General features: G+C 43.1%; 3 protein-coding genes across 8 annotated transcripts in view; 2 read left to right on the plus strand and 1 right to left on the minus strand.

Moving 5' to 3' along the window:
* Positions 1–16,852: 16,852 nt before the first annotated feature.
* FGD4 (FYVE, RhoGEF and PH domain containing 4) lies at positions 16,853–85,349 on the plus strand. Of its 2 annotated transcripts, XM_066633230.1 has the most exons (17): positions 16,853–17,001; positions 30,226–30,399; positions 38,110–38,290; positions 42,539–43,019; positions 47,392–47,481; positions 49,734–49,879; positions 55,079–55,235; positions 57,969–58,107; positions 59,004–59,062; positions 63,515–63,661; positions 66,948–67,120; positions 69,433–69,463; positions 70,109–70,204; positions 77,828–77,953; positions 80,984–81,124; positions 83,307–83,447; positions 84,509–85,349. In XM_066633230.1, exons 1-17 carry the CDS (start codon positions 16,905–16,907, stop codon positions 84,770–84,772), a joined length of 2,643 nt encoding a protein of 880 aa, XP_066489327.1. In that variant the 5' UTR covers positions 16,853–16,904; the 3' UTR covers positions 84,773–85,349. The 2 variants fall into 2 exon arrangements, with proteins under 2 accessions (XP_066489327.1, XP_066489326.1); XM_066633229.1 differs by lacking the exons at positions 16,853–17,001; positions 30,226–30,399 and adding an exon at positions 39,303–39,314 and having other exon boundaries at positions 38,202–38,290; positions 42,548–43,019.
* A 9,189-nt stretch (positions 85,350–94,538) lies between these two features.
* On the minus strand, positions 94,539–113,196 carry DHX58 (DExH-box helicase 58). Of its 2 annotated transcripts, XM_066633786.1 has the most exons (13): positions 113,044–113,196; positions 111,065–111,273; positions 110,418–110,619; positions 109,541–109,731; positions 108,995–109,111; positions 108,756–108,882; positions 106,273–106,464; positions 105,536–105,792; positions 104,632–104,781; positions 104,208–104,369; positions 102,781–102,971; positions 99,640–99,736; positions 94,539–98,266 (listed from the first exon to the last, which is right to left on the minus strand). In XM_066633786.1, the coding sequence occupies exons 2-13, from the start codon at positions 111,230–111,232 to the stop codon at positions 98,084–98,086; spliced, it is 2,037 nt and encodes a 678-aa protein (XP_066489883.1). In that variant the 5' UTR covers positions 111,233–111,273; positions 113,044–113,196; the 3' UTR covers positions 94,539–98,083. The 2 variants fall into 2 exon arrangements, with proteins under 2 accessions (XP_066489883.1, XP_066489884.1); XM_066633787.1 differs by lacking the exons at positions 94,539–98,266; positions 99,640–99,736 and adding an exon at positions 99,833–100,043.
* A 7,484-nt stretch (positions 113,197–120,680) lies between these two features.
* DNM1L (dynamin 1 like) overlaps positions 120,681–144,179 on the plus strand; it is a 50,268-nt gene continuing 26,769 nt past the window's right edge. For all 4 annotated transcript variants that reach the window (XM_066633327.1, XM_066633329.1, XM_066633328.1 and 1 more), the window contains exons 1-2: positions 120,681–120,899; positions 139,103–139,250. In XM_066633327.1, coding sequence (XP_066489424.1) covers positions 120,798–120,899; positions 139,103–139,250 — 250 coding nt within the window. In that variant the 5' untranslated portion in view covers positions 120,681–120,797. The remainder of the gene's footprint in view (positions 120,900–139,102; positions 139,251–144,179) is intronic.

A 144,179-nucleotide genomic window follows, 5' to 3' on the forward strand; every position in this document is an offset into this window, starting at 1 on the left:
GCTCACCGAAGGTGCTAGTTAAGTGCACCATGACAGTGATAAAAACTAATTTAAAACCATAAATTTTTGGGAAAAGGCTTGGAAGGAAAATAGCAACTATTCTAATGCCGCTCTACAACTGATTGGGCCAGATATACAAGGCTACCATTAGTATGGTGAAAACATGTTTTCCCCTTTTGCATAGAAAATGCAGGTGAGTGGAATCCACATTATACAAAGCGGCATGCGAAGGTGGGGAGCTAAACTCTCTCATCTCCTCTGTCTCACCTTGTCAAGCTTTGTAAATTTTTGGGCAATGTTCTCTCTGCCTGGTCCACTTCTTGTATTTGAACTGGAGGGGAGGGGGAGGAGAAACTGTTTGAAAGCAGTAAAAGAGCACAACATGGCACAACTGCTTGTGTGAAGCAAGAAATGTGTTTGGCAAGAGAAGGGGAAGTGTTTGCTGTTCTCCACATGCATCTTTTTGTATAAAGAGCAGGCTCCAATCATTCTTGCTTTATATGTGAATTGGGCAAGGATGTGCTTAGCATACTACATACAGTTGCCCTGCACACCTATTTTGGCCTGACATGGCTGCACTTAGAATACTGCATATGATTCTCATCACCCCATCTGAAAAGGATGTCCCAGCGCTTGAGATACATGATGATTGGGAATAACGAAGTTGTTTTAGGATTGTAACTCCAAACTGATCATGATTTTGTCTGGAATGACAGAGCTCCTGTATGCATGATATTTGATCAGCCTTGAGTTGACATATTATTGAATTCATTCCTCTTTAATCTTGAGAAGCAAAGGCAAGATCCTCTGATTTAATCCTAGGTATCTCACGTTGTCTTAGTCAAAAGTATAACCTTCAATCATACACTGTGCTGGGTTCTGAGATTGTGCATTCACTGATTTCAAGACGGCTCCTTATTCATTTAGCCAAACCATCTTTTATCATGAAGGGTACTTGCACACAGTACAGAGACTTTTCTTGGCAAACTGCTGCAATTTTGTAAAATGTACAGGGATGCGAGACTGATTTGCCTCTTAAAAGGCATTGTGGTGGGAAGTTGGGAGTTAGTTTGGACAGAGGCTTCTTTATCTTGGAAGTCACTACAGTACATAAATCCAGAAATTTGAAAATTGCGGTCAGTGGAAGCTTTCCCTATCCGTAGCAAAGACCAGAATCTTTATCCAGGCTTCCTGATAATAGAAGCTTGTATTTCTGCTTGGCCCTGAAGGGCAGTCCTTTGCTGCTGCTTACTAAATGCCCTTTTGTTTTGGTCCGGAATACAGTTGCTGCATGTCTTGCAAGCCTGTTTCCTCTTTCGACTGACTGCTTGCGTGAAGCAAGCAATACGTTCTGCCCTCATTTGGTCTGAGAAGGCTGGAGATTTGCCACGATACCTAATTTATCTGCCTTATATGCTGATGTTCACACAAACTAGACATACCTTGTGTTGCAACTACTTATCAGTTCAGTTCTTGGTTTTCCTTGACTGCCCTGGTCTTCTGGGTGAGCATTTTTTTGTGGTTTGCTTAGAGAGGCTATTCTTGAAAAAGCAGATAACCGCACAATGGATGATGTAAAAAGGACCCAGAGGGGACTGTTGTGGATGTACCCAGAAAAATGCTACCATGCAAAATGTGGCTAGAGGTCAGGGTCAGTACAAGAACCCCCTCTGTCCAGAAAGCTAGTCAAGAAACAGGAGAGTCCTCCTTTGTGCCACCATTACGGGGGGGGGGGGGGAGGTAGATCTGGAAATTTCACTGCTGCTGTTTCCCTCCCTATTGTCATAAAGTGTCCCCATGTCATAGCAGGAGATGGGAGGGCACGACTAGCTGCTGACTGTCCTCCTGAACAACATTCTTGGATGCTCTGGTCCCTATAGTGGGGATGGGACAGCCAGGCATTTCAAAATGGCACAGGAGAAAAGGAATGACCATGTGCTGGTATTCCATCCACTTTTGCCTGGTAAGTGATAAGGATGCTTATGGAACAAAGGAAAGGAGCAGCAGTGAACCCAATGCTTGGAACAAGTGGTGTAGCCAGGCACATCTGTCGTCTCTTTAGGGATGCTGGCCCTCAGCACATGACTGACCAGGCTCCATCTATGACACCATCTCTGCTCGCAGTAGAAGTGATCACCACTACCACATATAAACATGAAGCCATCCTAAAATGTGAGTGCTTCCATGAAATGAAATGCACAGCATGACACCAAAATACAAAAAGACACTCTGCTTAGCAGGTTCTCAGAAATTTGTCACAGCAGCCTCCATAGACTTAATTAAGCTGATGCATGGACTCTTGTTCCAAAGAAATATTAATGGAAAAGGAAAGACATTTGGGTAACTTCAACCTACTGAGTGCTTATTTTGCCAAGGGGGCACAATAACTACCAAAAAGTAATTGCCCCACTTGCTACCAGTCCTCTCAGTTAAAAAAAAGTGGCACACTGTCTAGTTGTTGGGGAGAGACTGGATGGGGAGGAGAATTGCAACCAAGTCCTAACAATAGGAGACTTTCTTCTTTCCTTTCCAGTATCCCAGATGGTGGCAGGCATTGGCAGGAAATAAGTACAGGTGTCCGCCTGTTTCTTCAGGGGTTCCATTCCAGCCCCCTCCCATGGACATGGGGAAAGCCTATATAAAGTAAAATACTCTGTGCACGGCCGCCCTCGGGCACCCCATTACCTTCATTTTTCTTTATTAACTAGCTGTGAAAGGACGCATTTTCTTGCTTAACTGAGAAACATGACATAAAGGCAGAGAGCCAGCATGCTAGAGGGAGGAGACTAACCAAACATTAACAGGAAGAAGGATAGTTTCTGCTTCCTATTAACATTCTGGCTGTGTCCCTCTGCTGCAGCGATTTTCAAACTTTTGCATCTCATGGCACACTGAAAAACCAGTAAAATTGTCAGGACACACCATCAGTTTTTGGAAAATTGACACCATATTGCTGGTGGTGGGCTCACATCCCCTAATTGCCCTATTAGTAAATGCCCCCCCCCCACTCCTGTGGCACACTTGCAGACCATTTGCGGCACAACACTGGTTGAAAACTTCTCTAATGTTGCTTACGTGTTGCCTGCTAATATATCGCATTTCTCAGTTAAGCAAGAAAATACATGCTCTCACAGCTAAGAAAGAAAAAGGAAGGTAATGGGTGGGAGGCACAGCCCCCCCCCCCCACGGAGAAGTGTGGATAAGTGAAAACGGGGTGCCAGATCCACAGGTACAGGAGGGTGCCTCTATAAGCAATTGATCTGGTTTTTACCGTATTTTTATTAATCTGTTCTGTTTCTAGCTCACTGTTCTTTCATCATAAATCTCAAGGAGCCATGCTTTGGGTTTCCAAGAGGTTCACCTATCCAGGCTTGAACCAAATCTAGTCCTGCTTATAGTCTGTAAGGTGGCTGTAGACATGCTGTCATACCCAGCCCTGGATCTTTCTGTCATCTACTGTGTGGCTGTTTTCTCAAGAAACCACAAGAAAAAAAGCTTGTTCTGAAGAAAAGGGCAGTCAAGGAAGAAAGAGAATCAAACTGTCTTCGGGGAGAAAGGTGGGATAGAAAATCAATCACTCAATAGTGGTACAGTGTTGTGGAGTTTGGTTTCTTTGAAAACTGTTTCATTTACCATATAAAACTCTAAGCAGAATGAGTCCAGGGTATTTGGGGGACAACTTTTTTCTATATCAACTTGTCTGTTACCTCTGATTTTCCATAGAAATTTTTCTCTGGGCGCTCTCTGCCTTCTGAAATAATGCAGCTGGCAGTGGCAAAAGGGCCTTTGCTGTGATTGCTGCAAACCTTTGGAATACATTGCGCAGGAAAGTCTTCCTAGAGCTGATATTATCATCCTTCAGGTCAAGATGACTCTTTTCTCAAGCCTTTTGAGCCCACTGTGATAGGATTGTATCTTTCAGCTGTGGATGTTTGCTGATTCTTACTCCTGCTGTTTCAACTTATGGTGTCTGTTATTTGAATTAACAGTTGTACTTTATTGATTTTAAATATCCTAAACTGGTTTAAATGGTATTGCAGAAAGGTGGGGTAAAAATCTTTCATGAGGATTAATATTTCAGCTGGTTTCTGGTTAGAATTGCTAATTTTTGAGATGACAATGATTTTTCGGACGCATCAACACTAAGAGCAAGTGGTGTATAATGACAACCTGAAGTGCACAGTGTGAATTGTTACTTTACAATGAAACTGAAGTCTCTAGAACCACTCAGTCTTTAATCACTGGTGAAATGGAGTGCAATTAATGTGATAGTCTCCTTAATTGGAGAGCCATAAAGCTCAGGTGAAGAAGAACACAGGAGTGTAGTATTGTGTTCCTGTATAAAGCAAAATTATTGCTATTACAGCCCAATCCTATGCAGGGCTGGTGCAGAAACAAGTAGCCTTGTGTAGAGTTTTCAGGCTGGGGATTGGGGTTAGGATGTACCACAGGCCTCTGCTATCCCCAGCCCCCTCCAGGACCTGAACTGCTCCCCTTCCTGCTCTCCCTGACTCCATTCCACCCTCCTCTACCTTCCTGCTGCCTGGCATAGCACTTACCTGCCCCAGTGGCCATTGTGCAGGATTCGGTGCCTGTGGGATAGTGCAGGCCTTCCTGCCTGTGCTGCTTATTCTCAGGTGCCAAAAAGTGCTTTACAGTGCTGTTATGGCACCCAGTGCCAGCACTGTGACTGCCATATAATTGGGCTGCCTGATTTGCTGTTAACTGCCATTTTTTAAACAATTTTCTCAGCATTTACAAAAAAAGAGGAAAAACTAAAGGCTTGAGCCATTGTCTCCAATACATGCAACTCACTCCACATGCACAGGAAAGATCACCATAGTATATAACAAAGACTTTTCTTCCATCCTCCTTCCTGATCCTTAGCCAATTGTGAGTTTTGCTGAACACAATGCAATATATTGGACAGTTGCTTCTAATGGGGTGGCTATCTGCAAGTCCCATACGTAGAGCCTCTGATTTGCTGCTACAAGCTCTATAAAATGAGGCCACAGGGGACCAAAGTGTGGAATACCAGTTTAGCTCATTGAACCTCAAAGTCACTGCTACCCTCAGTTTCTGTTCTTTGAAGATGGGTCTCAAAACTGGTTCCCTTCTATTACCTTGGTTCCCACTATCATTATCCTCCTCTATTCAAGTGAAAGAACATACTTAATAGGATTTTTTAGATTTTTATTTCTGAAGGTTCTTTATCTGGAAGGTAACTCATTCATTCATTCATTCATTCATTCACCTTTATTGTTGTTGGCATCCTTCAGTCTCGGAAGACTATGGTGTCACGCTCTGAATGGTGGTTCTGGAACAGAGTGTCCTCTCCAGTGCGCAAAGCCTGGGTAAAGTAGGTATGGAGGATAGGCTGTTACCCATGCAGCAAATCCCCCCTCTCCATGTCGCTGAAATGGTCCAATGGAAAGGCAAAGGCCAATACGGTTGGTTCCAGCAGCGTTGCAGGAGTTGCCAGAATGTGACTGTGTTCAGCCATGAACTGCCTCAGGGACTCCGGCTCCGGATTTTGCCTCGAGGTTGACTCCTGAAGCCTTTTCCATAACTGGATGTAGCCACAAGGCAGTGGAGGTTTGGGATCAGAGTTTTCCTTCTCTCAGATGAGCTGCCTTCCCAGGCTGACGAGTCCCCTGGGGGCTGGGGATAAGAATAGGCCCTCAGTTTGGCTGTACTTGTCGTAAGAGGCGACTAAACAGCCGCCGGGTTGATGGGACTCGTCAGCCTGGGAAGGCAGCTCACCTTTATTGGCATAAGAGACATACAAACAAACAAAAATGTATTAATAAATAGTACAAGATGGTTACATAAGCATTACGCCCATTTTAACATTGATTGGAGGTCAAAAAGTAAAAAACAATAGAATTCTGGAAGGTAACTATCGCATCATTAGTTTTGAGCACATCATCAGCCAACAGCAGCAGCCTGGTTCTCTTGTGCTTGAGTCATGTGGTACTGTATTTCTGACTTTTAAACAAAATGAGAGCATCGTGCACACTTAGTTCTTCTCTCCAGTTTCTTGAAGCATGAGTATTTTCTGGAATTTTCAGTTTTTTGTTTGGCCACTCCATGCAAAATAGTAGTTTTTAGAATTTCTAAACTCACACTTGCAGTAGCTGTTTTGAAATTCCTTGAGTTTCAGTTCTGAGATGAGAAAGGAGACTTCATGACGTGTATAGCAACCTCAGCTTCCTTCGTATTTCTTCCTGTTTCATATATCCCTTGGTTAGAGCCACTGTTTTTCCATAGATGAGTTGGTCGAATCTTGAGCAACCAAAAACTCTATTGGTGACATTTCTCCCCCCCCCCCCATTGATGCATGTCCTTTAAGGTAATTGCCAGTCTGCAACAGACAGGGTATTCTACAATAATTCAGCGTCTTATACCGTACTGACATCTGCTAACACAATTAGTGGGTCCTGCACATTGGAATACTATACTGTGGCACAGATCCTTTTATTAGAAACTCCATAGAACTGCTTGAATTCAGTTTCATGAATTGATATCCAGTAAGATTCAACAGCTTAGGCCAAGATAGGTCTTTGTTGCCATGTTTGAAATAAACTTGGCTGAGTATGTGATGATTCCTATTAAAATTCTTTTTCAATCATCCTTCTTCTGACCTTTGGTTGCCTTTGGTATTTCCACATAGTACTATCTCTTTTTGAACCTTATGGCTTCATGCTACTAAAATCTTCCAGGGGCATGCATTACAGATAACTATGGATTGATTTGCTCTGGGAAGCAACCAGGGACTTGAATACATCTTTGTGATCTGTATCGAACTTCCATTGATCTTCTGGGTCTCCTGTTAATTTAACACTTCATATCAAATGAGGCATGGGCTTTCAATCCAGTACAGTATATGCATCAAAATACTCCTTGAAATTGTGAATCACTTGGAATTCCAGCTACTTGGACTAACTCTTGTCTCTGCAAGATTCCGCAAACATCCTCTTGGCTTACCAGCAGTCTCCCAAACCACCTCCCAGACACCCACACACGCACTTTCTTCAAACATCAATGTCCCTGGAGACTGTATCAAATCCATGTTTTGCTTCATTGTTTGTTTGTCTATCAACACCATGTAACACTTCTGGCTGCCAACTTTATAAAAGGACCAGTTCAGAGAATATTTTCCTCATAAACCAGCCCCTTGTGAGTAAGGAAATGTGTGCGTTTTCCTTGGACCTTCTCCTTGATTCTGACTGAATTTTTGCAATTGTATAGATCAGATTTTGTGGGTAAAGAATTGTCTGAGCTGGCCTGGTATGATGTGAAAGGAGACTGAGTTGTGGAACGCTACGCAACCATAACTAAAGATGGTCTCAAAATGTCTGCTTTCATAGGTTTCTGTTGGTGTTCCCCAGAATTGACTCCCTCCATGAAGTTGTCCTGGAGAACATTTTGGTTCCTAATGTCCTCATAATCCTGCTTCTCCCCAGAACTCTGACATCCTTGAGCACACAAAGGGCTTTAGGAGAAGCAGAGCCAATTGATCTCCACAGGGCCAACCATGAGTCCGGTTGAACTCATCCACCTCAGATGACAAGCTGACAGGGGGTGCCCCATACCCTGCACCTTCTTGTCTCCTCTCTGGCCTGCCACATGTCTGGTGACCCCCATCTTCTCTTCATATGCTCCTTGAGTGTGCAAGAGGACAGGAACCCACCTCCCCCCTGCTCCTCCACCACTTCTTGTAAAATGACCAGAGCAGAGTGTGCTGGAAGCAGAGAAGTTCTGTTCCCATCATTCTCTAGCCCACAGGTGGTCCATGAGACCCTGAGCAGTGGTCTATGAGGTCTCAGGGAGATCACCTTCAGTCACTTCCAGCACCTCATCAAGCGAGTGTTCCTTCCCATGGACTGTCAGAGAGGGCAGAGATCGAACCAACCGCAGCCGGCAACAAAAGCAGTAACTGACAAATCTTCTCTATAAATAATACATCTAATAAATCTTGAATATACCCTCTCTAATTATTACAAATTTAACTGTATTTTTTGTGCACTGGAGGGGTGTGGGTTTCATGTGGTTCACAACAATTCCAGTTTTTGGCTCAGTGATCTGTAGGCCTCTAAACGTTGGGAACCACTGCTCTAGCCTGAGTCTCTTAAAAAAAATTTTTTTAAGGTGACAGCAGAGCTGTGGGAGGAAGAGGTGAGTGAAGATGGGAGGGAGAACTCACCTCTCCTCTTGCAGCTCGCCTGGTGTTCCTTATAAAGTGGCCAGTGGAGGATGTTGTGAGTGGGCAGGTTCTACTCGTGAGATTCTCCTCACCAAGCAACTTTGCAAAAAACAATCGTAGAGCAGCAGCAGTGCTGTGGGTGGGGGGGGGGAAGCATACTATGGCTGTGTGTGTGTTCTTTTGCTTGTATTTGCTGGCAGAGGAATTTTTGGGTGGGGCAGCAGAATTTGGGGAATTGGTTGAGGCAGCAGCTGGCCTTGGGCTGTTCTTGGGTGTTTGCAGACTGCCCTCCCATTGGAAGCAATAGTCAGGCAATAGTTACTCCTGCCTGAATGAGGGTCAGTGTGGAAAGGTGGAAAGAGGATTCCAGCTTGCTCTAAGGGCGTTTCCCTTCCTCATTCACAGTAAAAAGGGATGGATCAGGACCTCAGTTGTAAGCTTCTAGAACAGCTTGAATTTTAAAAACAGTTTTAGAGCTCAGTCCTAAGCGTGGAAGCCTCAGGAGGGATGCATTTTGGGGCGGGTGGGTGGGGAACAGGATGTGGGGCCAGGATCCGGCAGTTATGCCAGATCCTAGCCCCCATTCCTGGGCAGTGTGAAGCAGCTTCTGACTGCTCTCTGTTCTGCTTGGGTCTGCGCCACCTCGTCAGGTGGCACAGATCCGAGTAGACTCATTGGGGCCGCTGCAGCTCTCCCCGGGGTAAGGGGAAAAGTTTCCCCTTGCCCTGGCTGAGCCACAGTCAGCACCAAACTTGCGCTGGACACAGCACAGGCTCGCTGGCCTGCCTGTTCCAGTGCAAGTTAGGATTGTGCTAGATATGGCCTAAGCCAGCGATTCTCAAGCTGTAGGTCCCAGGCCCACCAGTGGGTCATGACTCAATTTTTAGTAGTTTGCAAAATTGACTGGGTAGATTAGGCTATGTGCATCAAGGGTTAAACAAGCTACCACTTGGCAGGGAATGCTGCTACCCAATCAGCGTTATAGTCTTGGAATTTATAAATCAGGCAGCAGCCAGTACGGGTCTCTGAAAAATTTGAGAATCACTGGTCTAAGTATTTTAAAAGTACTATACAGTAGTAATACATTCTCTGCCTAAACCTGTGTGTTGGTGGTATTTGGCTTCCTCAAACAAAAATGACATGTTAGTGTATTGAATTACTGAATGTTCCTTGCAGTGCTATTTATGGAAAGATAAAGGGGGGGGGGAATAAGTTCTAGTTTCTGTTTGAGCCAAACAATCTCACTTCCGTATCTGGAATGCAATGCGTGGGTCTGGCTGATTGGAGTACTGCAGCAAAATTCTATAGATCAGTGTTTTTCAAAGTGTGGGTCGCAAGCCAATTTCAGGTGGGTCACCATTCATTTCAATATTTTATTTTTAATGTATTTGACTTGATGCTACCATAGTATGTGACTGCATTTGGGGAAATGTGACAGACCTGTACTTTTAACAAGCTATTTTGTATGCTCTTTTAATAATGATAGTAAATGGGACTTACTCCTGGGTAAGTGTGGATAGGATTGCAACCTAGGATTGTTAAAAAAAATTTCCTGCTTGACGATGTCACTTCTGGTCATGACATCACTTCTGGTGAGTCCTGACAGATTCTCCTTCTAAAAAGTGGGTCCCAGAGCTAAATGTGTGAGAACCACTGCTCTAGATGAAGAGAGTTTTATTTTCACTATGATCAAATGCAGATGAGTCAATTTCATGGGTGCATGCTTGGAGAACGAATGTGAAGAGACTGTGCTTGCAAAATTTGCATTTAAATAAAGAGGAAAGGAAGTCTGTAGGAGGAAACATTTTGCAAACAGCTGTGGAGACAGTAGAAACCCAGAACCTTATCACTTCTTTTAAGGGTATTCAAATATTGACAGTGACCATACAAGTTATACTGAACCGCTTTGTGAACTTTTTGTTGAAAAGCAGTATATAAATACTGTTGTTAATAACAACAACAACAATAATAATATAATAGCCAAATGATAGGTTACATTTATTATTATTAACAGTACTTATTGTTGTTGTTGTTGTTATTGTTATTATTAATAATAATTTATGCATTTGTCATCAGGTGTATTATTTTAAATATGTTAATAACTCTTTGGGGGGGGGAACCCAAACCAAACATTAGTGCAGATATCAGTACTGGATATGTAAAAACAGCAGCATGCACCAGAACAGCTAATAACTTGACCAGGGCTTGCTGTAGATTTGAGGGGGCCCTCAGAATAATGCCTGCTTATTCTGACACAATAATAATGCCAACCTGTTCCATGTATGTAGCCTTCCCCTGGTTTGTGGGGAGTGGCAGTGAATGTCTTCTGGCTTTTAAAAAAGCATGTTTAAAGCTTTTGACTGTGACCTATAGAGGCATCATAGAAAGAGGAAGTATTTGTGCTGCATGGAAGGGGGCATTGTGGGAAAACCAAGATTGTGCCTGGAAGCTGCTGAGAACTTGGCTCACTAACCTATGGTCGTGGAAAGATTTTAAAATGTTATCTCTCTTTTTGATGATGTTTTTAAAATTGCATGGTGCCATCTGGAGTGCTGGGAAAGAGAGGGAAGGGACAGCATGTCAGGCCTCTGCAGTGGAAGCAGAAGTCAGTGGTGTCAGCATGATTGATTTTTTCAATAAAAGATCTCACTGTAGATGGTGCAGACTTTGCTCCACTGACTGCCTGTTGAGTCAGTTGACTGGTTTCTGTAATAAAACCAAAAATTACAAAAGATTTCTGAAAAAAAAGTTGCTGTGTAGTGTCCAAGAGTTCTAAAAATAATTTTTTAACTTAAAGGGACAGCAAAGAAGCAGTTTTCATTTGTGGTCCAAACTAGAGGTCAGCTTAAAGGAAGCCTAACGCAAGTTGAATTCTTAATAAATATCAAAAAAAGAAAAACGCCTGAACTTGGAGCTTGTTGATTTTTGATGAATGTTTTAAGACCAACTTGCTAAAAGTCAGCGGTTTCTGAAGCAGTTCTTGTTTGAAAAGAATATACAGTGTATCGGCTGCCCTTACTGCACGCACCTTTATATACTTGTTTTTATATAAAAGGCCCTTGCCTATATAAAAGGCAAGAATGTGAAAATGTCAATGGCAAGTGCAATATTTGGACTATACTGGTTGATTTTTGACGTGGAGCAATAATCTCTGTATAGTTTAACAGATCTAATCTCTGTATAGTTTAACAGTAGAGTAGCTTCCTCTTAAATACTGTATAAACATTAGGACTGTCAACTGATTAGGTAACATGCATATTGCCAAACCTTTTTGAGACAGTTAGAGAAGTTGGATTACTTATTTCTTTTTTGTTCCATGTTACAGTAACATTCCATCAACAAAATAGCTTCAATAAAACAAGTAAACTGATTAAACTTTGTTATCGTGTTTAATAATTGTGGTGATTCAACGGACCAGATCAGACGGGAAGCTCTTCAACCTCTCCAGATTGAATGCAAAGTCCAAAGTCCAGCTGAAATGTCTGTGTGACTTCCTCTTTGCCGACGATGCAGCTGTCACTGCCCACTCTGCCAAAGATCTCCAGCAGTTCATTCAGGATGGTTCAGGATGTGGACTCACCTCCCTGCATTACAATCTCTGCGCATGAACTGGAGGTTGTCCATGACTTTGTGTACCTTGGCCAACGATCTCCAACAGACTATCACTTGATACCGAGCTAAACAAACGCATCGGTAAAGCAGCTACCACGTTTTCCAGACTCACAAAGAGAGTCTGGTCCAACAAGAAGCTGACGGAACATACCAAGATCCAGGTCTACAGAGCTTGCGTCTTGAGTACACTTCTGTACTGTAGCAAGTCACGAACTCTTCGCTCACAACAGGAGAGGAAACTGAACGCTTTCCACATGCGCTGCCTCCGATGCATCCTCGGCATCATCTGGCAGGACAAAGTTCCAAACAACACAGTCCTGTAACAAGCTGGAATCCCCAGCATGTATGCACTGCTGAAACAGAGATGCCTACGTTGGCTTCATCATGTCGTGAGAATGGATGATGGCCGGATCCCAAAGGTTCTCCTCTATGGAGAACTTGTGCAGGGAAAGCGCCCTACAGGTAGACCACAGCTGCGATACAAGGACATCTGCAAGAGGGATCTGAAGGCCTTAGGAAAGGACCTCAACAGATGGGAAAACTTGGCCTCTGAGTGTCCCGCTTGGAGGCAGGCTGTGCAGCATGGCCTCTCCCAGTTTGAAGAGACACTTGGCCAACAGACTGAGGCAAAGAAGGAAGGCCCATAGCCAGGGAGACAGACCAGGGACACACTATACTTGCTCCCAGTGTGGAGGGGATTGTCACTCCCGAATTGGCCTTTTCAGCCACACTAGACGCTGTTCCAGAACCACCATTCAGAGCACAATACCATAGTCTTTCGAGACTGAAGTTGCCAACTAACTGATTCAACGTTTTAGCCTGACAAAAGTCACCTATCACCTTTTCCTCTCGGAAGAGCAAAGTATGCTGCGTATGATCTTTAAAAAGATTTTAGAAGGGAATGCAGGAGGCGTGATTACTGGGGTCTTTTTAATATGTGATCCCATTATGCAAAGTAAGGATAACTTCATAGTTTAATAATTACTGCTGTGTCTGTTGGTTCATCCATGCTATAGCATTGACAATCCCAAATCACTCATGGATATATTTATAAAAGGAGGCTGCTAATTTACTACTATACTGTGGGATCATCAGGATCTGTTGCTTAGTTTTTGTGTTTGAAGCTTGATCAGCTACGGTATAGTTAGGACTGTCCTTTCTTAGAATAAGCACTGCTGAGTACAAAATCCCTTGTAGACCTTTTGATTAATGAGATGGTCAGCACTGTATCTCTCTTAATCTCGCTCATATCCTTTTATCTTTTTAATTAACTACGGATAAAGCTGATTATCTGTTACTTCCTTTTCAGAAAGCCCAGTTTTTCAGGAATGGTAGACAGACTCTTAATTGAAAGTGAAATTATTTTCCCATTATCCTATACTATCATTTGGTGAATTACTTTAACTCTCCTGGACTATTCCATAGTTCTGTAAAGACTTTAAATGCATGTCTGATATGGCTATACTTCTGGTTTCATGTGTTGCATCTTTCTAGAAAATATGTGGGTTTTTTTGTTTGTTTGGAAGGGTGTTGCCCAATAATTTCAAGCTTATTCCTTCTAATTTATGAACATGAACTTTCCTTCTACTTGCGAGACTTGCCTGCCAATGCTTAAAGAGAGATGTATGTGCATTCCTCTTGAGCATAATAGAAAAAGTAGTAACTTAAAAGATGTGATAGTTGCAATTTAAATTATTTTTTTAAAAACCATTATGCAAAAGAAATGTTATTGATGTGCCTTTTTTCTTGGCAAAATTCTACTGTCTCCTGACATGACTCAACAGCTGTATTGGAAGAAAATAACATCCTCATACCAGAGTTTCTGGCTTGCCACTTTAGAAATTGTTGACAAAGGTCTGGGTTTTGTTGCATATGTTCATCAGTAAGAATGATGCAGTATTGCAAGAGTACTGATCTATTTCAAATGGAAGTAAACCTAGTTCTTCAGGGAGGTGGTTTAGATATTGAGCTTTGTCTGTACTGCTGCCCTCCCATATGTTGATCTCAAGTTTAGGGGAAACTTAACCGTACTTGCACAGGGCTGACAAAATTGCTTTGCTGGGGTGACTGATGACGGTCCAGTCATGTGAGCTGGTGTGCTGGCTAAGCAGTACTTTGACAGAACTGTAACCTCGTGTTGTAAACTGGATAGAGGAAAATGCTGCAGTGAAGTCATACAGGCTGACATCACTTCTGCTGAAAAGTATCACCGGCAGGGGTGGTGTAGTGACTTAGAGGGTGAGCTGTGAGATTAGCCACAGTTCCCACCTCTCATTTTAGCCACAGACTCGCTTGGTGGCTTTAGATAAGCCTCTCTGGCTCACCCTTAGCCCTCTTCCCCACTTGTAATGTAGTGATAATATGGGGAGTGTTGGAATACCTGGAAAACCAGAGCGGCTGTGTGTGTGTCTGTGTATTTGGTTGTTGTTGTTTTTTTAATTTCCGAATGATATGTTTTTATTCTACTTTGCCTTGTGCAGTTTTTAACTGGAAAGGCGGAGTAGAAATTCATAAAATAAATGGCCAGCCTCAAACCTGGCCATTTGTGATCTATAGATCACTATAGGTAGAGTTTCCCCTACCTCCTCCCTTGAGTCCTGAATAGTGCTATAGGGTTACTGTGCAGGCTGGCTGGAGTCCTGAACCTGTGTGTCTTGTCCCTACATTGTGTAAAAACTGCATTTAGGTAGGTAGTGTAGCATGAAGAGCAGGCAGTCTTGGAGAGTCCTGTAGAGACAGTTGACTTCTAATTTGTCTGCTCTGTTCAGGCACCTGTGCACAATGCAGAATCTAGCCAAATGTTGCAATGCTGGACTTTGACAGTGTTGATAATCTTAGTCAGCACTGCATGTGCACCACCTCCATGTGACTCATCTGTATGAAGAAGACTCTCTTCAATGTCCAAGAAGTGCTGTCTGTGGAAGAATTGGGTCATGATGGGGAGCACCCTTAGAGATGCTACATGCCCTTGATGTGGTGGGTCTAAATACTGGCTATTAGTTGAGGTTTTATAAGGCTGGGATTCAGATGAGGCAAGTTGGAGTGTAGCAATTTGGAGCCCACCCAAATCCCTGCCCCCTTATCTCAAAGAGGGCTGCGCAGAGGAAGGAAGCACCACCAAAGCCAAAGGTAGGGGAGGCCAGGAAGAGTGGACAGTGGGTAATTGTGCTCCACCTTGTCTTGCCCACCCAGCAGCTTTTCTAAGCAGCCAGGTGGGTGATGAGGCCAGGTTGGCTTTTTCCTTCATCCTCTGGTGGCCCTGGAAGAAGAGGTGGGCCTCCAGTGCCCAATTCCCCCCCCCCTCATTCTCAGTAAGCAGAAAGAGGAGCTGATTGAAGTGACTTGGTGAGCTGTAGTGGACAGATGACAGATTAAACATCCTTTTTAGTTTGTTACTTTCCCCCAGCTTGCTGCTCGAAGCAAGAACTTCCGTCAGCCTCATAGCTAGGTTGGCCTTGAGAGAGCTTCCCTAAAAGGTTGAATCCTTTTAGGAGAATCCTTATTGGTTGCCTTAGGACTTGTGGCAGCCTAGGCATCCATTTAAAAAATCTGGGTTCATGGCACTAGATTTCCTTAATGCTGTGTGCCAGTCCTATGGCAGCCATAGGGTGGATCAGCAGGACCACCACTCCCCACGTGTCTTCTGGCTTTTTCGCCTCCAGTTGCCTGCAGGTGCCCTCCTTCACTCTGATTTTCTGCTATCCGTTCAAAAGGAAGAAGGGACAGGAAAAGGGGGGAGGAAGTTGATACAGAAACATGCAGCCCAAGGCAGCACCTCTTCTCTATTTCATTTTCTTCCACAAGGAGGTTGGCAGGGCTTCTGTGATGGCCATGGGCCCACAGTGACCCATTTGGGGGAGTAGTTTAAGCACTCTCTGCAATGGACCAACCTGAACCTCTGGTGCCACTGGGTTCCATTATAGGGCTGCACCTGATCCATCTGTTGAAGAGTTTTTGGAGAACTTGAAAGGTTGCTTGAGGCTTTGTGAGTGTGTAGTTAGTTATTGCTTGGTTGTGCCTTCCAGGAAGTAAATTCCTGGTTCATATGAGGTCTGAGAAGTTAATCTGCACCATGCAACTTAATATATTTGGGCAGTGTAAGTTACACAGTTTGTTTTTAAATTGACTATCAAAACTATGAGATGCTTGTTTAAAAGTGTGGAATTAAAAACAAAAAGCAAAACCCATATGTTTGAATAGGGAGAGAATGTTGTTTTTCTTTTCTGAACATTTGGGTCAAGCAGCATCATATTTTCTCCAAAACCACAGTGTCAAAACTTTGCTTACATTTGGGAAAAAAATCAAACCTGTAATAGAAGGTCCTGTTCATGAGTGAGTGCAAAAAGTGGTCCATGTCAACAAGTAGTTGTGAGACTCTGGTGGTTTGGCTAATGCTGTTCTAATGAAATATTTTTAATGTGCATCTGAGTAGTCTTTAAATGCAATTTCCAAGGAGATTTTCTTTCCGGCCTGCACCATAATTCTGCTACACGGGTGTGTGTGTGTGTGTGTAATTAATATATTGCCACCTTGTTAGTGCTATTTTGCTTTGTAATTCTTACCTTCCCTTAAAATAATTTCTTGAGACAAGATCTGTGTGTTCTGTAATGTTGATGGAGGCAAAATAGATTCCGAGACTATAATGAGAATTTGGAGGGGAAAGGGAAGTATTGTAACCAGTGAGTAATTTGCTATTATTTATACTGTATCAGCTAACCTTGGAGCAGCTTTTCTTCTCTGCTGATATGGAGTTCAAAGTTTTTAAACAGACGAGCTGCTAGATGGAAGCAACTTGCTGCTTTTCTCAGTACATTTCCCCAGCAGTTCTGAAAGTTACATAAGCTAATTTTCCCTGTTAGCCTTTTAACCAGGAGGCAGTCCTGTATTGTCTCTTTTTTTTCTTTGCTCATTTGCATGCTTGCTGGTGTGCACTTTGCAGCACAGAAACAGGCATGTCCTCGAGGAGGCTGGGCTGCCTGCTTACAATGCTTTTGAACTTGTATACTTGGAGTGTATACTGGTGAGAGAAACCTCCTCCTAGGTTTGGTCAGCAGAACTAGCCCTGAGGAACGTTTGAGCGTGTCATATGATCCTTGCTGTTGCAAAACGGATCTCTTGTAAACAGAACTGCACTAGATTGACTTGTGTATCTAAATATTTGGCTGCCATGTCATCTGATCCAGGTAGGTCTAGGGTTTAATTCTACTGATGGTGATTGACTTTTCCCCCCTTTATTTATGAAAGTACTGTGTAGTACTTCTAATCTGAATTCTTACTGTTCTGTGTGGGTGTGTGCATGCTTTTCATAATTTTGAGCAACCTAGAATAAACGGAGACCACAGTTTTGTGATCCACATTTATAAATGTTACCAGTTCTGTTCGTGTGCTACTTGGAAATGCTGCATCTTTTCTTTTCTCACTCTTTGTTTTCTACTGGCAGTGTTAGCTTGGAAAGCACAAAATCTTATAACAGCGTGCAAAAATACTGCCTGTTAATCTTGGCTCTATTTCTTTCAAGTGCTTGGAAGTTTTCTTGAGCAACTGAACTGGTTGTTACATTAAGTGATTTCTGTTTCCGGTTTACTCCTTGAGTTGACAGCTTGGGAATACTCTGTTTACAATAGAATCATTCCAAGTTCCTGTTGGTATAAATAATTAGGGATGGAGAGGTCAGTTTTCCCTCTATTAATGGCTGTTTCACCAACAAGCAGCACTTTCTAAAAACAAGTGTTAGAAAAGAGTGGATTTTTTTTTTGGAGAACTTTAGTATGTATTAAAGCAACAAGGCCTTTTACTTGTGTGGTATGTCTTTAAATATATTTAACAGTCCTCTGTAAATTAAAAAGTATGTTTGTTTTAGGAATACAACAACAGTATTTATATACCGCTTTTCAACAAAGTTCACAAAGCGGTTTACAGAGAAAATCAAATATCTAATGGCTCAAAATAGTTTGTTTTTGCTCGCATTAGTTAGGTTTCTTCAAAAAATATTACCCCTAAGAGTTTTATCTGGGTTCTTATGTTCCACACTCTATAGGATGAATATTTTAACTCTGTTTATCTTTATATCTGGCTAAACATAGTTACATTTAATTCTAAATAAAAGTATATAATAAAGAGGTTTATGTACAACCTCTTTATTGTACATAAATATTCAGTAACTTTATAAAAAAGAGGATCTCATTTCTTCTGTCCCCCATCCATATGTATATATTATGCATGAATGGTGTGTAGTGAATTGAACAGTGCAGGAATGAGACCCTTGGTATAAAATAATTCATCCTGAAATCATTAATAAGTTATTAGCCTCCTTTCAGAAACCTCACAACTTTCTAAAATATGCTCAGCAATTCCTGGACATTTTTTACATGCGGCTTTTTAGTGGCAGGATCCTGCTCTCTTGTTGATGGCCTCTCTCTATCTCTCTCTCCCCCCCCCCCCCATTCATTTGCCAATTCTTGATGTACCAATCTTATTTAGATAGGAATTTCATCCTGGGCAAGGTCCCTGCTAACTGGGCAAAGATGAAGAGATATGATGGTGGACTTGCTTGCCCACAGTGGAGGTCAATTCAAAAGAGCCAAGAGTAGTAAATTGTCCAGAGATGCAAGAGCTAGCCTTTTCTTCTGTGAAGTAGGCAGATGGGATGGCAGGATGGTGGAGAGGAAGGCAAAAAAATAGAAGGCAAACAGGGAGCTGTAGGCCTCAGGGAGGCAGAGGAGGACAAGACAAGGAGGAGTGAGATGGAAGGAGCAGGGCCTAAACTCGGAAGGAGAAGGGAGGCCAAGGGCCAGGTCAAGAAGCTAGGAAAAAAGCAGGGCTGAAAGGGACTATATAAGGAAGGAGATAAACAAAGAGAAAGAGGGCTAACCACCACAAGGGGCATGCCTCCCTCCTATGAGGATGGCATGGATTTGCAGGAAGCAAGTCCAATCCTCTGCCTTGTTAAGATGGACCCCTGTGAGGATTGGTAGACCTGGAGACTGGGAAAGAGACTGTGATGAGACTAGGGTTGGAGCTGTACAAGAACAAGATGTGGACTGCACTTAGAATACAGATGATGGGCATGTACAACTCCTTGTAAACAAATCCTCCTTTGAAAAGCAAGCTTTGGGTCCCTTGCCTGTTTTCACAAAAGGAGAGCACCAAAAGCTTGAAGATATGTCCCACATATCCCCTTTGACGCTATGCTAATGCCCTGGGAGGAAACTTTGGCCCCTGCTGAAGACACACCTAGCCAGGAGCCTTTAATTTATTTCTCACTACAGCCTACAGTTCACACACTCTCTGCTGTGCCAGACTGTTTGGGAATTATTGGTTTAAGAAGAAAAGAATTCGTTTAGATTGGTTTCAAAATCTGTTTTGCGAAACAACAGTCCTGGAACGTGCTGGAATCCCTAGCATGTACGAACTACTGAAACAGAGACGCCTGCGTTGGCTCGGTCATGTCGTGAGAATGGATGATGGCCGGATCCCAAATGATCTCCTCTATGGAGAACTCGTGCAAGGAAAGCGCCCTACAGGTAGACCACAGCTGCGATACAAGGACATCTGCAAGAGGGATCTGAAGGCCTTAGGAGTGGACCTCAACAAGTGGGAAACCCTGGCCTCTGAGCGGCCCGCTTGGAGGCAGGCTGTGCAGCATGGCCTTTCCCAGTTTGAAGAGACACTTGGCCAACAGTCTGAGGCTAAGAGGCAAAGAAGGAAGGCCCATAGCCAGGGAGACAGACCAGGGACAGACTGCACTTGCTCCCGGTGTGGAAGGGATTGTCACTCCCGAATCGGCCTTTTCAGCCACACTAGACGCTGTTCCAGAACCACCTTTCAGAGCGCGATACCATAGTCTTTCGAGACTGAAGGTTGCCAACTACAACTACTATGTTCTAGGCATGGTGCAGAGCATGGGCAGGAAGCGTGGATCTTGCATGGGATGAAATTCCCATCTAACTAAGATTGGCACATCAAGAATTGGCAATTGAATAGGAGAGAGAGAGAGAGAGAGAAGCAAGGTGCAAGAAGGGCAGAACCCTGCCATTAAAAAGCAACAGGAAAAAAGTTCAGGTATCGCTGAGTTATAGGACCTAAGGAAGATACCACTTAAAATGCAATGTCCAATTCTCTCTCTCTCTAAAAAAAGTACATTTTGAGGGGGGAGACCACAATGTTGTATTTATAGCATTTTCTAAAATAAAGATGTGAAGGCAGAAAACTTAAAAACCAGAAGCTGCAGTGGAAAGGTTCCTGAAGCAAGCGAACCTCTCACTCTCCTCTATGACTTGTCCTCTTTGACAGGTATCCCATTTTACACAGACAGATATTTGCTTCTGATTGGACCACAAGAGCATCCAAGATCATACCACTATAGCTATGAAGAACGGAGCAGCAAAACCCATCCTTCGATGGGTGCAGTAACAAAACAGTGCCACCAAAACGCATTCCAGCATTTTAGGATGAGAGTGGTTATGTACTGCTCAGGTTATTAACTGCTGTGCATGGTAGGGAAAAAAATTAGAGGGAACACTGCTTGGCAGAAGTAGTGCTGCTGAAAGGGTGGTCCATGTGATAATTGGGTTTTCCCATATCTTGGAAATATGATCAAGATTTGCATATTTTCTCTTCTGTCATTTGCAGCTAATGAGTTTTTAGGTGAGAGCAAAGTTCTTATTTCTGGTCATCACCTGCTTCATGATGCCACTTCTTGCTTAATGACATTGCTTCCAGCCCTCAGCAGGTGTCATAGGTGCTAACTTTGGCCCTCTGGATGAAAAGAGTTTCAACACCCCTGTTGTAGGATGTCTTTTTGTGTTTGAGGGATGCTTTATTTGAAGGATGTCCTGCCTCAGAGAAGGCAATTATAAAAACTAGATCCTTTCTAACTCCAAGGGAAAACGCACTCTGAAGTAGTGCTCAGACAATTTGAGGGAGCCCCTCATTATGTTCAAAAATAGATGCCCAACGTTCTTAGTGCCTATGGTTAGGGAACCTTATGTTTGGCACCCAGGGCTTACTTATTTCTTCACAGCTCAGATAGATTTTATTTTCTTAGTAAACCCATTAAAGTCAGCTGAGCTTGAATGAAATGCTAGGCTTATGATACACATTCAGTTCAAGCATGGAGTTGTTGTGACACATTTTTTTGAGTTGCATAGTACCTCACATAGTGAATTCTTGCTATTTGTAGTCCAAAGCCCCAAACTTACAAAGTTCTTGAGCTTTCATGTATTTAATTTATACAAATGTCAGTTTTTTAAAAAAAATAAATCTCATTATAGAGAGTATTTTTTTTTCAAGTTGCTGTAATTCCAGGGTTTGCCCTGGTGGGTTTAGCAGGGATGATGAAGAATGTTGCAAATGAATGATTTCACAGAGCAGTACTCTATCCTGGCTTGAACTAGACCCATGATTCTGTTCCTAAAGAATTTCCAGTCTAGTCAGAAGCGGGAAGTGCTGGAATACTTAGGCAGCTCCCCCCCCCCTCTCTGTGGTGTGTGTGTGTAGGCGGGCCTGGCCATTTTGTGGTGTGGTATGCAGTTTTTTCTTGTCCTTTGTAAACTGATGCCTGTTAAGCAGGGCAAGTGTGCTGTCACAGAAGTAGAGATAAGCACTTGCTCTAGTTGAGCATATCCAAACCTCACTTTAATCTGAAAGAGGTTTAGCTATTCTGCTTTAATGTTAAATTCCAAGTTTAAAATCAGTCTCTTGGGGGGAAAAAAACCAGAAAACCACCAATCAAAAGTAATTCTGAGAGGAAGATGAGGTTCTGGCATTCATTCTTCCTAGCTTAAAGTTAGCTCTTTTACAGTATCTCTAGATGGAGGTGTAATAATCTTGCATATTTATGCTGCTTTAGAAGTCAGAAGTCTGCTTCCACAGCATTAAGCACATCGGACCAGAAAGACAGAATGAAATTCTGTGTTGCATGGAGCTCAGCAAGACACAGGAAATCATTAGGTCTACAGGTTCGCCTCTGCTCCAGTTCCTTTCTTATTTGTCAAGGGACACTGGCTGGGGAGCGGAGAGACCCTCCTCCAGGTGCAGTAGGGCCAGGCAGATTCATGACACACAGACAGATAAAGGAATTTCAACTCAATAACTGTTCCTAGGCAAGTACTGTAGGTTAAAGAGCCACGGTTCTCCCATTAGTGGTTTCTCAGGGAAGGGTGAGTGTGTCATGTAATCTGGCCAAGGAGAAGGAAATGATACATCCTTTGTCTCCAAGACTCTGATTAAGAAAAGAAAAAAAAAAAGTTCAAAGGCAGGGTTTGCTTTTGGGCTGTTACAATGTAGCTTGCTGTGTAATAGAGAGAAGGAAGAAAGAGCTTTGAATACTTGATTGCTCTGCAATTAAGAATACAAGCTCAAAATTGGAATATCCTAATTTTAATGCCATATAAGTTTTTTGTTTTTTTTAATGTAAAGGAGCTTTGTTTGTGCCAAGATTTTTCTCTTCCCCCACCCATGGCATCAATGTTCTGAAACAAATTAAAACATGTTTCCTTTGACAGAGGTATCTCCAACTTTTCAGTAGATGGACTTGGTGATGCCATATTGGTCTTATTGATTATTTGGGGAGGGGGAAATGGGAGGAAAGTAGGGAGAAAGTAAATGGGTGAGGAAACACATATAAACTTGGTCAGATTTTAGGTGCTGTTTAACACAGGAAAAGCTTTATGGGTTCTAAACTAATGATTTGTCAGGAAGGTGATTGTCTTCACTGACCATGATGATTGCCTAATATCTGTAGGAAGGATTAATATAAATTTGATTTAATATAATTTAAATGCAGCTGCTGTTTTTAGGAAAGAACAAAATGCTGTATGGAACCCTCATAATGTGATTTGCTCTTAATAGATTTCATGGTGATCCTTTAAAGACTGTGGTGCATTCAGGAAAGCATTATTGGCTGCTCTGTTTTTAAATTTTTAGTGGGGCTGTGTGTGTGTGTGTGTGTGTGTGTGTGGGCTGAAGCATCTTTTTATAACTTCCTGTATCTAAAAATATTGACTTAGTAGATCCACAGAATTTCCTTACTGTAAAGAGCATTTGCTTTGATCATTCTTGAAATCTATTTTAAAAACAGAAAAGCGTCACTTTTATAAATCATTTGACTATATGAATGATCTGGGCAGGATGGTTGAGCATGATGCACCGGAATGTTATCTGATGATTTAAAGGAACCCTGATAGTAGAATTGCTACTTCTTCCTGAAAGGTGAAAATCTCATACGACCTAGGTCGTGCCTCATTATCCACTGGATATTTGATTTTCTCTGTAAACCGCTTTGTGAACTTTTCGTTGAAAAGCGGTATATAAATACTGTTGTTGTTGTTGTTGTTGTTGTTGGGGTTCTGTTCTGGAACCCCAAGTGGATAAAAAAAATTAGTGGAAAAATAGCTTTAAAGATCCACTTTCAGGTTTATTGCTCTTCTATTGTTGCCCCAGAATGCACTGGTATAGACCAACGGTTTTCAACTGCTGTGTGCCGTGAGGCTGCCTCAGGTGTGCAGTGGGACCAGAGCAGACAGGCAGCAGCTGCGCATGCCGGGGAAGCGGCTGCTTTGAGCCTCACACTGCAGTAGACGAAAAAGGAGCAGGCAGCCAGCTAAGGGGCTGGTCGCCGTTGCTTTGCACCTCCTGCTGTCGCTTGCTCCTGAGCAAGACAAAGGCTGCAACCCTATCCTCATTTACCTGGGAGTAAGCCCCTTTGACTATTTTAGGTCAATACTTACTTCTGAGTAGTCATACCTAGGCTTGGGCATTGAGGTGGTTGATGCCTGCCCCGTGTGCTGATTGGGCAGCCAGAAAAGCCTGGAGGAGGTCAAGGCGGAGTGAGTGAGAAGAGGGAGCCAGGAGCAGGCAAGGGGGTAGGAAGCAAGCGACTCTGCTGAGGCCACCAACCTAAGAATTGGCTGGCTGAAAGGGTTCTTTTAAGTCCCTTTTCCTTGCCACAGTTCGCCCTCAACTCCCCAAAGTGACCCTCCCTGCCTTGCCTTTGCCTTTTAGAGGAAGGGCGTTGGGTCACAGTCCTATCCACACTTACCTGGGAGTAAGCCCCATTGACTATAATGGGGCTTACTTCTGAGTAGACATGCCTAGGATTGGACTTTTGTTCTCACTCTTTTTTCTTAAATTCTGGAGCAGGCAACTGGCACTTCTCTTCTCCCGACTCCACTCCCTCCCACAGGCACATTCCCCCCAAATCTTATAACTGGAGTGTAACATCCATGGCAGGAGGAGGCCCCTTCCCTGGGGTTGTTACCGAGCACGAGGGGCTTACCCGGTCAATGAACAGTGGTCAGCGGTGAATTAAAGGATGGGAAGCAGGTATGGTAGCTCTACACAGGTGGTTTAATTGCGTCAACCGTTTTACATTCATGTGGACTGTTACTGCACGGCCCACCGCACTCTATCTGACTTGTGCCGTCGTTATCTGATCGGCTCAGGACCCGGCCCTTCCGGCTCCTTGGTGGTTCCAGCCCAAGCTTCCTGGCCAGGGTCTCTTGGCCCAGAGCCCGGGCTCTGGAGGGTCACAACCCTGCTGGCCGGGGTCAGACTGGCTGGCCTTGGGAGGGCCCACGGCGCCTCTGTGCTAGATCCCTGGTCAGCTAGCCACCACGGGGTATAGTTGGTGGCAAGCGTCCAGCTCAAAAACCCAGTTTCTCCAGGGTTCATCCTCTGAGTCCGGGCAGGTCCCTGCCCCGCCCTCCTCTCTGTAGAGCGGACAGCAGCCCCTTCCCTCTGGCGGTCTCTCTCTTTCCTCTCAGGCAGGGGAGACTTTTCCCCTCTGGCCTTCCACCCCTCTGGAGAGGAGTGACCCCTCTTTTCCCTCTCCAGGCTCCTTATGAGGCCAACCTCAGGTCGGTTCAGCCCCATCCCTCCTGACCTGTTCCCAGCTGTTCCTTGTCCCTACTCCCAGGAAGGTGTTCTGCAAGGGCCCCCAGTCCTGATGACACTTGGGGCTTACTCCCAAGTAGGCCTCGACTCTAGAGGAGATCCCTGCTCCCAGGGAACTCCAGACCACCGGGGCTGGGCCCAGGTGACATGGAGTTAGCACCAATCTTACAGTCCCTCCCTTCACTCATCCCCACCTTCCAAAGGTCCAGAATCACTTGCCTCACATTCTCTCTCTCTCCCCCCCACTCTATCTGAATCCTGAAGTTGTTTCACTCATGTCTCTTCATTGCCCCTCTCCCCACATCTCTCAACTATGTGCTCAATCTGACCTCTCTTTGCCAGCACTTTCTGGCCTCACACTTCAATAACATCTGATCACCCAACTTCAAAACATTTTTGGTCCTTTCCAGAATCACATATACTTTCCTCTCTGAGCTTCTTGTGAGTTTCTTTGTCATGTAATGATTTAATTGATTAATTATATTAATTAAAAATTAATTATAATGTAGTGATTTAATGTAAAGAAAAAAACCTTGACAATTTTATTGCCTTGTCAGTGTGCCATGAGCTGAAAAAGCTTGAAAATGACTGGTATAGACACTATACTGCATTCAGCCACTAGATGGAATCTAATGGAATGAAATTATAATTATTTAACAGCGCGAAGGTAGGAAATTGGATTTTGGTGCTTTTTTTTCTTGTTACAAGGCGTTTAAAGATGGACACTGTTATCAGTGGCGAGTCAAATCAGTGGATATCAAGGTCCCACCTGTATGAGTGATGCATACTGTAACCTGGCAAACATTGTCTCTCATCCATAATTGCTTCACAGATCTGTGCAAACAGAGAATCCCTCAAAAGTCCATAGGCAATGCTTACATGGTGTCAGTGGAAAAAAAGCTTGACCCATATACACAGGAATTCAAATATTAAGGCTTCCCCTTCCTTTGTATTCATCCAGCCTGGACTATATGTCATTAGCAAAGCCAGTGGGGAATCCAAATTGTTACTTCTCTGCCAACACAGGTGCATTGAAGCATCTCAGTCATTCAGTACTAAATGACAGCAACCTGTAGGCTGTGGACATGCTCTTTCAGAGTGAATTTTAAGTTGCATGGGGGGGGGGGAGGAATTGCTTAATGGAGACAAACATAATTTGCCCAGGATGTGAAAAACAAAAGATCAATTGCAACCCCTAATAGAGCAGGCAGGAGGACAGTTTTCAGGTGAGAGGTACTTTTATGTAATAGTTTCACCAGCTTATTGTGTATCCTTGTGTATGGCATGAAAATAACTTGACTATTAGAGAATTAGACAAGGATCCAAAAGACTGTGCAGGAAGCGTTCCTGTGTGTGGCTTGACTTGAGATGTGCCCCTTTGGCCATAGCTCCTCTTTGACAGCAATTTTCAACATCTGTTAGCACACTGAGAAGGTGCTAACATTGTAAAGGCATACCATCAGTTTTTAGACAATTGACAAGGCACACTTGTCAACAAGGAGCTCACATACCCCAGCGGTCCAACTGAAAATGACCCTCCCCCAAACTCCCATGGCACAACTGCAGACCTTTACGGCACACCAACGTGCTGTGGCTCTGTGATAACTGCTGCTCTGTGATAGGCTTGTGTGCTACAAGCAGAAAAATTTTACTTTGGGGGTTTAAAGAGTGACATGCAAGCTCTCTGATGATAATGCCATCAGAACTCATTGTGTGATTTCTGGGTTGTATCAAGTTTTCAGAAAGGGGAAAAAGATCTTCCTTAGTGAGTACGCAAAAAAGATTTGTAAGCCATTGACTGGGTTAGTATCACAGAAGTGCTGTGCTTTTTAATATGTTGCAACAGAGGTATATGTGTATAATCAAGATTGTTGCACCCCCGCAATCTAATCATTGGGGCTTCCCTTCTTTTTCCTCACTGTATGTTAAAAGAGATTATAAAGGCAGCAGTCTTATGGTGGTGGAATAAAAGGAGAAAATGTGTCAGTTGGGAAGGGGTGAGGAGCAAAGAGAGGCTGTATGAGATGGGAATTCTACCTATAGTTTTACCTCCAAACTCTGAATTGGATATAGCTAAGATTCTTTGCCAGCTACTGTCTCAATTATTTCAGCTTGCACAGAAAAATCCAACAGACTGAGAACCTGGACTTCATGTCTTCTATGGTGGGTTGATGCCTTATCAAAACAGTTGGTGCTCAGAGCTCCCATGTGTTTTAGTTCACCACTGTTTACTTCTCCACCAGGGTGACCAGATGTCCACTTTTTCTGGGACATGTCCTCTTTTTCGCTGGAAAAGAACTTAAATGTCCTCCTTTTCCCTGTGAGCAGGCCCCCTGCAGAAAGCACATAGCCTTCTTGTAATTAATAAATTATATGTAACATAGTTTTCAATTTAATAAGTAATATTTTGTTTCAGTTAACCACATGAAATCTATATACATGTGTTTTTAGATTTTATTTTGGCATATCCTACACTTTTCTTGGATGTCCATTTTGGGGTGCCTTAGCCTCATAAAAATCAAAATCTTGTTAAGTGTTCTTGTATTAACTTTTACCCAGCAGGCACTTGATGCAATGAAAATTCTTTGTTAAACACTGGAGGGAGTGGCATACTTCTAAAGCTTGACATTTGGAGCAGTGCTCATAACAGTTTCAACACATTCAATGAGAGAGATTGCATGTTAATATGGAAGGTAAACAGTATCTCCTCATTTTCTAAACATGTTGACCTGCTCCTCCCTTTTCTTCTTTAACATCTGTTAGTGACCCTGTAGCTCAGGGGTGCTCACACTTTTTTGGCTCGAGAGCTACTTTGAAACCCAGCAAGGCCTGGAGATCTACCAGAGTTTTTTTTTTTACAATGTTCGCGCCATCATAACATATAACATTTATGTGTACAATGTATGTTGGTGTACCTTGAGCCCCACTGAGTATAACAGGACTTACTCCTGAGTAGACATGCCTAGGATTAGGCTGTGAGGCTGCAATCTTAGCCACACTTACCTGGGAGTAAGCCCCATTGAGTACAATGGGCCTTACTCCTGGCGTTTTCACCCAGAGGCACCTGAAGGGGGGGGGTCGGCACTCCGTGATCTACTCATTTTGCCTCGCGATCTACCGGTAGATCGCGATCCACCTATTGAGCACCCCTGCTTTAGCTATATCAATGTAGTATTTCCATGACAACACTGGTGTAGTAAATGTGTTGTTTTGGGGAGGGGATAAGTCTTTCCAAAGCTGTATCTTATAGTTGTATTTGTGACAGTCTTTATACATTTTTAAAAAGTCATGTCCAGCTCATTACATTTAGTAGCAACTTCCTTCTGACACGGGTCAGGGTTTCTAGTCTGTCTACAATCACCTGCCACTCTTCCTGATGTCACTGTGAGGAAACTTTGTCTACATATTGCATTGGCCTCTTGTGAGTACAGGTAGCCAAATTCTGCAGTTGTTCTCTCAGTGCATGACATGTCCATCTCTGTTTTTACAGCTGTGTTGGTGTCATATTTTTCTTGATGTCTGGCAATCATTTGGAACTCTAATTTTTTTTAAAAAGTCCTCCTTAATGTTGGTAATTCAGCCAAAGATATTCCCTTGTTTAAACTGATGTAATTGTTTTTGATCTTGCAGTTTCAGACCTTTGCATAATTGTCATGTACAGTTTTGGGCGGGAGGAGAAAGGGAGAGAAAACTCTTTGTCCTAAGTAATCAACATCTGAACTGGGGGTGGGGGGATAAGAGCAGTTTACAAAGGATTAGAAAAAACTGAAAGTGCCCTCTAAATTATCTTGCTATGGCATTATAGCCACATTTAATAAATGAGAAATGCAAAAGTATTAATCATGACTTTTAAAAAGACTGTTCAATTGTCAGCAGCTGTATTGCCAACAATTCTGATTTTTTTCCTATTAAAGCAGAGTAGATGCAATCCTGTTGTTTATGCCAACCTTTAGGAGGCAAAAATTGCAATAGTCATGGACCACACGCAATGCCAGCTGTGGGCAGTCTCTTGTGGTTTGTGGGGAAGCATCTCCCAATTGAGTACTCCCCCATGGACCACCAGAGGGTAGAGAATGGACCACCCACAGCTGCAACTTTCAGTGTCTCCACCCTCTCTGATGATCTGTAGGGAAGCATCTCCCAAGTCAGGGGTATCCAAACCTTTTGGCAGGAGGGCCACATCATCTCTCTGACACTGTGTCGGAGGCCAGGAGTAAAAAAGATTTAATTTACATTTCAAATTTCAATAAATTTACATACATTTACATAAATGAATATATTAGAGATAGAACTTATATAAATGAATGATGGTCTTGCAATAGCTCAAGGCCTATAAAAGGCCTTACACAAAGCAAGACCGACCTTTCCTTCGCTGCTGCAGCTGCATCACAGACATGAAACAGCAAGCAGCGGAGGGAGCCCTCGTCCCAAAACTCACGTGAGAGGTCAAACAGTCGCCTTCACACTGAAAGCAGTTGCATCGCACCAGCACGGGCTCCAGCAAATCTCTGGAGGGCCAGAGGTTCTTTGGAGACTAGGGGCTACCCACGGGCTGGATTGGGAGTCCTCAAGGGCCACAAGTGGCCCCCGGGCTGGTGTTTGGGCACCCCTGTCCCAAGTGGACATTCCCCCATGAACTACCAGAGAGGGTGGAGAATGGAATTCCTGCAGCCTGGCACTTCAGTGCCGGCTGTGGGCAGTCCATTCTCCGCCTTCTCTGGTGGTCTGTGAGGGAGTACTTGCTTGGCAAGACGCTGGAAGTGATCAGAGGATATTTTTTTCCCCTGAGGCCCCTGGACCACTTCTCAGGGTATTTCAGACCACCTGTGGGACCACAGGTTGGGAACCTTTGATTTATGCTACACTGTACATTAAATACCTGGATTTGTGTTCATTTCAAAATCTTCAGGCAGCATAAATTGGTGGGATGAGTTAAATGCCTGCAAGTGTGGTAAAGTAGGAATGTCAGAGATTTGGAGGTTGTGTAAAATCATAGGATGATGCAATCCCAAATGAATGTTCTGCCTTCTACTGAAATAATTTTTCAGTTTTGTTCAGGTTGGCTATTTTGTTGTTGCTCATAAATGCAGAATGACTAAATTGTCAGTTTTTCAAATTAAGTGTTTGTTTTTTTTTAGTTCTGAAAGGGTATTTCAAATTTGGAACAGATGGAATATTTTTCTTTTCCTATGGGAAAAAGGCAAGAAAAACCTGAATGTTCCTTAAAAATGTGTGGTGCATAATTTTTTCTTCCTTTAATTCTCTTAATCCTACTTCATGACTTCTATTGAACAATTAGTCATTGGGCACTGGAAGTGCACTCTCAAATTTCAGATTATAACAAACAGAACAGAGCACAACTTGGTGCTCCATTCTGCTGAGGAAGGTATAGGAGAATACCCAGATTTCACAACTTGTCTGATGTCATGTATAACTTTTTTTTTCCAGCTGGCTAACAGAACCTTAAACCAGCCGGGATACATTGGTCACTTCTTGCTTTTTCTCCCCCTCAGGTGGCAGTACATGTCCAAAGATCTCCCGAACTCATCTCTGCACGGCAAATCACACAGGAAACAGCACAACTAGGCTATACGAGCCAAATGTCTACAATGAAGTGGCTCAGGGAATAAATGGAAACGTGCCAGTTAAACAGTCCCCACGTCCAGCTCCAAACCCAAAGCCGCAAGGTCAGTAGCAACTCAAATCTATTTCGGACTCCATGGGCAGCACTAGCTTCTTGGGGGGCCTGGGGCCAAGTCTGTGATGGGCCTCCAGTGTCTGTGCCCCTTGAAAATGTATTGGATGGTACCAGTGATACTGAGGGTTCAAGCCTTTGTCTTGGCCCAGGTGGAACCTCTGATAAGCACAGGTGCTTGACCGGTGCCCAGCCTGGCGGACCCCAGACACTAGCCCTGCTGGTTCTGATCCCCTTAGTAGAGCTGTAGCCAAACATGGTGCATTTGGGGCACAAATAAAATTGTTCATGTCATTTGCAAAAGCAGTTTTAATAGCTTGAGCACCAGCTAAGAAGTGTAAAATTAACCACTATATATTGTTCAGAGAATTATGGATGTTTTATAACATAGCAGTACTGTTACAAAGGCTGGTGGGTGGAGCCCTCTCTTTGTTGAACAGATTACTTTATGGCTCAGAAAGCCAGGAGATGAATGGTAAGGCCTACAGAGCTTTTGGAATGTGAAAGGTCAGCAAAGTGTGGAACAAGTGCCTTCCAATTTAAGGGGAGGGACTGCCTATAAGACTGAGTGAGACTCAGGTTGGAATGGGGGCAGGAGGGCTGAAAGCCAGTTGAGTGCAGGAATGTGTCTCTGGGAGTATGCCTCCAGTATTAATGCCGAGGAAAGTCTGACTTTACTATCGGGAATTTAGGAAATCCTTCTCTATCCTATTGCTTGGCAACTTGGAGTTAGATGTTTGTTTTGTAGTGTGATAGCTTTGCCTGAGGTGTTGGGTTTGTGGTAACTGTTTGCAAATGCAACCAGGAGGTGCTTTGCGCTCACATTTTTTCCTCAACATTCCAAGCCTCAGGAAGCCTTGTGGAGGGCTGTGTGGGGCTCCCCACACTTCCTGGAGCCTGAAGCACCCCTAAGTTAGTAAAAGCATCCCCCCCTTAGCGACGTGCCCTCGCCTCTCCTCCTCAAAGACTTACTTTGGGAGTAAATATCCCGAAAAGTTTGAGAACCAAAGAGTTGAGGTTTATAAAATTACATGTAGTATAGAGAAAGTGCATAGAAGTTTCCACTCCCTCTTTTTTATGCTGTTGCAACTTGAGAGATGAAAGTCTGCCTGATGGAACTCTGCAAGGCACAATACTTTCCCCAAGTGCTGCCTCTAATACAGGGGTGCCCAAACCCCGGCCCGGGGGCCACTTGCGGCCCTCAAGGCCTCTCTATGTGGCCCTCAGGGAGCCCCTAGCCTCCAATGAGCCTCTGGCCCTCCAGAGATTTGTTGGAGCCCACACTGGCCCGACGCAACTGCTCTCAGCGTGAGGGCAACTGTTTGGCCTCTCGAGTGAGCTGTGGGATGAGGGCTCCCTCCACTGCTTGTTGTTTCACGTCTGTGATGCAGTAGCAGCAGGAAAGGAAAGGGCAGCCTTGCTTTGTGCAAGGCCTTTTATAGGCCTTGAACTACTGCAAGACCTTCATTCATTCATATAAGTTCATCTTTAATATATTCATTTATGTAAATTTATTCAAATTTGAAATGTAAATTAATTCGGCCCCCAACACAGTGTCAGAGAGATGATGTGGCCCTCCTGCCAAAAACTTTGGACACCCCTGCTCTAATATAATAGTGATCCAGGCAGAAATTCTATAGGAGCAGCAGCTTCTGCTACCCCTTACTGGCAAATCAGCCTTCTCTCTTTATTTAGAATGGTAGTGCAAGGACCTTCTTGACCCTGAGCCTGGAAGAAAGATCTCCTATTTTCTTCCCTGCTAATGCAGAACAAGAAGACAGGGAATGTTGCCCCCTACGTCAGCATTGGGGGGGGGATATTTTTTTCTCCCCCACAAATCATCAGAATGCTTTTGGAATGAACTTGCAAGAGCTTAACTCTTATTAGGAAAGTAAGAAGCTGCCTTGTACCAAGTGATCCCTGTAGTGCAGCAAGTTGAGTGTTGTCAAGGCTCACTGGTAGTGACACTCAAAGGTTTCAGATGGGTGTCTCTCTTTGTCCAGCATAGAGACTCAATAATGGAACCTCTTGTATGTAAATCACGTCTACTGAATGCAGACAGTAGGGTAGTTGTCTACTGAAGCTAATGTTTAATATTTCCTTCTGTCCCTCCACTTTCAGTAAGAGAAGCCACATTAATTTGCTTTCTTCTTAAATGTAATCAAAAGATACATTATTACTATAACCAGTGTCACTGAGTTCCTCAGAGCAATTGACTGAATAAATTGCAGTGGCTATTCTTCTATTCTGAATAAATTGCAGTGGCTATTCTCTTCTATTTGCAGTTATGCTCTTGATATGGTGTTTTTCAGGCTTGAAAAAGTTTTGAAGGAACCAAAGAATTGATCCAGCAATCTGTAATTCCTCCAGTTGTGTGCTGAAATGCAAGCAGCTGGTGTCACCCTGGACAATATTCCAGGACTTAAAGTGTCCCTAGAGTGAGTTGAGAATCTCAGCTGGATATTGTAGGAACACAGATATAATTTGTGGTATTAATGGCACAATCTTTTAGCAGTCCGTTTATGGCAGGGGTGCTCAATAGGTGGATTGCAATCTACCGGTAGATCGCGAGGCAAAATGAGTAGATCGCGGAGTGCCGACCCCCCCCTTCAGGTGCCTCTGGGAGGAAACGCTGGGAGTAAGGCCTATTGTACTCAATGGGGCTTACTCCCAGGTAAGTGTGGCTAGGATTGCAGCCTCACAGCCTAATCCTAGGCATGTCTACTCAGGAGTAAGTCCTGTTATACTCAGTGGGGCTCAAGATACACCAACATACATTGTACACATAAATGTTATATGTTATGATGGCGCGAACATTGTAAAAAAAAACTCTGGTAGATCTCCAGGCCTTGCTGGGTTTCAAAGTAGCTCTCGAGCCAAAAAAGTGTGAACACCTCTGGTTTATGGCAAGTGATTGTGGGTGTTGCTCCTATAAAATATCTGCCTTTTAGTTATAGTACTAGATCAACCTTTCTCAAACTGTGGGTTGCAACCCAGTGGTGGGTCATGATCCCATGTGAGGTAGGTTGCAGTCTGGGCCTCCCTCTCACGCTTGTGTCTCAATGGCTCCGAATTGGAGCCATTCCAGAGGCATTGGGCAGCTCTTGAGGCTTCTTCTAGGTCACACTGGGCTTGCAATCCACTCTTCTGACCTCTGTGGGCCTCAGAATAGCCTGCAGAAGCCTTCCGAAAGATACTTCCAGTTTTTGGAGACAACTTCCAGTTTCACCAGGTGTATCTCTAGCAAGTGATGGGGAAGCTTCAGGTATTGAATTTCTTGCTTGGACACATCTCTCCCAAATCCAGTGTTGGACTGGAAAAACTAGCATAAAGTTTGAATGTGTAGAACCTCATTTATAAATCAAACATAATGTACTATACATAGACTTTACTGTTTAAATGGCATGGAAATTAAGGTGACTTACAGCCCAGTGCTATGTAAATCCCTATGGGGGGACAGGGTCTAGGAGAAGGGGGTAAAGAGGGTAATTTGTACCCGGGCTCAGGAGCCAAAGGAGGAGCCCCAGAAATTTCCTGGGATATAACATTTTCCTATTTACTGGGGACACTACCATGACTGGGGATGCTGCTGCTGAGACTACTGATGCCACATGGGTAGGTAGACCTGGGCTCCAAAGACTTTTCCAGCTGTCTCTACCCTCACCCTGCTTCGCCCCTCCCTTCCCCTATTCTGCTTGCCCATCACCACCCTTAGTTTCACATTTCCCCCTTTGTAAAGGAGCCCAAAAGAAACTTTGTACCCCCTGATAAAATTCCTCTCAGAGGCCCTGTGTGGGGATGCAGCCATGCCAATGGGGAAATTTCGGGGGAAGTTTCCTAGAGGAAAGTTTCAGACCATGAAGTTCTCCTCCAGATAAGGAAAATTTGCCCTTTGCCCAAGGGGTAAACCTTCACCTCCTGAATGAGTCTGCTCAGACCTGCAACAGCAATATAGTAATTCAGAGTGATGGTGGAGACTAGATATTCTGTTCCAAATTTGAGGCAGATTGATAGTAGTGGTGGGGGAGGGGGGAAGGCAGCAACGTGATCCCCAGAATCATTCTGCCGCCAGGGATGGGAGGGTATTTTTGTCTACCTGCAGCCAGCACTGCAGTCTTCGAGGTCCAGGGGTCCAGCAAAAGACTTTAAAAAAAAAAAAAGGTACTTGCAGTTTTTGCGATGAAACCAGAAGTGTCTGTTTTTATTCTTTTTTGATATGTTTGCAGGCGTGGAGAGCCCTTGAAGGACTGGAACTTGAACAGTGAAGCCCTTGAAGGGCTTGAACTTTGGTATTGCTTCTATGCCCAACATATTAAGAATCAGTGGTGTAGTTAGCAGGCATGGGAGGCGTGTCACGCCGGGTCCCACGCCAGGGGGGTGACACCACTTGTGACCAAAATCACGGAAATTGTGGTTATTAGGAATAATATCATCACATTATATACCATTCAGTGCCTAATTTACAGAAGAATGCAATGGAACAAACCAGAGTGAAATATCTCCGCTCTATCGAATGTTATGGCAAAAATACCACAAATCAAAAATACAACTCTCTTATGTAACAAAAAGTAGCTTTCCTTACTCAAAACAGATCAATGAGACTCATTGTTTGAAGAGCCAATGAGATGTTATTACGACATAGCATGGAACCAATAAGGTGTTAGTAAGGTGTCACTCGAGCGGGTGACACCTCTAGTGATCAACATTACTACAACATCATGTAGTAAGTAAAAGCACCCCCCTAGCACCCCCATTAGCAATGCGATTCCGGGGATTGCGTCACTGTCCTCACCCCCTCCCCAGCCCCTTAAAGGGACTGGGGGAGCTTTACACAACCTGGTCGGTTGTGACCCACCAGTATGAGAACTATTGCACTAGATTCTTGTTTTTATGTTTCACAGTGGATGTTTATTTTTCAGTCATAGCAAAAACAGTTTCTAAAAATTATTGGGGAGTTTGTGTTCTGAGCTTGCTTATCATAGACGTGATATGATAGGACAGGAAATCTGACCAGAGCCCTGAGCCAAACTATATAGCTACTTTGGAGCAAGAAATACTCCTTGTAATGAAGGAAAACTTGAACTGCTTTCTTTTGGTTATTCCGTACATTCAAAGATCTGCCTTTAATGGAGTGGAAAGTATTCCAAGTCTGTCTCTGCTGCTCAAGATTTGTATAGAAAACCAACAATGGTCTCTGACCTAATTTTGCTGAGTGCTGCTTGATACTTTTCTCCTGAAAAGCAGCCTAAATCTTTGGAAACCAATTCACCATTATATACCATTCTTGAGCCCTAAGTATGGTTGAATGGATCCAGAGAAAGGATGAAATGCAGCGTTCTGTCTTGTGTTAACAATTTATAGTAATGGTTTGCTACCATTTTAAATAAGTTGCCTAAACTTTGGTTTAAAATGTTGGTTGTTGCTGTCTAAGGACACTAGAAGGTGTGAACAAAAGTTTTGGAGCAAAGGTTCCTGGTGTTTAAGCCAAGTTTTCCAAGACTGGTGGCCTTTGTGCCTTATTTTCAGATTCAGCACATATTGAATATTTATGTGTAGAGGTGAGTCACTTGCAGATGACTAGACATAACCTTGGACTATGGAACTCAGAGTCATGTCAAATTTATAGCTCCAGGAGAGAGAGAATCATCAGTGCTTTTTGGAGGAGTTCAAATTCCTTGTCAAGATTCAACTGAAAAATATCTTAAGATTTTGACTTGGAAGGAAAAAGGTTCTCGGCCTTTTGGCTAAGATCAAGTGTAGTATGTCAGGTTATTTGGCTTGAAGTCAAAAGTTTTTTCTAACCAGTATTCTAGAAGATGCTGTTTCATAATGGAAGTAAACAGAGAAATAGAAACAGAAGATGAATGAGTTTGCTCTTCTTCCTTGTTGGAAATAAGAGAGATGTTTTTAACTTGAAAGGTGAGACTGAAATTAAATAAGTAAAATAACTTCTAACTATTACACCTTTTTAGAGTGTAAGAGTGAAGTACTCCATAATTCACAAAAAAGGATGCCTCCGCTATAAGATGTTTTGGAAGCCCTGTTTATTTTATGTATTTATTTAAAAGATTTATATCCCGTCTTTCCCATGCTGGAGCATACACCCAAGGTGGCTTCCAATTCCCAACTAAAATAAACAATATATAAAAACAATAAATAAAACCATAATTAAAAAAACAAACAAACAATAATAGCATTGGAGGAGCGCAAACTTTTTATGACCAAGGCACTGCAATGTAGGCACAGGGGGCAGACAACACGTGTTTTACCCCGAGGGACAATTTTCCTTTCTTTTAACACAGACGTTGCCAAAATGGTTAAGCAGTGTTGCCTAGCTCAGATGCTGTGACTGCAATCCTGCAAATATTCTGCAAGGGGTGTGTGTTTTGGGGTGGATGGGAGTTGCATATAGCTAATCATATATTCATTGTGTTTATTCAGTGTAGTATGGTTAATTCTTTCATTTTTAGCATCTGCTGGGCAAGGTTGCTTTTGATGTTCCTCTTCCTACTCAAGATACCTTCTGGGATGCAATTTTAAGCTACAGCTTCTATTCAGTCTTGGCCTCTTCCTTCCCCCCCCCCCCCCCCCAGCAGTTGGTCTTGATTTCTCCCTCTCCCTGTAACAGTTTTATCAACTCCATTAACCGGCTTTTCAATTTGTGGCAATTATTTGATATTCACTGGCCTCGATCTGCCTGTCAATTCTATGGAAAGCGTGGAGGCGGAAACTGCTCAGAGAGCCTGGCAACAAGCAGGTGGATGCTTGAGCGGGTTCCAGAAACCCTGAGCAGCAATACAGCTATAATAAGCAATTATGGCAATCCCTACAAAAACAGAGTGACGGTGATATTGTCATTTCAGTAGACCCTTGTTATGTTTTTCTCTGACTTTTCAGAAGACTTTTGTTAGCTCAAGGAGTAGGATGACTTGACATCTGAATTCATAGTCTAATTACAGAAAGAAATAATGATTCCACTGGGATGTTGTTACAAAATTAATTGAGATTTGTTGTCAACACTTTTTTTTAAACATAGTGTGTTTAACTCTGATTGACTTGTTTACTTGAGCTACAGTGTGCTTGGAGATTCTAGCTGCTTGCACAAAGATATGTTCATAAGATTATTGGTCCCTTTTACTCCAGAGCAACATTGCCCATTCATTCTGGATTCACAGTTCATATTTTTGCTTAGCAGAGTTTGTGGTGTAAGGCTTATGTTTATTTTTGGCTTGCCAAAATCTCCCACCACATTTTCACACTATCTGTCTCTTCCCAGGAGTAAGGAGGATGGCCTTTAACAGGGTCATTTGCTGATTATGTTAGTTAGCCTAGTACTTATTATTGCATATGTCTTGGTGAAGCTGCAAAAGCTGGACACAGTGAATTTTCTCCCTTTTTTTTTCCTTGCCTGCGTGGCCCCTTCATCCATCTTGAGTGATTGAGAAGATGTAGAGCAATCGGGATTGAAGTGGGTAGTAGCAAGTTTTTAAAATCATGACAGAGCTCTGCAGGGGATTCCTCTGGTGAGCTGTGAAGAACTGAAGATCAAAAACAAGAACCTAAGAAATCTGTAGATTGTTCAAGCTCTCCATAAAACCTCATAGAGCATTTGGCTGTCCAAGTTTTGAACAGCACTGATATGTGAAATACCTTTGTGTGCCATACAGTGTATAGTTTAGCATGTATGTGTTTTTTTTCACAGTGCCTCCAAAGCCATTGCATCTCCATAATTCACAGTCATCCATTGGACGCCAAACCCCTAGACATAAAGCTTTATATCCTTCGAAGCCAAGAATGGAGGAAGTTACACCTACTTCTTCTTGTGTGTCAAAAGAAAAAAGTAGTAAAGTATCTGATCTCATCAGTCATTTTGAAGGAGGCAGGTAAACATGTTTACTTTTTCTTTAGAGGCTACAGATTAAAAGCAGGATAAGTGAAAATGAGGAAATGATATGCAGGTGTCGTCCCCACTCCCCATATCCATGGGGGTACGTTCCCGCTCCCCCTGCAAATACTGAAACCATGGTTGGCAACCTTCAGTCTCAAAAGACTATGGTATAAGCCTACAGCACCCAGTATTCCCAGGCAGTCTCCCATCCAAGTACTAACCAGGCCTGACCCTGCTTAGCTTCCAAGATAAGACAAGATTGAACACATGCAGGGTAACAGTTGCTGCACACTGAAACCATGGATTAAAGTTAACCCTATACTTACTGTGGCCCTGTTTCTCATTTCTCTTCCTTTGCAGCACTCTTCGTTTGCAGCTCTTCCTGTTATAGAATGCTAGAGGGGGGAAAATGAGAAGCAGTCAACCAGGACACTAGAGGAGGGAGACAGGCAGAACACCAAAAGGAAGCAGACAGCTTATCTCTTTCCACTACTGTTCTGGTTAACTGCTCCTCGCATTCCTCCTCCTCGAGTTCTGTAACAGGAAAGGCTACAAACAAAGACAATTGCAAAGGAAGACCAATAATAGACATTCAAGGGAGGAAGAGAACCGCGGATAAGTGAAACCGCCAATATGGGATCCACGGATATGGGGAGATGCCTGTGTCTTCTACCTTTAGAAAGCATTAACAGTTGTTGCTGTGCTTGGGTCTAAAAGTGTTGAGAGAGACAAAATACTAGCATGTTCACTAGACCAGGCCAGCGGTTTGTTGGTAGAAGAACATGCAGGGTATGGGGACAGAGATATATTTCAATCTATTGTTTTCTGCATTCAGCAAGGATATGGATTAATTATATTCTGCTAGTTTAATTGAAACCCAAAATGAAACAACCCACACAGCCATTCTGCCAACCACCATTTCCTTTAATTTGTCTTTGGGCCCAATCCTATCCAGTTTTTCAGGGCTGATGCAGCCGTAATGCATCCCCAAGGTAAGGGAGCAAAAGTTCCTTGAGGAGGTAAGCCACCTCAAGGTGACTGCTTCCCTTCCACAAGATGCAATGCGCAGTCCACTGGCATGCATGCATCAGCGCTGAAAATTGGATAGTATCAGTCCCTTTGTTGATGTTTCCATATGGAAATTTTGCTAGACATGATTGCACATGCTTCCCATTGGGTCATCTGGGCATCAGAAGCAGACAAAGCAGCATCTCTGTGGGAAACCTGGCCTTGTAGATAAGAACAGGTTGGAAAATCTGTAGTTTTGCCTCTATCATAGCTATTCACATCCCTTGCCGGGAGCCTTTGTGTGCCAGGTATGGTTTTTAGTGTAGTACTTGAAAAATGCAGCACATGCCCAGCCTTAGCATCCATGTGTATCTACATCTTCTGCTCTATTTTTTCTTTTTTATGCCAATCCTTGTCATGAGGGTCCCAATTAAAAACACTGGTGACTGGATCTCCTGCACTGCTTCACCTGAGTTTTTTGTTTTTTTTAATACATTGTTTCCTTTCTGGCTGTGCACTTCCTCTTTGTGCATGGCTGGTATTTGAGTATCACACAGTCCCATTTATGGAAGGAAATATTTCAAACAGCAGGAGGGTATTATACCCCTCCTTCAAAAAAGCAAGTGATCATCTGGAAATATGCTGTATGTACATAGTGGCACTTCTTGGCTAATGTTGGCATTGCTGGGAGGTAGAAGCAGACTGTGAATGGTTTCCATCCTGCCATTGACTCTTGTCCACCCACCTCTCTTGAATCAGCACATATCACTTCAGACTGCTATGATCGCTTCCACCTCCATAGAGGAGATACAGAGAGTTGCCTTCTACTGAGTCGGGCCATTGGATTGTCTAGCTTAGGGGGAGTCCACTTGCGGCCCTCGGGGGAGTCCAGTCAGGCCCTCGGGCAACTCCCAGTCTCCAAAGAGCCTCTGGCCCTCCGGAGACTTGCTGGAGCCCATGCTGGCCCAATGCAACTGCTCTCAGCATGAGGACGACTGTTCGACCTCTCACCTGAGCTGTGGGACGAGGGCTCCCTCCACTACTTGCTGTTTCATGTCTGTGATGCAGCAGTAGCAGCAAAGGAAAGGCTTGCCTTGCTTTGTGCAAGGCCTTTTATAGTCCACGAGCCATTGCAAGACCTTCATTCATTCATATAAGTTTCATCTCTAATAAATTCATTTATGTAAATTTATTCAAATTTTAAATGTAAATTAATTAATTTTTTCCCCGGCCCCCGGACACAGTGTCAGAGAGATGATATGGCCCTCCTGCCAAAATGTTTGGACACCCCTGGTCTAGCTCAATATTTTATACACACTGACTGGCAGTGGCTCTCCAGAATTTCTGGCAGAGATGGGTCTTTTCCCAGTCCTACCTGAAAATACCAGGAACTGAATCTGGGACTTTCTGCATGCATGCCACAGAACTAGTCCCATCCCCAAGAAAGGAGAAGGAAGCAGCAAGGTGGTTGTCCAAAATAAAATTAGAAAAAATCTAGAAAGTAAGCAGTATAACCTAAGAGAGCCTCTTGTACTGTGATAAGTTTTACAAAGGAGGCAGTTGCCTTACTGATCAGATAGGTCAAGGATATTATTTAATGACAAAAATGTGTTTTGTGACCTGGAATATTAAAGGGAATGGTGCTAAGAGGAAGCTAAGGGGTATGTGCCATTTCCCCTGTTTTCAAGAGAATGTACCATGTACGTTAAAAAGGACTTGGGAAGAACCCAGGGGTTAGATCTCATGGGAGGAGGGAATGCTGAGGGTATGTAGCAAAATTTTGTATTTTTAAACATGAAACCTGCATTGTTTTTAAAAAGCTAAAAATGGAGAAAAAACATTGAACTATAATCCATGTGACTCAGACTGTCATGTTATAATATTACTTAAAACCATTTGCTTGTTGAAAAGAGGGAGAGTAAATAGACACCTTTACACTGGTCTCTACATCTTAACACCGGCAGGGATTTCACATTTATTTTTCTGAATTTGCTCCAAGGAATAAGTGAACAGTATGGAAAAGAGAGAAAAATGAGAAGGTGCACAGAAAGCAAATGGATAAGGAAGCTAGGGCATAGATTAGAATGTTGGGACCCTAACAGTTTGTGTGACTGGCAAATATATTGGGAAAAATTGTATCTAACATTCCACCGTGTGATAGTAACTGGGGGGGGGGAGCAGTTGCTAGCTAAACAAGAGACCAATTTTCTACAGTGAGGTACAAGTTTAGCATCGTACTATAAAAAGGGCAATACTCCATAAATAAAAATAACAACTTTTTGGCAAGAACAGTTGATGAGTTTGTTTAATGTAGATTACAGAAAAAAGAAGTTTTGTGGCTTTAAAAGCATGAAAATGTAAAGAGTCAGCAGCGTATACATTACAAAGCAACATTTAAAAATCAAAAGAAATTTATATTATTATTAAGAGAGAGAAATTAGTTAAGAAGCTGAAACAAACATGCAGGCATGGAAAAATGGGTGCAGGTCTCCATTTAGTGCTGGCGTTTTGTGAGTGTTAGGACAAGAAAAGAGGGTTGGGGTTTTTTTTTTTGTACACTTTGCCCACTGAAGCTTAACGTACTTGTAATAGCAGCAGAATGATTTATTTTTAAATCCTTGTATGTGTAGGTTGAGGAAAGGACAAACAAGTAAAAGGGGTGAGTAAGAGGGTACTAAACCCTGACCTCATTTGTGGCTTAGCTCCACGTTGCCTCTTTTCTAATGTCCCTTTTCCAGAGCCAAGCGGTCTCTGATGTTTCTACTGGCTGGCAGAAAACTCTTACAGGCTATAGGGGTGGTGTGTGGCTGGTACAGGGATGATTCAGATTTCCACACCCACAAGTCTCTTCTTTGCTCTAAGAATTGAACAGGCTTTCCCTCCCTTCGTTTCATATATGACTAAGGCAGACATGGGTTTCAGTGAACCAGATGTAAGGTCTGCTGCTTGTCTCATCTAGTTTAACCCTTAGACACGAAGTGCATTGACTGGAGTGACTTGATTTCAGTGGGGGGGTGGTCACACTCAAGGAAATCCCAAGTAAGTGTGCCTATGATTATAGCCATTGTTGTAAGGTGCTCACCATTCATTGTGTATCTGTGTGGCTAATGTTTGTTCAATTTTTATCTGTTGTCACTGCTTTTGTTAGCAAAGAGGTGGTGTTTTATATTCTGTTCGGATAAATGTTTATGTAATATGCATTTGGCTTTCATTGTCTGTCTTTCATTCTCCTTAGCCCATCCAGTCCTAGCGAGCTGAAGAAAGAACCTTCTGTTCTCAGTGTTGCTAAATCTCAAGGAAAGCATGGGTCAGCATCATCACCTCAGCCAAAATTCCTCACCCAACACCCACTACAAAAGCAGGGACATAATACAGATCAATCTCAGGATGTACAGAATCGCACAGCCAATGGAGTAGTAGCACAGAATCAGTTGGAATGCAGGGACAGCACGTTGCCAGTTCATAATGCCAGTACGGCCATTCAAAATGACAATACTTTGTTTGACAGCAGCTTGGTAAATGGAGAAAGAGACCGCACTAGTACAGACTCACTGGAAACTACAGTGGCCTGCACAGGTCATACAACCGATAGCTGTTGCCGGATGCCAAGTGCAGACATGTTGCCATCTGGAAAAGAAACCATAGACATGATTACCAATACAGAGGATAAACAGGTTGAGGAGCACATTAAGGAAGACCAGCATGTGGAAGCAAAGGTAAGGCCAGGCACCTTCTGTAGTATTCACACTGAGAAGTCTCTGAAGGTCATCTGTTTTGAAGCCTTAGATACTTCTTAGGCTCATTCCAACCTGAATAATGCTTACTTAAGAGCAGTGGTTCCCAGCAGTGGTCCATGAGGCCCTGAGAAGTGGTCCCTGAGGTCTGGGGAAAAAAAAAGATGATCACCTTTGATCACTTCCAGTGTCTCAGCACGTGAGTGCTGCCTCACAGACCACTGAAGTGTCAACTGTGGCTGTAGGTCGTCTGTTCTCTGCCCTCTCTGGTGGTCCAAAACTTACTGAAGTGCCAGCTGCAGGAAGGTCCATTCTTCATCCTTTCTGGTAGTCTGTGGAGGGGTACTCACTCAGCGAGATGCTTCCCTATGGACCATCAGAAAGGGTGGAGAATGTGCGCCTCCCCCGTAGCTGACATTTCCAGTGTCTCGCAAAGCGCTCCCTCATGGGCTATCAAATTGAATTGTATGTTTTTGTGTGGTGGGAATGGAAGGGGTTGCATGTAGTCCATGACAGTTCCAATGTTTTCTTCAGTGGTCCGTGGGCTCCTATAGGTTGGGAACCACTGCTTAAGAGCAAGGAGTGTCATGGAATGTTTCGCTAGACCCGGGGTGGGCAAGCTTTCAATTTTAGGAATCTTGAACCTTTAACAATTTTGTAGGGGAGAGAATTTCAGCAGGTGCAGCTTGTCATCTGTGAGATGACAAACTGCACCTGCTGAAATTCCCTCTTCTATATAATTGTTAAAGGTCCAGGATCCCTAAAGTTGAAAGTTTGTCCACCCCTGCACTAGACTGTATGAAATCCATTTTTTTAAAATCTGTGTCATCATAAAACTATTATTTAAACAATAGGTTGTTCTCTTCCTAACAGAGGTATATGAGCCTGTTTTTAGGAGTTCGTGTTCTGTTTCTACAGGGCAAGAATTCTGAAGAAATCAGTCACAATGAAGGCTGGAGAAGGGCTACGAGTCCTGTGGTGGTTAATCTGGGTGGGGAAGCAGTTCTGCTGAGGGAGACTTCCTGTGGGAGTTTCGAAAGGGAGAGCCTGGATGTGATTCAGAGGCCTCTTGCTCTTGTGGATGCTCCAGCGTGCTCCCATTTCAGAGAGGGCTTCCTTGTTCCGTCCTTCCCCTCTGTGTTTCCAGATCAGTACATTGTGCTGAATGCCAACCTACACAGGAAGGACATGCAAGTTATGAAACCAGAGTTGGTGATAATTTACAGGAAAAGGGAGAGTGCAGGGTGGTGGTGGTACAATAATATATAGGAAGGAAATTGGCAAACACCTGGAGAAGATAATAAAAGGAAGCGGTTCTGTCTGAGCTTCTCACTGCTTGGATATAAAAAGTATGAGCATGTAAGATGCACAGTGTGCATTACAGCCCCTCATGGGGACAACTTGTTTCTGGGTTCATCCTGAAATACAGCTGAATAATTACTTTAATGACAAGTACCTGCAGGGGCAGAGCTGATTGCAGGGGTCATTCTGGAAACAGTGCTCCTGCAGAGAGTCTTTAAGGTGTAAAGGGCACCAAACCGAAGTCAGAAACCAGGTAGAGAGGTTGGTGCCATGTTGCTGGAACCTTGGGGCAAACCCTGCGCTTCCCCCTTGCCCACTTTTGATGGCACATTGGGGCATTACCAGTACTGAGGTTTCAGGGGCTCTCAGCAGTACACAACCTGACTACTGCCTACTCTGGCACTGATTTGTTCTTCAGGGTGGGCTGTGAACCAGAGGGATAAGAAACACTAATATTTTATCTTCCATGCTGTGATATCTTGCTGTGATTGCAGAGTAAAATATGTCACAATAAGTTTGGCTTGTCTCTCACGGAGCGTAGCTGTCAAGATGGATGCAGTCTCTAATCCTAACCAACATTCTAGAGTCCCTGGCTAGTTGCAGGCCAGGCTTAAAGTGTCCTAAGAGGACTAGATCAGGGTTGCTCTAGGAAGAAGGATATACATGTGAGTTGGCCTGTAGCAGCTTCAGAGCGGGTGTGGGTGGGTGACTACTTATGTCTGAAAAAACAGCACATCAGGAAGAGAGTTTAACCTTCTTTTGCCTCCGTTTCATGATCCTGATCCAGTTTGGGGCCCCCTACATTTGCTCTTAGCATTCTCAGATTTCCCAAAGTCATCTTTAGATGTGCCTTTCTGTATCAGGGCACAATATAACACAAGAGAAAGTTCAAATGTTCTGAATTTGAGAAAAACATGTGTCTTGAAGACTAGGAAACGGCATGGAAAATATATTTGCAACTGAGAAGAATTCAGGTGCAAAGTTCTCCTTCTGAGAGGGCATTCTTAATATAGTTCCTTAATACCTGTGGGAAAGGTTATACTTAAAATTCTTACAGAGTTCTAAAGAATGATGTAGCTACTGGCTGATCCCAATTGCAGATTTTTTTCTTGCAAATTACTTTTTAAAAAATATTCCAAAGCACTATTTTTCCTGTGTTTGCTTCTACAGAAAAATTTCAAAGCACATCTGTAGAGGAAAAATGACACCTCTACATTTGCCCTCTCAACATACAGAAAAACAGATTGCGCCTAGTTGTCTGCGGATTTTCCACTTGTGGATCTGGCTTAAGACAGGTCCGCAGGAAAGCGGTTGGAGCTGTGCTTCAGTCGCCTCCAGAGGGTTTTTTTAAACCTGCAGAGGCTGTGCTCATGGCTTCTGCGGGCTTTAGAATGTGGGCTTTAGAATGAAGTTCCTTCCTTCAGTAGGGCACAATCCTAACCAACTTTCCAGCACCAAAGTAAGGGCAATGCAACTCCAAGGTAAGGGAACAAACATTGCCTTACCTTGTGGAGGCCTCTGTGACTACCCCTCAACTGCAGGATGCAGCACATGCCCCACTGGCACCACTATGACAATGCTAGAAAGTTGGTTAGGATTGCAACCTAATTTATCTAACAGAGTCTTAAATAATAAAGCTTTTAAGATGCAGTCAACCTGACTGAATGTGTCTTTAAAGAAAAGGGTATTCAAGGAAAGTTCAGTTTGTGCATTTCCAAAAACAGATGCCTGTAGCACACTTGAATATGCTAATGTAACACATTCCTCCAGAAATGCCAGTGTCTGTAGCATTGATGTATTTCTAATGCACAGGAAACAGGTACATGTGAAGTGACTGTATGTCTTACCTTGGCATGTATACTATGGTGATGCTGCAGAGTCAAGTGCCCTTCCTGCAACATGTTTCCCGGCTGATCGGATAATATAGTCCAAAGAGAAAATGACGTGTAGCTGCTTTGCATATTTATGGGGAACAATCAGAGGCACACTACAGCCAAAGCAGACATGGCATTGTAAAAACTGTACATCTCCAGACATTGTTGGAGAGGGTGCCTTAGCTGATTCCACAATGCAAATTGCTGCACTGGAGCTGCTGTTGGCTGCAATGAGAGCAGCAGTACTGTGCCTATACATTTTCGCAGCTAATGGAAGCTCTATTTAGGTTGGGGTTGCCGTGTGGTGAAGAAGTCTCCCCCCCCACCAGTGTGTTGCTGCCCTGATCCAATAAATAACAATAATAATAATAATAAAATTTATTTATATCCCGCCCTTCTCCCCAAAGGGACCCAGTTAGTTTGCTGTTGTTTAGACTCAATCAGTATGGCCTGTTGTTCTCCTACACCCCTGCATCTGTCAGTTTTTGCCTATGAGGAGTGTGGGCTTTTCCTTCCTACATACTGATTATTTCATTCAGTGTTCAAATTATTGGGGGGAGGCGTTTGAAATGCCTGGGGGATTGTAATGAAATCCACTGTGTTCCTCTCTCATAGCCTTTTAAAAACAGTAGATAAGGGATTTGGCTCAAACATTAAGGCGACTTGATGCCGCCACCATAATTTGATCACGTGAGTTTATATAGAAGTGTTTTTTTTTAAAGCGCTTTACAATCTTTGACTATAATTCAGAAGTAAGGTGGTAATTATTTGCTGCCTTCAGGCTGAAGTGCTGTTTAAACTCCCCCTGAAACTTCAGTATACTTGGGGTGTTAACAGAACTTCTCCTAGGATGTGGCTAAATGTTAGTATATACCCCAGTGCCACTTAACTTTCCATGAATCAGACTGAAGGTTGCAGGTTGTTCACTATATTAAATCATGAAGCTGTGTCTTTTACAACCTTTTCATTTTGCCTTCTTGAAATATACAAGCAGGGACGTAGTTCTCTAGCTTCTCAAATTCCACTGTTCCTTTTGTCTAGTTTCAGTTAATTGGGCTTGGATAGAAAAAAAACATGTTAACTGATGAATGCGAACATGGATATTTATGCAACTGCAGCAAAAATATCGTTGTAGCGTAATTTCTTTATTCTGAAGAGAATTTTGCATATATTTCTAGGAGACAAATGAACAGAAATGTTACAAAATTGCCAGCGAGCTTTTGCACACAGAAAGGGCTTATGTCAGCAGACTTGCTCTCTTGGACCAGGTAAGAGTGTGTTCATTCTCTCTCTCGCTCTCTCTCTCTCTCTGTGTGCACACACAGTAAAAAGTGAATATCAGAGGCATATAGGAAACTTTGTTTGGCCAGAAAGCCTACTTTGAGTTAGCCTGTAATGAGCACCAGAAGAACCTCACGTTTACTCTCTTTACATGGACATACTGCTTTTACATAGGTTGACTTCCTGTTGCTGATTCTTTCACCTCTTCCCCCATATAGTGAATAAAGATGTGTCAGGATCTTTTATTTGTTACCCTTCCTGTGTCAGATCAAGGCACATAGCCTCTTGCTTCCCCTGCCCTTTCCCTTTCAGCAGTCCTGGAAGGATCAGAGCCGACGCTTTTAGAAAACCCTGAACTATCACTATTTTATAACCCTAGTGCTGTATAGGTGTGCCAAATTAATTTCTTCCCTTGCTGGTATCCCATGCCTCTATTAGGGGCCACTCGCTTCCCCCTGCTATTTAACATTAGCTCAATACTGGTGTTGAGGCATCTTTGAATTTGCAACTTAGAAATGAAAAATGTTCCATTTTAACCTCTCAGTACATATGCTGACAAATGACTTAACAAAATGAATAGGGATTACTCATATCCTCTGCTAGAATGATGGAACCCTGCTAGACTGCATAGCCAAAAAATTATACTTGCCATTTAAATGTCATACAGCCCACAAGCTCCAATTCTGCTCTCCTGACTCAGTACCCTTTTGAGTTTTTGCCTCCTATGGTGAAACATCTTTCATCTCCAATGTCTGCAGATTTTTCTTCTTCTGTTGCCAGTTGCTTGTCTACTGGGAATGTTCCTGAACTTCACTTATTGTATGGCTAATTTCCCTTCCATATATATAATTGGATTATTCATTCAATTTAATCCATTTTTCTGATTGCACAAAACTCCTGGTGTGAATGTTTTTGTGTTTTGGTTTTGAATTCACTCTGAATACTTTGCATACCTGCCCTCCTTTCCTGACTGTCCCATCTCATTTCTTTCATCACTTGACTCTTGGGCCTTTCTGGACTTTGTGCCTCTCTGGTTCTCCTGTCCTCAATTCACTGTTCCCTTGCATTATCTTTCTTTTTGACCCCTATTTCTCAGCCTACTTCTGACTCTGCACACTTTACCCCGGAACCCTACGTGTGGGCTCCCTCACCTTTATAACCTTGATTTCTCATGGCCTTTCTTAGCTGCTTAGTCTCCCTGCCTCTCCATATATTTGCTCCTGTCCATGGACCTTCATCCTAATTGTATTTGATCATAGGAGCTGGAATGCTGGTTTTCAGCCACTCCATTGGTAGTTTCATTTCCACAGTAGTTAGGATGTGGTTACCTATATCTCTGTATAATACCTCTATCAAAAGATGTTATAAACACATAGCTGAGTCCCAAAGTACATTTAGAGTAAGAAAGTGTTTGAATTGGATACTATTCAATTTTCTAGATTTCTAAAGAACATATGTCATGTATATTCAGAAGTACCACAAATGGCACAATCCTAACCAACTTTCCAGCTCTGACATAAGGGTAATGCAGCTCCTAGGTAAGGAAACAAACATTCCCTTACTTTGAGGAGGCCTCCATAAGTGCCACCCTACTGCAGGATGCAGCACACGTCCCATTGACACAGCTATGCCAGTGCTGGAAAGTGGGTTAGGATTTGGGCCTAAGTCATGTTTTGAGCTTTGATCCACTGGACCTTGGGGCACATCCTTATTCTGGGTTTCTTCTGTGCATGTGCACCTTGCTTCAGACTCTGTCCCTCTCTTACCTATCTGCTTATGCCACTGCTTACCTGGGGTAGGGATTTGGTGGCAGGGCAGTTTCTCTTGCTCCTCCTCTCACTTTAGGATACTCCCATGCAACAGCCCTGTTGCTTGAGAGCTGACCAGTCGGCACCACTGTGTTGGTGTCTGGGAAAGGAAAGGAGAAGGAGGTGGTGGTTGCAGGGGCACTTCCTTCTCCAGTATCCAATAGGCATTTCTCCCAGGGGCCCTTGACATAATATACTTTCCATGTTTAGAAAGATGAACACAATGACTTAGCACACAACCTGGTGGTACATAATGGTGATATTTGGTTCAAAATTGCCATACAATAATGAAAGCATAGTTTTAATTTGCTGCAAAGTATTTGCAAATGTTGTCAAAAGTTTAGGTTTTGTTTTTTTAATTTGCCCTGTGTCACTTGAGGAAAGTAGGAATGTGTGTGTTGTTGCTGACTCTCCTTTCTACCCATTTGCAGGTGTTTTATTGTAAACTGATGGACGAAGCGAACAGGGGTTCATTTCCTGCTGAAGTTGTTAATAAAATCTTTTCCAACATTTCATCCATAAATCAGTTCCACAGTCAATTCTTGCTACCAGAGCTTGAGAAAAGAATGCAAGAATGGTAAGTGTTGTTGGGAATTATTGGAAGATACCAATTTGGATAAGATAATGTGAATACTTGTACTGGGAGGAAGTTCCAAGTTTCTGTGTTAAAGGGGCAGTCAGGCTTTGTAGTTTTGGTATCTACACTCTCCTTAGTTTCTCAGAGAACTATTCATATGGAAAGGTCCAGAAAAGTGTAAGATTTAACTATCTCCCTTAAAGCTGGGCTTTCCATACACAACTACATGCACTTGAAATCAAAACTACAGCATGCCACAAGCTAAGTAGAATCACATGGGGTCTACAGAATAGATAGCTACAATAGGTGAGCTCAGCACATCAATCCAGGCACTATAGCTTCTGCCTTGTTTGTGTCACCTGAAAACTTAAGTGCCAGGATTGGAATAGGGTATGTTTTCACGTAACAATGGGGTAGCAAGCTTGACCTTGAGGGGTTTTTTTTTAGGGCAAATATTAAGACTGATCAGATGAAGGTGCTGTTAGTGATAAAGGAGATGGTGTTCAGCCTGTCATTGACAGAGTTGCACTCCCCCATAAAGACCAAGTCTGTGTTACTTGCTCCAAGATGTGGCAGCCATATTGTAAATTCTAAGGATGATCACTCCAGTTCTTTGTATATTTTATTACTGTATTTTTCGCTCCATAAGACGCACCTGACCATAAGACGCACCTAGTTTTTAGAGGAGGAAAACAAGGCAAAAAAATATTCTGAACCAAATAGTGTAATAAAATATTTAATAAACTATAACAGAATAACATTTGAACCATGTAAAGTGAACAGCAGTCAACAGTGGCATTAAGAACCATTATCACTGTCATTAACAAATGGAGAGACTTAAAGGTTTGAGTACTCTAGTTTTCTGGAAACCCCAAGAACTCATCATCGCTAGAGTCAGAATTTATGAAGCTCACAAAAGCAGGTGCACTCAAATAGGGGATCACATTATCTTTCTGCTACAATGATGTTCTGCCAAATTCCAAACCACTGGGCCTCGTGCCCGCTTAAGGCTGATCAGTCCCCCTTGTGCAACTCACCAGTGCAGCAAGTAAAAGTGAGTCCAGTTCCAGTCCACAGATGCCAAGTAAATCAGTCCCATCAATCAGAGTTACCAAATCAGAGTCCAGAGCCAATAAGCCAAATTACAGTCCAAGGTCAGGTTCCAGGTAGGTCAGTCAAATCCATCAGGGTATCCAAGTCCAGTCACAATCCACAGTCAGATTCCAAATTCAATAAACCCAGTCAGTCTCCTCTCCTACCTCCAACCTGCACTCCTTCAAAACCCACAAACCCTTTCTGCCTCTGGTACTCCTTATACCCCTGAGGGCCCTATTGCCTTCCAGTGGCTGCAGCTGTGCAGCACACTCTGCTGGATGCCCAGGCCTTACCCTTAAAGGGGCCACTGCTGACACCACATCTACCTCCTCACCAGATCTTCCTGGATTCCAATACAAGGGGGGGGGGAAGCAGATCTCTATACAGACCAGTGCAAAAACAGGGGAAAGGTGTGGGGAAGGGAATATCTCTGTATAGACATCACAGCAAGACCAGTGCAAAACCCCTTGCACACAGAACCAACAGATGGAAGTGGGGGGGGGGGCGCAGATCTCCATACATACCAGTGCAAAAGCAGGGGAAAGGTGTGGGGGAGGGAAGATCTCTGTAGAGACATCACAGCAAGACCAGTGCAAAACCCCTTGCACACAGAACCACACAGAACCGTCAGGTGCTCACTCCCTGGGCTCCCTGGACTCACTCTCTAGGCTCACAAGCCTGCAAGGGGCTCACTCCTAGGGATGCTTGGATGGGAGAGAAGCCTGCGATTGACTCATTTCGCCTGGAGATCGACTGGTAGCTCTCAATCGACATAATGAGCACCCCTGCTCTAGGGGCTTGCTCAGCAAGACTGCCACCCCACCCACGCTTTCCTGGGAGTGAGCCCCAGTGACTCTGAGACTTACTTCTGAGTAGACAGGAGGGCTTGCTCAGCAAGACTGCCATCCCACCCACACTTTCCTGGGAAGGCGAGCAGAGCGGGCAGGGGGCGGGGCCGGGGGCAGAGTTTTTATTTATTTATTTATTTATTTATTGCAGTATTCGCTCCATAAGACGCACACACTTTCCCCCCCACTTTTTTGGGGGGGAAAAGTGCGTCTTATGGAGCGAAAAATACGGTAGTTACCCGTTTGTTTCTGAACCCAATTCAAGGTGCTGGTTATGATCTTTAACGCCCTAACTGGAGTGGGACCTGATTATCTTGTCCTCAGAGACATGGGGGTCATCCACTAGGAACAGGACCTTTTAGGTGGTAGTGTCAACCTTGTGTAACACTTTCCCCATGGAGGCCTGGTTGGCCCCTTCCTTACACTCCTTCAGGAGATCTTTGAATCCTTGGCTTTTTGTTCACCTTTCGGAGGGGAATAGTGATTGCAAGAGTTCTGAGAATATTCAGTTCAACTTTGTAATTGTGGATTTTGGTTTTGTTAATGTTATTCAGAATATATTTTTGTTTTGTTTGTTGTTTTACTTATTTTTATTTTATTATAAACCTTTTGGGTTGCCTTACAAGTGAGAAAGGTGGGATAGAAATGTTTTCAAATAAATGGTGGAACTCTAAATTAAAGACACATTTGTTTTATGTTTTTAAATTATTTCAGTTCTCATTTGCTGTATAATGGGAATTAATAAGGAAATACTAAAGGTGACTTTTTCTCCCAACAAGGAATTGTTTCTCGGGTTTAAATTGTACGTTATCTTTCAAATGCATTAATACCTCAATGTGTGAGTGTAATTTTAGCTAATATGCATGTTTGTGTGTTTTAATTAATTTCTCAGTTAAAAAGCATATAATTAATTTAAAAATCCTTCATGAAGTGACCTATTTAGTAGACATTATATCATTTGGATTTTCCCATCTGCAGATATGATGATTGAATAGGTACTTAGCATGAACTGAACCCCCCTATACACAAACCTATTAAAAGAAAACATTGCTGGGATGCAGAGCCCAACATTTGGCTGCCGTGCAGCCTAGGATGAATCCTTTCATTATCCGACATTCTAAATGAAACTGTAAATGTATTTCATACTTTTCTGACTCACTACTCCTTGTATGAAATGTTCCATCTACAGAAAAAAAAAGTGGGTTTGTTGAAAGTCAACCTTATAATTGCAGGAAGGCTGCTGTTTAAAAATACATTATCTTGAAGAAATCATCTGTGACCAGAATATTTCTAATGGCTTTGAAGTGGTTGAGCTGCCTTTGAAATTTGTGTAGTGCTGGGCATTGCTCAAAGAAAATACTTAGTAGAGGGAGGAGGGAATGTGTTATCGGAAAGAGAAATGACCACCGAAGAGGAGCGACAGCAATTTCTTCTAGTATTTACAGGACCATGGCAACCGCCTTACTGCTCATCACATGTCCTTATCCAGTTTTAGGTTTTTGTTATTAAACTGATGTTGCAAAAATGGGAGAAGTAGTAAAATGAACAACTCCTCCTCCAATCTCATCCTCCTCCTTTTTTATTCCTTAGCCGGTGCTTGGGGAGTAGGTTGTACTCTCAACCAATACGCTGCTGTAGGTGCCACTGGGATCCATGTGTCATTCATGACAGGCTTCCACTCTTTGCCATTGTTGGTGATAGTTTCTAGCTTTGTCAATGGTTAATCACTGATTCCTTTAGTAGTAAAATGAACTAATTAGTAAAATGAACTGAATGAATAAGGTTAGAGAACTTACCTCACCATAGTAAACTTACCTCCAGTGTGTTTAGGTTTTCGAAAGAGGCATGAAAATGTTTCAGGGCTGATGTGCAAGTTCCTTTGCACAGAACAAAAAAAGTCACTTTAGTGTAGGAAAGTGTAACTAGTGGAGGGAGGGTGTGTGTGTGTGTGTGTGTGTGTGTGTGTGTGTGTGTGTAAAAGAATATTTATATACTGCTTTTCAATAGGCGTTCACAAAGTGGTTTACACAGCAATATAAATCCAGAATGAGCTTGTGTGAAAATCTGGAAGGTGGCCGTAATACCAATTGCTGTTATGCAGGCCCTTACTTGCATGTGCATTCTCTGCCTACTCACCTCCATTGCTCTTCCTCCTCTCTGGATTAGTAGAGGAACAGGGAGATGGAGCAGAAGACAAGGAGAGTTGTAGGCTCCTTCACACTACCTTTTTCAAATGGCTATGTACTCATAGCAGACTGATGCATGTGACTTGATTGTTGCCACACCTTCAACCCATGGAGGGTAACGCAAAGCTTGCAAGGATTGATGTAAACTTCCAAAGGGATCATGTGAATTGGCTCCAAGTCCAGGGGTAGCCCTTCCATGAGGACAACTTAAGTAGTTGCTTCAGGAAGCAGGTTATTATGACCAGATGCACTCTAAGACACATGAAACATGAGCACCCAGCTGCATCTGCAGGGACGGAGTAGCTCATGGCACAACTCAACGGAATAATATGAAATTTAACTCCTAAAAGGATCAGAAGCCAGAGAACAGCTTCTTATGGACAAAGGGAAGAACCTTCTGTTCTCTGTGAAGCGTCTTGTCCTTTTATTGGGTGTTGGTCACAGCTAGTGACCTAGAAGCTCCTGCTATGCCATCACATACTTCAGGTTCCAGTTCTTACAGAAACCCATATTGGAATGTCTTTCAGTTGTAGAACTTGTGTGGCCAAGAGGGCCATGTAAAGAGGAAACCTGGTGACTTTGCCTGTAACTACTAATGTAAATAACAGACATCCACTTCCTCTTCTGTAGATTGCTGTTCTTGAGTCAGGAAGCTATGGAGACAAATGCACGCTTTGAAAAGCATTTTATGTCTTACATAGGTTTCGGATAATTTCATAGGCTCTTCAACTCTGATTTTCACTGTGATTTGCAAATTATATTTTTCCCTTTCTGTAAATTGGGGGTGGGGAGTTATGATTTACTAAGGCTGCAATCCTAACCCACTTTCCAGCACTGACATAAGGGCAATGCAACTCCAAGGTAAGGCTACAAACATTGCCCTACCTTGAGGAAGCCTCCTTTACTGTCCCCCAACTGCAGTCTGCAGCACATGCCCCACTGGCACAACTATGCCAGTGCTGGAAAGTTGGTTAGGATTGTGCCCCAAGTCTCATGTTTGTCCCAGTTTGCGGTAGTGCATCACTGACTTAGCATGCATCCTAGAACACTTGTGTGTTTTGCCTGTTCAGGGACACAAGCCCCAGGATCAGCGATATCCTACAGAAATTAGCTCCTTTCCTCAAGATGTATGGAGAATATGTGAAGAATTTTGACAATGCAATGGAATTGGTAAAAACGTGGACTGAGCGATCGTTTCTCTTCAAATCCATTATTCAGGATATTCAGGTAATGTCCTTATATGTCCCCTACTAAGTTGTTCAGCAATCAAGAGAACATCTGGGAACATCTCATTTCATTGCCCTGATGTAGCACCTCCACTTACCCCCCCCCAAATGGGGCTTGAATACACTTAATGTGAGAGGATTCCCTCTTATCGATTTTTTAGAGTGGGAAATCAGTCATAGATGTAATGGGTAAAATCAGTTGCTCATGTAGAAATTAGGCTGTCGTGGTACAGTGTATGATTTCTTTTCCTGTGTGAAATTCCATGTGAATCAGAGCCCCCCAAAACGTTGAATTATGCTGCATGTGTGTATTTTTCTTATGTTCTCCCAGTTTTAGTTATAGTGTAGATCAGATACAGTAGATGTAATTCATGCCATATTTAACTGAAATTGGAGGAGGGGCATAACAAGAAAATCATACAGATGCAGCATAAGTTCTAAACATTCTACCCAGTGAATCATTCAGAATGATCAGACCCCTAATCATTCAGAATGACCAGAAATGAATAGGAATTGTTGAGGAAAATGTAGCTTACTAGTGCTCTACTGTTTTCTCAAAAGCACACATCAGGAATTTTTAATAGTCTGTTATAAATATACGTACATATAAGGTCAGCAAAGTATAGTGTCTCTGTGCGTTACAGCCGTTGGAGTTACCGATGGCAGTTGGCACTTTTGTGCATATGCAGTGCATTTTTTTGTGGTGGTTTTGCACAGGGACTGGCAAGAGCCAACTGTTTCAAGCTACCTGTGTTCCAACTTCTGTGCAGACCTCCAGAACAGAATTGGTATATACGTAGGGGACTTTTAGTGTAAATCAAAATAAGCATGATGTAGTTGAGGGACCCAAAGTAAATATGTAAGTAATGAAAAACCTGAGAGTTGAAAGTGTGGAAAGAAGAGGTTCAACTTTGATGGTTCCTTCAGTCTCGGAGGACTATGGTATCACACTCTGATTGGTGGTTCTGGAACAGAGTGTCCTCTCCAGTGCGCGAAGCCTGGATAAAGTAGATATGGAGGATAGACTGTTTCCCATGTAGCAAATCCCCCCTCTCCACGTCGCTGAAATAGTCCAATGGAAAGGCAGAGGCCAATACGGTTGGTTCCAGCGGCATTGCAGGAGTTGCCAGAACTGTGTTCAGCCATGAACTGCCTCAGGGACTCCAGCTCCGGATTTTGCCTCGAGGTTGACTCCTGAAGCCTTTTCCATAACTGGATGTAGCCACAAGGCAGTGAGGTTTGGGGTCAGAGTTTTCCTTCTCTTAGATGAGCTGCCTTCCCAGGCTAACGAGTCCCATCTACCCGGTGGCTATTTAGTTGCCTCTTACGACAAGTATAGCCAAACGGAGGGCCTATTCTTATACCCAGCCCCCAGGGGATAAGTTGGTTTGATGGTTCACTGCTTTACAATTTGTTACCCTGTTGATTTTTCTATGAATAAAGAGCAGCATCTCTTTTAAAGGGATATGAAGTTCTCAAACAATTTGAAGGAATCTCAAGTGGGTTAAAGATTGCTTGTGGAATAAGAGACTTTAAAGTAGCTGCTTGAGTCAGATAAAATTTATACTCCAGTAGCATAATATAATCTAAGTAGATTTTTATGGGCCTTGGGGAACCCGCTTGTGTTGCTGAAGAAACCTAATTGAATATTTTTAGCTTTACAATAGGCAATTTAGTTGTGTGTGTGGGTGGAAGGAAGGGCAAAGTAGTATAATAATGGTGGCTGTGTGCAGGTATCAGAAACTTGATGGATCTTGGCATTTTATCCCTAGGTCTTAAAATATTCGGAAAGCAATAAGAAACATTAAAATTTTCTAACATTTATTAGCAAATCTCAGATCCAACCACATGCCTTTGTCTGATCAAACTCCATCTAATTTCTTCCATCTGCCAGTTAAGGAGAACACTTATGGCAACTCAGTAAAATATTTAAAATAATTACTATGATGCTTGCACTTTGGCATTTAAGCGTCTTGAGCACACTGTTTATTCAGAACTAAAGGTGGAATATAAATCACTTCAAAGCTTACCTTGTGCCATGATCCTAGTTACCTTCATTCTTATAACATTTATTTTCATTTCAATAGTGTATAATTGCAGTTCCTGCTGTGTGAGTTTACCAAATAAGCTATTCACATGAACTAATTGTTTCTGTAACCTTAATTACCTAAAACGTTTGCCATCTGTCAGCTTTACAAATAACCCCTTCACGGTATGAAAGTATTACCAGTAGCTCTCTGCTGGAAACATGCCTGAAGTCCAGCCTGTTTGACACACATTTCAGTGAAGAGAGAAACTGGTGTAGAGACAGGAAGCTAGGCTGGGGAAGGGGATTGTTGATTGTAATACTTGTGTTTCATTTGGCCTTGATACGAATGAATTGCACAGTCTTTTTTTCTGGGGAAAAAAGAAAGTATTGTCTGTCTTAAAAAATTGATGTTTGAACCATGCTATCAAAACAATACAATTTTTAAATATTATTCAATACATTATTGGATTTATTATTTTTTTTTGAAATTATTGTGGGATCTTCTGGTATTGTGACCAGTTGTAAGAATTTTAATGATAGTTAAGCAACATGTTTCAGCTGGGGATTTTATTTAATAATTAAAGCATTTCATTCTATAGTATTACTAAAGAGCACTGTTAAAATATATTTCATTGTAACAGGTAACAGGTAAAAGAGTAGTATTTCTAGAGCTGCTGTATCAGTGTGCCACTGTTGTTGTTTTAGAAACAGACAATCTGTGGAAATTTGACTTTGCAACATCACATGCTGGAGCCAGTGCAACGCATTCCGAGGTATGAGATGCTCCTAAAGGACTACCTAAGAAAATTGCCTCAAGACTCCCTTGACTGGAAGGATGCTGAAAGTAAATATGCTCGCGTGGGTTGTATTTAGTACGATAAAGGAGCTCTGACGGGAACCATTAACATTGTCGAGCTATGCCAGAAGGGGGGGACAGTTTCACGGGGACTACTTATTAAATGTTCTCTTTTGCAAACCATTTAAACATGTCTGAAAAATGTTCCCTTTATTCAGAGTTGCTGGGCAAACACTAATATGTGGTATTCCCAGCCTTTGCTTCCCCAAAAACATGTAGCGATAATGAATACACAAATTGAAATTATCCTTTCATCATTTGCCATGGAGCAGCCAAAAAAGTTTCAATCAGACCCTGTTTGGCCGCAGCATTCACTTTAAGTGAAGTCCTCTACGAAGTAGTCAAGTTAGGACTGTGTGAAATTTTTTCAGTGTCTCCCTGAAGCTTCTGTAATTTTAGCATTTCCCACTGCAGGAATGAAAGGCCGTGATTTTCTATAAAATTCACCAAATCATTTCACAGTCCTGGAATACCATTGCACTTCATGATAGCTTTTTTGCCGCTGTTAATCTTTCAGGTTGAACTGGCCTGATAACTGGAACTCTAGGTGGCATGCTGTTACCTTTGCTGAGGAAGTATGTTTCCTAGCTTACATTTCATGCACTCTCTAATTTTCCTATAATAGTAACAAATACTTCCGTTAACTTGCTAAAATGAAGTAGATCAGGCAGTGCCTTTTTATGAGACTTCAGTGATTCCTTCTGGTTTGGAGAAGGTGAGTGGAGTTGGAAATTCATTTTGATATGACTGGAGGGATAGCTGTGCTGATTGCCAGACTCACCATTCCCAGTCTTGAAGAGAAGTGTTTTGTGGCTCCTATGGTGTCTAGCCTGATAGTACACCCCTTGCACACTATTTATTGTTGGTTGTTTTTCCTTCTGTAGAGTCCTTGGAAATAATATCCACAGCTGCAAGTCATTCCAACAGTGCCATTCGAAAAATGGTGAGTGACATCTTTTCTTTTGTATAATCTGGAGTAATTCTACAATAATTCTTTTTTTCTTTTTTCTTTTCAAATTTAAGTAATTAAAGACATTAATTCAATATTCACATAAATTTAGTAATCTTAAAAACTCAACAAGCATATAAGCAAAACAATATAAAAAGGAGAGGAACTTTTTTCAGTTCTTACTGCATGTTTGTCACGAGTCCCTATTCTGCTTATGTTATGCTGAAATGTACAGAACTTGAAGGTGGCATGCCTAACTAGTTACTAATAGACAATTGGCCTCCAGGCATCTATTAATTGTTAATAATTGCAATTATGCTTTGCTCAATAGTAAATTTTCCACTTAGTAAATAAGCTACGAATGATGATGATGATGATGATGATGATGATGATATCATTATCATTATCATTATCATTATCATTATTATTAAGTAAATAAGCTCGTACTTCCTTTCAGTCCAGTCTTGTTGTTGGACTTTAACTTTTTCATTAACTTGCAAAGATCAGTCATGGTGTAGTTAGCAAGTTGGATGGAAGAACCATGAACAGAAGGAAAATTGCCCTTTTCTGTTAACACCTACTCAGAAGTTGTTGCAGTGCTAGAATAGGTTAAGTTCCTTTCTTCATTATTCTGCTTGTGCAAGAGGTTGTACAAGCATTTTGCAAGAGCAGAACACCCTTTCAATTTAGTTTCATTTTGTTCTTGCACAGCATTCTAGTGTCAAGTGGAGTGCAGCCCTTCTGTGCACAGAAGACTTGGTTTGCATGTGCAGTAACACTTTTGGATCAAATCCAGCAAGCATAAAAATAGTTTGAGTGATTTTTCTTACCTTGTCTTTTGTGTGTAATTTAAAAGACGCACTATGAAGTCTGGAGCCAATTGGATATGAAGAAATGTTTTAAATAACCATCTTCTAATATTTAGTCACTCTCTTACATTGCCACTGCATACAAATAAAATCTGCCTTGGTGCCAGGTAATGCCATCAATTTCCTATACCCAAATGATGATATTGAAAGAAATTCTATGATGTCATATGCAATTGTGTGACTGTTGTAAAAATATTTTCTTTGACTCCCAATGACATAGAGAACAGGAACCCCTTATTAAGAGGACAAGTCTATGCATTATTATAAATTTTTGGGGTTTTTCACCTGTATTGTATATTCTTGATTTCTCGCAGTTCCAAAAATACTGCAGGTACTCGCCTATAAGTCGATCCGACAGATAAGCTGAGGATAGGCTTTGATTTAAAAAAAAATTCATGGGATTTTATATGACCCTCAGATAAGTCAGGGGTTAAACTTAAGTCAGGGGGGTGTCTGAATCTGATGAATTTTGTCTGATTTTACCTGAGCCAGATCCTGAAAAATAACCTACCAGTAACTGTTACCTAAGAACTGTACAGTCACTAATTTATTAAAAACATAGCATTAAAAACACAGTATACATACATAGTATGTATACATACATACATACACTATTTTTAATACTGTTTTTGCTATATGTATACATAGTATAGCAAAAAATATTAAAAATAGTCTCAAATTGATTAAAAACTATGATCTATCTCATAGATACATTTTTATTCACTAATTTTTAAAATGGGACTCTCAACCATTTGTAAACATTGTCAGAGTAAGGCCACAATCCTACCCACACTTTCCTGGGAGTAAGCCTCATTGACTTTAATGGGAGTTACTTCTGAGTAGACAAGCCTAGGATTGGGCTCTAAATGCAGTGGAAACAGCATACCAGTAGAACCATTAATGAAATCCTCCTTTAAAGTGCCTGGTGCCTTAAGCCAAAGGCTCTATGTAGAACACGCAACACAGAACACACAACTGGGAGTGTGCAATTCAGTTTGCAGTAGAGAGACAAGCAACAAGGAGTGACTGAGCAAGTGCAGCTGCACATAGTTGCACCTGATTTACTTGGAAGTAGACCCTCTGTGGAGGAAGGGCAGCGGAACTTCTGGGTCTCATGTGGAGTTCCTGGCAGCTACACCTCCTGCCAGCCTGCACCCAGCCGCTCCCTTCATCGTTCCTGGAGCTGGAGCAGCCAGGACATGCGGGGCAGTCACCCAGGCAGATGGAGGGGGGCCATTTGCACCTGGGGGAGACTTAGTAGGAGGATGGGCAGCTGTGCCTCCCCCCAGCCTGCACCCGGCCGGTTGCGCTTGGAGCCCCGGAGGAGCCCCGGAGGGGGCAGGGCATGCAAAGACAGCCTAAGAGCGATGCTCCCTCGCCTCTCACAGCCCTCTGTCTGCACTCCCTGCCACAGTCCTGCTGCCTGCGGGGGCAGGGAGCGGAGCAGGCGCATCCTGGCTACTGCTGCTGCTCGCCGGACCAACAGAGGGCAGGGAGCACTCGGGGAATGACCTGCGCTGCGGCCAGCAGGGAGGGAGGCACCAGGGAGCACCTTGCAGGGAGCAGCACAGGATGATCCCCACGTGCTCCCTGCCCTCTGTTGGTCTGGCGGTGGCAGCGGTGGCATGTGGCAGGACTGTGACGGGGTGTGCACATGGAGGGCTCCGAGACGGTGTGGGGGAGCGCCAGCGGGCAGGCTGACCCCCATGCCCTGCCTCCTCCCAGGTTCCAGGCGCTACAGGCAGGGTGCAGGCTGGGGGGAGGCGCAGCTGCCCATCCTCCTACCAACCCCCCCCCCCCCGTGCAAATGGCCCCCTTGCCCCCTCTGTCTGCTGGGTGACTGCGGAGATAAGACGAGGGGGCGATTCTCCCATGAGTTTGGGTCACAAATTTATCACAGTATAGGTGAGTATCTACGGTAATATATTTTGAAAAGAACTTCTTGTTTTCCTAAGTTGATTTCTCAGAATCATTTGATCTGATTTCAGATTTTTGTTTCCATTTTAATTGCATGAGAAACAGGCATTTATTTGAATGTTAAGCTAGGAACGATACCTGTTGTGACACCATAATGTCACCTTTGTCTCGAGCAGTGGTTTGCTAACTTTTTAGAGGACCTAGAGGCTGCTGCCTGATTTATAAATGCCAGTGGGTGTGGCTATAATGGTGATTGGACAGCAGTGCTCCCCCCAAGCAACTATTGATGCTCATAGCCTGATCTGCCTTGTCAGTTTCCTGACCTACCAAAAATGGATCACAACCCTCTGGTGTGTCCAGGACCTACAGTTTGGGAACCACTGCTCTAGAGTCTTACATTTTAAGATACCTTCAATAATAAAACCATTAGTACTATTAAGTATGGTTGCCATCTGATGTATTTTTATTTATTCACATTTTTATACTGCCCTTCCTCCAAGGAACTCGGGATGGTACATAGTTGCTTCCCTCCTTTTGTCCTCTCAACAGCCCTGTGCAGTAGGCTAGGCTGAGAGACAGTGACGGTCCAAGGCCACCCAGGAAGCTTCGTGGCTGAATGGGGATTTGAACCTGGACTATTACATCATCCTGGCTCTCCAAAAGAAAACAGTGGTCTTCTGCATACTTTCTTGGGAGCCAGCCCCACTGAACACAAAGTGATATATATCTTAGTGAACATGTATAGGATTACGCTGTTAGTTTTTCAATAACAATACTTTTGCTTTGATTAAAGCTGCATAAATTTGTAGATGAATAAACCAGTATGGTTTAGAAGAGAAAAGCATCTAATTTTTGCTTTTAGATTATGCATTTGTGTTAAAATAGGCACCATCCTGCATGGGAGAGAGAGGGAGAAAAGACCATGCTAATTGCTTCTTAAGTAAATTAGTACATTGTTCACACCTGTCACCTATGGTGTTAAGTGCTTGCATTAAAAAGTAATTTTGTGTTTAAAATGTGTTCATTAATCAGACATCTTTTTTATGTATATCAAAATATTACCTAGTTTGAATGACGGTACAAGTTCTGTGCATGTTTATTTGGAAGTAAGTCCTATTATGTTCAATGGGGCTTACTCCCAATTAAGTAAGTATAGGATTGCAACCTAAATGTTGCAGTCCTACTCCCAGGTGTTGGAATTGCTTTTAGCTTTTTTTCTACTGACTAAGTAAAACACCTTGGTGTATCGGTACAGGTGGTATTTTGAGGATATTTACTGAGGCAGAATTTTTTTACCCTACTAAGTATCAGTATTCAGTATTGGCAGCCTTCAGTCTCGAAAGACTATGGTATCACGCTCCGAAAGGTGGTTCTGGCACAGCGTCTAGTGTGGCTGAAAAGGCCAATCCGGGAGTGATTGTACCTTAGTACCCTACTAAGTACACACAGATCATCTCTTATTAGGCAGGTTGTCTCATTGCGCTGACCTTACCAAGAGAAGTATATAATTTGTTTGTGGCAGCACTGTCAACCATTTTCACACAGGATGTTTCTGATTTGAAAATCAGTTTAATATTTTAGTTCTTAATGATTTAAACCATTTTTTATTCAAATAATTGCAACTAGTTGTTGCTAACATTGTCCTTTTTTGATGGAAAAGGAAAATTTGAAGAAGTTATTGGAGGTTCATGAAATGTTAGGAGAAGAGGAAGATATTGTCAATCCTTCAAATGAACTCATAAAAGAAGGACAGATCCTTAAACTAGCTGCTCGAAATACATCTGCCCAAGAACGATACCTTTTCTTAGTAAGTATTGTCTCCAACACCTCGTTGTGGCATATAATAACATTCTTAATTGGTTGAGTTGTCGTCCTTTTCACTAACTTGTGCAAATATGATGCAGGTTCTCAGAAAACTAGTACTGGTGAATTGACACTCCTTCCTATGTTCTCTGGTTCAGTTTCCCTGTCCCTTGTCAGTCTTAATCTTGGGTTTAAGTGTTTCATCTGTATCTTTTGTACAGTTGTATCCTAAGAACGTTAGTCATGTTTAAGGAAGTTAATCATGATGAAATACCATTGAAATAAATTGAACAAGTTAACCTTGATCAAGTCATAGCTTTCTTAGGAATCATTTATTGTATTTAATGCTACCTAGTTCACCCTTAACCAGAGTTTGTAACATTAACTGTAGCTAATGTAAATACAAATGTAATCCCTAAACCATGGTTAAGGCCGACAGTGGAAGAGAGAGGCTGGTCATCATGTTCTCCAAGGTATCTCTCAGTTTGACAAACACAGGCTTGTAAGGAGTCAATGAGATGAAGTTTCTGTTTCTTCATTCTCATGGCCCATCTGCAACCTTATTATTCTTTTCCCAGAATAATCAAAAGGATCAAAAGAGCTTGTCAGAAAGTGTTTTGCTGAAGACGCAAGCCATTTTGTTCTGATGGGGAAATATTGACAAACCTACCTGTTGTTTCCAGCGCCATCTCCCCAGCCAACAAATGCCAGGTTTTTGTGTCCTTTCTGAAAAAGAAAGTATGTTTTTCACCTTCGTAAAATGCACTGCCTGCTGATGGATGTACTTTCTATCCTCAGACAGACGTGAGAAATGTGCATGTTTAAAGCAGAATGAGAATAAGTTCACCCATGCTCCATATAAGCTTTAGATGACACAGATGTGGCTTAAACCATCAAAACAATCCTGTAGGATCCTGGTATATACTTACTCTGCTCTCTCAAACTAATCCATTATGATTCTTTCCTTGCAAGCCCTTCTGTAGTGTACTGCAGAGATAAGAAGCAGAGCCCCAGTCAATATAACTACTGATTCTTTGGGCTCTTTTAATAATCTTAGTGAGTTAGCAAATGCGTCTGTGAAATGACATTTAACTGAGTTGCTGGTGTGTTTTTAATCATTAGGAAGTGACTAAGTTAATGGTTTTCATTCTGGCCGGGATCCTTTAAAACCTACTTTATTTGTTAATCCATAGCAGGAGGGAATTCTGAATTGTGAAGCATAGCCTTTTCCCCCTAGCACTTATGGATTCAAGATACTTAATATGGCCTGTGTTTCTGTGCTGTCAACTATTACTCCAAAAAAAAAAAAAACACTTTTAAAAGAGACATCTCATTGCAGTTGTCCAAAATACATTACTTGTGGTAGGTAGAAGGTGGCCAAAAATATTTCTTTTCATTAAATAATTGTGGTTTTTAGCTTTATGAACATTTAGTTCCATTCATAGCAACATGGATGCTAAGAACCATATGCAACAGCTATCTGTGAGTCTGTTGGCTTTGGATTTTATTTTGAATCCCTAGAAATAGCTATGTTTCATTACTAGATGTTTCCATTTGTAATAAGAATGTGTTGAACTTCCAACAGACTGGATTGGTTTTTTAGATATTCGTTGCAATAAGTCTTCATAGAAAACACTGCCTACAACAATTGAATCTAGAAAATTACATGGTGTTGTTTCTCTTTCTTTTTCTCTAATCCTTATCCTCCCTGCAACCTATTTGTTACCTTGGCTTGCACTGATTACTCCTTTCTCACTTTGGTGGGACATTTGCGGCCATATTTTTTCTGACCTGCGTGATTGAAAGAGACAGATATTTAAATATAGAAGTCTAGGTAAAGAGCTGTGCTCCTTTGTTGCAACAAATGTGCATTTGTTCATCTAGTTTGCCTATTCCTTATTCTCTCTTTCATGGTTGCTCATTGATTGTGAGAGCATGGCATTTTTCCTGCACAATCTGTAACTTAGGCTGCAATCCTATAGATATGTACTTGGGAATAGGATCCAATTGAACTCAATGGGCTTTACTCCTTAGGTGACATTCTTAGGATTATGCTATAATCCTACATTGCATGAAATCCCACATATGCATTTTATAGCTCCAATGCCTTGTTTCCCCCCAGAAAAAGCTCTGTGTGTGTGTGTGTGTGTGTGTATGTGTGAGTGAGTGAGTGAGTGAGTGAGTGAGTGAGTGAGTGAGAGAGAGAGAGAGAGAGAGAGAGAGAGCGAGAGAGAGCCCACAGGGGAGTATTCTGAAGGCAGAACTACTGGGGGGAGGGTTACTCCCCATTTCAAAGAAGCTCTGGGTTTCAAATACAAGCTACCTGTCTCCTTTTCCTTTTTTTTTTTAAATACACTTGGAGCTTGAATATTTCGAGTTAGCCCCTCTGTTTTGCATCCTTTGGAAATTGTAGTATTTTCCCCAGTTTGCAACTGAATTCTTTTGTGCTTGCTGTGTGGATAAGTTGGTGAATGTTGGATGCTGCTGGTGACATGAGTGGTGATGAGTGACTCAACTCTGACGTCCTGTTTCTGAATCATCTCTATTGTTATGTTTCTCACTATTTAAGCTTCTGCCTTTTCCCAGTGCAATGCAAGTGGTGTGTAAGAAGATGATCAGTATGCCTTAGCACAGGGCTGTCAAACATAAGACCCATGTGTTGGATGTGGCCCCAGAAGCTCTTTATCTGGCCCCCAATGCTAATTGGGCTCTTCCATGCTACCCTTTCAGCAGTGCCGCTTCTGCCAAGGCTCTGGGAGAGAGAGATGGAAGGAGGCCTCATAAGGCAAGGAATACTATGGGGAAAGGGGCGGACCAAGAAGGGTGAGAGGGAGGTGCTGCCAAGGAGAGCCATTTTATCTGGGAGAGCCATTTTATCATGCGTGCCACCCCTTCAGTAGCACCACATCTGCCAAAGCATCACTTTACAGACCACCTCTCAGCTGCTGAGCTGTGAAGTGACAGCACTTCAGCAGCTGCTGAAACCATGGCCCACATGATAATCGGGCTGTCCCATGTCTTTAAAATATGATGAAGATTTGCACATTTTCTGTTCTGTCCCTTGCAGCTAATGAGTTTCTGTGGGAGACCAATGTGCTTATTTCTGCCTATCTTCTGCTTAATGACATTAATTCCTACTCAGCTATGTCTCTTCCAGCCTTAAGCAGGCTCCGTGAAAGCCATCTGGCCCACTGTATGAAACAAGTTTGACACTCCTGCCTTAGCATATAACTACCAGCTTTCTCTTTGTGGTAACTAATGTCATTTGGTATGGCTTGTGCTTTGTGCAGTTCAACAACAGATTGCTATACTGTGTCCCCAAATTCAGCATAGTGGGATCAAAGTTCACAGTTCGAACAAGAGTTGGCGTTGATGGTATGAAGATTGTAGAAACTCACAATGAAGAATACCCACACACATTTCAAGTGTCTGGGAAAGAGCGAACTTTGGAGTTGCAGGCCAGGTAAGAGACAATCACATTTGAAAGTGAGGATCTGGTGCTTACAGTAAAAGTGAAAGTTGTAGGCTCCTAGTATGAACGTATTTGCATGCTGGGAGAAATGCATGGATTCTCTTCCTACTCATTACCCAAATGCTACACTCCTAATTGCAAGGAGGGAAGTTGATTGGCTTGCACCTTGGAGTTGTATTTCTTCCTTTTTTTTATTGTCATCCTTCTAGCCTTAGTGAGCCACGGGGAGAGAGGAAGATACATTTGTAATAGGACTGCCCGCAAAGTAATAGCTCTTGGTGATGAGCGTGTACCAAACATGCCACACAGCAGAAGGCAAAACTCTGTCTGCTGTGTGGCTCACGCACACAGGGGGTAGTGATAGTTAGAAACTCTAAGACTTTTAATATGGAGAGAAGATTACAGGCAGTAAGAAATACCTGAATATCCTGTGTATTGGGTTGTGCAAGCATCCAAAACTTTGGACTAGTGGGGTGAGAAAATCTTAACTATGATGGAAGAATTTACTGAACTTACTGTGTTGTTAACTTTGTGGTAATGTTGATTAAGCTGTAATTTAGTGGACGGAGAGTGTTTTGTTTATATTTTGTGAGTGCATAATCTCTTCCCATTTTTAGTGAACATAAAAGAAAGTGAAACATTGTTGACTTCAAGAAACCCTAATGTGCTTGCCATCACTCCCCTTAACCCTGACCAGCATGTTTTTTTGTTTGTCACAGATATTAATCTTTTCCATCCCATAAGTAGTGCATTTGCTGTGATGTGAAACTTAGTTTGCCCAAAGGATTTCCTTTACCAGAAGAGCTTGTATTTTTTTTTACTTTCTGTTAACCATCAGAGTGCACATTAATGGCTGTGGTTAGGAAGAGTCAATTCTATATCTAGAAGGTTGCTTCCTGCGCCTCTCATACAGTGATTATTCCAACTATGATGGATTGGACTTGATGTTTGATTTGATTGGCCAGATTCAGCATTTCATATTTGCCTGAAAAATGTTGCTCTATCATGATCCATCCTTCTTCGAAATCAACATCGATGACGGTGATTTTTCCAACTAGTTAACACTGCACATCACACCAGAGAAGTAGTAATAGAGGTCATGGCAAAACTTCTGTTCATAAGCAGACCTTTGATGTGTCCAGCTATTGTTCCCTTTCTACAAGCAGTGAGGGTGGAAGAGGGACTGAGGCTTTCCTGCTTCCTCTCCTGCTCCACTTCCTTTACAGTTCTTAGAATGGACTGTTGAACAGCTGATGGCATGGTCATATGAATCCAGAATCTCCATCTTCCCTAATGTTGAATGTTAACATGTTTATAATGCAATCCTGTGCAAGTTCCAATGTGTTCAGTTGGGCTTACTCCAAGGAATAAGTGTTTAGGATTGCATCCTTAGAGCAGTAAGTCCTAAATCATGCCAGGGCCCATCAACGTGCTGAAAAATAACTGTTGGTGTGTCATGAGAAATTGGTTAAATGATTAGGAAGTAAACGCATGAGCCCAAGACCTGCTTCCAGTCTTTCTGTACAAAGGGGTGGGTAGAAAGTGGAGAACTGACTTGCTTATTTTTATTTATTTGGGCTTTGTATTTATTTAAATAAGCTGCTAATCCAAGCTACTGAATCTTTTCCTCTGATAATTACCTCTAAAAGTGTCAGCATTGTACACAGTCTCAGATACAGATTGATGTTCTTCATCCTTTTCTATCCTTTCTGAGCATGAAAGTTTATACAGCTAGGGTTTGATACGCAGTTCAATTAACTTGGTAGTAAGATACTATGTGTGCATTGTCCCAGGCATGAATTTGCATTAGATTTTTTTAAATGTCAGAACTGATTTTAATAGTTGAAATACATCCAATTATGAAGAGGAAAAGAAATTCAGCTTTAAATGCAGGAGTAGAACAATCTGTAGAAACTGGAAGTTGTGTGCAAGAGTCTATGGACTATGGACACAATGTCAGTTATAATTATTATGATATTTCCTTATCGGGTGTACCTTGGAGGGAGAGTGAAGCCTAGAAATGGGGATGTCAGCATTGTTATTAGTATTTGACAGTTCATTTGAGAAACTATTGTAATGCGAACTTAATCCTGCCAAGTTAAAACACATCAGCTTTTGACCACAGAATTCCAATTTTTCTTTTAATTGGACAGTTTTATTACCTTCCTGAGTGTCTGGTGTTTTTAGATTTATATTGGTCCAATTCAAAGTTCTGAGCACCTTGAATAAGTGTAAATGACTGTAGCTAATTAATGTTTCCTAAACACTACTGTTAACTGTTATCTCCAACTGTGTCCTTTTAGCTCTGAACAAGATAAAGAAGAATGGATAAAGGTAAACATACCTGCCTTATTCAAGCTTTATGCCACAATAAATTTTGTTGGTTCATAAGGTGCCACAAGACCAGTGGTGTTGCTAGGGGGGTGCAGGCTGCACCGATTGATAGGCATGGTGGGGAGGTGACACCACTACTAGCCAAAAATTTTTTAAATCTTGGTTCTTTTGAATAATACCATCATGTTATATATCATTCGGTGAGTAATCTCATGCAGAATGCAAGGAAGCAAACTGTTAAAATATCTCTATTCTATCAAAAGTTATAGCGAAAAACCCAATGGGGCGATGCAATGGTGCCACGCCCACTGCTGGGGCATTGCCCTGCCCACTGCATGGGAGGATAGAGGTGATGTGCTGGCCTCCTGCACCAGGTGACGCGAACCCTAGTGACACCACTAAACAAGACACCTGGTGTTTAGCAGCGATCCCACCTATGTCTCTGGCATTTGTCTTACTATTTCTGATTCCTTTAAAATAATTAAACTTCAGTGCTTGTTACTTTTTAAAATAAACAAATATGGTACTGTAATCAGAAATACTTACATCTGGGTTGTTAACTCTTTTGGCTTGTCATTAAGTCGTTTAGATTTGATTCCGTTTGGTGATAACTCTGAGAGCCCCTATCCACTTCATTCATTGCAGGCTCTTCAGAGTACCATAGATGCTTTTCAGCAGAGGAATGAAACATTCAGAAATGCTATTGCAAAAGAATATGATGACATGCCTATTGAAGTTTCTGTAAGTTGGTTTCTTAACTGCACGGTTATGTAATTTGTGCCTGAAAATGCTTTTAGTTGCTTGTGTTACCTGCACCTCGTCCTTTGCCTTGCCCTGCCCTGAGTAGGTTTCCTCTTCCAGGCTTCTTGGGATCAATTTACAAAGCACGTTTGCTTTCAAGTTCCTTTTTACAAGTGCATGCTCATGTGGTCAGTGTCACATGTGAGCCAGGAGATAAGGCATGTGTGCAGTGATCTAGCATGATCCATGTGTATATATGCAGTATGTTACATGCCCCCACACAGGGATGGTGGTGGCCTTTTCTTCTTCTGATGGGAGTATCTAAAACCTCCTAGCATGCTGGACTGGTGCACTCTTTCACTTCTGGAGATGCAGTGTGGGCCTGCTGCGAGGAAAGGAGGGAGAATGTGGGGGAACACTATGTTTGGTACTTTGCATTTTAGCCATGTGTAGCCACAATTTTCGAGGGATGGAGGATGAAGATGTGTTCACCTTTTGCAATAATAAGAATTTCTGCTGACGCATCTATGCTTGCTCAGTGCACAGTATGGATTTTCCCCCCATGTGAATGTGTACACAGTGAACGTGGATGCTACTTGGTCGGCAACCTTCAGTCTCGAAAGACTATGGTATAAGCCTACAGCACCTGGTATTTCTAGGCGGTCTCCCATCCTAGTACTAACCAGGCCTGACTCTCCTTAGCTTCCAAGATCAGACAAGATCGGGCATGTGCAGGATAACAGATAAGGATGCTACTTGCGTAGACCAAAACTGTATTTTTTTTTATAATGCTTTATTTATTTATTACAGATACAGGTAAGGAAAATTGGATAGACTTAGGGCTAGGACTACATAGGTTACACACAAGGGTGGTGGCCATTGATTACAACAAACATTAATCCAAACGAAATTAATAATCAATACAAAAATTATCATATTCATTAACCCAACTGGTTAATACTTTAACATTCCATATTTTTCCTCTAACCTTATCTATCCCATCATAAAAAAAACACTTCAAGCTTTTACTTATACACACTTCTTACCACTAAACTAGTCTCTAAAATAAAATCTTTCTTATCTAATTAATTTCTAATCACATCTAAAAAAGAAGTCTCCGATTACAATGGTATTACTCCCTTCAGTATCTCTTATAACATATTATACATCATTTTCCATAACCAGTCAAAAAAGGCTTCAAATTTTTACTTATAGACTCTTCTTACCACTAAACTAACCTCTAAAATAAAATCTCTTATCTGATTCTTAATTTCTAATATCACATCTAAAAACAAATATCTCCAATTACAATGGTATTATACTTCGCTCATCCACCACATATTTATTAACCCAAAATACAGGTTTAATATTTTCTCCAAAATAAATTGACATCTATAATTTATTTTATTTACCTTCTTTTTTATAAAATAACCCTTTTATTTATCTTAATACCACTTTAGTTTACACAATACTTATATTCCAAATTTGCAATTCCATCTAATTTATTTCATATATTTACCACCTTAATTTTCATGATACTTATATTCCAAATTCCCTTTTCATCCACTTTAATTTAATCTAATTAATAAAATATTTATCTTAATACCACTTAATTTCCGCAATATTTATATTTCAAATTTTCATTTACATCTATTTTAATTTAATATGATTAAAAAAAATTCTATTTATTATTCAACCATTTGGACCTTCTTATTGTTTACTTTATCTTATTCCCTCTTAGTCCTTAACGGAAACCTGGTGGAATGCGGAGAATCAGTGGGATACCGCAATCCCGGGCTATAAACTCTACAGGAGGGACAGGCAGGGGCGTGTTGGAGGTGGGGTGGCCCTTTATGTTAAGGAAGGGATAGAATCCAGCAAAGTAGAGATTGAAGGTGGGTCCGACTCCACCGTAGAATCTCTGTGGGTTAAATTACCAGGCTTGAGCAGCGATGTAATACTGGGGGCGTGCTATCGTCCTCCAGACCAGAAATCGGATGGGGACCTTGAAATGAGGAAACAGATCAGGGAGGTGACAAGGAAGGACAGGGTTGTAATCATGGGGGACTTCAATTATCCTCATATTGACTGGGTCAATTTGTGTTCTGGTCACGATAAGGAAACCGGATTTCTTGACGTGCTGAATGACTGTGGCTTAGATCAGCTAGTCAAGGAGCCCACCAGAGGACAGGTGACTCTGGATTTAATTTTGTGCGGTACGCAGGACCTGGTTAGAGATGTAAACGTTACTGAGCCATTGGGGAACAGTGATCATGCTGCGATCCGTTTTGATGTGCACGTTGGGGGAAGAATACCAAGCAAATCTCTAACAAAAACCCTTGACTTCCGACGGGCGGACTTCCCTCAAATGAGGAGGCTGGTTAGAAGGAGGTTGAAAGGGAGGGTAAAAAGAGTCCAGTCTCTCCAGAGTGCATGGAGGCTGCTTAAAACAACAGTAATAGAGGCCCAGCAGAGATGTATACCGCAAAGAAAGAAGGGTTCCACTAAATCCAGGAGAGTGCCCGCATGGCTAACCAGCCAAGTTAGAGAGGCTGTGAAGGGCAAGGAAGCTTCCTTCCGTAAATGGAAGTCTTGCCCTAATGAAGAGAATAAAAAGGAACATAAACTGTGGCAAAAGAAATGTAAGAAGGTGATAGGGGAGGCCAAGCGAGACTATGAGGAACGCATGGCCAGCAACATTAAGGGGAATAATAAAAGCTTCTTCAAATATGTTAGAAGCAGGAAACCCGCCAGAGAAGCGGTTGGCCCTCTGGATGGTGAGGGAGGGAAAGGGGAGATAAAAGGAGACTTAGAGATGGCAGAGAAATTAAATGAGTTCTTTGCATCTGTCTTCACGGCAGAAGACCTCGGGCAGATACCGCTGCCCGAACGGCCCCTCCTAACCGAGGAGTTAAGTCAGATAGAGGTTAAAAGAGAAGATGTTTCAGACCTCATTGATAAATTAAAGATCAATAAGTCACCGGGCCCTGATGGCATACACCCAAGGGTTATTAAGGAATTGAAGAATGAAGTTGCAGATCTCTTGACTAAGGTATGCAACTTGTCCCTCAAAACAGCCACGGTACCAGAAGATTGGAGGATAGCAAATGTCACGCCTATTTTTAAAAAGGGAAAGAGGGGGGACCCGGGAAACTATAGGCCGGTCAGCCTAACATCCATACCGGGTAAGATGGTGGAATGCCTCATCAAAGATAGGATCTCAAAACACATAGACGAACAGGCCTTGCTGAGGGAGAGTCAGCATGGCTTCTGTAAGGGTAAGTCTTGCCTCACAAACCTTATAGAATTCTTTGAAAAGGTCAACAGGCATGTGGATGCGGGAGAACCCGTGGACATTATATATCTGGACTTTCAGAAGGCATTTGACACGGTCCCTCACCAAAGGCTACTGAAAAAACTCCACAGTCAGGGAATTAGAGGACAGGTCCTCTCGTGGATTGAGAACTGGTTGGAGGCCAGGAAGCAGAGAGTGGGTGTCAATGGGCAATTTTCACAATGGAGAGAGGTGAAAAGCGGTGTGCCCCAAGGATCTGTCCTGGGACCGGTGCTTTTCAACCTCTTCATAAATGACCTGGAGACAGGGTTGAGCAGTGAAGTGGCTAAGTTTGCAGACGACACCAAACTTTTCCGAGTGGTAAAGACCAGAAGTGATTGTGAGGAGCTCCAGAAGGATCTCTCCAGACTGGCAGAATGGGCAGCAAAATGGCAGATGCGCTTCAATGTCAGTAAGTGTAAAGTCATGCACATTGGGGCAAAAAATCAAAACTTTAGATATAGGCTGATGGGTTCTGAGCTGTCTGTGACAGATCAGGAGAGAGATCTTGGGGTAGTGGTGGACAGGTCGATGAAAGTGTCGACCCAATGTGCGGCGGCAGTGAAGAAGGCCAATTCTATGCTTGGGATCATTAGGAAGGGTATTGAGAACAAAACGGCTAATATTATAATGCCGTTGTACAAATCGATGGTAAGGCCACACCTGGAGTATTGTGTCCAGTTCTGGTCGCCGCATCTCAAAAAAGACATAGTGGAAATGGAAAAGGTGCAAAAGAGAGCGACTAAGCTGATTACGGGGCTGGGGCACCTTCCTTATGAGGAAAGGCTACGGCGTTTGGGCCTCTTCAGCCTAGAAAAGAGACGCTTGAGGGGGGACATGATTGAGACATACAAAATTATGCAGGGGATGGACAGAGTGGATAGGGAGATGCTCTTTACACTCTCACATAATACCAGAACCAGGGGACATCCACTAAAATTGAGTGTTGGGCGGGTTAGGACAGACAAAAGAAAATATTTCTTTACTCAGCGCGTGGTCAGTCTGTGGAACTCCTTGCCACAGGATGTGGTGCTGGCGTCTAGCCTAGACGCCTTTAAAAGGGGATTGGACGAGTTTCTGGAGGAAAAATCCATTATGGGGTACAAGCCATGATGTGTATGCGCAACCTCCTGATTTTAGGAATGGGTTAAGTCAGAATGCCAGATGTAGGGGAGAGCACCAGGACGAGGTCTCTTGTTATCTGGTGTGCTCCCTGGGGCATTTGGTGGGCTGCTGTGAGATACAGGAAGCTGGACTAGATGGGCCTATGGCCTGATCCAGTGGGGCTGTTCTTATGTTCTTATGTTCTTATGTTCCTCTGACTGGTTCTTCTTTTTTTTCTTAAGTCCCCCCTCTGTTTTTCTTTCTTCTTTTTCATTCTGTTATTCTTGAATTCAATCCATAAATTCTTCCTCTTCTTGAGACAGCTTGATCTCTTAACATTTCCTCTTTTTTCTTCCTTAAGATTCTCAGTTATTATGACAATTGCTTCTTCCATCTCGTGTCCCATTTATAATAATAATAATAATAATAATAATAATAATAATAATAATAATATACAGTATTTATATACCGCCTTTCTTGGTCTTTATTCAAGACTTTATTCAAGGCGGTTTACATAGGCAGGCTTATTAAATCCACGCAGGGATTTTTACAAATTGAAAGAAGGTTCTCTCTTTCAAGAACCACTACATTCAAGGTGTTACACTCCGATCTGGTTTGACATTCTGGCCTCCATCCTCCCACGCTCCGAGCAGATGGAACAGCTCAGCTGCAGCTTGTCAGCTGCTTCAAGGTCGCACGGTGCCGGTGGCCTCGAACTGGCGACCTTGTGGATGTTAATCTTCAGGCAAATGGAGGCTCTACCCTCTAGACCAGACCTCCTGCCCATTTCAAAATACTCCACTTCTTTAACTTCACCGGACATCTGATCCATTCTTTTTTCTTCTCTATTGTTTATAATCTGTTCTTGTGAGATTACAAGGGAGGAGCTTATTTGCCCAATTTGTTCAGAGAGTTCTCTGACTTGTTGCTCCATTTCTCTTCTAAAATCCATCACAAAATCCACCAACAAGGCCTGGCTTTCACGATCATCTTTTAGATTTTCAAAAGCCATTTTTATCAACACCAACTCGAACCACTTCCTGCAGGGCTACTTTCTAATTTTGTATCCAGGGCTACTTTCCAAATTTTTATATCCAAAAAAAGTCAATCAAATCCACACAGTCAAATTAGGTTAGTATGCCTTTAAATGACCAAAAGGGAAAAAAAAAAATTCAAGCCTCTGGCTGAAACCGAAAGTAGCAGTGTCCAGGCTTAAATAAAGGCTTTTTGCTGGGAAAATGAAAGTAGACTTTATTTCCTTCGTTGAAGATTACTTATTTATTTCTCTTCGGTACATACCATTAAAAAAAATTATAATCTTGTACTTACTCCAGCAGGGGAAATAACAATTCACCTCTTCCCCCCCTGGGTGGTTAACAGCCATCATGAATAATCTTGAATTATCTCCTCCTCCTCCAGACTTCTTACTTACAGTTCTCAGTAAAACTTTTTAACGAGCCAAGTTCACTCACTCTTAATAGCTTTTTTCGCTGCGATGTTGTTGTATCTAGGCCGTGGGAGGACGGATTCTCAGCTTTCCGAGCTTCTCCAAGATGGCCACCGGGATAGATATGATTCAGCACAGAGCAAAACAAAGAGAAATCCTTGAAATTGCCTGTTTCTAAGGACCCCCCCCCCCCGTTCAAGCTCTCAGCTCTTCGTACCGTCTTCCTGGCACCGAAGCGTGCCTTAGTTGTTTAGGCACGTGAAAACACATCTATTTCGCAGTCTCTTCGGGAGCCCCCAAAGTTCACTGCAACTTCGCTGAGAGTTAGCTCTGCCCCCCCCCAAAACTGTATTGTTTGAATTGGTTCTTAATGCAAGAGTTAGAATCTCAGGTGAAGGTGAGGCGATACTTTTGTTCAGGTCATCACTTGACCATTCTTTCTCCGCTGAAAACTTTTTCTTTCTTTTTAAAATCTGTATATGTGTCCACCTATTCAGCAATGTTGACGCCATTTTCTACTCTGGCATTTAGAAAAACTGACCCCCAAAATAGCCCATAATGCTGAGGAAAAAATAGCATTTATGTAGAGAATATGCAATGAACAGCATAAAAGTCTATATGGACTGCTAAAATAGGGTTACTGGAGCCTTATCTTTGCTCATTACCTTTTAACAGTGGTGTATTTCCTGAGATTAGGAAACAGGTTCAGGTGATTCCCCCCCCCCCCCAATTAATGTAGCAGAGAAAAGGGATAAATAAAGGTTTGTCCTTTGTTCCTTCAACATGCTGAAGTTTGCAGTATTCAAGTTGCTCCTTTGTCTTGCACAATGTGCTGTGCTGGGCTATTTCTGATACCTCTGTTCTGAATTGGACTTTGTTGCAGCTGTGGGATGAACTAGATGTTACCCTATGTAACTGCCACCAGAAACAGCAACCGCATACCTAGTTAACCCCTTCCCCTTCTGTGACTTCTGTTAGAATGTACCTGGTGGTGGGCAGGTGGGCTCCTGCTAGCGGGAGTGCTCCAGGATTTGCATATTGGTGGTGCACTCATTCCCCAGGACACATGCTCTAGGGGAACTTTAACGGTTGATTATGGCGTGCCCACCTCTCAACCTGGTACAAGAGAGGAAGAGGAGTCAGAGCCTGAATGTAACTGAAACAGATACACAGTGTATTGTGCCTTCCAGTCACATTTGGGAGGCTTTCTGAGGCCTGGAGAGGTTGCAGGCAGCCTCACCAGGCCTCAGAACACCTTCAGGAGGTGTTGGAAAGGCACTTCCAGTTTTTTGAAAACTAGGTGCTTCTCTGACATCTCTGGAGGCCTTAGAGCACCTCAGAAGGTGGCTGGAAAGTGCTTCTGGCCAGATCCAGAGGTCCTCTGTGACCTGGACCCATGGACTCGCTTATCTGCAGGGAGTCTAGAATCCCCCGTGGATACTGAGAACCTACTGTATTCTAAATAATCCCATCCCAGAAGGGCTTATCTCCTTCCCAGCACTCTCACCAGGCACCGTGGCTGAGATTTGGCTCTGGTTTAGTCAAACTTCCATGGCATTTTTTGCAAGGGAAAGTGGGGATGTCTGACATGCTACTGCTATTTTTGGTGTAAGGCCAACTTCAGTGCTATGTTTCAACTTGTGGGCTGCCATTTTCTTTCCAAAGCAAGCATGTGTTTATTTTCTGTATTTGCAGAGCTTCACAATTTATCCTCTACTTTTTTTCCTTCTCTACCCAGAATGCTGAACTTGGAAAGAGAGCACCAAGATGGATTCGAGACAATGAAGTGACCATGTGTATGAAGTGCAAGGAGCCCTTCAATGCCTTGACGAGGAGGAGGCATCACTGCCGAGCATGTGGGCATGTAAGCACAAACCGACTTTAATTAACGGAGACTGAAACGAGCAAAAACTTGACAAGCCACTGTTTGGAAACACTTATTAGAGCCAACCACAATAATATAAAACCATGATTTGCCAGTTCTCCAGAATACATCAGAATAGTTATATTCCCAGCATTTTTCTCCCATCCGTGCCCCACCCAGTGTTGTTCGGCCTGGTAAAGAGTTCTGGAGAACTTGTAAGCTTGCTGCTCATGTGTTTGTGTTTAGAATTTTTGCTAATGAACCAACTTGGTTACCTATGATTTTTGAAGCAAACACTTGTTCAGAAGCACCATCTAGTGGTTGATGATAAGTACTGCTTGAAGTAGCAGGAGAGGTCAGGCCTTGGGACGAGGTTCTACCCTGTGAAACAAAAATGAACCTCCTGATGGACAATTCAGGTTATTTCTTTATCAATAGAAGATCTGGCGCATTTTGAATCTTGTTTTACTTATGTTGACTGTCCTAAGAGTGTTTCTCTTCCCTTTTGCAAACTATCACTAGTTCCTGATTCTCTGACGAGATGAGTCTCTTATAAGTCTCACTAATCCTTGATTAGCCTTGACATTTTCTATGGGTGTCTAGTAAATTCTACAGACATATTCAGACCTTTGCGCTAAGCCCTGGGAATAAGACGTCTTCTGCTTTGCTTCATGTTGGGTCTGACTTTGGTCTCTAGTTTAAGTTGAGAAAATGTTCTTTCTCATATATGTTAGTGTTTTAAATATTTTAATCAGTTTGTTTATTCAGAATTCATTTATTTTAAAACATTGATACATCCCTTTTGCTCAGGGTGACCAGATGTCCTCTTTTTCCAGAGCATGTCCTCTTTTTTAGGACATGTTTTTAGGATAGGAGGTCTGGTCTAGAGGGTGGAGCCTCCATTAGCCCAAAGATAACATCTGAAGGTTGCTGGTTCAAGGCCACCAGCAGCTCCGTGAAAGGCGAGACCTTGAAGCAGCTGACAAGCTGAGCTGAGTTATTCCACCTGCTCTTTGGTGTGAGCAAAGAAGTATCTTGGCTGCCCTTCAAGTGAGAGATGAAGGAGCTGCTTGTCAGCTAGCATGGGAGGCAACTGGGGCCAGAAGTGATACCAGACCGTGAAAGATCCATCTGAAATGTTGTGCAGTTCTTGAAAGATAGAACCTTTCTGTTATTGTAAAAATCCCCTCTGGGGTTTAGAGATAGCCTGCCTCTGTGAACTGCCTTGAATAAAGTCAGAGGAGTAATCCGATGACCAGAAAGGCGGTATATAAATACCTTTATTATTATTATTATTTTAGCCTCATGTCCTAGAAAAGAACTTAAATATCCTCCTTTTCCTTGTGAGCAGGCAGCACTTAGCCTTCTTGTAATTAATAATTACGTGTAATAAATTATATGTAATGTAGTTTAAAATTTCATAATAATTAACATAGTGTTTAACCACATGAAATCAATATGAGTGTTTGTAGCTTTTATTTTTGTCATATCCTATGTTTATTTGGAATGTCCTACATTTTGGGATGCCTTGTCCTCTTTTGCAGTTATGACATCTGGTCACCCTGTTTTTGCTCTCTCAGAAGGAAGTTCAAAGTGGCTTATAAAAAAAGGCAGAACATTTAGAAATGACAGATCCCACAAAAAACCGAAACAGTGCCACAGAGAACAATACCTCAAAAATTGCCCCCCCCCAACAAACCCTAAAATATTCTTCAATATTCATTCAATAGCAGCCTTCAGTACTTGGGTAGTGGGGTAGGCCTAGCAAACAGGCTGTGTGATCCTGTATATGTCCCTAAAACAATGGTTGTCAGACTGTGCGTTGGGATGCATTGGTGGGTCACAATCTGATTTTTGGTGGCTCTGAGCAGAGCCTCCAATGGAAACAGAGATGATGAAAGGATCAAATAACTAATTGCCTCAGACCCTGAGGCTTTTCAAAAATCAGAATTGCCCTGCAAAAGAGCTCCTGCATTTTGTAAGCATGTGTAAAAATAGGGAGAAAAACGTTGGCGCATCTTTTCCTGGTTGTAAATCAGTGTAAATGTGTAAATCAGTAAAAATATTATTTCTTTCTAGATTTTTTTAAAGCCTTGTAAACCTAAGTCGGTCCCGATAGAGCAGTGGTATTCAAACTGGGGCATTGCAACGCCCCAGCCTTAAGGAGCGGGGGCAGCCAGGAGACAGGGGGAAGGCAGCGGTGCATCGTGCTGCTCAGGGGGGCTGCAGGGGCTTGGGTGCACTTGCCCAAGCCCCCTGCAGCCTCCCAGGGGTGCAGGGAGCCCTGCGCAACCTTCAGCAGGGCTCCCCAGGTCAGGAAAAGTGAAAGTGGAGCGATCGCGCCCCGCTCTGCAAAACCGGAAGCGGAGCACGATCGCTCTGCTTTCCCTTCTGACAGGGCTGCAGGAACTGGGGTGCATCTTCCAGTCCCTGCAGCAGCCGTCCCTGTGTGCGGGGAGCCCTGTCCAAGCAACTGCAGGGCGCCTCAGGTCAAGGAAAGGGAGAGTGGGGCGATCGCGCTCCACTTCCGCTTTTGCGGAGGCAGAGCAGATCGCTCCACTCTCTCTTTCCCTGACCTGGGGTGCCCTGCAGGCGCTCGCGCAGGGCTCCCCGCACACAGGGACGGCTGCTACAGGGACTGGAGGGTGTACCCCAGTCCCTGCAGCCCCCTGAGCGACATGATCCTGGGGATCACATCGCTGCCTCCCCCCCGCCCCCGCAGAGACTTACTACGGGTTTCAAACTCCTGGAGTGTTTGAAAACCGCAGCGATAGAGTGTCATTTTAAAAAGTCAGTCCCAGTGCTAAAGAGTTTGGGAAATACTTCCCTAAAACATACCTTCATGGCTGATTGGAATTCCTTGCGTATATGCTTCTTCATATGGTAGATTCTATCAGTTCCAGCCATTTGATTCTGTGTTGTATAAAAAGATGCATCCATTGTGAGAAAGGGGGACATAGGGACGTTATGATACTGGGAAAATGGAGCATAAATGTTCCAAAATAACTTGTTACCTTTCCTTCCTTTAAGGTGGTTTGCTGGAAATGCTCAGATTATAAAGCTCACCTTGAGTACGATGGCAATAAGCTGAACAAAGTGTGCAAAGATTGCTACCACATTATAACAGGGTGCACAGACAGCGAAGAAAAGAAAAAGAGAGGAATCTTGGAGGTATAGCATTAATGAATTGTTTCAATGTGCATATAATGTGCACATTTCTTGGGTCTTATTTTTGTTGGATGCATTCACAGTAGTGATATGCAGCCTGACCCTGCTGATATTCAAACTGACCCTGAAACTAAGATTGGTCTCCTACATCTGTTTGATGCAGTCAGAAGCCCCTTTTGCAGAGTGCACTCATCGCAACATGGTGGCCTCTGGAAATGGCATCTGCGTAGCATCTATTTCTTGTGATGACAGGTGACAGTCATGAATAGCAATGAGCCATTTGCTTTCACTGCCGCCATGCAGTTGTCTCCAGGCGGCTACTGCAGAACTTTTGTGTTGATGCTTTATGATAGCATGGGGAGAGCTGCTTGTTGGCAGCCGATCTGTGTGGCAAACTGCTACAGGTGAACAATCCACTGTGTGGAGCAGCCACCACACAAATGCAATTAGAAGCGGCCCAAATGGTGGGCCATTTAGTATCAGGCCTAAGTGGGTATGCTTGGCTAATTTGTGATTGCTTAGCCACAATTACTTGCCTGTAAAGTTTGACTGGTTTCTTATTAGGATTTTAAACAGACATAAATTCAGCTGGTAAAACTAGGGCAAAGGTGGAAGAGAGAAGTGACAGAGCTCTGGTGAGATGAAAGGGGATTTGGTGACAGCCCCTCAAATGTCTGCAACACTGATTTATAGGTTTGATCAGTCACTTTCAATGCAAATGAAGCTTCCCCTGCTGTTCTCATCTCCCAGTCTGCTAAACACACCAACCTGCTGCTTATAGCACATTCAGTTCACCAGCTAGCTTTTCTCATCAGGAATTTGTGGAAGACAGAACATTCTCATCTATGAGAAACAATGTTCTGGCTCTTCTTTTCAGATGGCATTTTGTTCCCATAAAATCCTTTGTCTTATCTTTTTTGCTCCTAACACTTTCACAATAGCTAAAAGGAGCCAAATCTTCTGGGAAAGGCTAATAGATCCATTTGTTGAAGAGTAGCAGGTTGCTTTTTGTAATGCTGCATATGGAATAAAAGGCTATTTAAGGTTTCACTTCTTATTGTGGAAAACTCTGAACAGACCATTATAATTTTTTTCCTGTAAGTAACGGTTAAATAACAGTCCAGATAAAGCAAATTATTTGTGCACAGTCTGTGGTTATCATGTAATCACCACCTGTAGTAGGACTGAGATTCAATGCAAAACTTCAGTGAATCACATCAGCTGTAGTGTACATTTCTATATATTACCCATCTAGGCCAGATTTGTCATAGATGTGTGGCTAGGAATGGACTCCACAAAATGGTTCACAAATCACACCTGTCCTCCTTTCTCCATCCAACCAGAAAATTCAGTAATGCTGCTTCAACTCAAGTGCTAAACTGTGGTTGCTGTCCAGAAATGCACTAGCAGCACATACCTTAGAACAGTGGTCACCAAACTCAGAACCACTGTGTACTGTAAAAGGGGCCCCCACTCGGACTGGAGCTTCCCTTTCCGCTAGGTCACCGCATGATTTGTGCAGAGATGAGGGGACAGAGACACTAGGAGCAGTCAAGTTTGCTGCCCAGCATCCCAGCAGGCCACGCAATGGGACATCCAGGCAAACGTGACCGCCCAGAGCGTCCCTGTCCCTGATCTCTGTACAAGTCTTGCGGTGATCTGGTGGAATAAGCTCCGGTCACGGGGCGGAAGGGCTACTCCAAACCCCAGATGTGGCTCCCAGGCCGGGGTTTGTAAGGTCCTGGCTTAGAATGATGTTTGGGGAAGTTATATTTTTTTTAATTTCAGTTGTTTTTAATTATCTCACCTCCCTCTCTGAAGAGACTCAAGGTGACAGTATTATCTGGTAGAGGAATTTAATTTTTGAACCACAATCCAGTGTAGAGTTAGACTCTAAAATCTGATTGACTTCCATAGGACATAAGTGTACCTACCTATGCGTGGGATTGTGTCATCTTGATTCTTCAAAGATTAAGATCTTATTTGAAGGCAGAGCTTGTTTTCCTATGAAATGATTAATCATAGTTGGTTTCTAGATTTTTTAAAAATTGTTTTTCAGGAGTGTAAGTTAGTTACATAAATGACTCAGTAGAAGGAAGTGTCTCTATTTCTAAGTTAACATGTCTTAGCTGTGCAGATAAATTAGAATGCTTTGCACAAATTGTTCCTTTTTGCCTACCTACAGATTGAATCAGCAGAAGTGTCTGGGAACAGTGTGATATGCAGTTTTCTCCAATACATGGAAAAATCTAAGACTTGGCAAAAGGCTTGGTGTGTGATTCCTAAGCAGGAAGCCGTCGTGTTATACATGTATGGTGCTCCTCAGGTATGTAGAGAGATTGTATAGTAGGTTCTCTGCTTTATGAAGAGTAACCATTAACATACATGAAAAAGTGTGAGGCAACCTGACTCTCATTTACAGTGCTGCTGTTGGCATTCATGCAGTTGATGTTCCATTTCCTCTTCCTCTTCCCCATGTTTCACTCTTGTCCTGGTATACAATGATGGCTTGGTTCATAAAAATAAGAGCCAGAATAGGAGGGCCTGCTGTGGGAACTATAGCATCATTCTCCTTTTCTTTTGCCTATTCTGAATGAAAGGATAAGGAGGGATGAGCAGACAGACAGTGAATACAGTGCTTCAAACTTTTATTAAAAGTTTTAATACAAAGCCAATACAAAAGAGCAAACTATTTCTTTGAGGATAAAAGGTTAATATTTCAAAGGAAGTATTATTCAGACCATGAGTTTCCAACTACAATCAATCCTCTAATGAGCATAGCTCTTGGAACTATATAGTCTGTGTAGCCTTTAGGTTGGTTTCTCTATCTTCCCCAGGCCTTCAGGTGATCACGATATGTGCCCAGGTCTGTGATGTGGCTAGTGGACAGTAGACAAAGAACCTCCCATTTTGAGCCCTCTTGTTATGTCTTATTAGTTGACTCCGGAACCCCTAAGGAATTTCTACCTATCACCTTTTTCTTTCCTATGTTCAGCAGATTATTTTTTCTTCATTTTAATGTTTGTCTATCTACAGTGCTTCTTCTCACTGTTCTTTTTCTTAACCGCAGGTGAAATCCTCAACTCAAATTGTGTTCTCTGAGTTGAACGCTTCCACTCTAATGCACGGTTGTGCCACTTTGCTCTTTCTCTTTACTGTCTTGTGTTTTCTCCCCCAAAATTTGTGAAGGATTGCAAATCATGTAACTCAGTCTCACTCAAGCCAGGTCTCAAAGGCTCAACCACAAATTGATTCTAATGGGCTTGTCTCCATTCCTAAGACAGTCTGGTACTAATTCTGTGATTTACATTATTTAAAATTAAAACCCATACTTCATCCCTGCCAAGTCTAGATGTCTTTATAGGATGTTTGTTTCTCTTTTTCTAGGATGTAAAAGCGCTAGCTACTATTCCATTATTGGGCTACATAGTGGACGACACTCCAAGAAGCGCTGACCTCCCACACAGTTTCAAATTGACTCAGTCCAAGTCTGTGCATAGCTTTGCTGCAGACAATGAGGAACTGAAGCAGAAGTGGTTGAAAGTCATCCATTTAGCTGTCAAAGGTGAAACCCCAGGCTGCCCGAATGAAATGCAGATGAGTTTAGAGGATCCACATGAAACCTCTGCAAAATTGGAATCTGAAGTTTGACATGGCAGGTGGTCTGTAAGATGCATATTTTTTTGTTTCTCAATCAAACTTGGGTTGACACACTACTTCTGAAAACAACAAGAATACGAAAGAAGCCAGCCTTCCTAACTCTACCATGATTCTTAGCACTTTATGTTGGGAAAAGGAAAAAAAATTCCTCTTTTTAGGGATCCTTTTCTTATATTTATGTTATGTCAATAAAATTGATGGTCGGAGCCATTCTGCATTTTTTTTTTATAAAAATGAATGTCTTCATCAAAAATGTTACCAATATTGCTGTAAAATTTTTCTCTTTCCAAGAAAGTGGCATCATATGAAATGAATGCTATTGGATAAGAAATTTTCATAATGCTGTCAGTACTGTTGTATCTTAATTTCTTGTTAGGATCTCATAGCTGTTGTAATACCTCCACATTGCCAAAATAACTGTGTTGTGGAATGTAAAGAAAGGTTAGTTTATTGTAGCTACATTTTAGCACTATTTACACTGACTTGTACATACATTTTATCATTTTGTGCTTGAAAGAAGAGCAATGCCCAGAGTATTGGTGTCTAAAATTTCAAAATTATCTATTTAAAAAAACCTCAGTCTTTTCCATTTTAAATTTTATTGAACAATAAATACAATATATAAGAGTTGTGGAGTATGCTATTAGAAGGGAAAATGTACTATATTGTACTTAGTTTTGATTTGACTTTATGACATTAGGTTCATGCTAGCCTATGATTTATTTAAAATAGAGCATGCATCCTCTTAAAAAAAATCAAATGGGGATTCTAAATTTTAAATATCCTAGAGATTTGTTTAAATTATATCTAATGGTGTTAGTATTTTTATACATTAATATAGAGCTTAAAAAGTAGCAGTAACTCAAATGGCATGTAATAGATGTGTGAATTCTGGCTGTGTTTTGAGAAGCATAATTATTCCTCTTCTCAGTCCTGTGCCTGTTAACCTCTGGAAGGTGTGCTGGTGCTACCTTTTAAAATTACAGTAAGTGCTTCAGTAATTAACAGCCTGGTCTTAAATGATCACTTGTGATCATATTCTTTGCCTTCATGTTTGGTCGCTGTAACACCCAGACCTTAACAGTATGCTCAGTTCAGATATTATGCCAAACCATGATTTAAGAAGATTGACAATGCTTTACTGGCCTGTTTGAATTGGCAATCCAAGATTTGTGACTGGCCAGCAAACCCCAATCAGAAACCATGGTTTACACTTATTGTGGTTTGGTGTAGTGTCTCAATTGTTGAATCATAGTTAAAGCCATTGCTTTTACTTCTTGGGGGCCACTGCATCTAGAAACCAGAGTTTCTAGAAGATGAAAACCAACAAGTTCTTTTAAATGGTCATTTGTCTATACACACAGAAGCTCAAATCATAGTTTGAATTGTAAGCAATGGTTGGCACAAACCATGGTTTGTGACAATATCTGAATCATGCCTTTGTAACTTCACAAGCTGCACACATCTTCTCACAGTTAATGCTGCTGTATTAACTGTATTATGTCATCCACACCCATTAAAATGGTGACAAATTTGTCATTGACACTTATGATATATGTCTGCACCCACATTCTGCATGGATTTTTATGCACCGTATTATGTAATATAGTATACATGATTTCTGATTTTGTACGTTGGGGTGCGATTTCTTGTAAAATCTGTATGCTTGACCCTTTAAGTAGCAATGTGTATCTTAATCAAATTTTACAGTGTTGAGCCAATAATTCATCATAGCAACAGCTTTATTACTCAAAACATTTCTTGAGCATCTTTGGGGGTTATGCCTGAAATAGCATGGGCTGACTTTTGGCAAAGACAGTTAAAAATTCAATAACTTACAGGGGAAAAAACCAGTTCCAATTTGATAAATAGCTACAATTTTAAAAGTTTGGAGCTGCATATAGAATCTGTGGGCTCTGGCTTAAATTACAGAACCTGTGGGCTCTGGCTTAAATTACAGAACCACTTTTTCACACAGTCCATATGAATGTATACCAATGCAGACTTGTTGAAGCCAATCAATCAGCTTTGTATTCTATTCTAGATTCATTCAGCCATATTCTAGTGCATGGGTCTTCAAACTCCAGCCTGGGGGCCAAATCAGGTGCATTATGATGATAATCCTGGGCATGGTGGTGGCAAAGACTTACTGTTCCACAACCTCCTTTTTTCACACCTGAGCTCTTCAGCAACTCACTCTGGGCAGCCGCTTCCTCTCCACATCACTCCAGAAGGCTCTGCATCCCAATTTCTGGGGTGTGGGAGCAGCTGTCCAGCACAAGTTGCTGCAGAGATTGGGCGATAAAAGAGGGGGCTGCAGTGCAGAACAGTAAGTCTTCACCACCATTGTACCTGAGATTATTATCATGACGCACCATGGGATGGAGACTCCTAGTGAATGGATTCAAGATTTTCTGTAGCAGAGGCTGGTCTACATTCATTGTACATCATGCTCCTCTGTCTTCATTGTGAAGTTAAAACGTAGGTAGCTTTCACCTGCAGTACTGCTTGCAGCACAAAAATATGCAGAGCAGTGCCAAAATAAACCCACAGCTTAAAATAATTATCGGCAACTTTTGACTCACTGTATAGTTCTGATGTGGGCCTCAGTGCAGAGGTACTTGCAGACGTCTAACCTCTAAACCCATACTTCATGCACAGGCTTAATCCCATGTATTCTTTCTCTTGGAAAATCAGCTCTTATGCTTTTTCTACTAGGAAACCTGGAAGCTGGTTTTCAGACAGATAATATTGGGAAATGGTTTCTGTGTGATGGTTTGGTTCTGGGAACCTTGTCTGAAAGCACACTTCTTCTCGTACCAATTCTATTGGTCAATTAGAATTCACCCTGGTCTCATCTCATTTATGCAGTGGAAACAGGCTACATTTTATCCCCAAACAGAGAATAGAGGAGGGATGTCAAGCACAAAGGTAACCTCAGTTTTTCTTCATTTTGCTCCTTCATGTTTACAAGTGTAGAATGCAAATGGGGTGAGTTGAAGGGGTGTGAGAGAGAGACTGGAATCAATTATAATAATAAACGGCACCTCTTTAGCACTTAGTATGGAGAGAAAATTTCCTGTAATGTCCTGTGCACACTTGCATAGAAGCAGGTGTCATAGAATAAATGAGATTTACTTATATGATGTCGTATGTTATGGTTCTCAAACTTTTTAGCATCGGGATCCACCTAATAAAAAAGTTTCACTTTACCAGGTGCTCAACCCTCTGTGGCTATAATGGTGATGGGCCAGCAGTGCTCCCCCCCCCCCCCAGGAACAGGTTGTTTAACCCTTGATGCACATAACCTAATCTATCCTGTCAGTTTCATGAACCACCAAAAATTTGGGCGTGACCCACAGTTTAAGAACCACTGTTTGGGCTATTGAGTGAAGGTCAATCAGTGGTTACTCATTAGGAAGATGAAATAAAGAAGTTAAGTCTTATTCCCTTACCATATCCTAATTCCTAAAGCTGTATTTTTTTATTCTAATGGGATTAGAGAGAGGGGAAAAAAACTCAGTGGATTTTTTTCCCCTATACTGTCCTTCCCAGTAATAACTGTTGGAAGAGTGATAGCTGAGACAACCAATGTATATAGACAGCAAGTGTGAAAAGTTTGGCTGCCACCAGAAGAGCGATAGCTGAGACAACCAATGTATATAGACAGCAAGTGTGAAAAGGTTGGCTGCCACCACTAGCGGGAGTTTATTGCTGGTTTGCTCTCTCCTACTTCTACTGGACCACACATTTGGCTTCTTTTCCTGCCTTGCTGATTCTGCCTCTGGAAAGTGACTGCATTTCTTTATCCCAGTAAAGCTGTTAACTAAAGTCAGTTCTGCTGTATGTGGGACTGCTTGATTCCCTCAGCTCTGCTAACAGTAACAGAGCTGGCATTCTAGATCCTAGGAGTCCCAGGCCTTATCTCATTTCACACAAGAATGTTTTGCTTCATTGGGAGCGACTGGATTGTTTACTTAGACTTTTTATGTTTTATGATGCCCTGTGGTGTTTAACTGAATAAAATAATCTGATTCCTTTAAGACAACTGGATATGGAATCAATACCATTCAACTCTAGAGTGGTATTCAGAGTACAACAGGACTCAATAACGCAGAAATATTTCTGTGTGTTGTACATCTTGCAAAATATTGATCACTCTCTCTATGGAAAGGGGAACCAGCTTTCCTGAATGGGATACCTGCATCCTTGATGGTTTGTGTTTTACCCAATGTTCTTGGTTTTAAATAAGGTAAAGGCCAGTAGTCCCTGTTTTAAAAAGGAAGGCTTATGTTTATGAATAGAAAAAAGTCTTTAGAAAGAATAAGCTATTAAATACAGTAGTAGTTTTTAAATTATGTGAAAAAACACAATTCATTTTCCTTTTTTCCAACAAGAAGTTGTGTTTTGAACTTCTTTCAAGGTGTTGAGATCCTTAAAAGCTTTTTTCTTTTTCTTTTTTTAAGTAGCTTTCCCTAAATTAAATGTTAAATTAGATTTTAAAATTAATGTTAGATGTTAAAATACCCTTCCCAACTATGAAACCTGTATTTGGATATTGTACAAACTTGAGTTTGTACTTCTTGTGTAATCCCTTCTTGTGCGTTGGATGTATGTGTGTGTTTGGGGGGGGGGGAGTGACATCTGAACAGTCACCATGTTAACTATAATGGGCAGACCCGCATGGAATGCAAACACATTGTGAATTTTAGTTAGCAAACTGGAAGCTAGCCTCCCAAATGCCCACACTCTCTCTTGCCTCTCAGCTGTGGTTAAGTAGTAGGCATTTAGTAGGCACTGGCACAAATGAATAATTAAGGAAAACAATGTTTCCTCTTAACCCCATTTCTGGACAGTGTCTTTTAGCCAGCACTTTTCTTAACCCAGAACCTGAAACAAACTTCAAAATGTATTCAGATCTTGGGCTAAGGCAAACTCTGCTTGGAATTCACCATGGTTGATGGCAGCAGCAATGAACTGCTTAACCATCAGAAAAGAGGAAGAGGATAGCTTGCTTATAGGAATGCTCCTGGTTTGCTGATCCTTGGCAAAAGTTCTGCATTTACTTCTGCAAGTTCCTATGATGGGAAATTTGCTGACTTAGCTACCCAAGTCTTAAGATACACTGTGCCAACAAATCACTGCCTATACTTTGGCATGTAAGCTTCTCTGTGAGCTCAAAGCTAATTACTCTGGTCTTATCAGGCAATGGTCCTTAGGAGGTATCTAGCACACATTACTCCTTCAGTGAATATTACAGTCAACTGTAAGGAGCCAAAGTGTGTAAATTCATGACTCATCCTTGCCAACATCAAAACTATTCTTTAACAAGATTTGTGCCTCAAATAAAGAGATAAATTAATCTGACCATTGCTTGGAGATGTTACTTCACTATTACTAAATCTACATAAGCAAAGTTAAGAGGTGAATTGCATATAGTGAAACATACACTGCATTGTATGTGCATTATTGTCTTGCATTGCACTGTCTTGCACTGCAATGCAAAGCACTGCACTGCATTGCAATGTCTTGCACTGCATTGTATGTGCAATGTCTTATGTGCATTATTTTAAATGTGGGGTTTTTTTGCATTCAGATGCACATTTAATTGTTAAATTAATTGATCTTAATATGGTAATTTTTATTGCTCACGATAACAAATTAGAAACTTGGATAATTTGTTAATGTGTTTTCCTATATTGGGTTGGATTCACAGCTAACTGTCAGGTTAATTTATTTGACACGTTCCGGAGAAAAATTATGGAGATTGTTTTCAACAGGAGAGCTCAACAGGAGGTTGAACGTTGGCAATACCTTTTAGTGGCCGAACAACTCAAGCAGTCTGATAAAGCAGAGGGAGACCAAATGGAATGATTGGTTGCACTTTAACAAGTGTATTGCTGATTCTGTTTAATTTCATTGCTCCTAGATGTAAATATACTTGAAAAATGAAAAGTGTATAGTGCAGTTCCATCTTGATTGGTTGAGTTCTGTTGACTTCTCAGCTCTTATTCTTAAATATACTTGTGCATTCAGTGACACTGTCAAGTGTGTTCACAATCAGAGCTTTGATACGCGTGCGATTCCTTTCAAGTACCCCAGTAATCGTGTCGAGTAGTGCTTTGTTTGTAGCCTTTTATTTTCATGGCTAGGGAAAGCAGAGCTCATTGTGAAAGGCCAGCAGGTGTCCCAGGGCAAGTCACTGGTATATTTGCTCACATTTGTAAATGGTTTTGGAGTTTTATTTCTTTCCTGAGGGCAAAAAAAGAAGCTTTGCTGCTGTGTACATTTCAAATGATGACAAAGCAGTACACTTATAACAAGAAGTCTAGGTATGTGTACAAAAATACTTAGAGAGTTCTCGCTGTGCTGCGGGAGGTAATTCATAACATTCATGTTGTATATGCCTAATTCTCACCAGGACTGAACTTGATGAAAACCAGTTCTGTTGGTTGCTGATTGGCTGTTGCCCATGACATCATGTCACTCTACCCAGAGCATTTTTACAACATCAAAAAAAAATTATTCTGGTTGTTGATGATTTCTTTTAAAGTAATGAATGAACTTTTTGCTTAAATGTACAAGCTATGCTTAATTTTTTTAAAATCTTGCCTGGAACCATATGAGGAGGCAAAATCAACATCCAAATTCCTAGAATTACTGCTACATACATCTGTGAGAGAGATTGTGGAGGCCTGCTCTCCCCTCACAAGATGAAAAAACTGTAGCAACTCCTGTCTTTTAAATAACTTTATTCATACCCCAAGCTAATTACCATAGGCAGCACTGAATGTGCACATGGAACTGCCTCATCCATTAAACTGGGTGGACAAACCACCATGCTCAGGAGCTTCATGTATACGTTATGGCACACATAACGTTATGGTATACAGGAAGCATATGATTTTAGTCCTCTAAGCATACGTGGGCTCTGCAAAGAAATTGTTGGCAAAGAAAATGTCCCGTCTGCAAGAGCTGGGAACACTAAGTACCTGAGTGATCCGGACTATTTTTGAAAGACTCAAGTTTGTTTTTAGGGCATGCTATGGGTTGCTTCATATATTGCGCATGAATGAAACATTTAGTAGATACCTGCTTCTGCCTTGTAACGCACAAAGTGAAAACATGCTTTTTTCCTTCCCAGTATTTGTACAATGGGCACATATATGTCAGTGAAACAGGGTTAACTCTGGCTTCCCAGAGCATACTTCCACAGGGTTCACATGTTTTAGCCTCCTTGTATGTTAAGGCGTGAAACAAGTACAGTATATGTGCTAAATATGTAACATGTACCTGTCAGTGCCAGCCTTGGGAACTTTCACACTTGAAGTGAAAACTCACTTTGAACTGGGCCTTAATTTTTTTTTTCTTAATGTTACACTAAAATGGAGATTGGAGGGAGTAGAGCAGGGTCCTCTCTGGAGTCTCCTGCTCAAAGCTACCACTTCATAATGGCATGTACTTCAGTACAAGCTGCTTCTACACATGAATGAAGCATTCCTTTTGTAAGTCTGAAATTTAGGAAGCTGGGTAAACTTCCAGTGGCTTTAGGACGAATTGTTTATAATCTGTTTTTTGTACTGAGGTAATCTTTGCAATAGCTAAATGTGACGTAACCAACCTAAGTAACAAATCTTGTTGTGGATGTGTACGTGTGAGTGAGAAGGAAAGAGAGAGGTGATGAGGTCCAAGATGGTACCTACAGTTTACTGAAGACCATGGACGGAATGTCCTCGTGACTAAGAACTTGCTTTCATTCAGCTAAGCAACCTGAACAGAATTAAACAGGACAGGAGGTAATTCATTCAAGCACAAGTCATGTAAATTGATATTTGCCTAACAGGACAAGTAATTTTTCCCCCTCTTGATATCTGAGAGAAACTACGAAGAGAAGACATTTGTGAAGTTTCGTTTCCAGTAAGAACCAAGAACCATATAAGAACCAAGTTCTTCTTTCTGCAAAGAACAACCAACCCAATTTCTGTGGGAGACCATTTATCCAGTTTGTATTGAACAAAAAGGTACCCACATGCTTACATTTGCACTCCTCATAGTTTTTGAGATGACTTGAACAATATTTTTCACTCAAAAGTCCATTGCAACCCATTTAGAATACCATTAGAAAAATGCATGTTTTATCTGTTCGTTAAATAGAAAATTTAATGTTAAGGCAATGTTAAGTGCCACATATAGTTGGTTTGCGGTTTTGGTCTGATTCAATCAGTCTACATTGTTTTGGTTTTCCCCTTTGTAGATTTGCTTTTCCCTAGTGAACTGCTGGAAGAAGGTGAGGTTGATTTTTAAACCCCTTTTTATAACCCCCTTTTGGTTGCATCCGTAACACCAACTATGTTGTGCCTCTGCAAAAGTTATTTGTGGTGATAAAATTGAGCAAAAGGGCTGAGTTTTGTCAAGGTATATTTTGAGAGAACTGAACCATAACGTTTTATAGGGAAAACCGAATATTTTCCCTCCTTATTGGAGCAAATGTAACAAACCTGTCAGTTTCACATGGAAAGCACACAGAAGCTCACCTTAATTTGAAAAAGTTATGGTGGTGGAAAATGTCAAGTCAGGAGGAATGGGGAAGAAATCAGGGGAAAAGCTGAACTGCTTTAACTGATGGATTCCAGATGCACAATTTCCTTTTCAGCACAATCCTATACTCTGTTTGCACTGTTGGAGCGCACAGGCTGTCGCAAGTGTGCCATAAAGCACATCGCAACAGCTTAGGAGTTAGTGGCGCTGATGGGAAGGCCTGTGTTGTCCCTCTGATGCAGGTCTCAATGCGCACTGGAGCAGGTAAGCACCTTTCAGGCAGCGGAGGGACAAGGGGAGGATGATTCAGGCCTGGGAGGGGGACGGGATTGGTGGCAGTGGTACACGCCATATCCTATCCCCCTTTCCAGGTCAGATCGGACGACACGGATCCACTCAGATTTGTGCCAGTGATTTAGCAGGCACAAGTCTGAGTAGAGCTATTGCTACAGTTGGGACTTGCCCTAGGGCAAGGGGACAAATGTCCCCTTACCTTGAGAAGACTTCCAGACTACAAAATTCTCCCACAGGATACAGTGCAATCAATGCTGGTCCCACTGCATCGGAGCAGGTGAATTTCAATAGGATTGGGCTTCCATGTCTTAGATTTGAACAAGATTCTGTAGTCTTTTTTTACTTGAGTTGGAAGTAGGGTAAGGCCTAGTGGATAGTGTCAGAACTACATACAGTGCTTCAGTATGTACTTCCAGTGGGTTCCGTTTGGCTGTCAAATCAGTTTTCATTTTGTTATAATTGCTAAAATTGTACTGTGTTTCAAAGGATTATTTTCTGTTGTTTTGCTAAACCACTAATCACAAAATGTAAAAAGGAAAAAAGTTAACATTAAAGATTGTGAAAGTGGTTAGCGTTGCCATTTAATGATATGTACATTAATGTAAAATACTTGCAGGTATTTGTAAATATTTTTTGTAACATATGTATATTCGGTGGGAGCTGAAATACTGTAAAGTTATGCACTTTAATTCTTGTTGAAAACTTTAAAAATTTGTATCCTGTAAAATAAAAGCATCATTAAATCAGTGATTGTTCTCTGTAACTTTTGTGCTCTTGTCTATTTCTGTTTTGTATTTATAATTGGTTAAAAAAAAAAGAAAAGACTAAGCATCTTGGTGAGGACAAAGAATAAAATGCAGGATTCTAAAGTGAAGGAGATACATTTCATAAGAAACAGCTGGGTAGACAGAGTGGCAATGGTAAGTTCAGTTTATTTACAAATTTATAACTTGCTTGATCTCCCCAAAGCGACTTACAGAAATCATAAAAATATAAACCATATAAAAATATTAAGATCTAAAAGATCTTAATTAAACCTAAAAATCTCATAAAAGTCAAGAACAAGAAAAAAGCAGAAAACCATCAGCGAACAATAAATGCAGGCCCATAAAACTAATCAGCATAAAAACCTTAAGTATCCATATTAAAAAGCCAGAAAATCAGAAGGCTAGTGTAAAAAGAAATATCTTTAGGCCCTGCTGGAAGGTCTCTAAATGAGGCATAAACCTCTAAGGAATAAACTGAATAAATAAGGCATAAACAGAGAGGGAGGGAATTTGAAAGCATTGGTGTCACTACAGAGAAGGCCCTACTTTAGGTTTAATTCAAGTTACCAAATTATCTTTTATCTTAAAGAACAGTTGCTTTAAAAAGCAGTTGAGGCAATATCACTTATTTGAAAGCAGTTCAAGAAGTACAACTTCATTAAGATGCAAAATGTCACAATAGCAGGTCTCTGCAATGTCAATTTTAGAAAATGCTAACATAAGTAACATGGAATAGGTCAGGCTGTCTGAGAGAGCTGGAATATTGTACAGCGCAGGACACATGCTGTCCTTCAAGTCAGCCTTCCCAAAGAACCACCCCCAGTCTTACAGAAAGATCTACAGCCCTACCTGAAGTATAATATTTTGTATGAGAAATTGGATGGTCATTTCACCTTTAAGGTGGACGCAAGACCTTGTTGTGCCTCCCCTGTTTTGTGCTCTATCTTAAAGCTTTTTGACACTGCCCAGGTTTTCCCTCCAGCCCCTGGCGTTATCCATGGGAACTTTGTATTATCACATTTGCATGCTGTCCTTCTTCCTGTGAGCTCGGTGTGTCATGGTAGAATAAAGATGAGAGACAGACTAAGGGGAGAAAGTTTCCCCTTAAAAGTTGACTGCCTGAACAGCTCCTCCTGACCAAGGAATTAAGTCAGATAGAGGTTGAAAGAGATGTTTCAGACCTCATTGATAAATTAAAGATCAATAAGTCACCGGGCCCTGATGGCATCCACCCTAGAGTTATTAAGGAATTGAAGAATGAAGTTGCTGATCTCTTGACTAAAATATGCAACTTGTCCCTCAAAACGGCCATGGTGCCAGAGGATTGGAGGATAGCAAATGTCACGCCTATCTTTAAAAAGGGAAACAGGGTGGACCTGGGAAACTATAGGTCGGTCAATGCCTCATCAAAGATAGAATCTCAAAACACACAGACGAACAGGCCTTGCTGAGGGAGAATCAGCATGGCTTCTGTAAGGGTAAGTCTTGCCTCACAAATCTTTCTAAATTCTTTGAAAAGGTCAACAGGCATGTGGATGCGGGAGAACCCGTGGACATTATATATCTGGACTTTCAGAAGGCATTCGACACGGTCCCTCACCAAAGGCTACTGAAAAAACTTCACAGTCAGGGAATTAGAGGGCAGATCCTCTCCTGGATTGAGATCTGGTTGAAGACCAGGAAACAGAGTGGGTGTCAGTGGGCAATTTTCACAATGGAGAGAGGTGAAAAGCGGTGTGTCCCAAGGATCTGTCCTGGGAACTGGTGCTCTTCATAAATGACCTGGAGAGAGGGGTGAGCAGTGAGGTGGCTAAGTTTGCAGACAACACCAAACTTTTTCAAGTGGTGAAGACCAGAAGTGATTGTGAGGAGCTCCAGAAGGATCTCTCCAAAATGGCAGAATGGGCAGCAAAATGGCAGATGCGTTTCAATGTCAGTAAGTGTAAAGTCATGCACATTGGGGCAAAAAATCAAAACTTCGCATATAGGCTAATGGGTTCTGAGCTGTCTGTGACAGATCAGGAGAGAGATCTTGGGGTGGTGGTGGTGGACAAGTTGATGAAAGTGTCGACCCAATGTGTGGTGGCAGTAAAGAAGGCTAATTCTGTGCTTGGGATCATTAGAAAAGGTATTGAGAACAAAACGGCTAATATTATGCCATTGTACAAATCAATGGTAAGGCCACACCTGGAGTATTGTGTCCAGTTCTGGTCGCCACTTCTCAAGAAGGATATAGTGGAAATGGAAAAGGTGCAAAAGAGAGTGACTAAGATGATTACTGGGCTGGGGCACCTTCTTTATGAGGAAAGGCTATGGCGTTTGGGCCTCTTCAGCCTAGAAAAGAAGCGCCTGAGGGGGGACATGATTGAGACATACAAAATTATGCATGGGAAGGATAAAGTGGATAGGGAGATGCTCTTTACACTCTCACATAACACCAGAACTAGGGGACATTCACTAAAATTGAGTGTTGGGAGAGTTAGGACAGACAAAAGAAAATATTTCTTTACTCAGCGTGTGGTTGGTCTGTGGAACTCCTTGCCACAGGATGTGGTGACAGCATCTGGCCCGGATGCCTTTAAAAGGGAATTGGACAAGTTTCTGGAGGAAAAATCCATTATGGGTTACGAGCCATGATGTGTATGTGCAACCTCCTGATTTTAGAAATGGGCTACGTCAGATGCAAGGGAGGGAATCGGGATGCAGATCTCTTGTTATCAGGTCTGCTCCCTGGGGCATTTGGTGGGGCCGCTGTGAGATACAGGAAGCTGGACTAGATGGGCCTATGGCCTGATCCAGTGGGGCTGTTCTTATGTTCTTAAAGTGGCCTGGTTCTCATTGAAGTGGTGAACAGATGAACTATAGAACTGCCTTCTGCTAAATCAGGACACTGATCCATCTTGCCCAGCAGAGCCCACTCCAGTTGGCAAGTTTCCCTCCCACCCCAAGAGCTTGAACTGAATTCTTTGCCAGTCCCACTGCCTGGGATGCTTTAACTGAAGATGCCACAGAGTGAGCCTGGGAATTTGTGCAAGTAAAGCCTATACAGTCCCACTGAATGCCCCCTCCCACATTAGCACACATGATCCAATGCTTCTTGAAACAAGTGAGGAAAAAAATCTCTGCACATGGAATACAAGATGCCAGTGATAAGTGATTGGCGGAGACTTTTCTAACATGCTGGTTTTCAGTGTGCAGGAGATAGCTCTGAATGGAAGAACATTTAATCCTATGAGCCCTCTGTGTTCATACCAAATGCTACAATGCAGCCCAGGCTTGTCACCTCCATGAGATCTAGGCCATAGTGGTTTGCTTGCTACCAGCCAGTGAGCTTTGTGACTGAGTGGGGATTTACAGCTGAAGTTCCCACACACTGTACCAGTGACATAACTGTGGCATCATTCTGGCTTGCCTTGACAAGCTTGACGTCTCCATCTGCATTGCACAAGTTGGTTTTGGATGTCGTTGCTTAGATGTCACTTCTCTCACTTTCATTTCCAAAGGGCTTCATGCTCTTTCATTGCAGTCACTTCATCCTTAAAGTTAAGTCTCTATTGCGAAGAGAGGGACTCCAGTCTGAGAGCACAGCAGATTTTTCCATAGCTATACAAGAGGTACATGCCCAACTCATCATCTGTCGGACTGCACTGATGCTTTTCAAGGGAGCACATTAATGTTCTTTTTTCTGCTTGTTCTCTAAGGCTCACAGGTCTTCCAGCAAGCAGTTGGTTCTGCAATATTCGACATAATCAAACTCCTGGATATCGAAGACAATTTTGCTCCACTGCTTGTAGGTCTTTCTGCCATTTGGGTATTCCACCACAAAATTTTTGATGCCAAGCATAGGTAGCGTGACTTCACGATAGATCATTTCCATTCCCCAAGCCTGTATGGGCAAAAACGGGGGGGGGGGAGAGGCTATTTCTGGTCTCAAAACAGGACAGTGCCACATTTAGAGCCAAATGAGATGTAATGCAAATCCCATGGCTCTGCTTCATTAATTTTTTAAGATACTGCAAATAGCCATGGGGAGTAACTAGTTTTGGGATGGCAGAATTGTTTACAATTTTTTAACCCACCCCACACCAGATGTTTTGTGGTCCGGACCAACAGGACATGACCCAAGAGATACAGCTTAACCCTTAGCAGCTGGCCTGATCTAGTGTGACAGACCTCAAGGAGATGTAGAGACAACTAGGAGACATACATGGATAACAATCCAGGCCTTGCTGTTTTCCTATACTGTTCCAAATGAGCAGCTGTCCTTTCCATGACTGGCAGGGTTATGACTCCAACATGGAAGGGTTACAGTTTTGTCCGATCTACTTCAAGTGGACAGCAGGCTCTACAGGTTATTCAACAACTGCTCAGATGTGTAAGACTGGAGTGTAAAACACCAAACCCCACAAAGTGCACTTATGTTCATTAATTTCAGAAACCTTAAAAATCTGGGGTGTGTTTGGATTGTGGTCTAGCTGTGTAGAACCAGAGTGAGCGTCACCATCTTGGCCCAGATGCAAGTATGCTTGAAGCACCAATTACATGCACTACAAAATGTGAGATGAAGGGGTACCCCTCCCAAGGTGTGATGCAGCCGGATTGCATGTTGTCCTGCACCTGCCTGCTCAGCTCGTAGGCAAGCTGCAAATTCTATTTGGACAACTGGGACCCTTCACAAGATACGCTGCACCTCACCCTTAAGGTGTTCCTGGTGAAGCGCACTCTGAATAAACTAGCTCCATAAAACCATTTCTGCCCAATGTTGCATATAAGTACGCAACAGGGACCAAATGTATATACCTGTGGGCCAGGTAAAAATGGGTTAAACAGACAAAGTTAAGGCTATTTTATTCAGGACAAGAGCTGAGAATTTATGCAGAGATGTGTCCTTTACTCTTTTATCCTTCATATTCTCTGGTCACATACACTTTCTTCTCCAATGTCCTGCAGTGAGCATGCCTGAAGCTATAGATGCCTCGCAAAGAGTCGGCTTGTCAGAGGTTTGCCATTAAGGCCCTCAGACCCCTAGCAATCCACTCCTACAATGCAGATATGACCTGAAACTCTGAATCTGGTATCTTTTGCAGAATTTTGAGATGCCCAAGGGATTGCTGACCCTCGAAGCTTGGAACTCAAAGGAGTCAGAGGAATAAGTCCAGTATACTCAAGGCTGGTCTCTCTTCTACTTCCCACCCTCTCCCCACAGCAATTGCTCTTCCTCTCTTAGGTAAGATGATGGAATGAGTCCAGTTCACTTACCTGCCCACATTGCTGGCAGCTGATAGAGCGGCCTGGCTTCCAGTCCTTAAACTGACGATCAATTGCCACGCAGCCAAGGGATGTTTTGTAGTACAGCCTGCATCAAGGACAGAAGTCCATTGATAAAGCATATAGAAGGGCGGAGCTAACTTTCAGTGAAGTTGCAGTGAACTTTGGGGGTTCCCGAAGAGACTGCGAAATAGATATGTTTTCATGTGCCTAAACAGCTAAGGCACGCTTCGGTGCCAGGAAGACGGTACGAAGAGCTGAGAGCTTGAACGGGGGGGTCCTTAGAAACAGGCAATTTCAAGGATTTCTCTCTGTTTTGCTCTGTGCTGAAGCATATCTATCCTGGGCGCCATCTTGGAGAAGCTCGGAGAGCTGAAAACCCGTCCTCCCACGGCCTAGATACAACAACATTGCAGCGAAAAAAGCTATTAAGAGTGAATGAACTTGGCTCGTTAAAAAGTCTTACTGAGAACTGTAAGTAAGAAGTCTGGAGGAGGAGGAGATAATTCAAGATTATTCACGCTGGCCGTTAGCCACCCAGGGGGGGAATAGGTGAATTGGTATTTCCCCTGCTGGAGTAAGTATAAGATTATATTTTTTTAATGGTATGTACCAAAGAGAAATAAATAAGTAATCTTCAACGAAGGAAATAAAGTCTACCTTCATTTTCCCAGCAAAAAGCCTTTATTTAAGCCTGGACTCTGCTACTTTCGGTTTCGGTTTCTCAGCAAGAGGCTTGAATTTTTTTTCTTCTTCTTTTGGTCATTTAAAGGCATACTAACCTAATTTGACTGTGGATTTGATTGACTTTTTTGATATAAAAATTTGGAAAGTAGCCCTGGATACAAAATTAGAAAGTAGCCCTGTAGGAAGTGGCTCGAGTTGGTGTTGATAAAAATGGCTTTTGAAAATCTAAAAGATGATCGTGAAACCCAGGCCTTGTTGGTGGACTTTCTGATGGATTTTAGAAGAGAAATGGAGCAACAAGTCAGAGAACTCTCTGAACAAATTGGGCAAATAAGCTCCTCCCTTGTAAACTTGCGGGAACAGATTATAAACAATAGAGAAGAAAAAAGAATGGATCAGATGTCGGGTGAAGTTAAAGAAGTGGAGTATTTTGAAATGGGACATGAGATAGAAGAAGCAGATGTCATAATAACTGAGAATCTTAAGGAAGAAAAAAGACGAAATGTTCAGAGAGCAAGCTGTCTCAAGAAGAGGAAGAATTTATGGATTGAATTCAAGAATAACAGAATGAAAAAGAAGAAAGAAAAACAGAGGGGGGACTTAAGAAGAAAAAGAAGAAAAAGAAGAAGTGGAAGAACCAGTAGGAGGATTAAGAGGGAACACCAATAAGATAGAGTACAAAGTAAACAATAAGAAGAAGGGCAAAATGGTTGAATAATAAATAGAATTTTTTTTTTAATATATTATATTAAAATAGATGCAAATGAAAATCTGAAATATAAATATTGTGGAAATTAAGTGGTATTAAGATATAATATTTTATTAATTAGATTAAATTAAAGTGGATGAAAAGGGAATTTGGAATATAAGTATTGTGAAAATTAAAGTGGTAAATATATGAAATAAATTAGATGGAACTGCAATTTTGGAATATAAGTATTGTGGATAAGTGAAGTATAATATTATTGTAATTGGAGATATTTGTTTTTAGATGTGATAATAGAAATTAAGAATCAGATAAGAGATTGTATTTTAGAGGTTAGTTTAGTGGTAAGAAGAATCTATAAGTAAAAATTTGAAGCCTTTTTTGATTGGATAGTTAAGGAAAATGATGTATAACATGTTATAAGAGATATTGAAGGAGGTAATACAATTGTAATCAGAGACTTCTTTTTTAGATGTCATATTAGAAATTAAGAATTAGATAAGAAAGATTTTATTTTAGAGACTAGTTTAGTGGTAAGAAGAGTGTATAAGTAAAAGTCTGAACTATTTTTTTTTTATGATGGGATAGATAAGGTTAGAGGAAAAATAGGGAATGTTAAAGTATTAACCAGTAGAGTTAAAGAATATGATAATTTTTGTATTGATTATTAATTTCGTTTGGATTAATGTTTGTTGTAATCGATGGCCACCACCCTCGTGTGTGACCTATGTAGTCCTAGCCCTAAGTCTATCCAATTTTCCTTACCTGTATCTGTAATAAATAAATAAAGCATTATAAAAAAAAAAAAGATAAAGCATATGGACTGAGATATTTCTCTCTCTCGCCCCACTCCTGCAGAGACTTGCCAAGAATGTTGGGGGTGGGGGAGGCGCTACAGCAGCTCAGTGGTGGCAGAGCGTCTGCCCTGAGTGCCGAACATGCATTTTCAGGCAGAGCTGGGAAAAACCTCTATCTGAATCCTTGGAGAGCCCCTCTCAGTCAGGGTAGCCCATGCTAAGTTAGATGGACACCAATGTCTACGGCTGCTTCCTATGTTCATATGCTGAACATGCAAGTCTGGCCCTTGAGCTCTGGTCCCTGTTTCAATTGCTCTCTCTCTGTGACATTCCACATGGCATTCCTTTTCCTCCACTGCACAGTGCATTACACAGGCTGATCCACTTCCTTCCAGCACCCCCTTTCCAGTTGTACAGCTCTATAATACCGGCACCTCTGCTTCAGTTCTGATAAAAGGAAGGCATCCTTCCCTCTGTGCCGATTTAACACATCTGCATAACCAGAAGATTCTGACAACGATGCGTTTGAATCGTTGTTGGAGCCTGTTTGATTTTTTTTAAAGAACTGGGCAACGTCATGACCAATTGATCTATTGACAGCTATTAGCCATGGTAACCAAAATGAGGTCTGTGTGCGCAATGATGGCAGACTGGGTGCAACTAAGTGCTGGGAGGGGCAAACCAAATGGGAGTGCCTGCTTCGGGGCCTGCCAATGAACTTGTCGGAGGTTTCTGTCAGCCTGCTGTTGGAGACGGAACGCTGGGGAAGGAGGAGTTTGGGTCTTGCCTGCTCCAGCAAGGGGATTCTTGTGCTCCTGTTTTGTGAATTTTGACAGTGTCCAACCAAGAGTGAGCTCTGTATGGGTCTCCGTTATTCTGGGTTGGGGGCAATCAGGATGGAAACCCTGAAAGCACTATGTTCATGGTTTTCTCTTCCCTCACCTGAAGTTTTGGTTGATGTTTATGTGGTGCGTTTTCTCGACTTTGCGCAGGTCAGAACCGTGACAGACGGCCTGGTTGCAGTTGATGCAGTAGAAGCGCACTGTGTGTGGAGCATGCAGCTGGAGTCGCTGCTCACGATTAGCATCCCGCAGCCTGCGGCTGGCAACAGCTTCACACTGTAACTCTTTAATCTGTAGGAAGAGTGAAGACAGTGGCTGAGTGGATATGAACAACAGGACGGTCTGGTTGATGTTACAAGGCAGGGGCGATGCAGCCAAGGAGTCTGGTTTCCAAGCATCCAGGCTTCCCCCTCCTCAAGACCTGGCTTATCTTTCTTACAGTGGGTGGGTGAGTGCAACAGGTGAGCAACATCTAGTACAGCAGTCTTCAACCTTTTCCATGCCATGACCCCAATAAATAATGTATGAGACTGGAGACTCACGTTGGCCCAGCCCTCCCTCTTGGGACCCTATCCATCCACTCCCTGCCCCCGTTGCTGCCCAGTTCCCATGTCCATAATGCCCTCCCAGCACTGTTAATTGTAACCAAATATTCTTATTAGAGAGAGAGCAGAAAAAGTTACCATGAAGCTTGGCACTAGTAAACACTATTGCTAAGAACCTGAACAGCGCAGGGCCACAATCGCCTGATACCTGAAGAGGTATACCAGATGCTTCCGTCTTTACTTGGTGATGCTCTAAAACAGTGGTCTTCAACCTTTTACATTCCTGTAAGTTGCCAAGACCCCATAACTGAGGCTTTGTGACCCTGTTGGGGTCCCAACCTCAAAGTTGAAGAACACTGATCTCATCACTCAGAGCTGGAATGGTTGCAGTGAATGCAATGTGGGGTGAGCCCACTTCAGACAGCTTTCCTAGATGACCTGGAGGACATTGGTCTCAGCCACTCTTGCCCACCTATACAAATGGGGAATCTGTAAATGCTGGTTCTTTATTTACAAGCGCTCTGTTCCTTAAATGTGAAGATAATGAAAGATCATCTTAATGCCATGTGGCAGAATGTGGAAAACAATGTGGTACAGAGCTGTTGCTGGACTATCCTGCTTCAGAATGAAGGTGAGGGATTGCAGAAAAGGGAAGACAGCCCAAATTTCAGGGAAAACGATCCTAGTGCAAGCATGTCCCTGATGTGCTAGTTTTCTATGTACAGAGGGTTCTTCTTGAGGGACATTCAAACATGTTGTTTCCCACCTACAACCTAAAATGGTCCAGTCCAGCAGGAGCTGCACCATGCAATTCTCCTGCATATGCAGTTAAGAGGTAAATTTACAGCTGCTCAGCTGACTCTACCACCCAATAAGGGTAAGGTTAGCAAATACTCAGGAGTGACCTCTGCATCTCTTTTTGTGAATTTTCTTTTACCTCCCCCAATGTTCACTTACTGCCCCTTCCCAGGGAGTCATTTACTTTCTGGAGGTATTCTTGTTCAGGCATCTCCTGCACCCACTCAATCGCTCTCTCCATCAGGCCCTCCAGCAACTCATTGCGCTTCTCACGGGTCACCTCTTTACTGTGAGTCTTGGCCAAAACAGAGCAGATGCTGTTCGGGGCACGGGCACGACCCCTGGCCTGAAGAGGTAAAAAAAGAAAGACATTTAGGTCCATTCCTAGAAATTCCAGCCCAGCTATACCTTCCCTTATCAAAGCCACTCTATTTTTATAACACAGCCGCCCTTCCTGGCCTTCCCTGTTGTAACCGCATTGTTTTCTTGACCTAGAATAGCGATGTCATTTCCTACCAGCGCATGTGGAGACCAATCAGATTCTCTATTCATGACAAAGGGCGGGGTGATATCAACCAGAGGCTCCCCAGAGAACCAACTGGACTGACCTGCACCATGGCGATTTCATTGGTCATCAGCCCGTAGCGGACCACAATATTGCACTCAGGGATGTCCAGCCCTTCCTCAGCCACGCTGGTGGAGAAGAGTAAATTGAGTGCTCCTCCGCGGAATTGCCGGATGATGTTCTGCTGCTCATTCTGAAGAAAACACCCAAGGTAGAGTAGAGATGTAAACACTTGTTCAGAATGTGGGGGGAGATATCCTCCCTCCAGCCTGGTCTTCTGTGGGATCATCTTGGTCCCTTCATTTTTACCCAGCACTCTACTGTTGAGCTCATTCATCTCACTTGTCACACCAACTCCATCCTCAAATTCCTTCACTGACTCCCTGTCTGTTCCTTGGCCTACCATAAGCTCCTTGCCTTAATGTTCAAAGCCCTCCATACCCTCAATCCCATGTCTCAGCTCTTGTGTTACACTACCTTCTTCCTGTGGGGCTACTTTCCTTACCCAGGGGAAGGGGACAAATGTCTCTTCCCCCAAGGAGCCGCTGCTGGCTGCCTGGCATGCTCAGGATTCCGCAGCAGCCATTTTGGCGCCATGGCAGCCCTGCGCTCTGGGCAGCTCAGGATTGGGCTGCCTGTTTCTAAGGCAGGGCCAGGCAGATCATGGCCTACTGGTAGACCAGTGGCAATTGTCCAGAGCTTTTGTAATATCTGGTATCACCTATAGCACAATATTTTTTCAACGGAGGCAGTTCATCAACTTGTCAAGAGATATGTGTGCACGTATGAACCAGCTCTCACAGCGCGATCTTATGCATGTCTACTCAGAAGTAAGTTCCATTGTGTTCAGTGTGTATAGGAAAGTATGTATAGCATTGCAATCTCAGTCTCTCTGGGTTGGACGCCCTGTGGCAGGACAGGGATTCTTGGACCCACGCCTTCCTTACCTGTGTCATGTGTTTTGTCTGGTTGCTGTATCCAGCCCCAGTGAGGACATCAGCCTTGATCCCAAGTTGAAGCAAGGCCTGGTTGTCTTCTACCCACCGAAGCAGGGAGTGAGCGCTTTGGCGTGTCCGAGTGAACACAATGCCCCGCGAGCTCCTCAGTTCTCGAAACTGGTTCTGGAGGACTTCCTGCAGCTTATGAAGCCTGGGATTTTCATAGAGCTCGTCTTCAGCTAAAGTCAAGAGGTGCTGCCTGTTACCTGCAAGACAAGATGCATCAGAAGCTGTAAGGACAGCCAAAGACTCCTTTCTCAACTCTCAGTCACCTTCCTTCTTGCACAACATGCCCAAATAAGTCGCCTCTAAAAGTGTTTGTCCTGCAGAAAACCTGCATTTTCTCTCACTTAAGGCAAACAGCAGCCTGCCGAGCAGAGGAATACATTTTGATGAAGCAAATAGCTCTGATGATTAAATACCCCTCTCATCACTGCTCCAACAAAACTTGGAGTTTGCACAACTGGGAGCGATATTTCATTAAACAAATATAAAAATGGTGAGATCCAATAATGAATCTCACCTATAATGTGTAATTTGCCTCTCAGTTGTCAATCATCCAAACGCAGAGAAATCAAGTGATGGCCACACATGGGCAAAGTCTGAAAGAACCTTCAGAGTAAAGGAGGACAGCCTGCAGCACTTACTCCCTTCTGTCTTCCATCGTTCCCATCTCTAAGACTTACTGGCAAAGGTCTGGATCAGGTAGCGTTCAGTTGGGTCCTGCAGCACCTTGGTATCGTTTTCCTGCCGGTAAAACTCATCCAGGGTTTTGAAGGCATCGATCATGCGCACGGTGTCATTGATCAGCAGGGCATCATTATATTTACGGAGATGCAAGGCACACACTCGGGTCTTTCGGCAAAATGCTTTTGCACCTGACGTTATGCAGAAGACAAAAGGCTGTCATGACTATCCGTTACCTTATGTTCTTGTTGGTTATTTTAGCCCCTAAAGATTCTACCTCATAGGGAAAGGACATACAGACATAAGCACAACTGTTTTACCAATGGTCTTGAAGACCACTTTGACATGTGATATAGTGCAAGAAGGTGTGGGCAATATAGACAGAAAATCTGTTGGCCTGTTTATCACATTAAGAAGAAAGCACCAGTTAACAGCAGTTAGTGTTGAGAAGTGACGGGTACTCTGCTACCTGTTTTGTTGCTATTTTCTCCTCATCACTTTTGGTTCTTGATTGGCAACTGAGAGACCACCAGGCAGTTCTCCTTGGGGAACTGAATCTGACTAGATGCTCTTGTCACTTCTTCAGTTTACTTTAACAGTAAAGTTATCTAATGCCTGACATAACTCCCTGGGGCATTTGGTCCCTGGGGCATTTGTCCCTGGGGCATTTGGTGGGCCACTGTGAGATACAGGAAGCTGGACTAGATGGGCCTATGGCCTAATCCAGTGGGGCTGCAAAGCATTATGTTCCCAGAATGCTTTGCTTCTTTTCTTGACATAAAGCTACATTTCAGGTTGTAACCTGCAGCAGATCATCTGTTTACCTTAGGGTTCAGTGTCTAGCCCCCGCCCCCCCCAAAAGGAGGAAATATTATCCTTTGTCAACAAATAAGAGATAGACATTGAACTATGAAAAGCATCCTTAAGTCAATAACTATACGAAGAATTAAGCACAATGTCTATTAATTGTTACTATTACCAGGAGAACCCCCTACTTGTCTATATTGGCATGCTACAGTTCAATCTGGCTCTTCAACTATATTTCAGGTAAAATTTCAAAACCTCATGATTGGCTGATAATTTGTTGATGTTGGTATCCTGTGGACCTTCAGGGGCGTACAGGGAGTATGAGCCACACCGGGTGACACGCACAGGGGAGTGATACCACTACTGGCCAAAATTGTTTAAATCTTGGTATTTTCTAATAATACCATCATGTTGTATATAACAATAATAATAATAATAATAATAATAATAATAATAATAATAACTTTATTTTTATCCCGCCTTTCTCCCCAAAGGGACTCAAGGCGGCTTACAACATATAAAAACATAATTTAAAAACAAATAAAAACATATTAACACATCATAAAAAACAGCAGTCAGAGTAAAAAATAGGTAAAAAGAGCATAGAGCAGCAGCAAGTCATAAAAGAATCAGGCCTGTAAAAAATATTAAAAGATGTTAAAAAGATGTTAAAAGGCCGAGAACTCAGAAGGCCTGTTTAAACAGAAGGGTCTTCAGGCCTCGCCGAAAGGTCTCAAGAGAGGGAGCCATTCTTAAATCAGGGGGAAGGGAGTTCCATAGTGTTGGTGCCACTACTGAGAAGGCCCTATTTCTTGCAGCCGCCCCACGTACCTCCCTAGGCGGCAGCACTTGTAAAAAGGCTTTCTCTGATGACCTAAGAGGACGAGCCGGATTGTACGGGAGCAGGCGATCTCTAAGATACCCTGGTCCAGAGCAGTATAGGGCTTTAAAGGTCAATACCAGCACCTTGAATTGGGCCCGGAAACGAATGGGCAGCCAATGCAGCAGCTGGAGAAGCGAACTGACAGAGTCGAACCGCCTACCTCCAGTAACCACACGGGCCGCCGCATTCTGCACTAGTTGCAGTTTCCGAACCATCTTCAAGGGCAGCCCCACATAGAGCGCGTTACAGTAATCTAATCTCGATGTCACAGAGGCATGGATCACCGTGGCCAGGTCTGCACGATCCAAGTACGGCCGCAGCTGGTGCACCAGCCGAAGTATATCATTTGATGCATAATTTTATGCAGAATAAAATGAAACAAACCACATTGAAATATCTCTATTCTATCAAATTATAGCCAAAAACCCAGCGGGGGCAGGGCAATGGTGTGTTACCACACCCACTGCCTGGGTGTTGCCCCGCCCACTGCATGAGAGGTCATCCATCATGGGAGTGACATGCTGAGCCTCTCATACCAGGTATAGGAAATCCTAGCACTGCCACTGTTCAGGATACAGTGCCAAAATGTATCAAGCAGAGAACTGGGGTTTTGATGGTGGTTGCCAAGAGCAAAGACCCCCAACTCAGTACTTGATAACTCCCAGTTAAAGGATCTTACTTTGCAGGGCTCGAAAAAGCTGTTTTCAGTCAAAAAGCTACTCAACCTGGCACTGGGAATCCTTCCTTCTGCACCCAGTCCATGCATGGCAAAGCCTGCTCTGTCACGCTCACCTTCCTTCTGAAGCTCCACAATATGCTGCTCAAAGATCTGAGTGCCAAAATCTGTGGTCAAGTCAGGTATGTTCAGGTAAATATGGATCTGAGTCATTATATCCTTTAACTTTTTTCCAAAGGGATCCTGCAGAGGACAGATCAGGGGCAGTGTCCTTATTCACAAGTCAAATGGACACATATTAAGAGTACCAAAGTCACCCAACCTCCGCTCCATTAACTCACTCACTGCACATTACCCAAGGCCTTTGTTCAGAGAGATCATACTGCTTCTTTGGTGGTGGGATGTGACGATCAACATAGAACTTATGTTTATCAGCTGACATGATCTTGGCAGTGTCCAGGTTGGCACAAATCTGGAAAGATTTATATCAATTGCATGAGCACTGGAGGCTCAAACCAAACCTGCTATTAGACCCAGCACTCTCATATCACTGGTTGGAGTGCCCTGCAGGGAAGGGTAGCAGGAGGGGGGGAAGACACAAGCATTCCTATGTCACTCCCAGGTGAATTTGACATTTGTTAAAACACTTTCCTCTGGTATATCATTTTTGTACATGCAGGAAGCTTTTGTGGAGGAGAATTATATCAGGCCGTTTCCTCATCAGTAGTCTGAAATGGTACAGTACTAGTGCAACTTTACCACCTCATCTGCTGTTTGTGAGAGTCAGGCCTGTGTTTGCAGCCCCGATACACACACAACAATTAACAATGAGGGAGGCAGTAGTATCAGTGCCTCTGGTATTTGGGCTCATAGTCTTCCATCACTTCCATCCATCACTGACCTGCAGGATGTGCTCCTGGGCCCCCTGCAAGGTGCTGGCACCTCCTGTGCCCAGAGAGGCTGTGAGTCCCAAGATCTGTGGCAATTTCTGCTGGCCTTGCTGCTTACGCTCCAGGTAGTCCTCCATGATCTTGTTGTAAGTGGTTTCTTTGTGAGTGTGATGGCACTCATCAATCACCAGCAGGGAGAAATCTGTGCATAGGACCGAAGGCAGAGACCACTTTGTGAACTGATATACTTGTCTCTGCTATACAGTAGTCAACTCATTTGAATCACATGTTTACTTATCCCCAAGACAGGAAAAAGCTACCACTGAGGAGGAAGAGCTTTGATGATGATATGAGATGTTACAGAATCTAGCTGCTAGGGCAAAACGTTCATTCTGAGATTTGGTTATTGGATTGAGATTCAGATTACTTTCAAAAAACAACCTTGAGTTTCTTGGTTTCAAGAAGAAGCTGAGAACAAAAAGACACCAGACAGCATCACTGGGCTAACAATACTGGCCTACACTGCTGGCATGTTGTATGGATTACTGCTATAATGTGCATGCATTCAAGGTGTACACCTTGAATTCTACCCAGAGGTGTACACATTTGGTCCCTGTTGCATATACGCAGTATTGGGCAGAAATGGCTTAAGGGTCATATGTGATGCGGAAAATTGAATGGCATGGGGAGAAGTAAAGGTCAGCCCTTGGCATTGGCAGGGATTCTGTTCCCAAACCCCTGCCTGCCCTCCCCATGCCAAAACCCATGGATAATTAAATTCACCTGTGTTCTGAGGCATGGGGAGTTTCTTTTTGGTTAAGAACCTTTGAAAACAGTTTCAAAGGCAGCACCAGAGTGTTCCTGCGGATGACATCACCAGACACTAACCTGTCAACTCCACATGCATCTCTTCCTCCTGACTGCTGAGGGCATTGTGCAGGATTTGCGCTGTGCAGATGATCAAGTCGTTGATCCTCACCACCTCTGAGAAGAAAAACTTCTGGCTGCTGTCACCACTGATAGACGTAACATTGAAATGCTTCTGCAAGGCGCTGAACTCATTTTTGAGGTGTTGGTCTACTAGAGGCACCTGCCAGGACAAGGATGCAGCTGTGAAGCATTTTTGGAGAGAAGGAACTGAAGGCTTGTCCCTTGAGACAGGATCTCCAGTCTTCCCCACACGGCTGCCTTGCAAAGGCAAACACCAGAGGGAGGACAAGTACCCCCAAGCAATGCTATCTTTCCCCTGCTCTCCATTGCTGCAGGGATACTTGAAGGAAAAGCAGTTTTCACATAGAGTATTTCTTTTACTGTCTATCAAGAGAATTAATATAGAAAAACAACACTTCATCATGTGTTCACTTCTATTTACGTTTAGGTGGGTAATGTTGATGCAAAGTATGATGCTACAATATTTTGCTTTCAGACCTCCAGTATGTAGGACCAAGCTGCTTCCTCCCAGAAATGCACGTTGCCTCTTCTTGTGCCACCTCCCCATATTGTTGCTTTTGCCACTACTGCTATTGTGTCCTTACCGTGTTTACCAAAACAGCCACCTTGCTCTTCTGCTGGCTCTCCAGGTGGCTCTTACAGACGTAGGCAGCTGCCCGGGTCTTCCCTGCACCGGTTGGCAACCAGATAATGATATTTTTGCCCTCCAAGGCAGGTTGAATGACTTCCCACTGATAATCACGCAGCTCCATATGGCCACTGCTTTGAAGGCCTGCCGATAGGCTGGAAAAGTCTGAAGGACAGAAAGAGCCAAATCAGCTCTGCATCAACTCCATGACCCTTAGTCACAAGGACTCCTTTTCTTTACTGCTTACAAGGCCTTTTTGGCTTGTAACACTCCACGGTTCTTCAGAACATTCAACAGTGCACAGCCCCCAAAGTCAAGGGATTCAGAAAATTGTCAGTGGTAGTAGTATCAGGGATACTAAGGGATTTGGCACCGCAGGGGCACAAAATTTTTTAACACCAGATGCCCAGAATACCCCCCCCCCGGGGTTCCAAACAGTGGGCAGAATGAAGGAGAATGCAACAGTTTCAGGAGACAATGGCAAGGAATCTAGTACAGACATGGAGAATCCAATGGAGAAGAGACAAAAGATAGAAGCCAGAGGCCATCGTGGCTGCATGTATAGCCACTGGGCAATTTTTAACACCTAAGAGAGCTGCTGGAGTCCAATTCCAAAAGATGCAACTGGTGGGAAAAGAGCAGGTAAAACCATAATTTAATAAGCAAAGAAGCTAATTTCCAATTTATTTTGACCATAGAAAATTTCTTCCTTTGGGGAAACCAACAATTAAGCAGATACCAAAAAAGAGCATCCTAGTTTGTTTCACCACTTAAAGGGCCTGCACTGAAGTTCAACTTATTAAATTACACCTTTTTATTTTTTTAATGCATATCTTCTCTGCTGTTCGTGGGGTGACCTTTTTCCTTTGCTTGATCTGCAGAGCCCGGTTCTGCCTGGACCATCTGCTAGCTAACCGCACAGATGGTTGTGGATTATTCTGCCGTGACAGAAAAGCATTCTTGCACATACACCCATTTTGTCACAGTCTCAGGGATGTCTACCAGTGAAGTTGGGAAACATGATCTGAATGCATGTCCTGCGCCCAACAGAACCTTGGAATACAGAAGCAGCATGGTGGTACAAAGATACTCCTGTCAGGGGCAGCATGATGGGCATAGATCAGTGGATCCCAACTTTTTTTTCACTTGCGTACCCCTTGGCAGACCACCTTTCAGAGCGTGATACCATAGTCTTTCGAGACTGAAGGTTGCCAACATGATGACTCCTCCTATTAGCAAGATGTTTATAATTAATATAGTTGCTGCTATTTCAAATGCATGTGTTTTCAACTACTGGTCCATATCTGATCATACACAAATTGATGACCAAAAACTAGCAGTTGCTGGGGCTTTCGCAGCCAGCTAGTTGTCTTCTTTCCTGCCTTGCAAGCCACACAAGGCATTCTAATACACCTTTTTCCCACATTATTCCATTCTTTTTTGGGTACCCCTAAAGGTCCTGGCAAGTACCCCTGGAGGTACACATTCCCCAGTTTGGGAACCACTGTCGTGGATGATTAGCATTAAAAGGGCCCTGCTGCATCCAACTAGCCTAGCATCTTGTCTTCCACAGTAGCCCCATTGCGCAGTCTAGGGAACAAATATTTCCTTACCCCTAGGGACCTGCAGGCTGCTCTTTACCATCTCTGGATACTGAGTGGGCCGTGTGGCTCTGCTGTGCCACTGCTGGTCAGAACTGGGCTGCCTGTTCAGTATTTTCATCCTGGACCTTCCCTCTGAACTTCTTTTCTTGACAAATGGGGTAACTAAGCAGTTTTGCTAAGCTTCTTAGAAAAGACTCCTTAAGATGAATAGATCATCCATACTAATTACTATAGTTTGAATTATGGGTGGTGGGCTCTTCCTGACATACAAAATGCACTGACTCTCAGCCAATGGAATTTCTGCCCACCCATCCACCTCTGACACAAGTACCTGTCCCTCCTTCCTTCTGCCTTCCAGAAGGGAAGGATGTCTTCAGGTCCAGAGCTTGCTCTTCTAGGCACAGAAGCCAATGTTTCTGTTGTTCAGTCTCTCAGATCCAGTGTGAAAAGTCCCGGTTCACCACTGCACCAAATGCTTTCTTTAGTTTCCTTCTTTCCAGAAAACGAAACTTAACCGTGGGTGGCTTGGGTGTGCATGGAGGAGCCCCAGCTAAGGAGGTTCTCAACAGCCACATGGCAAGACCTTTTGCATTGACTCTGTCAGAGCCACTCCTTCTTGCAGCAGCCGCCGGAATACTGCAGATTTCCTGGAATCCCATATGAGAAGGATAATAATGATTGTGCATCTATGTTGCTGTATAATAACTACTTTTAAAGTAATTCGTATACAATAAAATTCATAAAAATAAAGGGAGAACAAGGCAAGCATCTAAAACAGCAGCACAAAAACATACAGAGCATAGAGAAGAATAAACAGCAGCAATAATTTCAGTCCTGTTAAAAGCACAGATCTACTAAGACTTGGTGAAAGAAAACTATTCACTGACTGTCTGAAGGCACTCATGGAAGAGAAAAGGATGCCTCTTGCAGTTGCCTCAGGTACCTACCTAATTGCCATCATGTTGGCATCCCCCAAATATCAGTTGATTGACTGGGGAAGCTCCTCATTGGTCATGAACCCCTTGTTCTCTCCAACATGATGTACAAGGCAGATAGTGGGGGGGATGGACGCAGAGGGCAAAATAATGACAGTCATGCCAAGGCTACTGTGTGGCAGCAATGATGCAGAAGGCAGGGATGGGAACTCAAGTCAGGTGACTTGAGTCTGAGTCACAAAAACATGTATTTTTTTCTGAGTTATGCTGACTCGAGTCACCTGCATGGATGACTCCAGCACTGACTCGAGTCTGAGGCCATTGACTTGGCACTGAGTCCCACGCATGCAGACTCTGTGTCTGGATGTACTCGCTTACTTTTTTCACAATATGAAAGACCTCATGGGGCCATCTTTCAGAGCCGGTGAGCAGCAGGGAAGTTCCAGTCAGGAAGCAGGGAAGGATTAATGTTTTGCTTTCGCATTGGGTGGGAGGTGGGAGTGGGCTCTATTGCCTGATACTGAAGGAGCTGATGGCCATTGAATGAAGGATGGACAGTTTGATTTGTTTCTTTGGATGACGTAGGGCAGAAAGAGGAGGCCAAGGAGGCTGCACATGTTTTTGTTTTACCTGTCTTTTTAATTAGAGACATTAACAATTCAGCCTAATGGTGAGGCAGACAAGGTGGAATTGCTAGGAAAAGTAAAGAGCCAAAGCACAGGTGTTTGGCTGGATTGCTCCAAGGACACACGCATAGAATTATACACTATAAGCCACTATATGCCCCTTCTATACTGTGCACTCATCTCAGCCTTACAGGTGTGCTGTACTTGTGTGGATATTCCCAAGGGTGTAATTTTGGATTTCAGTGGGGAGGGGAAGGGTGTGCAATGTGCGTGGTGGTGGTGGGGGAGAGTCACAGGAAGGCTGAAAGGCATTTCCTCCCCCATGGTGCATTTTATTTCCAATTTTATCTCAAATTCCTAAACCAAAGGAGCTGTGCCTGTGGCATGTATAGCTGGTGCAGAAGTAGCATAACATGCTAACAGATGTGTATCTAGGAAAAATGGTGCCCAGGGCAAGCGTTGAAATTGCACCCCTATCAAAACCATCTTTTATATGCTACCATAAAATCAAAAGTCAAGCTAATTAAACTAGCTTGTTAGTTAGATTCCAGCATGCAATTTAAAGCAATCTAATCTATGAAAAGCCTGGCCCCTTGATATTCACCTAACTATGGCTTGATAGGTACATGTAACAGAATGAGGTGGCAGAGTAGGTTGTCTCACTTGAGGTTACAGGTTCTGTTATTAAATGCTTCCCCCCCCCCCGTCCCTGTAAGAAAAGAAGGAACACATCAGGGAGAAGTCTCCAAATTCCTCCCTGCTGAATTAGCTTTCTACTTGCAGTGAGACCTTTTTCAAAGTAGAAGAGAACCTCCCCCCCAGCACCAAATATGACAAACCCACACCCTAGTCCAGGGGTTCTCAAACTTCACGGCGTAAAATTCCAGAAGTAAGTTCTTGCAGGGGAGGGGGGAATGTAGCAACATGATTCCGATTCCTAGGATTGCTCCACTGTTGGGCATATCAGGGGCTGCCTTTTACTTACAAGAAGCTGCAGCAGGCTCCTGGGGATGTGGATGTGGAGAGAGAGAGATATGGATTTAGATAGATGGATATGGATTATATATAGATATATAGATATAGATATGGATTTTATATAGATATGGATATAGATATGGATTATATATGATTACATGGAGATTGCGTGTGCATGTCTACACTGTTAATCCACTTTGATAACTTCTGTAGAGAGGTACACCTGATTTCTCTTCTACCCCACCTTTCTTCTACGTGGAAACTCAACAGGGACGTACGGTGGATGGGGAGCCAGGTGAGGCAGAGCCTCCCCTGCCACCCCATCCACTGCATGTCCCTGAGACTGAAGCCATGCAGCATTTGCAGAGGTCTCCAAGCCTGGGCATGCTCAGCTCTGGTAAGGTGGCGGCTTCACTTAAAGGACCAGAAGCTGCTATGAAGATCACTAAATGCAGCTGCTGCACAGTGGCGAAAAAACCAAATTTTTCCAAGATCACCCTCATCCTCTCCCAATCAACCCTGATAATGCTCCAGAGTTTCTTTGGGTGACCAGCACTGCTGCGGCATATCCAAACTGTGCCTAGGGAAAAAAATTGTTTTTCAACCTATTTTATCGATGACCATGGGGTCATCGTTTTTCTGGCCTGACCCCCAATTTTCCACAATTGCCATCATCCTCTCCCAATCAACTCTGTTGACGCTTCACAGTTTCTAAGAGTGACCAGCAATGTTCCTGCAAGTCCAAACTGTGCCTAGTGAAAAATTTTTTACCACCTGCTTTTTCGATGAATCATCGTTTTTCTAGCCTGAACCCCATTTTTCCATGATCGCAATCACACTCTCCCAATCAACTCAGTTGATACACCAGAGTTTTGAAGGGTGACCAGAACTGCTCCTGCATGTCCAAACTGTGCCTAGGGGAAAAAAATTTTCAACCTATTTTTTCAATGGCCATTTTCTGGCCTGAACCCCATTTTTTCACAATTGCAGGAATCCTCTCCCAATAAACTCCAGAGATTCCTTGTGTGACCAGCACTGCTCCAGCATGTCCAAACTGTGCCTAGGGAAAAATTTTTTTCCACCTATTTTCCACCTATTCATCGTTTTAATGGCCTGAACCCAATTTTTCCACGATCGCACTCATCCTTTCCCAATCAACTCTGTTGATGATCCAGAGTTTACTTGGGTATCCAGCACTGCTCCTGCATGTCCAAACTGTGCATTGGGTGTCCAGCAGTGCTCCAGCATGTCCAAAATGTGCCTGCATGTGCAACCTCTCCCAATCAACTCTGTTGATGATCCACAATTTCCGTAGATGACTAGCACTGCTCGAGCATGTCCAAACTGTGCCTAGGGAAAACTTATGTTTTTCTCCTAATTATTTGATGACCCCGGGATCATTGTTTTTCTAACCTGAACCCCATTTTTTCACAATCGCACTCATCCTCTCCCAATCAACTCTTTTGATGCTCCAGAGTTTCATTGGGTGACCAGAACTGCGCCTGCATGCCCAAACTATGGCTAAGGAAAAAAAAAATTTTCCACCTAATTTTTTGATCACCCCGGGGTTATCGTTTTTTCTGGCCTGAACCCCATTTTTCATGATCCCCTGAATCCTCTCCTAATCAAATCTTTTGATGCTCCAGAGTTTCCTTAGGTGTCCAGTACTGCTCCAGCATGTCCAAACTGTGCCTAGGGAAAAATTTTTTGCACCTATTTTTCGACGACCCTGGAGTCATCGCTTTTCTGGCCTGAACCCCATGTTTCCACAATTGCACTAAACTTTTCCTACTCAAATCTTTTAATGCTCTAGAGGTTCCTTAGGTGTCCAGTACTGCTCCAGCAAGTCCAAACTGTGACTAGGGAAAATTTATTTTTTTCACCTAATTTTTTGATGACCCCGGTGTAATCGTTTTTTAGCCTGAACCCCATTTTTCCACAATCGCACACATCCTCTCCAAATCAACTCTGTTGATGCTCCAGAGTTTCATTGGGTCACCAGCACTGCTCCTGCATGTCCAAACTGTGCCTAGGGAAAATTTATTTTTTTCACCTAATTTTTTGAACCCCATTTTCTATGATTGCACTAACCCTTTCCTAATCAAATCTTTTGATGCTCTGGAGGTTCTTTAGGTGTCCAGTACTGCTCCAGCATGTCCCAACTGTGCCTAGGGAGAATTTATTTTCTTCACCTATTTTTTTGATGATCCCGGGGTCATCGTTTTTCTAGCCTGAACCCCATTTTTCCACAATTGCAGGAATCCTCTCCTGATCAAATATTTTGATGCTCCAGAGGTTCTTTAGGTGATGACCTAATTTTTTGAAGACCCCGGGGTCATCGTTTTTCTGGCCTGAACCCCATTTTCCACGACTGCACTAACCCTTTCCTAATCAAATCCTTTGGTGCTCCGGAGGTTCTTTAGGTGTCCAGTACTGCTCCAGCATGTCCAAACCGTACCTAGGGAAAATTTATTTTTTTCACCTATTTTTTTGATGACCCCGGGGTCATCGTCTTTCTAGCCTGAACCCCATTTTTCCATAATCGTACTCATACGCTCCCAATCAACTCTGTTGATGCTCCAGAGTTTCATTGGGTGACCAGCATTGCTCCTGCATGTCCAAACTGTGCCTAACGAAAAAAAAATTTTCAACTAATTTTTTGAAGACCCCGGGGTCATCGTTTTTCTGGCCTGAACCCCATTTTTCCACAATCGCACTAACCCTTTCCTAATCAAATCTTTTGATGCTCCAGTGGTTCCTTAGGTGTCAAGTACTACTCCAGCATGTCCAAACTGTGCCTAGGGAAAATTTAGTTTTTCCAACTAATTTTTTGATGACCCCGGGGTCATCGTTTTTCTATCCTGATCCCCATTTTTCCACAATCGCACTCATCCTCTCCCAATCAACTCTGTTGATGCTCCAGAGTTTCCTTGGGTGTCCAGTACTGCTCCAGCATTTCCAAACTGTGCCTAGGGAAAATTTATTTTTTCAACCTAATTTTTTGATGACCCCGGGGTCATCGTTTTTCTACTCTTAAGCCCATTTTTCCAGAATCGCACTCATCCTCTCCCAATCAACTCTGTTGATGCTCCAGATTTACCTTGGGTGACCAGTACTGCTCCAGCATGTCCAAACTGTGCCTAGGGAAAATTTATTTTTTTCATCTATTTTTTTGATGACATCAGGTCATCATTTTTCTGGCCTGAACCCCATTTTCCACGATCGCACTAACCCTTTCCTAATCAAATCTTTTGAAGCTCCAGAAGTTCTTTATGTGTCCAGTACTGCTCCAGCATGTCCAAACTGTGCCTAGGGAAAACTTATTATTTCCATCAAATCTTTTTATGACCCTGGGGTCATCGTTTTTCTTGCCTGAACCCCATTTTTCCACAATCGTACTCATCCTCTCCCAATCAACTCTGTTGATGCTCCAGAGTTTCCTTGGGTGACCAGCACTGCTCCTGCATGTCCAAACTGTACCTAAGGAAAAAAAAAATTTCAACCTAATTTTTTGATGACCTCGGGGTCATCGTTTTTCTGGCCTGAACCCCATTTTCCACGATCACACTAACCCCTTCCTCATCAAATCTTTTGATGCTCCAGAGGTTCCTTAGGTGTCCAGTACTGCTACAGCATGTCCAAACTGTGCCTAGGGAAAAATTTTTTGCACCTATTTTTCGACGACCCTGGAGTCATCGCTTTTCTGGCCTGAACCCCATGTTTCCACAATCGCACTCATCCTCTCCCAATCAACTCTGTTGATGCTCCAGAGTTTCCTTGGTTGACCAATACTGCTCCAGCATGTCCAAACTGTGCCTAGGGAAAATTTATTTTTTCCACCTAATTTTTTTATGACCCCGGGGTCATAGTTTTTCTGGCCTGAACCCCATTTTTCCATGTTCGCCTTCATCTTCTCCCAGTTAATTGTTCCACAATTGCCCTCATACTTTCCCAATTAACTCTGTTGATGCTCTAGAGTTTCCCTGACCTGCAGTGCTCCTGCATGTCCATAGGGGTGAGGTTGGTGAGGGTGGTGTGGGCCGCACCAGGTGACGCACACTGGCGGGGTGACGCGCACTGGGGGTGACATGCTAAAATTGCGTTGTTTAGGAGTAACCTTATCATATTATATACCGTTGGATGTGGAATTTCAAGCAGTATGCAATGCAGTCAACCTGATTGAAATATCTCCTTTCCATCAAACGTTATGGCCAAAAAACCGGAGTACAAAAAATGCATGGATCCCTATGAAAAGTGAAAGTGAACCGTATTGCGCGTTTACTCCTGAATAGGCAAACCTGCCTTACTCCATTGGAAAGGGCAGGCTGAGAGGAATCCATCTACACCAAAATGGTCCTGATCTAATGAATGCAGCCCCCCAAAACACCTGAGAATGAAGACCCTCTTTCCAAGCAGATGAATGTATTGAGCCCTATGGAAAGCAAAACTAAACCTCATGGTCATGTTTACTCATGAGTAAGCAAGTGTGCCTTGGCTGGTGTGGAAGATCAAGTGAAGGAGAGTGCAAGGCTACCAGAATGGTTTTGATCCTATGCAGCTGGAGCTAAACAAGTGCTCCAGAAGGTAGCCTCCCTCCCATTAAAAAGGATCAGAACAGGGGCTTCCGCTGATAAGGTGAACTTTTTTGAGGCTTGCAAAGCCAGGTCAATCCTGACAGTGATCTGGTTTAATCAGAAGTTCTTAAATTGAACTGGGCACTGGGTAGGGCTGAAAACCTTACTGGTTTTGGAGGGGGGGGGTGTTATTGCAGGCAGGCCACAGAGGAAATTCACTTGGTGGACCAGGGCCGGCTTCTGCTTATTTAATTATTTGTTTTACTTTATTATTTATACTTATTTATTTTAATTTGCCTGATGATGTCACTTCCACCATGACATCACTTCTGGTGGGTCTTGGACAGACTGTCATTCTAAAAAGTGGGTCCCAGTGCTAAAAGTTTGAGAACTGCTGCAATAAGGTGTTAGTAAGTTGACACCCTTTGGGTGTGTGTGTGTGTGACACCGCTAGTGACCAAAATCACTAAAATCACAGTTTGGAGGAATGACACCATCATGTGATATATCAATCAATGCGTCATTTCATGCAGAATGTGTTCTGTCAAAAGGTACAGCCAAAAGACCAGTGGGGGCGGAGTGATGGTACATCACCACGCCCACCACCTGGGGTGTTGCCCTGCCCACTGCATGTGGGGTCACGCGAACCCTAGTGACGCTGCAGCAGACCCCAAGAGGAGCCTCCTGGAGCGGTCTGCGCAGCTCCTTTCCAAGCATGCAGGGACAGCACAGAGGGATGACTCAAGAGCACCTTGCGGTTCCGCCAACCGCCTCCAGAGGGCGCTCCTGCGCGCAAGGCGAGCCGAACTACAGCTCCCAGACTGCTTCGCGGCGACGCCCTTCTTTGCGGGCCTGCTGAGAGCGAGCGCGCCGCCGTTAATGGTAGTCGGCCGCGGCGGGGCGGAGCGGGGCTGAGGGAGCGCCCTTCCCTGCGCCGCCCGCAGCTCCATTCATTGCCCGGCCTCCCGCGCCGCCATGGAGGCGCTGATCCCGGTCATCAACAAGCTGCAGGACGTCTTCAACACGGTGGGCGCAGACATCATCCAGCTGCCGCAGATCGTGGTGGTGGGCACGCAGGTGAGCCGCGGGCCCGACAGGGGGGCCCCAGGGCCTGCCTGGCTGACCCAGCAGGGAGGGGGAGGCGGGGCTTCTCTGCTCTGGGTGGGGCTGGGGGCTGTGCAGGCTCAGGGGGCTTTGCCCTTGTGTGTGTCTCTGTGTGGGGGGCAGAGGAGTGGGTGGGTGGCTGCTGTGCAGGGGGTTGGGTGGCTGTTCAGGGGGTTGGGTGGCTGTGCAGGCTCAGGGGGCTTTGCCCTTGTGTGTCTCTCTGTGTGTGAGGGGGCACAGGAGTTTGTGATCAAAGTGAGTGCCCTTGTGGGTGGGAAGCTCTTTTGCCCTGGGGTGGGTTGTTGTGCCAGGGGGTTGGGTGGCTGTGCAGTCTCAGGGAGTTTTGCCCTTGTGTGTGTGTGTGTCTGTGTGTCTCTCTCTCTGTGGTGGGCATAGGAGTTTGTGATCAAGGTGGGTGCCCTTGTGGGTGGGAAGCTCCTTTGCCCTGGGGGTGGGTGGTTGTGCAGGCTCAGGGAGTTTTGCCTGTGTGTGTGTGTTTCTCTCTGTGTGGTGGGCACAGGAGTTTGTGATCAAGGTGGGTGCCCTTGTGGGTGAGAAGCTTTGCCCTGGGGGTGGGTAGGGTGGGTGGTTGTGCAGGTTCAGGGGGCTTTGCCCTTGTGTGTGTGTGTGTGTGTTTCTCTGTGTGTGGGGGAGCACAGGAGTTTGTGATCAAAGTGGGTGCCCTTGTGGGTGTGAGGCTCCTTTGCTCTGGGTGGGTGGGGAGGGATTGGGTGGCTGTGCAGGCTCAGGGAGCGCTGCACTTCTTGGGTGTGCAAAGCACGTGGCAGGTTGTGTGTGGCTTTCCCTTCCAGGCTGGACAATGTGCCTTCCAGATCCCAGACCTAGTTTTGCTTGCTCGTCACATGGAGAGCTCCTCCCTGAAAACTGGGCCCCTGTGGCACCTTAGAAAAGGGTGTGTGTGGCACTTGTGAGTAAAGTGGATCCCTATGTAAACCTACTAATCTTTAAGGCTTTGCAAGTCCTTTGAGACTTTACTGTGGCCCATGCACACAGCTAGTCCTCTTCAGATGTGATCAGATGACAGTTGTCACACTTGGTGTGGGGTGTGTGAGTCTGTGTATGTGGCACTTGTGTTTAAAGTGGATATACCCTTGTAAATCTGCTAATCTTTAAGGCTCTGCAGAACCTTAGAGACTTTGCTCATGAACCCATGTGGTCCTCTCCAGATGTGATCAGATGACAGCGGTCACACTTCTTGTGTGTGTGTGTCTCTCTCTCTCTCTCTCTCTCTCTGTGGTATAGGAGTTTGTGATTAAGGTGGATGCCCTTGTAAATCTGCAAATCTTTAAGGGTCTGCAGAATCTTTGAGACTTTGCTGTGGCCCATGAACACAGGTAGTTCTCTTCAGATCTAATCAGATGACAGCAGTCACACTTTGTATGTCTGTGTGTGGCAAAAACAAAAATGGAGGGTGGGGAGCTAATGCAACAAAGGGGAGTGACTGTTAGCTGTGTATCCCACTTGTGAATTTCTCAGGGGTATTTGGCTAACTCAGATACCTAAGACCTGGGTGCCAGATGTGGCCCATGGAAGTTTTTTATTTAGCCCTTGGGCTCTCAGCTGCTGAGCTGTCTCTGCTGAAAGGGCAGCCCAGATGATAATTGCACTTTCTCATATCTTGAAATATGTTGAAGATTTGTGTATTTTCTCTTTTGTCATTTGCAGCTGTTTCTAAATAAAGAAAAGGTGCTAATGACATCACTTTCTGCCTAATTACATAACTTCCGACCCTCAGCAGGCATCTTGAATGCTATTTGGCCCGCTGTTTGAAATGAGTTTGGCACCCCTGGGCTAGCTGTTCTTGAAAACAGAATGCTGAACTCGAAGCATCTTGATCTGATCCAGCAAAGCGATCCTGAAGCTTTTAAAACCACTTTGAATGCCCTTCGGGGAGATAAAACGGAATATAAATAGGCAAAGTAAAGTCCCTGCAGAGCCTTAAAGATTTAAAAATGGAAAGAAACATTGTACATGCTGTTGTTTCAGAGTCTGTCAGACCACAAACATGTGTAACATTTTATCCTCACAACAGCCTTGTAATGTAGGTCATCATGTTGTGTTCTTTTTCTTTTTAATATTGAAAATGAGGAAGTGCTATCCAGTGAACTAATAACTGAGACTGGATTTGACACCAGGCCCTCTGGGTCCAAGCCTTGTTACTTTTATCCACACTGATTCCACTGAGGTTTTGGAAGATAGAAATGAGATGAGGATAACAATAAATAGGATGTAAGGTGGGATTGTGGTCCAGAAAATAGCTGATGACTTGCAATGCAGTTTGACTGCTGAAGCTAAGCAGGCCTTTTCCAGCTACAAGGCAGGCATACATCAGCTGTTTGAGCATTTCAATGGAAGGGTGTGGTACATAACTTATCAATCAAATTGGGATGAGAGCCTGGAAAAAAACCTGAGAGGTTTGCAAGGATAAACATGTACAGTATATGAATAGATGCTGCCTTCTTCAGAACTAGGCCCCTTGGTTTTTGTAGGTCAATATTGTATACATTAACTGGTAGTGACTCTCCAGAGTTTCAGGTTGGAGTCCTTCCCAGATGTACGTGTGGGTGACAGGGATTGAACCTGGAATCTTCTGCCTGCAAATCCGGTCCTCTGCCTATAGCCATTGAGCTATAGCTCATAAGAAACATGAGAAACATAAGAACAGCCCCGCCAGATCAGGCCATAGGCCCATCTAGTCCAGCTTCCTGTATCTCACAGCAACCCCACCAAATGCCCCAGAGAGCACAGCAGATAACAAGAGACCTGCATCCTGGTGCCCTCCCTTGCATTTGACATAGCCCATTTCTAAAATCAGGAGGTCACACATACACATCATGGCTTGTAACCCATAATGGATTTTTCCTCCAGAAACTTGTCCAATCTCCTTTTAAAGGCATCCAGGCCAGATGCCGTCACCACATCCTGTGGCAAGGAGTTCCACAGACTGACCACATGCTGAGTAAAGAAATATTTTCTTTTGTCTGTCCTAACCCTCCCAATACTCAATTTTAGTGGGTGTCCCCTGGTTCTGGTGTTATGTGAGGGTGTAAAGAGCATCTTTCTATCCACTTTATCCTTCCCATGCATAATTTTGTATTTCTCAATCATGTCCCCCCTCAGGTGTCTCTTCTAGGCTGAAGAGGCCCAAATGCCATAGCCTTTCCTCATAAGGAAGGTGCCCCAGCCCAGTAATCATCTTAGTTGCTCTATTTTGCACCTTTTCCATTTCCACTATATCCTTTTTGAGGTGTGGCAACCAGAACTGGAGACAATACTCCCAGTGTGGCCTTACCATCAATTTGTACAATGGCATTATAATATTAGCCGTTTTGTTCTCAATACTTTTTCTAATGATCCCAAGCATAGAATTGGCCTTCTTCACTGCCACCGCCCATTGGGTCGACACTTTCATCGACCTGTCCACCACCACCCCAAGATCTCTCTCCTGATCTGTCACATACAGCTCAGAACCCATTAGCCTATATGTGGCATTTTGATTTTTTGCTCCAATGTGCATGACTTTACACTTACTGACATTGAAACGCATCTGCCATTTTGCTGCCCATTCTGCCAGTTTGGAGAGATCCTTCTGGAGCTCCTCACAATCACTTCTGGTCTTCACCACTCAGAAAAGTTTGGTGTCGTCTGCAAACTTAGCCACCTCACTGTTCACCCCTGTCTCCAGGTCATTTATGAAGAGGTTGAAAAGCACTGGTCCCAGGACAGATCCTTGGGGCACACCACTTTTCACCTCTCTCCATTGTGAAAATTGCCCATTGACACCCACTCTCTGTTTCCTGGTCTTCAACCAGGTCTCAATCCAGGAGAGACCTGCCCTCTAATTCCCTGACTGTGGAGTTTTTCAGTAGCCTTTGGTGAGGGACCGTGTCGAACACCTTCTGAAAGTCCAGATATATAATGTCCACCGGTTCTCCCGCATCCACATGCCTGCTGACCTTTTCAAAGAATTCTAAAAAGTTTGTGAGGCAAGACTTACCCTTACCGAAGCCATGCTGATTCTCCCTCAGCAAGGCCTGTTCCTCTGTGTGTTTTGAGATTGGGAGGGGAATTTGCATGAAGGATTAGGCAGTGTTTGGTGGCTGGGGATTGTTTGAGAGTGATGATGAAGGGCAGGGAATTGGAATTGGCGGTTCTATGTGTAGGCAGTTCACCTTCTGTGCCAAGATAAATCAAATTCTGCAGCCTATGTGAAGTGTGCATCTGTTATGAATAGAACTGTTGTATGTTTTTTTTATTTTGCTTAATCCTGCCCCTTTTTTCATAGTTTGTTCTGTCTTTGCTAATCACAGGAAAGACTAGGATGTTGAAGTCCCACTCCCAATTTCTGAAAATGGTTTTTATCCACTTCCTTTATATCAACCAGTCCTACCTTTATAGACTTCAGCAATCTTCAGTTGTGCTAATCCTCCCAAGTTTAGGACTGGTAGGGACTAGAAACTTATGTATTTTTATGGTAAGAGGTGGCCCTTTCCTTTCTCAGAAAAAAGTATGTTTTGGACAGGGCACTGGTACCATGTTTAGGAGCTTTTTCTTCATATTTATTGAGTCTAAATTTTTAATATTTTCATTCAAATTGTAGAGCTGTATCTTAAAGTTTTATTTAATCAGGTCAGTTTCTTGTACGTTATGGGGGAGAAACCTCTGATACACCTCTGTGCTCTTGACCTGAGTATTTGAAAATCACCTGTATTATAGTGAGGCTATTTGTTTAGTTCATAGGTTAACTCAGAAGGTGGAAAGGGAACTTCCAGGGGCAGAAATTAGACCAGTTCTGTTTGAGTGGACCAGTGTACATTACAGACTGTTGGCATCCTCTAGGGCAGTGGTTCTCAAACTTTTTAGCACTGGGACCCATTTTTTAGAATGCCAGTCTCTCAGGACCCACTGGAAGTGATGTCACGGCTGGAAGTAACATCAAGCAGGAAAATTTTTAACAATCCTAGTCTGCAGTGCTTTCCACACTTACCCAGGAGTAAGCCCAATTGACTATCATTATTAAAAACATATACATAGCGGCATGGTACCATGGTAGCAAAGTACCTAATATATTAAAATGTCTAATATATTAAAAATAAAATATTGAAATGAATGAGAACTCACCTGAAATTGACTCGGGACCCACCTAGTGGATCCCTACCCATAGTGGATCCCTACCCACAGTGGATCCCTACCCACAGGTAGTGGATCTCTACCCACTGCTCTAGGGCAGTGTTTATCTAACTTTTTTGACTGATGCCTTTTTTGATCTACTGGGCCACTGGCTGTGGCTCTCCATTAGGGCTACAATCCGCTATCTGTGCATTGTTCAGGGCAGTGGGTTTTTTGCAAGGATTCTGCAGCTTTAAAAATTCACTTTAACCCTGCAGTAGCCCCAATGGAGCTTCTTGGATCCGCACCACCTTTATAGTGGTGCAAATCCGAGCAGTTTGGGGCTGGCCCAGGCTGCCTGGGAATGAGTCTAGGATCTGGCATAAGTGCTGGATCCTGACTCTGCCTCCAGCCCATGGTCCCGCCCACCACCCACCCTCCCCATGCCCCCTGACCCCTGAGCTGACTGAGCTCGCTGGCACAAACTCACCCTGCTCCATTGCCTGCAGCAGCGTAGGCAATCAAAAGTGCTTTACAGCTCTTTCACAACGCTCATTGGCCGGTACAAGGGACTTTTGCTGGCCAAGTGGGTGCTTTGGATTGCTCCCTGAGCATTGTGAGCGTGGTGATCAAGTCAACATTTTCAAGCGGAAGATCATTTGGCCCAAGTCATGGTGGTTTTGAGAGAATTTGTGCAGATAATAAAGAGAAACTGAGCAGTGCTTTTGAAACTGTTTTAGTGCAAAATACGTACATAGATCTGTGATATGAACGGTGCACATGTATCTACATCATGATTTTCCTATTTCAAATACATGTCAGCTGGAAAGGGTCATGGCCCTGCTTGCGTGTTTTATCAGCAGAAAAGTTGTAATCTACACTTCCTGCTTCATTTCTGATGTAGTGCAAGTGTGTATGTTTTTGTTGGCTATTGTGTCCTCCTATGGTTTAACTTCAGTGTTCCTTGCTCGGGGTGGGGGTGGCTTGTTTCTTACTCAGCACCATCCCACTGTATGTGGGGAGAGATTGTAGCTCAGTGATTGAGCATCTTCTTTGCACATAGAAGCCCCTGGTTCAGTCTTGGGCACCTCCAGGTGCAGCTGAGAGAGACCCCTGCCCTGGAGAGCCACACAACAGACAGCTCTTAGCTAGGGAGATGAATGATCTGACTTGGTAGAAGACAGCCAGATCAGTGTCCACTAGTACATGCTGCTCAAGTAAGAGGAGACTCTTACCCTCTCTTCATCTTGGTCTGCCTTACTCTTTTCTTTTTTCCTGACAATTCTGGTACTGACCTTCCATTCCTTGTCTTCTCCCTCTTCCTTATTGTTTTGGGAAGGCGCTATTTAGAGAGATTATGTAATTGAATGTAATAGGCAGTGTTACACTCTGATCCTACTGCAAAGTCACCTCCCATTCTCTCCTCTCAGGTGAATCAGTGCACATCTTTGATACTGCAAACGTCTTGGGCTCAGAATAGCAGCATGGTGATCCAAGCTGCTGTCCTAGGAATAATTAATTGTGCAAGTAGATTTTAGTGTTTAAATTGACACAGTTTCATGGAGGACACTGCAGTTCTTAATACCTGGCTTTGCATGTAAAAAATCTTTTTGTTTTGTTTCATCCTGTATTCATGCTTTGATTTGTGATTTTAAAGCAAAATAGTGTAGTTGACTGATTTAAACTTCCTAGGAAATTCACAAATAGAACACTGATAATGACACATTGACTGGAATTTTGGAAACTTGCTGTGCAGGTGTGTTCATTATAGGGTGATCAGCGCAAGACATCTCAGACAATGGCTGTACCTACAATATGATGAGAATGTTACAGCCCCTTGCTTGGCTACAGAGGGTCTTACAAACTCCATCCCTCCTGAAATGAATATTCAGAGAGGTGGTGGCATTCTTGCCACCAGTGTCATATCTAGGGAGAATGGGGCCCATGGCAAGCACTCAGATTGCACCCCTGTCCAAATAGAGGGAGAGATCAGGTAGTAGGAAGTCAGGTCCTTCAAGTGGCACTCAGGGCAGATGTCCTCACTTGCCATACCCTACATACTCCACTGCTTGCCACATCCCCACCATGGTTTCATTCAGTTTACTATAGAGGTCATTCCATTTTGGGATAAGGACTGTAAAGATATGACTTGTTTATTACATATTGGTGTAATTTAATTTAGGTTAGCTATGCTCTGTTCTGGAGCAAGTAGAATATGCATTAATTTTTTTAATGTACATGTAACTAGACTTTTCCCAGGATGCAGTAATGGGCTCCCCTGGAATGCACTTGTGGATGTACTAATGGACTCTTCAGTGGGTGAACATGTTCCCTGGTTTCGTTTGGTGGTTTTCCCTGCCAGAAAAATGAGAAATTTCGCTCCTTGACAGATCCGGAATCTGGCAGCCTTGTCTCTTGAAGGGCGACGATGTCCATCTGCAGTCTGCTCAGCTCCATGTCGATGACAGCTGTTTTGCGTGCATCGTCTATTGCTTGCAGGTCATCAGAGAAGCCAGGTGTCATTGTCCTTACGTTCCAGGTGCCCAACTTTAGGGCAGGAGTTTTCTGTTTTCTATTGCATGGTGCAGAGTTGTCGATCCGCTTGTCGGTTTTCACCCTAAACCCCACGCACCCCGTGAGGTTAACGGACCGTGGCGAGGCAACACCTTACTGGCTGGGGACTGCCCAGCTTAAGGCGGGCGGTAGCTGCCCAATGAGATGCAATGAACTCTCCCACTGTCGGAAGCAGCCCCTGGCGTCATGCCCTACGCCAATCGAGCAAAGTCTTATAACAGGTAACTGCTGCTTCCCGTGTTGTGCCGATGCCGTATGGCGAAGTTGGAGTGTCCTCTCCAGTGCGCGAAGCCTGGGTAAAGAAGGTATGGAGGATAGGCTGTTACCCATGCAGCAAATCCCCCCTCTCCACGTCGCTGGAATGATCCAATGGAAAGGCAGAAACCAATACGGTTGGTTCCAGCGGCGTCGCAGGAGTTGCCAGAACGTGACTGTGTGCAGCCACGAACTGCCTGAGGGACTCCGGCTCCTGATTTTGCCTCGAGGTTGACTCCTGAAGCCTTTTCCACAACTGGATGTAGCCACAAGGCAGTGGAGGTTTGGAATCAGAGTTTTCCTTCTCTTAGATGTCTCCCTATTCAACTTCCTGATAGCCACAAACCCCTCTCGTGCCCCTCCCCCTGCATCCCGTCTGCCTCACCACTGCTCCCTATTCAACTTCCTGATACACACAAACCCCTCTCGTGCTCCTCCCCCTGCATCCCGTTTGCAACAGAAGGCATCTATCTCCGGACCAGATCAGATGGAAAGCTCTTCAACCTCTCCAGACTGAGAGCAAAGTCCAAAGTCCAGCTGAAATGTCTGTGTGACTTCCTCTTTGCCGACGATGCAGCTGTCACTACCCACTCTGCCAAAGATCTCCAGCAGCTCATGGATTGTTTTAGCAAGGCCTGCCAAGATTTTGGACTGACAATCAGCCTGAATAAAACACAGGTCATGGTTCAGGATGTGGACTCACCTCCCTGCATTACAATCTCTGCGCATGAACTGGAGGTTGTCCATGACTTTGTGTACCTTGGCTCAACGATCTCTGACACTCTTTCTCTCGATACCGAGCTAAACAAACGCATCGGTAAAGCAGCTACCACGTTTTCCAGACTCACAAAGAGAGCCTGGTCCAACAAGAAGCTGACGGAACATACCAAGATCCAGGTCTACAGAGCTTGCGTCCTGAGTACACTTCTGTACTGCAGCGAGTCATGGACTCTTCACTCACAACAGGAGAGGAAACTGAATGCTTTCCACATGCGCTGCCTCCGACGCATCCTCGGCATCACCTGGCAGGACAAAGTTCCAAACAACACAGTCCTGGAACGTGCTGGGATCCCTAGCATGTATGCACTACTGAAACAGAGATGCCTGCGTTGGCTCGGTCATGTCGTGAGAATGGATGATGGCCGGATCCCAAAGGATCTCCTCTATGGAGAACTCGTGCAAGGAAAGTGCCCTACAGGTAGACCACAGCTGCGATACAAGGACATCTGCAAGAGGGATCTGAAGGCCTTAGGAGTGGACCTCAACAAGTGGGAAACCCTGGCCTCTGAGCAGCCCGCTTGGAGGCAGGCTGTGCAACATGGCCTTTCCCAGTTTGAAGAGACACTTTGCCAACAGTCTGAGGCTAAGAGGCAAAGAAGGAAGGCCCATAGCCAGGGAGACAGGCCAGGGACAGACTGCACTTGCTCCCGGTGTGGAAGGGATTGTCACTCCCGGATTGGCCTTTTCAGCCACACTAGACGCTGTTCCAGAACCACCTTCAGAGCGCGATACCATAGTCTTTCGAGACTGAAGGTTGCCAACTAATGGACTCTTCATATTTGTTCTACTCTTATTAGATATGCAAGGTTACCTGCAAAGGCACAAAGTGCAGGCATATGTAAGAGCAAACCATGGTTTGCCATTATGAGGACTCTTTGCTCCCCATGCATGGAGTGAAGATTAGGAATGGCCTTTTCTAGTTTGCATTAAACTGTGGTTTACCCTTTGTCCAAATATGGTGAGTTGTGGTTTGCCCACAAGTCAGGATTCCACACCATAGTTTGATCCTTCTTTATGCAAACCATAGTATGCAAACCTTTAGCCGAAGTGACAAACTGTGGTTGGCTGCAAACCAGAAAGAGAAGCTTCCAATTCTCCTCTCACACATGGAGAACCATGCGAGCTTGAGTTGGATTGTGCTTGTAATGTCATGTGGTTTGCCCTTGTGTGTGAATGCAGTCATTTGGCTATGGGAAATAATATAATAAATACATCCGTTGATGTGAAGCAACTTCCATGTGCTTGCCATGTGTCTTTCTTGGCAGTGGTATTCAGACTGGAATAAACTTTTTCAGAAATCTGTAGCTTGTTTTCAGAAAACGGATACCGTATACGCACATTCCTATCTTAAGCCATTTCTACCCAATGTTGCATATACACAACAGGGACCAAATGTGTACATCTGTGGACTGGGCAAAAATTTAACCTAGGTCAAGTATGGCGGGGAGAAAGTAGTGGGAGCGTATAGAATACAGTGGTGCCTCGCATAACGAAATTAATTCGTTCCGCGAGTCCTTTCGTTATGCGAGTTTTTCGTTTTGCGAAGTGCGTTTTCCCATAGGAATGCATTGAAATTTAATTATTGCGTTTCTATGGGCAAGAAAAGTCAGAACAAAGTCGAATTTGGTTTACAAAGTGTTTATTAAGTGCTCTTTAAAGGCATACATACTGTACTGAGGATTTCAAAAACGGGGGATGCTGAGTGGGGAGCTTGAAGGCTGTAGTCCTGTGCACACTTTCCTGGGAGCAAGCACAATGGGACTTACTTACATAAACGGGCATGAAGATCCTCCCCTTACTAGGGTGAACGGGATCATAAACTCACATGAAGATCCTCCCCTTACTAGGGTGAACGGGATCATAAACTGGCATGAAGATCCTCCCCTTACTAGGGTGAACGGGATCATAAACTCACATGAAGATCCTCCCCTTACTAGGGTGAACGGGATCATAAACTGACATGAAGATCCTCCCCTTACTAGGGTGAACGGGATCATAAACAGGCATGAAGATCCTCCCCTTACTAGGGTGAACGGGATCATAAACTGACATGAAGATCCTCCCTTAAAACAAACCAAAACAAACAATCAAAAATATTCGTCTTGCGAAGCATGGGTCATAAAAATTCATTGTGCGAGTTACCAAACTTCGCAAAACGCTTTCATTCTGCGAGTTTTTCGGTGCACGAGGCATTCGTTATGTGAGGTACCACTGTATTTAGATGAAAGCAGAATTATGTGTGATTAGGAGAAGATGAATAGTGAAAGAGTGATTGCCATGGTGTTTCTGGCTCTTATTGATGTATTTACTCTGTGGTTAGTGTGAAGGCTGGAAGCTTTAAACACGGAAATGGAGATTCTTGTTTGGTCATTGGCCCTGCACTCTTATTCCAAACCCTGACTAACAATGGTGCCATGTTCTTCACGTTTCATTTTTTGGTAGATGTTTTTCTTCTGGCTCTTTTCCTTTATATTCTTTTTGTCTCTTTGTACCATATCAGGATTTGTTTGTTCTCATACACTGATAGAATTGAATCGCTTGTTATCCTTGGATGCGGCCTGATTTTGCGTTAAATGTCTTAAGTGCTCCCCCACTCTTCTCCTTGCTTCATGCTTCACGGAGACTGCTTTTCCTTGAAATGTGTTCTGCCAAAGTTCAGTGACCTAGTTTTTATTCTCTTGAGACATGATTTAGTCCTACTTGGAAAGCATATCTCAGTTCAAATTGAGGCACTATTGCACAGAGGATCTTGTCTTGCTTTTTCACCTACTTTCTACACAGATGAAAATTTAATGTGCATGATGTTGGTTTTTTTAAGGTTGAGGGAGTCCCACTGAGTGTGTGAGAGATCTAGTGCTCTTTCCTGTTTACGCAGAGAAAGCTGAATGAAGTCCCTTGTTGATGAACCTTTCTTCCTCATTGTTGTACACTTGTGTTCTGGTCCCATTAGGCAGATATGCGCGTGGAACCTCTTGCAGGCAAGGCATGTCAGTCTCCTTGAGCATGTGTAGGACATTCATGGCATTGACAAAGATTGGTCATGTTCGCATGGCACTCCTTGTCACCAGTGGATCATGGAATACTCCATTATTCGGTTTGGTTTTAATAGCTCATTCTGGTGGGTTCTTGTACCAGTCTTGACTGCCTCCAGCCTTCTCTTTTGAGTCAGCATGAGTCATTGAAGCAGCCTTGATTATCAGATGTGCTGTTAGGAACTGACAGAAACAAGTTTTCCCTGGAGATGGGATGAGTGGGGACAGGACTGCTGAGTCTCCAGCATCCGAAACATATGTGGTAGTAGGATGCTGTTAGGGTGATAGAAGATGGCATGCAATTTATTAGTATAAGCTTTCCCATCCCCTACCTTGCTGCAAAGGATGATGCTGCAAACCGCTGGCATAATCTGGGGACCATTAGCTGTTCTTTCATGCAATTATGTCTAGACATTTGTTTTTTATTGACTGCGGATTGTGGTGCTGTTCCTTAATGTTGATCGAACAGTGCTTTTGATTGCTTGGTGGTTCATGTCCTCAGTTCTGTATTTTTATTTTGTTACTTGCATGTTACTGACCTGTATAGTGTGGAAGGAAGCAATTTTGTTTGTAAAGACATTGCTACTTGTGATACGCTGAATGAAATTGGAAGCTTGCTCAGGAAGGTTCCTGGCCAGACAGTGTTAAGTCTATAACTTTCCTGCAGCTTTGACAATACAGGTATGCATTGCTTAATAACCTTCTGCTTAACGATGGACTGCATATATGATGGTGGTCAAGGCACAACCAAGAGGCTCTTAATGAGGCAGTTAGGTACCCCATAGCCTGCAGCAGTCTTGCACAACAAAGGCTGCAATCCTAACCTCACTTTCCTTGGAGTAAGTCCCATTGAACACAATAGGACTTACTTCTGAGTTGACCTACTTAGGATTGTGCCCAAAGAGGCTCTTAATGCAAAGAAGCAGCACTCAGTCTCCAGTAGCCTGTGCTGCCAGCTAGTGTCTGGCAGGGAGTGTCTGTTTACACAACAAAGGCTGTTTGGGCTGAATGATCACTTAATGACCTAATCACATAAGAACAGGATAGGAGAATGTATCCCTGTGGTTAAGTGATGCACACCTGTAATATGCATCGTATGTTGACCTAGTGATGCTATAATGTAGTTGGGGCTAGAGTGAAGATATGAAAGATTTTTATATGGTTGATGACATTAGCAGATACCTCTAGTGAAGACCTTGTTCTTTAAAAGGCTGTTAGCGGCGTGGAAAGTGTAGAGCAATGATTTTCCATCTTTTTCATCTCAGGGCACACTGACTAAAATTGTCAAAGCAACCATCAGTTTTTTGAGAATTGACTCAGCACACCATGCTGCAAGTGGAGGCCAACATCTCCCTATTAATAAATGACCCCCAAATCCTGAGGCACATCAATGTGCCACATCACACTGCTTGAGAATCGCTGGTATAAGGTGTGTTTGTTAATTATTGCAAAAGTGTGTGGCTGATCATTCAGGAATAAGTATAATTAGGAACATGGTGTCACTAATTGGGAGAAATTGCATCTTATTTATATCCCACTTTGAACCAAAGTTCTCAAAGTGATAAAGGTAATGGTATAATAAGGTACAGATTGCAAATTTTTAAAAAATCTGATTTGGGGTGTGCGTGTAGGAGACTAAAATTGGACTGCATTATTGTGAGAAAAACAGTGTATACCAAAAAGTGCATTAGAAAGCATATTCTGTGTATAGGTGACTGGAATGAGAATGACGTGTGCTTCATAAAAAACGTCACCTAGGAGTGAGTTGATTTTGAGCAACTTTCTGCTATTAAAAGTGTGCTATCTGTGTTGCTAGCTATATAAACAGAAAAAGGAAACCTATTTGGTTAAGCTTTTAAAGGATAATTAGAGTAAAGAATTGGAGGCCTCTGAGGCTTGACTTGGCTAAGATACCTTGCCAAAGATATTCCTGTCATGGCCTCAGGCTTGTTGTGGGTTGTGCACCTTGTCCCCGTTGGCATCTTGTCTTAGAAATCTGTTTTCTGGAACTGGAGATGTAGTAAGTGCCTGTCTTTTTCGTGCTGGAGAGTTGGAATGTGGAAACCTGGATGGATAAATAGCAGATTTTTAAAAAACTAAGTGCTTGGCACGCATTGTCATAATGTTTATAATTCTTTTTCTTTTATAAATAGCAAAACCAAAACCTCATAAGACAGTTCATAAAATAAAACACACAGTCACTAGTGTCAGACTTAACACCAGAAACAGAACCACAGAAGGCCTTTTGCCTTAGCATGGCACCTTCAGTATTGGCTAGTCGCCAAGTCCATCTGGAGCCAGACTCCTTTAACATCTTCTGCAAGTTTTATTTCAATTGTGAACTGCTTTGGAAGCCTGTCCTGGCTGAAAAGTGGGGTATGAAATCTAGCACTGTAGCCTTGATTCTCATCCTGGCAATATAAAAGACCTGTGCTGATTTTAACTAACTTCACAAATGATTTTTCCGTGGTGCTAACCAGGTGAATTTCCCAGAGGGTGGTTGACTCAAGGGACCTCAGTTCCCTGCTTCCTTCTCTGTACCAGTCTGTACCAGACAGTGTCTGGTCTGGTCTGGTCTGGGTTTTGAGGAAGAGCAGCCGCTCCTCAGGATTATCAGTTAGAAGCAAATATCTCGGCACAGTCCCATTTTATTACAGCTCTATTAGCCCACTTGATGTAATTTTTGTTTGTTTTGAGTTGGTGGGAGATCCATAATAAAAAGTTTACAGCTTGATCCTTTGCATAGTAATACTTGGGGGTCTCTCTGAGACTACTAAGCGCACATAGGATTGTGTTGTTCAGCTGTGTTGGCTGTTTTGGGTAAAGACTTCATGAACTGGATATGTGAGTTCAAGCAAACTTGGTGTGGATATTTTTAAAAAATAGTTATTTAAATTTACAACATGGAGGAAAAGGTGGGCTTAGGAGCATACACTTAAATAACTAATTATAGTAAAAAAGTACAAACAAACATTAGTGAACAATAAGATCAGAGACTAAAATCAATTCATAAATTTTTAGATTGTGATTTGGGCTGCAGTCCTGTATGCATTTGCCTGGGAGTAGGCCCTGCTGAACTCGGTAGGAATTACTTCAGAGTATATGTGCTTAGGATTGTGCTCAGCCTAACATCTATACCGGGTAAGATGGTGGAATGCCTCATCAAAGATAGAATCTCAAAACACATAGACGAACAAGCCTTGCTGAGGGAGAATCAGCATGGCTTCTGTAAGGGTAAGTCTTGCCTCACAAACCTTTTAGAATTCTTTGTAAAGGTCAACAGGCATGTAGATGTGGGAGAACCCGTGGACACTATATACCTGGACTTTCAGAAGGCATTCGACACGGTCCCTCACCAAAGGCTACTGAAAAAACTCCACAGTCGGAGAATTAGAGGACAGGTTCTCCCCTGGATGAAGACCTGGTTGAAGACCAGGAAACATAGAGTGGGTGTCAATGGGCAATTTTCACAATGGAGAGAGGTGAAAAGCGGTGTGCCCCAAGGATCTGTCCTGGGACCAGTGCTCTTCAACCTCTTCATAAATAACCTGGAGACAGGGGTGAACAGTGAGGTGGCTAAGTTTGCAGACGACACCAAACTTTTCTGAGTGGTGAAGACCAGAAGTGATTGTGAGAAGCTCCAGACGGATCTCTCCAAACTGGCAGAATGGGCAGCAAAATGGCAGCTGCGTTTCAATGTAAGTAAGTGTAAAGTAATGCACATTGGGGCAAAAAATCAAAATGCCACATATAGGCTAATGGGTTCTGAGCTGTCTGTGTCAGATCAGGAGAGAGATCTTGGGGTGGTGGTGGACAGGTCGATGAAAGTGTTGACCCAATGTGCAGCGGGAGTAAAGAAGGCCAATTCTATGCTTGGGATCATTAGAAAAGGTATTGAGAACAAAACAGCTAATATTATGATGCTGTTGTGCAAGTTGATGGTAAGGCCACACTGGGAGTATTGTGTCCAGTTCTGGTCACCACATCTCAAAAAGGATATAGTGGAAATGGAAAAGGTGCAAAAGAGAGCAACTAAGATGATTACTGGGCTGGGGCACCTTCCTTATGAGGAAAGGCTACGGCATTTGGGCCTCTTCAGCCTAGAAGAGACACCTGAGGGGGGACATGATTGAGAATATGCATGGGAAGGATAAAGTGGATAGAAAGATGCTCTTTACACTCTCACATAACACCAGAACCAGGGGACATCCACTAAAATTGAGTGTTGGGAGAGTTAGGACAGACGAGAGAAAATATTTCTTTACTCAGCGTGTGGTTGGTCTGTGGAACTCCTTGTCGCAGGATGTGGTGACGGCATCTGGCCTGGATGCCTTTAAAAGGAGATTGGACAAGTTTCTGGAGGAAAAATCCATTATGGGGTACAAGCCATGATGTGTATGTGCAACCTCCTGATTTTAGAAATGGGCTATGCCAGATGCAAGGGAGGGCACCAGGATGCAGGTCTCTTGTTATCAGATGTGCTCCCTGGGGCATTTGGTGTGGCCACTGTGAGATACAGGAAGCTGGACTAGATGGGCCTACGGCCTGATCCAGTGGGGCTGTTTCTATGTTCTTATGTTGTTATGATTAGATTGTAAAGCACTCACAAATAGCAGGGTTTTAACCTGCAAAGAATGAGTGAGCAGGGCTTTCTGTGGGTTTCTCTGTGAAAGGATTTTTCACAGAACTGGTCTGCAGTGGTGTGAGCCATGTTCCTAGTCTCTTGTGTGTCCAGCGTCTTCTCTCTTGGAAAAGGAATCCAGGACAAGGTCCCTCTGACAGATGTAAATCGAGATAAGGATCAGAGGGCAGCATAGGTCCAGAATCTTTAGATGGCTAAAGCCTACTTCTGCTTCAGAAGCTCATGTGCCTTTTCTGTAAAATAGGAATTCTAAGATACATTGGGATTGTATGTTTCAAGGATTAGGGCTGCAGTCCTGAACATGCTTACTAGCAGGTAAGCCCTGTGGCACTTAGTTCTGAGTAAACACATACAGTGGGTCCTCCTTATTTGTGGGTTTGGCACTCAGCTGGGATGCTGAGCCTGTGTCTGGAGGGCCTCGGGGACATGAGTGCCTTCTAGTCACATCTGGGAGGCATTCTGAGGAATGGGGAGGTTGCACATGGGCTCCCTATACCTCAGAAGGCCTCCCAGATGCTTTGGAAAGACACTTCTGACTTTTTGTTGTGCTCCCCCCTCCTCTGCATATTTAATCGGTATCTGCAGGGAGTTATGGGAACAGATCCCCCATGCATACCGAAGGCCCACTGTATAGGATTGCATTGTAGGAATCTTTTTCATATTATACAGCACTATAACCAATTCTTAGCTATTGAGATAGGCTAGGTCAGGGGTGTCGAACAAAAGGCCTGGAGGCTGGATGCGGCCTGCGGAAGCTTTTTATCTCGCCCTCAGGCGCTCAGTGTCTGAGCAGTGCTGAGATCTTACTGCTGAAAGTGCAGCCCACATGAAAATTGGCTCTCCCGTATCTTGAATAATGACATCACTTTCTGCTTTATGACATCACTTCCGGCCCTCAGCAGGCATCATGAATGCTGTTCGGCCCTTGGTATGAAGCGAGTTTGACACCCCTGGGCTAGGTTATGAAAGTGAATTCATTCAGTCTTACCATCCATTATGACATTCCTAGCTACATCCAGCCACTTAACCAAGTAGAGGCTTTGATCCTTTTTGCTGTGTGCCTGGTTTTTTTTGGTCATAGCTTCCAGTAGCTTCCTGGTATTCCAGTAGCTTCCTGGTATTCCTAGGCTTGTTTTGAGAATAAGTGCTTTAGAGATTGCAGTCGTCAAGACAATTCAGCTTACGTCTTTCTCAGATGTCAGAGTTGCTCTTGGATGGTTGGTTGTTGGTGTCTCAAAGATGCTTCAAGATTATAGTTGCTAATTATAAAGAAGAATTAGTTACCTGTTATAGCGTATCTGCTTTAGTGCCCATTTATCACTCTTCCTTTGTTTTGACCTGTTCCTTGCTTGTCCTAGAGCCAGTTCCACTTCTCTCTGCCCCAGCTGATCACTTCCTCTCCTGCTGCCCAAACCATGTGTAGAAGGGAATGATTGCACCAGGAGATAGTAGACAATATTCCTGTGTTACAGAGAAAGATCCTGTGTTCAAATAAACCTCAAACTCTTCTCCCAAGTTAAAGACTCCCCGCAGTGTGGAAAGTTAGTATGTCTGGGAGAAGCCTAACCAAAATTTTTTGCCTTGGCATACTAGATGTTCTCATGCAAGGAGATGAACAGAAGTTCTATTATGGGATGAAAGTTAAATCACTGACCAATATTTGCAGTGGCTGTTTGCAGTGTAACTGTTGACGACTGTTGAAATGGCGAAAGACTAATATGGAATGAATATGTGAGTCCTGTGCCTCTTATTTCAATTTTCAGAGCAGTGGTAAAAGTTCTGTGCTGGAAAGTCTGGTGGGGAGGGACCTGCTCCCCAGAGGCACTGGGATCATCACCCGGAGACCACTCATCCTGCAGCTGGTGCACGTTTCAGCAGAAGACCGTCGGAAAACAGCTGGAGATGAAAATGGTAAGGGCTATTCCTCTGGGGTTTGATCCTCCAGAAGAAATGGTTGAGCGTTTGCCAGTCTCATCCAATCACATAAAAAACAGCCAGTGTTTAGCCTTTAGAAGCCACTGGAAGTGTGTCATGCCTTATGTCCTTGTGGCATTTTTCTCCCTCTGTATATCCTGATGAGAGTCTGACAAAATGGAGTCACGTAGTGGGCCTATACTTTCTATGTGACAATCCTTAAATTAAAAGTTGCTTCCCTTGCCTTTCATGCAGACATCATTTACTCTTTTTGACTAACCATGTTCAACTGGGCATTGAGGAAACAAAATGGCACACATTCCAGTCTTGGAATGCATAGTATCAGGTGACAGCTGGTAAGGGGGAGGCTCACCATCAGTGGCATTTACCCAAGGGTGCTAATGATGGGTCTGATCCCCATGTGGCAGGTGGAGCAGGTGTGTGCGAAAGAGCAGAGGGTTTAGTAGCTCACCTAAGGCCACCTTGCCAAACCTGAGATGATTGGACCTTGTGGATCACAGTTCGTGCTCCTAGCTGCTACACCGTGGCACAGCATTTCATCTGAATACGATCACAGGATTTCTGAAGGCATAAGGAGATCTGTGGGAATAACCAGAAGGTCTTCATGATTCGGAACCTATAGCAGATGTTCTTTACCCTGGGAAGGGCAGTGTGTTTAGAGATCAGTCTCTTGTCTTAATGAGCCGGAAGCTCTGGGCTCTAGTGGTGCTTTCTGCTTATCTCTTGGGGAAGAAAAGAAATATAGTCTCTGTTGTTCTTTGAACCTTTCCCTTAAGACAATGGGAACCTTTATTCAGGTGAACCTTTCCCTTAAGACAATGTTTCTCAAACTGTGGGTCAGGACCCATTAGGTGGGTCACAAACCAATTTCAGCTGGGCCCCCATTTATTTCAGTATTTTTATTTTTAATATATTAGACTTGGTGCCATTATGATATATGACTACATTTGGGGAAGTGTTAGACCTGTACTTTGAACAGGCTACTACGTATATGCTTTTAACAGTGATAGTCAGTGGGACTTATCCTGGGTAAGCAGCCTTGGGTTGTTAAAAATTTCCCTGTTTGATGATGTCAGTTCCAGTCATGACATCATTTCGGGTGGGTCCTGACAGATTCTCATTCTAAAAAGTGGGTTCCAGTGCTAAAAGTTTGAGAACCACTGCCTTATTTTTATGGGGATGGGGGAAAGATTATGGAACATTTCTAATTATGCCCCACTGATAAATTGATGATAGTCACATGTGTGGCATGACTAGTTTGCATGCCCTTTTAATTATTGCTCTTTTTGGAGCTATGATTGACAATTGGATTCTGAAAATAATGAAAGGATCACAGATTTCTACCTCCTAGGTAAAATGAATGCAAAACATGAAATGATCCAGCTTCCTGTATCTCACTATGGTTCACCATATGCCTTGGAGAGAACTCGACAACAAGATATCTGTATCCTGTCATCATGCCCCTTGCATCTGACATTCAGAGATAGGTTACCTTGAAAACTCGGAGACTACATATGATCATCATATATATGTCCAATCCCCTTTTAAAGACTCCTTTAACATGAAGTCCCTGGAGGGGATATCCTTTTTTAAATCTTGAGGCCGTGAAATATCTGATTGTATGATGTATTTATATTGGATTACTGGAAAACGTATTTCTCATGGATAATCCAATAACTTCTGGCCAACAGAGAGGTGCAGCCAGGCTATTAAACACTCCCTGTTAAAGCTGCCTTTGATAACAACTGGGACTTGGGGAGTTCTGTGTTGTGATAGTAGTGCTTTCTTTACGAGCTAGTCCCGCCCCGTGAGCCATTAGAGAGTAAGATGCAGCTGAATGAAAATATAGGTCAGTGTCTCATGCATTTTCTCATACTGTAAGAAAGCTCATGTTGTCTTGGCTCTTTTCATGTCTTGGGACCCACTTTTGGGCCTTGGTATGAGCAAGGTACCAATAACTCTCTTTTGTGCAAATGAATTGGGACTGTCTGTTATAACTATGCTTTCTGCCATACCTGCCATATCTTTCTGTTGTAAACATAAGGCTTCTCATCAGACGCTATTTTTTTTATAAAGCAAAGATGAAAAATGCATATTTTATTTCTCTCTTCCTAGAGCATCTCTTCTCATCTCTGGATTTAATCTCATCTAGATTTAATTTCATCTGGAATTGTAATCTCATCTGGATTTAATCTTTCATCTTGATTTAATTTCCAGATTCAGGGGAGGGCACCGGGACGCAGATTGTCTGTTGTCTTGTGTGCTCCCTCGGGCATTTGGTGGGCCACTGTGAGATACAGGAGGCTGGACTAGATGGGCCTTTTCCTGATCCAGCAGGGTTCTTCTTATAAGATTTCCTGCTACAGGCAGAGTTGGACTAGATGGCCTTGTTGGTCCCTTACAACTCTTTCTATTCTTGTGTGGCCTCCTAGATACACGTCTCCCTGTGGACAAAGGTGTCCAAGAGAGTGGGGACATCACAACCCCCTACCTGAGGCCACAAAGCCCCATTTTCTAGTTGGCATGCTAGATGGACCAGTGTCTGATTCAATATGAGACAGCTTCCTACATTCCGAGAGAAGGCAGATGAAATGATCTTCATCTCAAGCTAGAGTGCAGGAAGGAGTGATCTTTTTCCTGGTGGTGAAAATTTGGGGTCATATGTTATTCCGTGCTTTTGTGCTGAAGATAGCCCATGTGTGGCATCAACACTTGAGCAACACTAGCAAAGTTCGAACACTAGAACTTGCTAAGTTCTGTCTTTCTAAGCAATGATTAAAGCGCTATAAGCCCTGTGACAACAAAAGTGGGTTTATGTGAGGCCGTTCCGTGGTTTTTTTCTTATTTAAAATTTTTTATCTGTGGCTGTGTTGCTCTTCTCTCTTTCTGAATTTGTTTATAAAGGCACTAGATAATCATGGATTGCCCTTCCTGGGTGGGACCTGGAGATGATTCTCGCATCTGGAGATTGTAGAAGGCTGCCATTTCCTTTTCCTGTGCAGACTTGAATGGGCAAGCTCTGTATTATTACATTTATGAAAAAGATGATCTTATTACAAAGAGAAGCCTGGAAAAAAGAGGCTGTCTGGTCACATAGGAAAACATTGTGCATGAGTGCAACTCAAGACTCTTCTCCTATGCTCTTGGACTCTGTGTTCCTTTTATGTGTTCATCACTGGCTCATTCTTTCTTTCTGTAGCTCCTCTTCTGGATCGGCTACACAGTGCAGCCTGAGAGCAAGAGCATGTCCTGACAGTTGATGTCTCAGGCAGCATGCACAGCTCTGTCTCCGTTTCATCTTTAAGGCAGATGACCTTCTACTGCCTTTGCACAGCCTGACCTGCAGCACCATGGCTTTCTCTGCAGGCACTTCTTGTGTGCCCCCAGGTCCAAGGGAGGTGGCATCAGGGAGTTGGTTTCTGTGCTTGGCCTCCCATTACTTGGGGAGAGGCTGAGAACAGGGATTATTTGCCACTGCTGCATCCCTTGGACTTCCAGGTTCAAGAAAATTACCAATAGGCTTGCAAGGCTAGTTTTCACAGCATACTGCATTTGTTTGGGTGTTACCTTCTCACCCCTACCTGATGCTCTCCTCTTGATCTGGAGTTGGGCTTGTGTGCTTCCTCCTTGTTTCTCCCTTGTCCCTTGCCTTTTGCTTGTAGCAGGGAGGTGTGAATGGTCCCAGTTTAACCATTCACTAGAAGAAGACATGTGGGGGAGAATCTTGAGGGATGATGGTGGAAGACAACACCCAGTGTTTTTCCTCCCTCCTGATTACAAGTGAGCTTTGAATTTAACTAGATGTGATATAACCTGTATGTGGCTGTATGTTTTAGGCAGCTTTATCCACATGTGCAGCAAGAACAAACCAAAACAGGACTTGTTAAATAAGGGGATGGGCATGGCAACATAGCAGCGTCATACAATAAAAAGAGGCAAATGTATGGTGTGATCACATGTGCATATTGTATGTTCTTTTGTTAATGCACGCAGTCCACACTTGCACATATTTCTTAGGGATATTTAATTATTAATGAGAAGGGGTGTGTTGAGGTTTGGCAGGGGAAGCGTTGATTTGCCTCTCCGTTGGGTTGCACATTCAAGCACTTTGTGATTAGTCACTCTGTAGGAACAAGTGCACACTGTGTGTGTTTGTGTTGGTTTTTTAGTCTTCTGCTAATTCAGTTGAAAGAACTTTTATGAAATGCCTGACCTGGTTAATTTTTAACCAGGCCTGGCAGCTGAGGATCTCATCTTGTAGCTCATCCTCCTGGAGAAAAGAGGGAGAAATATGTGACAGTTCAGGAACACATTAGAATTTTTCTTCCTGGCTCTTATTTGTAGGCGCAAACGAAAGGTGCCATTTTTAAAATTAGAATTGAATAATTTGGAGTTCAGAGCCAAGGGCAATAAACTTGGAGCAAGAGATTAAGCTGAGCTGCAGCTTGAATTAAGTGTTCACTGCAGCACTTTAAATTCAGACTCTAAGAGTTAAAGCATCGTGCAGGTTTTTAAATTACTATATTTTATTGGGTTTTTCCACAAAATGAGGCCATTTACATAGTCTACTCCATCGCTCAAACCATACAGGATGTATACAGATTCTGAGATAAACATTACCTAATGTCTTTTCCACATCCGTAGCTGTATTTATAAATTCATTTTCATGACCACAGTTTGTCCAAAAGACAATTAAATGGTTGCCATATTTCTGGGGTTTTTTATTCTGTTAATGTTAATCATTAACATTAAATGTTAATGTTAATTTGGATTACTGTGATGTTAGCCAAGAACCAATGCACTTAAAGGTGTTATATGGCATCTTGTGTGTAGTGTGTGCTGTCTGGGTGTAAAAGCAGTACAGACTCCTCTCAGGAGAGTAGTCCAGGTTCTTTCCATAGCACA

Source organism: Tiliqua scincoides, chromosome 7, assembly GCF_035046505.1.
Source record: "Tiliqua scincoides isolate rTilSci1 chromosome 7, rTilSci1.hap2, whole genome shotgun sequence".
NCBI lineage: Eukaryota > Metazoa > Chordata > Lepidosauria > Squamata > Scincidae > Tiliqua > Tiliqua scincoides.

What these genes read in the sequence shown, in the direction of transcription:
- FGD4 (XM_066633230.1), top strand. Translation starts at nt 16,905, where the DNA reads ATGATCCTTGCTGTTGCAAAACGGATCTCTTGTAAACAGAACTGCACT. An exon ending in GAGAAAAGAATGCAAGAATG is followed by an intron (nt 49,880 to 55,078) that starts GTAAGTGTTGTT and finishes TTGCCTGTTCAG; the next exon opens with GGACACAAGCCCCAGGATCA. An exon ending in ACAGTGCCATTCGAAAAATG is followed by an intron (nt 59,063 to 63,514) that starts GTGAGTGACATC and finishes TTGATGGAAAAG; the next exon opens with GAAAATTTGAAGAAGTTATT.
- DHX58 (XM_066633786.1), bottom strand. Translation starts at nt 111,232, where the DNA reads ATGGAGCTGCGTGATTATCAGTGGGAAGTCATTCAACCTGCCTTGGAG. An exon ending in CCCAGGAGCACATCCTGCAG is followed by an intron (nt 109,112 to 109,540) that starts GTCAGTGATGGA and finishes AAATCTTTCCAG; the next exon opens with ATTTGTGCCAACCTGGACAC. An exon ending in AGACAAAACACATGACACAG is followed by an intron (nt 104,782 to 105,535) that starts GTAAGGAAGGCG and finishes TGTTTTCTTCAG; the next exon opens with AATGAGCAGCAGAACATCAT.